The 144,179-nt window shown below is 39.4% G+C and overlaps 1 protein-coding gene across 1 annotated transcript; it reads right to left on the bottom strand.

Moving 5' to 3' along the window:
* Nucleotides 1-32,124: 32,124 nt before the first annotated feature.
* LOC149148802 (uncharacterized) lies at nt 32,125-33,420 on the bottom strand. Its single transcript, XM_089442277.1, has 2 exons — nt 32,773-33,420; nt 32,125-32,544 (listed from the first exon to the last, which is right to left on the bottom strand). Exons 1-2 carry the CDS (start codon nt 33,418-33,420, stop codon nt 32,125-32,127), a joined length of 1,068 nt encoding a protein of 355 aa, XP_089298403.1.
* Between the last annotated feature and the right edge of the window lie 110,759 nt (nt 33,421-144,179).

Here is a 144,179-nt window from a genome sequence, read left to right as displayed (position 1 = left end):
ATACTAAAGATCATGACAATGAACAATGTTCATCTTTACCCGGCCTGAAAGCGGTATTCAAAGAAGAAGAGGAAGAAACATAATCGGTATATCTGATGAACCATCATCGACAATGGTAAGCTAAACCTACAAGTATGTCATAAGACGGATCCCAATTCTTTCCTTCCTCGCAGTTTAATCAACAGTAGAACCTTGGGAAAACCTGGCAAGGCCAATCACCCTACCCAAACTGGCAAAGCCCGCCATTCCCTATGACATCCTGGCCAGTAAAATATTTTCCAGGAAATGGCTAGCTGAATTCTCCTTTTACTCCTGTTTGGCAAGGCAATCCTTATCAATCCCAGTGGCCTGCCTCCACCTCTCAAAATCCGAATTGGTCTACAAACTTGCAGCGACCTCTGGGGATATCTAATGGACCTATGGGTACAGGTGTTGTTGGGAAAAGTATCCATTCGGAATGCCCCTATCCCACTCTAAGGTGTGACAGTTCCTTAGCAACAAACAAGGAAAACTATTTTCGTATTCTTCTTTATGAAATGTAAACAAAGAGGAAGGATGTAACTAACCTGTGTCTTTCGCTAGTTTGTTGATCCAATCGCTCTCTCCTTTGGTTGCTTCCCGCTGCCTACTCCCTTACTGGTCCAGCTTCACCAAGTTCCTGCAAGATCACAAAAGAGAGAAACTACACAAAAGACATAGATTTACATTCATAACTAGTTTAGGATCAGATTTAAACTAAACATGCAAATATAACAAAACATCATTGATACACAGCATGTAGGAGAAACTCAAATAGTTTTATTGATATGATAAGAAAGTCCAAGAGGAGATACAACCAAGTGAGTCCCGATCCAGCATCTACCTCCCAGCAAAGGAATCCCTTCCTCTCCTCCAACAAAGCATAAATCACCCAATGCACTAATCTCAATCTCAAACCAACAGCAATTCTCTGCAAAGTACAAAATTCCAGCCTCTGGATCTCTGGGATGAGGGATCCATATATAGATGTAAGCAGAGAGGATGAGTCAGCTTACGTTTTGACTTGTGGCTTCTCTCTGTCAGTTCTTGCTTCCACTTGGAGGCTGAGAGCCTCTTACTCATCACTGGTCGAATTCATTGAGGCAAGTGTCATTGAGGAAGATTCTGGAAGCTTCCAGTGTCTGTACACCTCGCGGAATGATACTGCCATTTGGCATTTCTCGCTCAGCGCACCCTAGTAGTGCATTTAGGTGCGTTGCAACGCACCTAGGTAGTGTACTGGGGTGCATTGCAACGCAGGCAGCTAGTGGAGCATCTAAATTGATCCTGAATTGACTGTTTCTGAGTAGTTTTTGGTGGAGAACTTCTGGGAGAAGCTGTCATTGGTTCACCTTGTTCCTTTAGGGGCAGGAACAACTCTTTTAGGGACTTTGGATCCCTTGGATTATGGACATTTCATGCTCAATGCTGTAAGGCACAAAAATGTCTATAACAACAGGCCCTCAACCTCAACCCACACCGTCAACTCCTTATACATTACAACAAAATTCTCAACTTCTTCTGCGGCCATAATTACCAGCTCAGTCGAACCCGAATCCTAATAATAGACCAGTCCAATTGGTACAGATTATTGAAAACCTAGAGTATGAGATTGAGCAGAAAGAATGTAATGAGCTCAGATTGAGGTTAGGACATGTCATTACCCCTGAGGAAAACAAGGACCAGCCTTCAATTGAAAATGTAACTCCACCTGTACATATTCCATCACCTGTACATGTTCCACCACTTGTAAATAATACTGAATCAAAGCAAGGGGAAGAAACAGATCAGCATGATGACCCTGAAAAACTTATAGTCACTTCTCCTTCATTCCCCGAAAGGTTAACAATACCTAAACCAATCACCTACCCTGATTTCGATCTTGTAGGGGAACTAAAAAATTTGTGTATTAAGATTCCTCTCCTCTAGGCTATTCAAGACATTCCCATCTATGCCAAAACCATCAAAGAATTATGTGCAAAGAAGCCTGTGAGGAAGGTAAAAACCTCACCCACCATCCATGTTGTAGGAACCTTAGTCGATCTACTCTTGGGAGAGGAAACTCCAATAAAGTACGAAGATTCTGGAAACCCCATAGTAACAGTTCAGATATATGGTCACTCTTTTCCAAATACACTAGTTGACCTAGGAGCTTCCATTAACATATTAACAACAGAAACTTGTCAAGCACTTGGTATTACAGCCTTAGAACCAACCACCACTTTATTAGAACTTGTTGACCGATCGGTGGTAAGACCAGAAGGGACCTTACTTGATATCACAGTTTTTGTTGACTCATGGGATTACTCAATATATTTCCTAGTTATAAACCCAAGGAGTAGGTTGGATGGGCATCCTTTGATTCTGGGTCGACCTTGGCTGGCAACAGCTGATGCATATATTGGCTACTGAGAAGGCAACATGACTATTACAAAGGGAGATGTTGTAAAAAATATGGTGTTATATCCTCCTGCCAGGCCAAGTTTTCCCATTGTAAAAATATGTAAGCAGCCACCAACGTACCTGGAAGAGAGCATCCGTTCACCACTCATAGTAGCAGAGGCACTGGAATTTAAAGATTAGACTGAAGATGACGTTATCAACAATTTTATAAATCAGCCAACTAATGTGAGTAATGTACAGTGTCAGATGTTGAAAGCAATCCTTGATAATGAATCCATGGAAGATCCCCTGAAGGATACAGATGACCAACATATTCAGACGATTGTTGTTCATAACATCAAACCAGTCGAGATGGAATCAAGAAAATTTCTAAATATCAATGTTGATATGGATAGTGAACAACAGAAAAATCTTATCCAGGTTTTGCAGAAAAATAAAGGGGCTTTTTACTTGGGATTATCCTGATATGAAAGGGATAGACCCACAGCTATGTACACACCACATTTATATAGAGAAGGATGTGTGACCCATCCGGTAGCCTCAGCGAAGGTTGAACCCACACCTCAAGGATATTGTGAAAGAGTAATTGCAGAAGCTACTGGATGTAAACTTTATTTATCCTATCTCGGACAGTAAATGGGTCTCTCCATTGGTGGTCGTCCCTAAGAAAAATGGGAAGTGGCGTATTTGTGTAGACTATCAAGAGCTAAACAAGGCAACACAGAAAGATCACTTCCCCCTCCCATTCATTGATTAGGTCCTCGATATGTTGGTAGGGAAGTAATTCTTCTCCTTTTTAGATGGCTTCAATGGTTACAATCAAATTTAGATTGCCTTGAAGACCAGGACAAAACAACCTTCACCTGCCCCTAGGGCATATTCACATACAAGGTATTACCATTTGGCTTGTGCAATGCCCCAACCATGTTTCAGAGAGCTATACTAAGCATATTTTCTTATCTAATAAATGAAGGACTAGAGGTATATATGGATGACTTTACTCCATATGGAGATGATTTTGATCAAGCATTGCAAATGCTAGAAAATGTCTTAGAACGATGCATTGCTACCAGGTTATGTTTAAGCAATGTCAAGTGTCACATGATGATGACTGAGGGCATGATCTTGGGACATTACATCTATGCAACAAGAATATAGGTAGATCCAGCAAAAATACAGGTAATTATTTTACTACCTACCCCCTGCACCCAAACAGAGGTACATAGTTTCCTAGGATATGCAGGTTATTATCGCAGGTTTATCAAGAATTTTTCACAGATTGCGGCACCCTTATACGCTCTAACTGGAAATGTTGATTTCAGTTGGTCTGACAAGTGTGACATAACGTTTATGGGTTTAAAGAAACTAGTCTCAACAGCACCAGTATTACGTGGACCAAACTAGGAGATGCCTTTCCACATCTCCACGGATGCATCAAATGTAGCTATAGGCGCTGTCCTCGGCCAGGGGGAGGACAAGAAACCTTATGCTATATATTATATTAGCAAAAATCTCACTCCTATAGAACTCAATTACACAATGATAGAAAAAAAGTTGTTATTTATGCAATAAACAAATTTAGACACTATATAACCAGCTACCAAGTCTTTGTGTACACTGATCACTCTGCCATTAGGTATCTAGCTAATAAACCAATCACAAATGGTCGAGTAACATGGTGGCTAATGATTTTGGAGTTCGACATTACTATCAAAGATCATCTAGGAAAGGAAAATCCAGTTGTTGATTTTCTATCTCAAATCCCGAAGGTTAATGATCCAGTGGCAGTAGATGACTAATTCCCGGATGATCACTTGTTTACCATGGAAGTTAAGATGCCATGGTACGTGGATGTGGAAAATTATCTGGTTATAGGGAAGCTACCTAAACATTTAATGACAAGAGAAATAAAACTGATTTTTTAGCGCAACGCCCAGTTCTCTTGGATAGGCGAATATATTTTTCATACAGGGGCCGACATGTGTATATGCAGATGTATCCACGAGGATGAGATCCATGATATTCTGAAGGATTGCCATGACGAACCCTGTGGGGGACATTCCAGAGACAGAAGGACAAGACATAAGGTATTCCAAATGGGCTATTATTGGCCCACTATTTTTAAGGATGCTAAAAAATATGGCCAAGCCCATGACAATTTCCAAAGGATGGGTCGACCTGGCCAATCTAATGAAATGCCTCTATAGCCAAAATTTGTCATAGAACCCTTCGAGCGTTGGGCATTGGACTTCGTAGGTCCATTCCACTTGCAATCCAATCAGAAGGCCTACATACTGGTAGCCACAGATTATGTGACAAAATGGGTGGAACAATAGATTTGCCAAGAGCCACAGAGGAAGTAGTGATTAACTTCCTTTTTGGGCTATTTGTGCGGTATGGGTTACCGCGAGAAGTGATCACAGATGGGGGAAAGAAATTCACAGGGCACAAGATTATTGCCACCCTAAAAAACCATCATATCATGCACAGGATCACTTCTCCGTATCACCCGCAGGCGAACAGGCAGGTTGAAAGCACCAATAAGGTTATAGAAGCGATTCTGACCAAGACAGTCTCAACACATTGGCGAGATTGGGCCGCTAGACTACCATAGGCCTTATTGGCTTATTGTACAACTTGGAGGAAGACTACTGGATACTCTCTCTACCAGCTTGTGTTCGGTAAAGAACCAATTTTTCTAATCGAATTCAAAATAAAGACTCTAAGGACAGCACAGGAAATGGGTCTAGATTTAACAAAAGCCCAAACCAAGCGTCTTTGGCAGATTAACGAACTAGATGAGGCTCGATTGCTTGCTTTGCAATGAACTGCAATAATATAGCAACAAAGGGAAAAATGGCATGACAACCTTATCAAGAAGAAAACGTTTCAAAAAGGGGATTGGGCACTTTTGTACGATTCCAGATTCCAGGACTTCCCGGGCAAGTTGCAAACAAGATGGCTCGACCCTTATGAGATTCAAGAAGTACATAATAATGGTACTCTTACCTTGACTACCATAGACGGATCCGACCATTCCTTTAAGGTAAACAGGAATCGAGTGTGCCTCTATCATCAACCGCTTACCAAGGAGTCTTTCTGTGAGCAGGTACGCGAGGACCCCTCCATGCAAATTCTAGTTGTAGGGAATGATAACCCAACAGCTTTTTCTTTAAAAATTTGAAATTTCTTGAAAAATTGTAAGTAATGTACATACCTTTGTAGGTATCACCATGTAAATATGAATTTTTTTATAGTTTCATTTTTCTCTTATTTGTTTTTGCTGTCCAAACAATTGAACGTTTTCCATTCAATTGATTAAACAACACATTTTTTTCCTCTTCTGTAATTCACTGTTCAAACAATTGAACGTTTGTCTTTTAATTGATTGAACAACGCAGTTTTCTTTTGTCGCATTTCGCGTTCAAACAATGGAACGATTACCGTTCGATTGATTGAACAACACATTTTTGTTTTTGTTTTTCGTTGTTCAAACAATTGAACATTTGCCATTCAATTGATTGAACATCACATTTTTCTTTTTGTTTTTCGTTGTTCAAACAATTGAATGTTTTCCATTCAATTGATTGAACAACACATTTTTCTTTTTGTTTTTCGTTGTTCAAACAATTGAACGTTTGTCATTCAATTGATTGAACAACACATTTTCCTTTGTTGTTTTTTGTTATTCAAACAATTGAACGTTTTTCGTTCAATTGATTGAACAAATACATTTTTCTTTTTTGCTTTATGTTGTTCAAACAATTGAACGTTTGTCGTTCAATTGATTGAACATCACATGTTCCTTTTTTTTATTCACTGTTCAAACAAGTGAACGTTTTCCTTTCAATTGATTGAACAATGCAATTTTTTTCTTATTTGGTTTCGTTGTTAAAATAAGTGAACGTTTGCCTTTCAATTGATTGAACAAAACATTTTTTTCTTATTTATTTTTGCTTCCCAAACAATTTAACAATTGTCGTTCAATTAATTGAACAACATACTTTCCTTGTTGTTTCTCGCTATTCAAACCATTGAATGCTTGCCGTTCAATTGATTGAACAACACATTTTTTTTTTATTTTTTTGATTTCGCTGTTCGAACAACTGAACGACTGTCGTTCAATTGATTGAACAACATTTTTGTTTTTGATTGATTTTGTTGTGCAAATGATTGAACGATTATCATTCAATCAATTGAACAACACTTTTTATTTTCTATTTTGATTTTTCCATTCAAACGATTGAACAATTGCTGTTCAAACGATTGAATGATTGTTGTTCAATCAATTGAACTGCACCTTTTAAGAGCTAAATTGTGAATTTTTATCATTTTTCGCTTGATCATTATGCCACTTTATTCTTTTGTATTGCAAATAAGCACCATTTGCATTGATTTTTTCCTCTTCTAAAGAAAAATGGCAATAACAATATCATTATGACTTCTAAAATCCTTTTTTTGGTTATCTTTATCCATAAGCTAATACGGTGTATCTTTACAATGGTTGTCTGAACATCTTTTCTTTTGGACACATCATGAAATGATTCATTATCCTTAATCCATACTGGCTTATGTTTATACTTCCAAATGGATAAAACTCATCGATATAATGTTAAGGGGATAAGAGTATAACACTTCCATTGGCATCTTCTTACTTCTTACACCATCCCTGACTCTTAAGGAGCAAATGAGCCTCCATTTTTCTACAAGAAAGATTCCAAAAGAAAAATAAAATAGAAAATTGCTTAAAACATTGTCCATAGAGGATAGGGGGACTCATCACGAGCCAACCTACCATGATCATAAGGATGTAACAGGTGACATTCCAATTTGGCTTCCAAACCAAGGCAATGACCTTCTTAATAATTAATTTGTCGGAAGAACAGGAGGTTTCATCACGAGCCATCTTGATCATTTTTGTTACACCCTAGTGAGTGGCATTATGGTTATCTGGTCACCATGCCAACATAGTGGTCTCTTTGTGACACAAGAAAGAAAAATTAACTGTAAGAAGGACTCTGGCTCATTTGGGAGGGTTAAAAAGCAACCATGCCAAGGCTATGAATGCTTGCTGGCAGTAGTGGCTTTCCTTGTGGTATTGGAGTATCATCTTACATTGCCATATGACATCTACATCTTATCACCTATGACTTTATTTCTAACAAAAATTTCCATTTGGTAGCACTTTTACAAGCCAAATAGCATGGTGACTTTAATCTATATTTATTATATTCCATACGTTTGAGCATTAAATGACAGTCATTAAACATAAACCGTCGATTATGCTGATGTGATTAATTCTGCTCACGGTAAAGATCTTTGACATAATGACTTACAATTGTTGTTTTTATTTGATTTGGCCAATTCACGACTGACGGCAGATGTTGCTTAAATTATTTATTGATTTGCGTGCTATGTTTTTAGATTGGTTTCCGGCATTTATTTCGCATTGGTTTATTTTCCTGTTTTCTGCATGTTGAAAGGACGTGGATGCCCTTTTCTCATCAGAGGGGGATGGCCTTTGTATGGACGACACGTATTCCAGTTATGGATAATTGTGTGACAATAATTTGGATTACCTCTAGATTACGAACTGCATGATGAGCATGAATGTGTAATAATTAGTAGAAATTTCTGATTGGTCGAAGAATGGCAACCATTATGGCGGGCATGCGAACTTATGATTCTACATTAAGTATGGCTAACAGGATGAACGACTTAACTAAAAACAATAATAATTATCCAAGCAGTGTCATTTCCTTGATAGTTGATGTAATATAAATTGTTGTTGTGTTGCATTATAGGGGTAAAACACAGTTGTATACAGAAGAACTAGCCTCAAGTGCAGCAGTTATGGGTAGAAGAGCAATCCGGAGTGAACCTCCAGTATTGATGGTGTCGGATCAAGCCCGCAAAATCCTTGAACGCGCTGGCTAGCTACAGTATTTAAACAGATTGCAGGGATTCCATGAAGAGCTAACACTAGAATTTCTGCAAAATATGCAGAACGGTAGTATAGTGGTCAAAGGCATAAGCATGATGGTTTCTAAAGAAGTCTTGGTCGAAGTCACCTGAATTTCGGCAGAAGGGGTGAAATGGGTAGACAAACACGTCCTTTTATACAACACAATTGAAGCATTCCAGGACCCAGGCGAGTGGCTGGTATGAACGGGGAAAGGAATTCATCCTTCGGCGTTGTAGTAACCATGGCAAGAGCTGGTGGTCATCATCCAAAGATATATCACCTGCGATTGCTGGCATGACATGGTAAAGCCCCAACAACTGAAACTTCTAGCCATTTTAAAGCAAAGAATTTTAGTTAATTTACCATTTTATCTAAATTCCTTGTTACATGATGTTGCCCGACGGGTAAGGACAACCAAGGACCCACATAGTGTAGTCAGCCATCATGGGTTAATTAAGTTAATTATCACAAATAGATTGGCACAACAACAATTAACATGGGATAATATCATAAATCCTACCTTGGCTCCACCCCCAGAAAATGAGGAAACAGAGCAGCAAGGGCCAAGAACCCCAGGCCCAAAGAAAATACTAAAGCGAAAGAGCCCCTTTGCACCCCTAGAATCAGCTAAGCGTAGATGCTCTGTGTGAGTAAAAGCCCAGCGGCACATCCCAATCCAAGCAGAGGAAGTCAGACCATCCCGCACACCTCCTCTTAGTCTGCAAGACCCTCCTTTGCAAGACTATGAGGAGGAAGTGGCAAGGGTTTTTGGAAGCATGGGAGTGTTTACCGAAGGTAGGGAACTGCCAGGGAACACTGAAAAACATAATTTTACCCCTGACCGGTTGGCCCCTGCTGACAATTTCGGTCATGAACAATCCCAACCATGCACTGATGCCATGGAGGAGTAGAGGGAGTCAATTCCTGCTATGGAAACACCTCTCAAAGCCGAGAAACATGAAGGAACAACTAGCAGAAAGGAAACTCAAGTAGTAGGCACCAGTCCAGTGGACCCCCAAGCAGAAGGAAACCCTGAAGATGAAAACTTGAGAGATGCCAATCAACCAAGTGATATTCCCTTTTCAAATTCCCCTGTGGACGAGGCCTACCAAGGAGAAGACCACGAGAATGATAATTGTTCAAGAGATACCATTGCATTGGGATCTCCTAAAAATGAAATACATAATAATTATGAGTTGGAAGGAGAAATTCCACCAGAAGACATAGTTCCAATTGGGAACATTCCTGATGATGACATAGTACAGCCTGTACAGGTAGTAGAGGATAATGCAGCTTCAGACGGAGGCCCTAGAGTAGAGAAGCCCTACAGAGCCAAGCTTAAAAAGGTGCTCAAAAATTATGGAAAGCAGAAGCAAGTAATCAGGCAGCTGAAACATTGGCTAAAAGAAGCAACCAGAACCAGGAAATTGAAAGTGGAAATGGAAACTGTAGGAACACAAACAGAACAATGTTTTGTGAAGGATGCTGAGACTCAGATAGAGTTTCTTGAGGTTTGTCCAAAAGAAACCCAGACTAGGCCAGCTATGAGAGAAGATACTTCCATACAAACTGAGGAGCCCTATATCTTTTCATAGGGAACTCAAACGACCTACCCCACTGCAGACATTGCGGTCCAAACAAATGTTGAAGAAAATGTTCAAGTTGATTATATAATTTAGGAAGCAACTGAAGCTGCTATGCAGACTGACCCTGCGGAGACCTAGGATGCAGAGGCCCAAATAGATGAAACACCCCTTTACACCCCCTTGGTAAGAGAGGTCGTTATCAGAAAATTACAGAATGAGCTACTGATAGTTCACCAAGAACTGGCTCAGCACAAGGAAAAGGTGGTCCCTCTGCATGAACATCAAGGGTTAAAGAAGAAGTTCGAAGCACTTACTAAGATTGAAGATGAGACCTTTGCTCAATATAAGGTTGAGCAAAAGAAGGTTGAAAAATTAGAGGGTCAATTGCAGAAAGCTAGAGAGCAAATGGAGACTGTCTGTTCTCTCTATTCAGACACTCTATCTTTTCAAGCCCCCACCACAAATTATGCTTTATTTCTCATGGAAAGATACCTCTTGTTAAAAGTTAAGGCCATTAAGGCTGGTAAACCGGCAGAAATAAAAACCACTCCTGACTTTATCAAATGCTTTAGAGAGCACGATGAGAAGGTTCAGTGCCTCCTTTGTGAACTCTATATGCATAATTTTGTTTTAGAGGATGACAAGGACAACCAGCTTGCCCCTTTTATAAGAGACATTCATTTTCAGGTGTTCCTCTCATTTGCTTCTAATCAGCTAAAATGGGCCAAGGCTTACAACACGTTCAAAAGGCGTGAGTATGGCATTGACCTATGGGTCAGAGGAGAGCCTACACAACCATTACTCCTATCTGTCTGGCATAAATAGTTTATGAAAAAAGACTGTGTCGTAGGGCCACTCCATACTGATATCATTCAGGCCGGAAAGGAATACTTCTAGGACATTAAATATGAAGCCTTGGCTACATCAAGGCAAAGGTGGGAAGTCTCCAGTAACACTGTGAGGGGCCGAGAGCCGTTTGGATATCGAAATTTCCAAGCTGCCTCTTCCCATTTTTATAAATATATAAATATGATTTTAGGATGTCGTTACAAAACCCCAATAATATGGTACCCTCCTGATCAATATCATAGTGATTATAACTTAAAGGATCATGAGGTAACCCAGGCTTTCGTTGTCCTTAAGAAAAATAATGGTTTTAGGAATTACAAGGAGGAAATATAGCCTTCTTATTCCCTCACTTAGTTGTATCTGAACTATACGCTTGCACGAGGATGTGCAACAAGGTAAGTTGGGGAGTATGTTGGGATAGGAAAAAGGTATGATTTTTCTTCATAAAATGTTTCACTTATCATTCATCCTTATACGATTATCTCCTTTTATAGATTAAAATGAAGAAAATATCAGCAAAATTTGGGTGAAACTATTTGGTGATTGAATAGGCAAATCTAGTACAAAAAACTGATTCTTTTCTATCTTTGTATGCATAGATGCGATTGGGCAAAAGTTGTTCAGTTGGAAAAATAGAACAAGGCCATAAAATGGAAAATCCATGGCGTCTGGGGCAGACAAGGAAGTGGAAGATCACTTCAAACATTCTTGTTTTATCATATGATCAGATTTTATATTGTGAAATCCTCAGGATCCCCTGATCTTTAGAATTCTCTTTTATCTAGTTTCTCTTTTATGTTATATATAGGGCCGAAAGGAAATTAGATATAGTTAAGATTTTTTATAATTTGTAATTATCATTTTTGAAACATATACGATGTTATACCAGTGACTCCATCAATTGTTACTTGAAGTTAATGAAAGAAGGTTGTGTTTGATACATCTTCGTATTCTGAGTTTTTATTAAGCAGAGGCTCCTGGCGACGCTAGGCCCAATCACAAGAAGTTTCACTGCTCCTTTTTGTAATAGTTTTATATTTAGTCTTTGATATTGATTTAATGTTCAATTATTTCATTTATCATGAAGGTTTGTGATATTGATTTATACTGCTATTCAATTAGATTCAAAGTGAAGTCGTGAGATATACTTAAGTAGCACTTTGATTGAAATGAGTGAATTCATGTTGATAGCAGATTGATGTTCATTTGAATATATTTTATCATAGATCTTGAAAGACAAGATCGATTAACTCCTACAGATTGCAATATAAAACATTTTCCATTTAGGAATCCTTTATCGCTATTTGATTTTCAATTACCAATTGTTATTCAATTACCGATTGTTGATTGTTGTTCACTTACTGTTGATGTTCAATTGAGTAATGCAGATTGATTTGGATTGTTATAGATTAACAGTGTTCTTCAATAGTCATAGTTTCTTTACTTAAGCTTGTTGGAATGATTCTAAGTGTAATTCTTACTTGCATTCAATTTCAATTGATTTTGGAACAAGTTTCATTTCTTCCATAGATAGTTCTTTTCAGAGATGTGTGAATTGAATTGAAGAATTAGCCTTTAGTTATTGCAACGATTCATCATTAGATAACCTCTAGCTTCACTACCCATATTGTGTTAGCACTCTTGAGATAGAAAGACTTACCTCGGGTTGACAACTAATGTAGGGATTAAGATTGCTTGTAAAAAGACATCTTAGTGAACCAACACAGCTCAAAGAACTTCTTCATCCCAAGTAACCATGCCTCTACATCTTCCAGTTTCTTAAAATATCCATCAAAGGTAGGTGGCTTTTCTTTCTTGAACTCATCTGGAAAATATCCCCTATTATTCCTCCTATAAGGATGATAACGATGATGACCATGATATCTGTCAGAACCATAACTAGACTAGAACCTGTGTCCATCGCCCCTCCTATCTGGTGTGTCCAAGAAATTGCCTTCTCTGATCTCATTTCATCCTTATCCGACATGTGCCGACCATGAGACCTATTTCAATATGCCCCATTACTCTTATCCTCCTATCCATGGCTGGTCCTAAGCAGTCTCTATCTCTGTAATTATGACAAACTCAAAGGGATAATTGCATTAACCTTTTCTTATTTCTCCCGTGCTTGAATGATTCTGTCATTTTCTACTTTGCAACTTCTTATTTATGCCTTCAAACTTCTCAAAGTGTTTGTTATGTTAGGGGAGTTCCCATCACCATGCTCCTCATCTGATCTATAGGGAGAATATCGTGAATCGTAGTCTACCATCTTGTTAGTCATCATTGATCTTCTTCCTGCAAGTATATCATGTCAGCGAAACCAAAATATAAACATAATCAACATACCTCAATATAGTTTAGGGGAGGATATCTCATCTGTGAGATCAACCAGATTAATGCAATACATGTATAACGTAATCATATCGGTATATAAACATCATCTCAATCATCATCCAGTTACCATGTATGACTATACCATAACCATGACAATGCATGCATAACGACATATAGACACTGAAATGCATAAAAAATGCATAACTGACATGCACTCGTCACGACCACATCCAATAAAAATCATCATCATCTTCCACATGACGACACAACTGCAACAATGAGCACCACCAGGCATACATAACAAGCACATATACCACAAGCATAAAGAACACATATGCAACCGACATGTATGCATTGTAACAACCCTGGTCAAAATTCCCTGTAATAAAGTTAATAAAGGAAAAATAATAACCAAGGTCATGGGACAAATATTCCAAACTGAATGTTGGGAAAAAAACATCCTAGTGTGGGTGTTTATTTGGTTTATTATGGTTAAGTAAATTGGCAAAGGTAATGGAAAAGGATTTGGAAATGCAAGTGGCATTAATTGGCATTTTATTTATGAAAATAATGGAAATTAGGAGAAAATGAAGGTGAAAGGTCATAGGTTGCATGTGAGGAGGAAAATGAAGGAAAGTAATGGAAATTGAAGAAAAATAGAAGCCACATTAATACAAAGGCTTTTGAGAATTAGTTGGTACCTTTTTTCAATTCAGTTTTGGAGCTATCTCCCTTTAATCTCTCTCTCCCTCACACTCTTGGACACTTAGAGCATTCTTGGAGCATTATAGCATTGTATTAAGGAAATCAAATGAAGGAAAAAGAAGGAAAAGGGAAGCAAAGATCAAGCAAGGAAGAGAAAAATCAAGTGGCTACAATAGAATTACTTGCAGGTATCAATTTGCATGTGTGATTTTCTTGTCAGATTTGGCATGCATGGTACATGAATATGTGTATTTGGTTATATTGTTGTCATTGGCATGGGTTTTTCTAGGTGTGACAATGGTTTTCAACCTTGCCTTTCCATTTTAGAATAGCCATGGTGTGATGGGTTCTCTTTTACTTGGTTGAGATGGATTGTTGGATGGTTTCAAAACTGAGTGGGGTGGTCTCTGAAGAAGAACACAAGGCCTAGGAACCCCTAGACCAGTGAAGGTGGGATTGTGGTAAAGCTGGATTTTGTGTACCTTGGTGGGCCTAGGAATCCTCGACTGATGAATGGCAGGATATATATGGTAAATTCTAGAGGTGTGTGCCCTCGATTAGGCCTATGAATCCTTAATCATTGAATGGCAGTATATATGGTAAAGCCTAGAGGGTGAATCTTGATTAGGACTAGGAATCCTCGATCAGTGAATGGCAGGATATATGGTAAATCCTAGAGACTAGAAGACAAGAAAATTCCTCACGGTGTAGGCGAAGAGATCCAGAGGCATCCACTTTTATATAGGCCTAGTGATCCCTAGACCAATATATGGTGGGATTGTGGTAAAGCTTGGTATTGTATGTTTATTGTTTGGGCCTATAAATCCCTTGGTAGATTGCAGTAAAGCTTGAGGAAACTTGGTTGGTTTTTTTGTGAGTCCCACATTCACCAATGGAATATGGCACGAGGGTGATTGGATGAAAGAAAGATTTGGTTCAACCTAATCTATGGTTAGGTGGCATGTGGAAGTTCCAGATCTGGTTGCATTTTGCATATGATTAATAAGATCTATTTTCCTCTTGAATTTTATGTGTAAATATACTTTTTATTATGTGGCTTTATTGGTTGTTCTATCATTAATATATCTCTGGCTATTTGTTGGTTATAAGTTTTTTCTATAACATACTTGATGTATGGCTCTTATCATGTTTTGATTAGTAAATAAATGAGCAATGAATATATGACCAAATATATGATAATGAAGCTATTGTGATATGGCATACATGCATCTTTAAGAATCTCAGATAAGTATGAGACCTCTATGCTCAAATATGTTGTTATGACCTATAGATTACATATCTGTGACATGTTTGACGAAATGTATTTCATGGATAGTAGGGGTTAAATCAATTATTTGTACCAATGATTGCATTAGTAAACTTATTCCATTTTTGTTTATCATTTCTCAAAGTTTCATGAAGTTTTGGGCAGTGGCATGATACTTGGCCATGGAAAAGTGGCTCATAATCTAGGGGTGATGGCTCAAAATTTCTTGAAAACGTCCATAGTCATTGGCATGCCTTGTTGTGGGAGTGACTAGAAGGCCTCATTTGCATGCATGGCTTGTCATGGGAGAGCTTTAGGGTCTAAATCAGCAAAATGACAAGTTGTCTCAGGGGTTAAGCACCTAGAAGGGTTGGTTGTCTCCTGAAGGGTCTGTAGCTCCTTAGGAAGTTCAAATTGGTTTGGTTTTGTTGTTTCCACTTCCTTAACTATACATGGGGATTTAAATCATATCATAGTATCCTCTCATCACATGTTTACCCTAGCGGATCGGTTAACTTGGGTAAATGTGGGAGGAGGGTTTTACAGAGTGGTATCAGAGCATGGTTCACCCCTTGGACTAGATGGGCAATGTATTTTTCATGCATACATGTCGGTTGCATATGTGTTCTTTATGCTTGTCGTATAAGTGTGTAACACCCTCATCCCACATCTACCCAAGTAATCGGCCAATCGGGGTAAATATGCGATGAGAGACCACTATAATGGGATTCAACCTCTTAAATCACCTTAAATAAGTGGAACAATGGAAATACACCACACAGACCTTCCACATCATCAACAAAACTCCCAGGAGCCATCCCAACCACTCAGGTAACCAACCCCTGAGACCAACTGAATTTTTAGTTTATCAAACCCATGGACACTCCAATGATATGGATAATGGTGCATTTGGGATGCTCCAAAAGCTCCCACAACAAGGGAAAGGGAGCTTCTAGGAACTTTTTTCCCCAATGTTTTACTTGTGACTCAATAATTTGTGCCACTTTTTGAAGCCTAGAGCCCAAGTCACTGCCCAGAACTCAATGAAAAGTTTATAAATGAAATTTCATAGTAGAACAAATATGCATTTTCAAAAACATCAACAAGGACTAGACTAGACCTCTGCTAGCCATGATAGGAATTTCGTCAAACATATCACAAATATGAAATCTAAAGGTCTTAACAACAAAATTGAGCATAGGGGTCTCATACTTATCTGAGATTCGATATGAGGAATTGTTTCCTTATCACATTAATTGCATTACCATCTATTAGGTCATAGGTTCATTTTTCATTCAATTAAAAGTAAAAACATGATGAGAGCCATACATCACCAATGTCATAATACATGTTCATAACTAGCATAATAATAATAGAAATACCAAGGAAACAATAGCTATGTAATCCACATATGAACCAGTATAATACTCATGAAATAACAAGGTGAAATAAACTCATATTAATGAATGCAACGACCAACTAGGTTTGGGACTTCCACAAACCACCCAACCATAGATTGGCTGAACCAAATCTTTCTTTCAGCCAATCACCCCCATGCCATATTCCAAGCATGAATGTGGGACTTAAAACCAAACTCAACCAGGGCTTCCCGAGTCTACACCACCTCACCCTTATCCATAGAACTAGGTTTTACTACAATCCATCCCAGATCACTAGGCCATAAAACAAGCATGGATGCCACTAGATTTCTCCACCTACACCGTGAGGAAATTCCTTGTCTCCTAGTCTTTAGGATTTACCACAATCCACACCGAATCATTAGGCCCTAACTGAGACTCCAACCTCTATGCTTTATGGTATATTCTGCCATTCACTAGCAAGGATTCCTAGGACTAATCAAGGGAAACCACCTCTAGGATTCAATGTATATCCTGTCATTAACCGATCAAGGATTTCTAGGCCCATCGAGGCACACAATACCTAGATTTACCACAACCCACAGTTTGGTTCAGGGGTCACTAGGTCAGTGGCTTTATCGCAAGCCATAGTCCAGTCCTGGGATCACTAGGGCATGTGTTCTTTCTTTCGGAGATCCACCTCACTCAGCTTCGAATCCATCCAGCAATCCACCTCAACAGAAACATGAGAACCCCATCACACCCTGGTTATGCGAAAATGGAAAGGTTAGGTTGAAAACACTATCACACCTAGAAAAAACCATGCCATGATAGCAAAGAACCACATGCAATATTGCATGCAAATTCTAGGAAGGAAATCACACATCCAAATCGATACCTACAAAGAATCATGTTGTAGCCGCTTGATCCTACTCTTCCTTGCTTGCTCCTTCCTTCCTCTTGCCTTCTTTTCATTTCTTAATCCAATGCCAAATTTCTCCAAGAAAACTCTAAGTGTCCAAGAGTGAGTGAGAGAGAGAGAAAGAATAATGAGAGAGCTCCAAAACTGAACTAACAAAAGGTCACATTGACCAAGCCTGCCCACTGATCCTCAAAAGCCTTTTTATCAATGAGGCCTCTATTTTCTTCAATGTCCATTATTTTCCTTCATTTTCCTCCTCACATGCAACCTGTGACCTTTCACCTTCCTTTTCTCATAATTTCCATTATTTTCATAAATAAATGTGCCAAAAATGTCATTTTTCCTTTCCAAAGCCTTTGTCATTTCCTTTGTCAATTTCCTTAGCCATAATAAACCAATTAACACCCACACTAGGATATCTTGTCAACCATTCATCTTGGAATGCATGTCCCATGACCTTGGTCTTATTTTACCTTTATTAACTTTTACATGGAATTTTGAACAAGGTTGTTACATAACCCTCCCCCTTGGGGGAACACTATCATTGGTGTTCAATGACACCTATAACCAGCAAGACCATTGTAACCGAACATATAGCCAATGGAGATTTATAACACAGCTTGTTGCAGTATTTACAATGACCACTATTGAAAACATGACAAGCATATCGCTTACTGGAGGTTTATAGCATAGCTCATTACAATGTTTACAATAGCAACCACATATACTTATGCACATTTGCTTCAACCAACAAATAACCATACTATCTATGGATCTTTATAAATCCATCTCGATATAATATTTACAATATTATATATACACATATGCATAGTTTCTCAATGAGCAAGTAAATGAGACATGCATGCATCAGCAACAAGGTAATCCAGAGGCTCACACCTCCACCCTCAAAGTAGTACCAGAATTCACCTCCTTCTCAGGAAGTCCAGAATCCACTACCAAAGTCAAAGTTGCATCCAATGTCCAGCGCTACAATCTTGTGCCACTTATCCTCTCAACAAATAGTTATCGACTCATTGTTCTAGGGCACACTCCCAATGTGCATCTGATTCCATCTCGCAATGTTAATGACCAAAACAAATTCATCCCCAGATTTCCCTTCTCTGCTACACAGTCCCTCAGGCAATCCGGTCACCCCCTTCCATGTAGTCACTCACCTTCCAAGTTCCTCGACATCCTCTATCCTGGGCAATCCATCCCTTGGCAAGGCTTCCTCACATCGAAAGGTCAAACAACCAAGGCATATACCTACCTCAAAACCAAGCATACCAGTCATAGCATGCTCATGGAAATCAATGGACACTATTTCATACCAGTGTCCCACAATGGCCCTGCTCCTGAAGTGCTTTACCAACATATTGTTGCATGTTCCAATTCCTTTTTATGTTATTGCTAATGCTTGTCATCAGTTTCAAGCACCCAACTAGGCATTCCATGTTTTACTGTACCAAGCACATAGTTTCCATTAGATTCAAAATAAATTGAAATAAATTCACATCATACCTCATTGGTAGCTTGTTAATAAGGTACACTCGCAATCTTGTTTACTTCCTGTCACAACAAGTGAAACTAGCATCTTTGATCAAATAATTATGTATAAACATATCACATCAGGTTAGCTCAAAACACAACCATCATGAATCACATGTAATCATCATAAACCAGAATCATAGATCACATATAACCATAATAAATCATAATCATATGTCATATGTGTTGAAGAATCTAAGGAAGTTAGAATTAGATAGATTCTTCTATACTTGATAACAATTTGTGAAATTCTTTTACTATTTATCTTATCTTGATCTTCTTCTTATTATGAGTGTGTGTGTTTACTTCATCAAAATGCTACCAAAACAAAGAGACAAGAACACAAGAAGTTGGAATTCTTCCAGGGCTAAAACCTCTCCCACCTGGAGAGGAAAACCGACACATAATTCTTCTTATAGATATTCTAATTGATGAGCACCAAGACCATTATACTTGAACCTCCATGCCACTCCAAGACCAAGACACCAATCCTCTTCCTTTGTTACTGTTAGCGCTTGAAATTTCACCTCAGGCTGAGAAAGGTAAACTCCAAGGCAACATCAAACCACTTAGCCTCGTAGCTAGCCCTACGGGGCAAGAGAGGGCTCTCTCCGGTATATCTCCGCAAATATCTTCAAAGGGCGGAGATAACCAATAAAGAACACTGATTTTAGGCTAGTTAATTGATAAAAAGGTTTGATTTGGGATTTTTAAGGTTTTGGTGGAAAATCGGGAAAAGGAAATTTTGGGTGCAGGGATTGGACACAGTTTTTGCAGGGGGTTCTTTGGGGCAAGGTAGGAGACTGTATTGATTCCTTTGAATTAAGTGAATGGATAGGAATGACCGGTGAGGAGCTAAAGAGAGCAAGAAACCTTCAAGAGTTCTCTTTAGATAGATGAAAACATAAATATTAAGCAAATTTAAAAGCAGAGCATGACAATCATGAATTCTACTTTAACACTTCATTTGCCTAATTTGCAGAAGGAAAAGTAAGAAGATGATTCACATAAAAAACTTACAAGTACAAATAGAAACACACCATCAATACATGTAACCACAGGAATCCCAAAAAGGACTGCAAAACCCTGGTCTTCCTTTGCCAAAAATTGCAGAGATACAATGAGTAATACAATAGAAGCTTTCTCCCTCAAGAGTCCAACCATGAAAATGACCAAGAAAGTACATAATATAGGCAATATAACATCTTTCCTTGCCTCTAGGGATCGAGCTCACTATCCTAGGAGCTGTTTCAACCAATTCTAAACTGAGCACTAAAAACTAGGCAGTCAAAACAACTTGCCTCTATAAGCTAGGAAACCAATTCATTCATTAAATTTTTGCCTATCTCATGAATGAATCTTCTAGAAGAGATAAATAAGTGTCAAAATATCATAAAATTACATAATTTACAACAAGGAGGATCAAAATCTACTCCAAAAAGTCAAATCCAGTCAAAACTGCATTTTGCTGAGCTGTAGGTGAATTTCTGTGAAAACTGCCCAACACGTCGCGCCCTAATCTTGAACACGTCGCGCGCCTTTGGAGCTGTTTTTGAGGCACTTCCAGGTGTCCAAATGAGGCAAAAGTGGGCTTTTTGGAAAGGTCTAGATGTCTAATTTCCAACCCAAGTGGAATTTCGGAATTTGATGGCCATTTGCCCCTCCAAAATTGTGATCTCCCAAGACTGCTTCCTGTGTGTCAAAAAGGTGGCAGAAAGTCATTTTTGCATGTTTTTTGACCTTCTGGAGGCTCAAAACTTGATGAAATCTCTTGGTAATTGCTTAGCAGGTGTATATTTGCATGAAAAATCCAAAAATGCTGAGTTTCCCCAAAATGGAGTTTCCCATCGAATAGGTCGCGCGCGGCGCGCGACGTGTTGGTGGAGAAAACCTGTTTTTTGCCCAAAAATTCACAAGTGACCAAAAATGCTCAAATTTTTTTGAAATTTGTGCTGAAGTTAAGTCATTTAGTATCATGCTCCTTCAAGGAAGCCTCAGCCAAGATGTGGAGGGGATCGGGCCTTTTCCTTCGTTTTAGTGCTTTAGCCAACCGCCCTTGGATCACCTTCATTTTCGCCTTGCATACGTGCATTCGGGCCCAATAGTGGTTTTTCATGTTCCGGAGCAGGTCCTTATCTTTGTTGGCCTTGGCCAGCAGCCTCTCCAAATGAGCATTGACCCGGAGAAGCATAGCCTCTCGCTCAACGGGTACCAAATCACCGGGTCTCTTGCGCGCCAAGTTGCGGTCTTCATGGATCCTCCGCAACTCATCAAGAGTGTGCTCCTCTTCAAGTTGCTTGTTGCGCTGCTCTAAGTAAGTGATCGTCCAATTTTCCATTTCCAATCTTTGCTGCAATGAGTCATTTTCAGCCCTTAGGTGCTGAATGATCTCCTTTGACTCTAGGCTAGGAGAACTGATATCAAGATCAACAACCTCTATGCCTGGAACACCTGATGGCCCCTCATCAATCTTGGGCTGCTTGCCTCTCTCTGGTACCTGCACTGCTGTCGGAGATGAGGCCCCTTCCACCTGGTGTGGAGATAACACTCGTGGTGCTGATGAAGAAGGCGAGACCCCTTCCACCTGGTGTGGAGAAAATACTCGCCTAGCTGATGCAAATAAGGCCCTGTGGCCTTTCTGATATGTGACCCATGGAGGGGAACTGACATGTCTGGTCTCAGGAATATCATGTTGTTGTGAAAGCCCTCCCTCCTCATGAACAACCTTAGGGGGTGGTGATGCTGGTGCTGTGAAAAAATCTCGAGAGATAAAATCCTCCCATGTGATACCCTGCTGAGCCAACTGATGTATGACCACAAGTTGAATCAAACCATAATGATAGATACTCATGTGTTGCTGTGCTGGGCTCTTTCTCTGCACCAAGGGCACCATCTTATCAATATTCCGGCACATGAAAAATGGTATGTTCATCATCCGTACCCGTGTGAAATGCATCAACAAGCGAATATGGTACGAATACAAACATGAAAATCTGCCCTCACAGGTGAAATAGCGCATGATGAGCCTCATCAAGGGAGCATACTCATCCCTCAAAAATCTGAAGGGAAACATACCAGTTATGTACCTCATGTAGGCAGGTTTAATGTAGGGTTCATACTGAAATCTGTCCAATAGTTTGCGCTTGTTCCACTCTTCTCCCACATTTGGTATCCCTGTTGCTTGAGCAATAATTTCAGATGACAATATAAAATCCACCCCTGCAAGATTTACATGCCAATCATGCAGATGCAAAACAAACAAGCGGGCCAATTCCCTATGGTGCTGAATTTGAGAAATCCTCTCGCAAAATTCATAACAAGAGAGGTAGCGGAAACATGTGACTGCAAGTGGACAAGCCTGCAAATAGGTCAAAGAGGTGGGTTCCTCTCTCACATGGTGACCACTCTTACCACCCCTTTGAGGCCTCCTTTGTTCCTCAACTTCTAGTGTTGACTCACGGTCATCACTTTGTTCATAGTCGGTTTCGGTTTCTGACATGGTTTTAAGAGCAAAGTGGCTGAAATGTGCTGCTGCTTCTGCTCAAATGACCTGTTGTTTTTCCCTGTTTGAAATGCTGCTTCAAGGGGACAAATAACACAAGGGAGATGTTAGGGAAGGGAGACTTCTAAGGGGAATTAGGGAAAATACATGAAAAAGGGAATTAAGGGAAGGAATCATGACATATACAACATCATACCATTATCATTTGCAAGGATTTTATGGGAAGTAGGGTTTAAGGTTATATTATTGAATTTTAGGGATATGGGTAGGGTGTTGGTCCTTTGATATTTTTTGGTAGGGAGATTAGGTAAAAATGATAAGGGAGATGGTTGGGATGTGGGGGAAAAAAGGGGAATGAAATGGATGACCTTGAGAGCAGCAAAACAAAACCCTATATCTACTTGCATTTTGGCATTTTTAAAGCAAATATACATGAACCTCTCATTTCAACTTGATGGCATTAAAACACATTTCCCATGCTCATTTTTCTTTATTAAGAAAAATACTTTGATGATCAGAGGCCTACCTACAATCTTGAAAAATTTTGGGGTCGTTTGGCAGTTTACTGGCGATTTTTTGTGGATGAATTCCCAACAGGTCGCGCGCAGGTGCTGACAGGTCGCGCGCGCCCAACAGGTCGCGCCAGTGTATTTTCCCAACTGGTAAGACCCCCCTGACAGGTCGCGCTTGCCCAACAGGTCGCGCGCAGGTCTTGACAGGTCGCGCGCGGGCTCTGTCCACAATTTCACTCAATTTCTCTCCAAATCGCTCTTCACAATGGCTTTGAGGCAAATGATGATCAAATGAGGGGAGAGAGGGGCTTTATAGGCTTGATTTAAATTAATTTCCCCTCAAACCCTCTTTCTAATGTTTTTAACTTGACACTTTTTCAAAATTTAAATGTTGCTGACTTTATGGTTTCTTTTTGTCCTGAAATTGGTTGAACTGATGTTTTTTCTTGAAAATTTTTGCAGGGATAGCTTCTGAGGAATCTTGGCAAAGGGGACCAGGGTTGCATGCTGACTTTCGAAAAATTTTGAATTTTTACAACTTTTTACAAATATGAAAAAATGACCTTGTCTTTAAAAACAGGGTTTTTAAATCCAAGGTAAAATTTAGCTGCAAAAGATGAGATCTTTTGAAGAAAAACTTTGATAGTCCTCCCTCTGGCCTGCTGGGCATTTATTGACTTTTAAAGACATGACCTCAAAGACAAATTGGACCTAAACCCTATACCTAGGAATTTTGACCTCAAGACAAGACAAGAAACCTTGAAAGAGTTTATTGACTGAAACAACTTGATCCAGCAGTGCCAAGAGGGGAATAAAGACACTAGCTCCTCCATCAGGGTTATGGCATGCCTAATGGAATGCAATGAGATGACACTAATGAGACACCTACTTATGCAAATGCAAAGAGCTTTGATCACTGATGGAGGGCTACTAGACCGACTCTAACAGTTACTACCAAGATCATCATCATAGTTGCTTCAAGACTACTCCTTTATCAAAATCTCAAACAACGTTTCCACATATATGAGTGATGTATGTCCTGAACTTCACCGATATCATGATTGTCTCATGGTTTCACCCTTAACTGAGATTATAGTCTTATGACTTTGTCTTCATTGAGATCATATTACTTCACTCTTGAGATAGAGTATCTTCCCATCATGTTTATGCCGAGACTATTTATGCCACTATGGTTTAGTAGGATTCCTGAGATCATCCTTATCACTATGGTTATGACTGTGTGTGTCTTCCAATGAGATCTTCTCTACCACAATGAGACTGTATCATTGTTCCATTGTAATTATCTGATATGTCTACACCCTTGTCCGAGATTCCTGCAATCCTGCACTTGTTCGAGATTCCTGTAGTCCTGCACTTGTCCAAGATTCACTGTGCCATTCAAGATTTGTACTTCCTGTGCCATTCAAAATTGCAAAGTAATTTGAAGTTTTGTGCTTCCTGCACCTCTTGTACACATCCATAGTTGCAGAATCTTGTCCGAAAATATAACTGTAATTATGAACTTTACATGCCTATTTATAGTGGTTTGACCTTGTATTTGAGCCGACATCACCAAGTGAACTTTTGTGTCATCTATATGAGCCTACATGTCATTTTTTAGTTGTTTAAATCATTTTTACAGGCCGAAATGATGTTCTCTTCATCTTTTTGCTTGTAGTCTTCTTTGTTGAAGAATGGTGCTTGTCTTGGAGGGCTTCTTGACACTAGGTTGACCCATGTACATTAAATTAATGATCATAAAGAGCTCTTTAACATAATCTTGACTATTTGACTTTCCTAAACCTATGGAATGAGAAGGAAATCCATTCATATAAATTTATAAAACTAATATTTCTTTTTCTTGACAAGTACAAAGATCAAGATTACATGGACAAATATTGAACTTAGTTACACTTTTCTTCAACAATCCCTCTTAACTAGGGAGGTATTTGCAATGGTACTTGGTTATTCTCAATCTGAAGAATTTCTCATAAGAAGAATCGGATTGGTAATCCCATCTCTAAAGCATCATATCAATCAACACTGTCATAGTGCAAGGCATTGAATAATATCTCCATCTCTCCACGATACCATGGGATACAATTCTGGCGAGACCAATTATTTATAGACACCTTCATCATTGTCTCTCAAGGTACATACCCACCCGGGTGTTCACTGAGTATGACCTTCTAGTACTATTCTTGTCTTGGGTTCCCAACCCTCAAAGAATATTGATCCTCTTGCCTACTATTATCTTGGATGCCCTACACATCCTCAAAGAGTATTGGATGCCAAATGATTACCCAATCCTACCATTCTTTCTTCCCAAGTGAATACAAGAATGTTTTGTCTACATTTCTATTCATGGCCTTCATCTAGACATATGGTTGTTAGTCTTGGTCTAGTGCATGACACGTGACATGGAAAAACACAATCGTCACTCCTTTGTAATCAAGAGTGATCTTAATTCAAACTCCCTCTTGATCAGGAACCTATCAAAGCTCCCTCTTAGCTAGGGACTCTTTTATATATCAACAACTTTTTCTTTGTGGGTCCTTCAGCTTCTTGATCAACTTCTCTCCTTGATGTCATGAAATTTAGTTTAGCTTCTTCCTTGTAGGGAAACAACCATCGATCACTTTCCTTCTTATTCCATCATGTCATTCCTTTCTTCATGGAAAGTGGCCTTCTTGGTACATATTTGGAACCTTCTTCATATGGATACTTATTCCTCATCATGTTTCTTTCAACAATTTCCATCCACCACATGAATTCTAGTTGTACTTGTACTTACAACTCTTGTGCTAGTAGCCCTGCAGGAACTCATCCATATATTAATTAAGAAATCAAAACATAACATTAAACAAAATTGTACCTTTCGAGATGGCTCTTCATCATGACATCTTCTTGTAGGTATCAACATCCTGCATACATGTTGACACATCTCCCAAAGATATCCATTGTCAAGGTTCTTCATCTTTTTCAGACTTTCATCAAAGTCTTCATATCTTTCCAGGAGATTTCCTAGTAAAATCTTCTTGGTCTTTTGGATGTTGATCACCTTCATCATGGTTGTATATCTCATGATCTCTTCCTTCCTCACACATTCTATTTCCATGAGCTTTCAATCAGAGTTTCTTAGTCAACTACCTCATACTTCATATGAGGACATATTATGTTGATTTCCTCTAGTGTGACTTATGCCTTCTTGCATTCTTTCAGAGGAGAAGATCCTTTTTCTCTTGATCATGCTTCTCAAGATAGAAGTATGATCCATGTTACCTGCAACCATATGAAATGACATTATAATATTAAATACAAGCATACATACCTCATTTTACATTTAGGTCATCTAAGCTTCTTCCAATAGCTTCCTTGATTGAAAATATATTCAATCCCTTGATATGCTTCATCTCATCACATCATCATCCCATGAATTCAATAATTTGGAGTTCCTGATAAAACACTTGCTTCTCTCTAGAGTAGTGAACCCTCTGATGAGGATTCCATCAGAGAACCTTGAGGATCTTGCATATCCCCATCTGGAAAATGTTTCCTTTTTTCCTTAATGTATGATGAGCCTTGTCTTGGATGACATTTTTCTTTCCTTCAATGTTCATTTAGATTCCCAAGAGCTATATCCTTCATGTTTGACTACCATGGATTTTGTCCATTTTTTCGTTCATGATTCCCATGGTGATGTCTCGAGCTCTTGTTTCTAAGGCTTCCATGATGCCATGATGCATCTTATTATCATAAGCTCCTAAATAGGACCATTTTGTGAGAGATAATATCTTAATCATAGGAGAGATTTGTTACTCCCTCTTTCCTTTACCCTTTTCTTCAGCTTCCTCCATCTCTCAGGGATATGAGCTTCCAATATATTTCTATAGCATTGAATCTTAACTATACTTATTTTTTTTTGCTTGAGGACCAATCTTGCCTTCCTTTTCTATACATGGTTGATTTATTTTAACCTTCAACTTTTTTTCCATCAACTTGTCCTTCTCTATATTTCATAGAGACTACAAGTTGCTAAATGAGGTAACCTTCTTGTTCATAGATATTTTTTACCTTGCTAGTGCATCAATGATAGTTGTCTTCATTCCTAGATCTTATATATAGGATTGTGTGAAGATATCCTACATCCTTTGATGCCTTTTTACTTTCATGTAGATCAGATTTCATTTGACCTTCTTTATTGCACCTTAAGAGAATGAGTTTATCATCTACATCACTTTGATGTCTCCAATTTTTCTATGTGAGGGAATCTTTCATAAATATCCTTTTTCATAAATTCAGAGGAGACCTATTGATGACTTCAGCTACTTAGTGGACTATGTCTATTCTCCTTCTTCATGCAAGGAATCTTGATAACCCATCAAATTCATAGATGTCCTTCAAATCATGAAGTCATTTAATGAAAATTGAATATAGAATGAAAGGATACTTACTTTTCATATGACGATGAAATCTTCACCTTGATGCTTTCTTGAATGATCTCATTCAATGAGATTCTTGCTTGAGCTGCCTGGTACAATAGAGTTCTAGAACCTTTCTTGAGACATCCTTGCATTTTTCATCACCAAGCACTACTTCCTTTCCTTTGACTTCTGCACCTGAGCTCTAATACCATGTTGAAGAATCTAGCGCAGTTAACATTAGATAGATTCTTATATACTTGATAACAATTTGTGAAATGATTTTACTATTTATCTTATCTTGGTATTCTTCTTATTATGAGTGTATGTGTTTACTTCATCAAACTTATACCAAAACAAAGAGACAAGAACACACAAAGTTGGCATTCTGCCAAGGCCAAAACCTCTCCCTCTTGGAGAGGAAAGCCTGCACATAATTATTCTTATAGAGATTCTAATTGACGAACACCAAGACAATTATTCTTGACCCTCTATGCCACTCCAAGACCAAGACACCAATCCTCTTGCTTTGTTACTACTGAGATCATCATCATAATTGCTTTAGGAATGCTCCTTTATCAAAATCTTCAACGAGGTTTCCACATATATGACTGATGTTTGTCCTTAACTTCACCGAGATCATGATTGTCTCATGGTTGCACCCTTAACTGCGGTTATAGTCTTATGATTGTGTCTTCATTGAGATCATATTACTACACTCTTGAGACAGAGTATATTCCCATCATGTTTATGCTGAGACTGTTTATGCCATTGTGGTTTAGTAGGATTCATGAGATCATCCTTATCACTACAATTATGACTCTGTGTTTCTTCCAACGAGATCTTCTCTGCCACAATGAGACTGTATCATTGTGTCACTGTAATTATCTGAGATGTCTGCACCCTTGTCTGAGATTCCTGCAATCTTGCACTTGTTTGAGATTCCTGTAATCCTGCACTTCTCTAAGATTCATTGTGCCATTCGAGATCTGTACTTTTTGTGTCATCCGAAATTGCAAAGTAATCCAATTTTTGTGCTTCATGCACCTCTTGTACCCATCCACAGTTGCAATTTTTTTTCTCGAAAATCTGACTGTAATTATGAACTTTACATGCCTATTTATAGTGGTTTGACCTTGTATTTGAGCCGACATGACCAAGTGAACTGTTGTGTCATTTATATGAGTCAGCATGTCGTCTTTTAGTTTTTTAATTCATTTTTTCAAGACGACATGAAGTTCTCTTCATCGTTTTGCTTGTAGTCTTCTTTGTTGAAGAATGTTGCTTGTCTTAGAGGGCTTCTTGACACTAGGTTGACTCATGTACATTACATTAATTCTCATAAAGAGATATTTAACATAATATTGACTCTTTGAATTTCCTAGACCTATGGAATGAGCAAGAAACTCATTCATATAATTTTATAAAAATAATATTTCTTTTGGAGTAGCATGATCCGGATTATCCACAGTATCATGTTCATTCTCTCAACGTTTCAAACCCCAAAGGGGGTCCATCATCAGAACTAATTTTAGAATATGATTGATAGTTCCTTGAGAGAAGAATCTTGCGACCAAAGTATAAATAAACCTAAATCTTGATCAATTTTATAAAGAAGCCAACCCTTATATATACATATGAATATTTTTTTCCTCTGGAAAAATCCATAAATATTTCATTAATGAGCAAAAATTTACATGAGAGTGTCTATTTACCAGTATTATCAGTTTTGATGTTAAATCGCATTACCACGCAGGGTATGCTTCAGCAGTTATAGAGTTCTGTACATCCTTTATCAAAATATCAAAAAACATTTCAGTATGAGTCTATATTAGATATGTTAAATAAAAGCAGTTTCTAATGAGCTCTTTGCTGACCCAAGGTTGGGTATCCTGGGTCTATATACGGACGATGGAAAAACTTTTGTTCCTGCTGATCTTTCACCTCTGTGATCTCCCAGATGCCTTTGTCCATCAGCGCTGCCTCCTTGGATAATTTGTCGGCACCCTTGTTGTGTTCCCTGTAGATGTGAGAGATAGAAATATTGTTAAAAGTTGATTTGAGTGTCAGTGCTTCATGTAATATTATGCTGAGTGAGTGCATGTGACAAGTAGTTGTGCCATTTATCCAATTTATGATGATCTGTGAGTCCCCAAATATATTGATGCTAGTGCAGTGGTGCCTCAGTGCAAAGTGAAGTAAGTGGCGAAGAGTGATGAGTTCTACAAAGTTATTGGTTCCAGATCCCAGTCCCGCCTTGATTCTGTAGAGATGGTTTTGCGAGATATGAAGGATGATGCCTCCTCCACAGCTTTGCAGGTTTGCCGCCCCATCGAAAAATGCCCAAGGCGTACCAGGGTCAATGGGAGGAGGAGGAGTAGGATGGCGAGATGAGGGAGGGGGGGGGTCGGGTAGTTCCCTCAGGGCAACTACAATACCAGCCTCAAGCAGAGGCCAATGAATGGGCTTGTTTTCAAATATCACTCTGTTTCTAATTTTCCAAATCGCCCAGTTTACAATAATGGGAAGATTAATGATTTTTGAACCGCTGTTGTTCTTTTCCCAAACAGTCCAAGCGCTGATGATATCATTACCAGCCCAGTCACCCGCGTAGTTAATGAATGGCTTGAGGCTTTGCCACAGGTTCAATGTCGAATTGCATCTAAGGAAGATGTGTTCCGAAGATTCCGAGTCTGCCTTACATAATATGCACCACGAGGGGCCATGCTGACCTCTTTTCATGAGCTGGTCCCCAGTTGGGATTTTGTTCCGCAGAATGCACCAATTGAAGAGCTTAGCTCGAGGGGAGGCGGTTTGTTTCCAGATATTCTGCCACCAATTTGCAATTGCCTCGGGCTTCTTATGAGTAATAAGTTGTATGTAACCATCCTTGGGTGTGTATACGCCGTGTTCTGCCAGGTTCCATACAAGTTCATCCGGGCCTTCTGTAATTCTAATGTGAGCTTCTGATAAGGCATCTCTGTATTCTTCCCATGCTGTGTGCCATCTTCCAGGGAGATTTAGTTGGCGCGCTGATTTCCAAGCTTGATGGAAGATATCTGATTGGTCCTGGTCCGCAATCTGTGAGATAACTTTAATATTCCGAGCTGAGAGATGTGCAACCAGTTCTGGTGGAAGGGAATGTCTTCCCCCACTCCCTGTCCAGGGGTCAAGTCCAATCCTTGCATTATTCCCTTCTTTAATACGCCAGACCAAGTTGTCTCTAATGAGAGGCATGGAATGTAAGAGGGCCTTCCAAATCGAAGATATACCTGTTTTATTCCACTCCGGGAGTCTTACCCAGTCATTGATGCTGAGAGGCCATATGTATTTGTGGAATGTAATGCTAGTCCATAGGCTCTGAGACGTCAGAAGGGCCCAGCCCATTTTTCCTGCTAATGCTTTAGCGAAAATAGGGAGCTCCTTCAAATCCCAACCTCCCCATTTCTTGGGTAAGGCAATCTTGTTCCAGCTGATCCAGGAAAAGATGCGCTTGTCTTGGTTGCCTGCCCAAAGGTATCTATTGCACAGCTGCTGTAGCTTAGCCAGTATGTTCCGGGGTATCCAAGCCAATGCCATCCAGAACACTGGGGTGGCTTCAAGAACAGACTTTATCAGTGTTAGTCTCCCAGCCCTGGAGAGGTATCTGTGGCTCCAGCATGATAACCTTTTCTCAATCTTTGATACTAGCCATACCCAATCAACTATCTTTTGGTGTGTTGGCTTTAGCCAATATGCCAAGTATTTAAGGCCTCTGTCAAGTGGCTGGGCGGTGTAAGGAAAAGCCTGTCTAGCCATGAGTGATTCTTGCTGTAGTTCCCACCGAGGTGATAGTGGACTTTGATATGTTCACTTCCATTCCTATTGCTTTTGAGAAGAGCTCTAGGATGCGAGTGAAGGAAGTAGTGTCCTGTACGCTCCCATCCAATAGAATTAAGACATCATCTACAAATAGAAGGTGTGTGAGGAAGCATACATCAGTGATTTTGAGGCCTTTAATAGTCCCCTCCCTTTTTTCCGAGATGATAAGCCTGCTTAGAGCTTCTATGACCAAGAGAAATAGAAGTGGCGAGAGGGGACAGCCCTGTCTCAACCCTCTTTTAGAGTGGAAGAAATGTGAGGCTGATCCATTGATCAAGATGCTGAAAGTGGGGGAGGTGATGCACGCCATGATCCAATTGATTAAGGCATGGGGAAATCCGATGTGAATGAGGATCATTTTTATGTAAAGCCAGCTTACGCGGTCAAATGCCTTGGATAGATCAATCTTCAGCAGGATACACTTGAGATGTTTAGTCCAAATGGAGTGGATTGCCTCTTGTGCCGAGCCAATGGCTTCATGGATCTGCCTGTTTTCCAGAAATGCAAATTGTTGAGGTGAGATGTGTCTGGAGAGAATGGGCTTGATCCTATTGGCTATGATCTTGGAAATTATCTTATAGAGAACATTGCAGAGGGATATGGGGCGAAAGTCATCAAATGAGGATGGGTTGTCGGATTTGGGGATGAGAGCAATGAAAGTGGTATTGATAGCATTGTAGAGACATCCCGAGATCCTGCTTTCCTCAACAACCTTTAAGATATCTCCTCCCAGGAGTTCAAAGAAGGCAATGTAGAATTCTATCGTCCAGCCATCCGGCCCCGGGCTCTTTTCCTTTTGAAACCATTTGATAGTACTTTCCAGTTCTTCCATAGTCACTGGGGCTTCAAGATCTTCAACATCCTCCTCTACTACAAATCTGGGGAAGTGAGAGGCCACATTGATGATTTTGCCAGATTTGTGCCTGCAGTGTTTTTGTATAGGCCTCTGAAGTGTGAAGTACCCAGATGAGAGAGCTTGTTAAAGGAATCCGCCAGGCCTCCCTCAGGGAGGGGGAGGTTCCATATGGTGTTTGCCACTTTCCTACCTTTGGCAAAATTATGGAAGAATCTGGTATTCTCATCTCCAGCTTTAAGCCAAGTAGCTCTGCTACGAAGCCTGGTAGCTTCCTCCCTACCCTTAAGAATATTATTCTTCTGATTTTCCAGCTCCACGAGGCGAGCCTTGTCATCCTGAGTTATGAACCCTAGGTTCCTCTCGTCCAGTAGGGCATTCAGGTCTTCTTCTACCTTGATTAGCTGCTCATCTTCTCGTTTCTTCTTCTCCCTGGCCTAGTTGATCACAATATGTTTGAGCTCAGTCAGGTTTTTGACAAATCCCCTTGCCATGGAAGACTCTTGGTCTATGGGATGTGTTTTCCAGTATTCTGTAATCAGATTAGAGAAGCCAGGGTCTTGAAGCCACTGATGATTAAACTTGTAGGGTGCTTTAGGTTTCAGCTGCGGCCCCTGGATTTCCATGGCAATTGGGGAGTGGTCTGAGATGCCTCCATTGCTTACCCACTGTTTGTATGAGTGTAGTCGGTGGATCAGAGGGCCTTTCATCAGAAATCTATCTAATCTTCGGGCCAGAGCAGCCGATCCTATCCTTCTATTTCTCCATGTAGGGTGAGGCTTCTGAAGAGGGATGTCGATGAGGTCATGCTGTTCCAATAACCGTCTCATGTATTCTGTGATGGGATCAATCTGGGCCGATGATCCCCATGACTCGCTGAATCCCAGGGAGAAGTTCAGGTCTCCACCTATGATGATGTGATCAAGTGATAATAGGTTACAGCTGAGGAGATGACTCCAATAATTTTCCCTCTGTTGGCAAGGCCCATATATGTTAACAATGCGGAGGGGGAGGCCGAGCTCGATAGAGAATATATCAGCACCCAGGAATCCGAGACCTCCCCAAGAGGAGTCAAGTCTGATAGAGCTGGGATTATATCCAAGCGCCAGTCCACCCGATCTGCCCATGGCATCAGATGCAATGAAGTGCCATCGGGCACCTACATAGGCTAGGGCTCGAGAAGTATACTCTGCAGAACCAAGGGTTTCTTGTAGAAGAATGATATCGAGGAGTTCGACCTCAAAAAGTCGTTTGAGGGCTAGCTTTTTTGGGGTGCTAGCCAGGCCCCTACAGTTGAAGGAGATGCACTTCATGGAGGACCGATCTTTGGGGGTTTTGTTGCTCTAAGAACCTCGTCGACAGTGGCTTGACGCCCAGCTGCTACTTCTGCTCTGGCGTGCCTAATGGCTTTATTGAGATATGATTTGCGCCCCCGGGTAGTGAGGAACCCAGGGCCTAAAATGCCCAACCCAGATAGGGTTTCAGAGACCTCCAGATGAGATGAGCGAGGGCGCAGGGAATAAGGATGGGATGGGGTCGAGCGGGATGATGATGGCGAGGAGGGCGGGGATGATAGAGGCAGAGTGGGCGGAGCAGTGGATGGAGACGGAGGGGGAGGGGGGATAACACATTGAACCATAGTGCATGCAGTCGAAAATTCAAGTGCAGATGAGATATTTGATGAATTAGAGGAAGGAATAGGAGAGATACCCGACACTTGCGCGGCCGCTGCTGCTGCCCGAGCCCTGGTCAGCGGTGGCGAAGGTGGGGTAATCTTTCGCTTGTCCAATTTTGCAGGTTCACCATGGGGTCCCGTGCTGCTTTGAGGCGGACGAGGAATGGAAGGGGGAGCTCCGCTGGAGATAGCAGGTGCCGACTTTGGAGATCCATCCTGATTGTTGTTCAGTGGGCAGTCCATGAACAAATGACCGACTTGGTGACATCGATTGCACCTGAAGGGAACGCCCTCGTAATCTAGTATCTGCATTCTGCTGAAACTTCCCCATCTTAATGTCATCTTTTCTAGTAATCCCTCCCTGGTATCCAGATGGACCAGAATTCTCGCCAGTATTCTTTTGTTGGTCTCCTTATAGGATCGATCGTGGTCCAAATACGTTCCTAACGCATTCCCAATCTTGACGAATGCTTCCTCAGTCCAGTATTGCAGAGGCAACCCCGGTAACCTCACCCAAAGAGGGCCTGCTCCAATCTGTTCGCGCTCCGGATCAAATAGAGGGCTCCACCTTTTCAATAGCACCGGTGCCATTTCTATGTGCCAGTACTGTGCCAGTACAGTATTCGTGTGATCCTCTTTTGAGAAATGGAGTGAGAACCATCCCCTTGGGAGTTCTTGTACTTCCGGTAATTCAGAGAATATCGCGCCCCAAATTTCTTTCACCCACATTTTTAATCGCTCCGCCGTGAAGGTACGCCCCCGCACATGTCCAACCAAAATAGTTTGAGCCAGTGCCATGGTCTCCTTGAAGTTTGTGGGGTCGCCGAATGATACTGTGACGTCTTTGACTGTAGCTTTGATGCACTTGGATCTCTTCTGTGAGCGCGGGGCGGTCGGATGATCTATGAGAGGGTTTGAGGCCCCGACCCCCGGGGAGGGCTTTGCGGGCTGGGCATTTAGGGCCGGCATGCAAAAGCTACCCGAGGGTCTGATCCCAACGTCGATCGGGGGATTACCCGCTGCAACCCTAGAATCAACAGGGGGAATGGGGTTTTCCGGTGCTACCAAGTGATCAGACGGAGGGATGGTGGATTCTACTGAAGGCCTGATCTCATCCGGGACGGAGGGAGGTGCAGATCGAGGAGGAGATGGAAAATCAAAAGTAAAAGCGTCTGGAGAAAATTGAGAAAGGAGGATGGCAGTACCTGGTGAAAGGGGCGGTGCATCCAGAGCAGGGGATGTAGGCGGAAACGGCAGAGAAACCACAGGAAGGATGTCCTGTGCGGCGGGGATTCCAACAGCTGGTGCGGGAGTATCGTTAGGGTTTCCGAAGATGGCGATCCCTTCTAGTGGGTCCGCGGAGTAGTCTACCAGCTCCGTAGCTTCGAGGCCCTCCATACCGGTCAACCGTAGATACCACTGTCACTGTCTGCAGCCGGAAACCGAAACCCTGTTCCCTGATCTATGCTTCTCCGATCCGGCGGTCTCCCGTTTTCCTGCGGCTCCTGCAGCTATGTTACCCTAATCCCATGCGATCGCGACGCGTCATGGTCTCCTCCGGGATGAAGATCGTTTAGAAACCCCTCAAAAGGCTAGAATTATATATACATATGAATATTATAATAATTTTAGTTTAATTAATTAATTTTGATTTTATTTTAATTGTTTTACTTAACTGATTCTAATATGTAGATTATTAATCCTATTTATTCCCTTGATTATAGGTTAGTTTTATTGTTTTAATTTTTATCTTCTTTTTTATTAATTTTCTTATTTTTATTTTTATTTTATTTAACCTAAGAATCTAAAAAATATATCTTTTAATTAATATAATTGATTCATAAATTATTTTAATTAATTAATTAATTAATTATAATTCTATCCATTGTTTTTATTATTATTTTTATTTTAGTTAATTAATCCTAAGTATCAAATAAAGAAACATTCTTGTTTAATTAATTTAATTCATAATTTTGTTAATTTTATTTAACCCTAATTGTTTAATTGATAAATAAGTAAATTTGTATTTTGATTAATTCATCAATTAATTAATTAATTTTAATTTTTAATTTATCTTATTTTATCAAATGTTAATTTTTATTTAACTTTCAGTTTTTATTTTTATTTTTATTTAAAATTAATTTAATTAGTCCCAATTAATTAAAACAAAATTTTTAAATTTTTTTTAATTAATTTAATTTAATTTCACTATTTTAGTTTATTAATGTAATTTTAATTAGTTTAATCTAATTAAAATTAAATTAATTAATTTATTAATTTTATTAATCTTATTAATTTTGAAAACCTATGATACTATGCTTCTAAAGGTTTCGAGGGATTTATTTGTCTAATCAGGGGAAGCCAATTTCCACTAATCTCACTCCCATTGTCCCTGCTAGACACACATGATGTTTGGTTTTGGATGAGTGTTCTGCAAGGGCTGATGTACGGGATCTCCCATTCTTTATATCAGCTCTGTGCTCTTTAAGTCTTATTCTTAGAGACCGACCTGTTTCCCCAATATAACTCTTGCCACAAGAGCAATCAATCTTGTACACACCCTTGAGCTCTTGATGATCAATGTTATCCTTGACTGACCTCATCATTTGCCTTATTGTTCCACATGTTGTAAATTGAGTGTTTATGTTATTCTTTCTTAAAAAATTTGCAATCTTATCCGTAATCCCTTGGATGAATGGAAGGTATACTTTCCCACAATTTTCTTTTTCTTTCTTGTTTTCAGGAGGACTCTTAGAGAGGATCTTATCCTGAGCTCTTCTTATAGCTTTTTTAATACTAAACTCTTTGTATCCTAGGTTTTTGAAGACCGAGGTTAAATGTTCAATCTCCTCATTTAGGTGATCAGGGTCAGAAATCCTAAGAGCCCTAACAGCTAGAGTGTTTAAGATGCCAGATTTTTGGGATGGATGATGGTATGAGTCAGCATGAAGATAGCTATCAGTATGTGTTTTCTTCCTATAGACCTGGTGTCCCAAAGTTCCATCCTCTTTTCTACTGATCAGTACATCTAGAAAGGGGATTTTACCATTCTCTTCAAGCTCCATAGTAAACTTGATTTCGGGAGATATAGAGTTAAGATGATTGAAAAACTTCTCCAATTCAGCCTTGCCATGAGTCCATTTTATGTTTGTGTCATCAATAAATCTTTTCCACCACGCTAGTTTCAAAGGGTATGAGTCAAGATCTTTTATATCAAAGTACTCCATGTATAAGTTGGTGACAATAAGTGAGAGCGGAGAACCCATGGCAACTCCCAATATTTGTTCATAATAATGGTCTTGAAAGCTGAAAAAAGTGGACCATAAACAAATTTCTGCAAGCTTTGTTGTTTCAGGATCGGTGGCTATCTTTATAACATGAACAGCTTCATCTAGAGGAATCTTTATAAACAAAGATATTCTAGAGGAATAATGATATTCTAGTAAGTTTTGATGTGGTTTCTTTGTTTACAAAGATTCCTCTAGATGAAGTTGTTCATGTTATAAAGATAGCCACCGATTTTGAAACAGAAAAGCTTGCAGAAATTTGTTTACGGTCCACTTTTTTCAGCTTTCAAGACCATTATTATGAACAAATATTCAGAGTTGCCATGGGTTCTCTACTCTCACCTATTGTCGCCAACTTATACATGGAGTAATTTGAAAGAAAAGCTCTTGACTCATACCCTTTGAAACTAGCGTGGTGGAAAAGATTTGTTGATGACACAAACTTAAAATGGACTTGAATGGCAAGGCTAAATTGGAGAAGTTTTTCAATCATCTTAACTCTATATCTCCCGAAATCAAGTTTAATATGGAGCTTGAAGAGAACGGTAAAATCCCCTTTCTAGATGTACTGATTAGTAGAAAAGAGGACGGAACTTTGGGACACCAGGTCCATAGGAAGAAAACACATACTGATAGCTATCTTCATGCTGACTCATACCATCATCCATCCCAAAAATCTGGCGTCTTAAACACTCTAGCTGTTAGGGCTCTTAGGATTTCTGACCTTGATCACCTAAATGAGGAGATTGAACATTTAACCTCGATCTTCAAAAACCTAGGATACAAAGAGTTTAGTATTAAAAAAGCTATAAGAAGAGTTCAGGATAAGATCCTCTCTCAGAGTCCTCCTGAAAACAAGAAAGAAAAAGAAAATTGTGGGAAAGTATACCTTCCATTCATCCAAAAGATTACGAATACGATTGCAAAATTTTTAAGGAAGAATAACATAAACACTCAATTTACAACATGTGGAACAATAAGGCAAATGATGAGGTCAGTCAAGGATAACATTGATCATCAAGAGCTCAAGGGTGTGTACAAGATTGATTGCTCTTGTGGCAAGAGTTATATTGGGGAAACAGGTCGGTCTCTAAGAATAAGACTTAAAGAGCACGGAGCTGATATAAAGAATGGGAGATCCCGTACATCAGCCCTTGCAGAACACTCATCCAAAACCAAACATCATGTGTGTCTAGAAGACGCTAAAATAATTGCTAGAGAGGATAATTATCAAAAAAGGAAAATCAGAGAGGCCATCGAAATTATGAAATTTCCTCAGAACCTCAACAGGGACAATGGGAGTGAGATTAGTGGAAATTGGCTTCCCCTGATTAGACAAATAAATCCCTCGAAACCTTTAGAAGCGTAGTATCATAGGTTTTCGAAATTAATAAATTAATTAATTTAATTTTAATTAAATTAAACTAATTAAAATTACATTAATCAACTAAAATAGTTAAATTAAATTAAATTAATTAAAATTAATTAATTAATTAAAAAATTTTAATTTTTTTTGTTTTAATTGATTAAATTAATTGGGATTAATTAAATTAATTTTAAATAAAAATAAAAATTAAAACTGAAAGTTAAATAAAAATTAACATTTGATAAAATAAGATAAATTAAAAATTAAAAATTAATTAAGTAATTGATGAATTAATCAAAATAAAAATTTACTTATTTATCAATTAAACAATTAGGGTTAAATAAAATTAACAAAATTATGAATTAAATTAATTAATCAAATAAAATAAAATTAATTAACTAATTAATTAAACAAGAATGTTTCTTTATTTGATACTTAGGATTAATTAACTAAAATAATAATAATAATAAAAACAATGGATAGAATTATAATTAATTAATTAATTAATTAAAATAATTTATGAATCAATTATATTAATTAAAAGATATATTTTTTAGATTCTTAGGTTAAATAAAATAAAAATAAAAATAAGAAAATTAATAGAAAGGAAGATAAAAATTAAAACAATAAAACTAACCTATAATCAAGGGAATAAATAGGATTAATAATCTACATATTAAAATCAGTTAAGTAAAACAATTAAAATCAAAATCAAAATTAATTAATTAAACTAAAATTATTATAATATTCATATGTATATATAAGGGTCAGCTTCTTTATAAAATTTATCAAGATTTAGGTTTATTTATACTATGGTCGCAAGATTCTTCTCTCAAGGAACTATCAATCATATTCTAAAACTAGTCCTAATGATGGACCCCCTTTGGGGTTTGAAACGTCGATAGAATGAACATGATACTGTGGATAATCCGGATCATGCTACTCCAAGAAACAACCATAGAAGCTTAAAATCTAATATTTCTTTATCTTGACAAGTACAAAGATCAAGATTACATTGACAAATACCGAACCTAGTTACACTTTTATTCAAAAATATGTATAACAAAACTGAAATAAAATAATAATACTTATCCTTCATCACTCCTTAATTTTTCCTTTGTTCTTTTTGTACACACATCGGATCGGTTGCCACACCTGAAAAGCACCCAATTCCTTTGCTTCTATTCAATCACGTGCACATACACACAATGTACATCACAACATGTAAATCCACACATGACGTACAACACCACACAATACATACACCCACACTCGATACACAACACAACACATACACATACACCTGGTGTACAACACAACACATACACCTACATCCGGTGTACAACACAATACATATGCGTACAAAAAGTACAAGGCAATGAATAAACAAGTTGCAATACCACGACTACACAATGCACATACATAGTATCGCATGCCCGCAACACAACATGTATGACAAGCACACAATATGACATGGACACCGGTACCATATGTACAACATGTACACAGTACCACTTGTACACAACACCACCTACACAATGTGTACACAATGCCACATGTACACGACACCATCTGCACAACGTGTACACAATGCCACATGTACACCACACCACATGTACAAATTGTACACAATACCACATGTACACAGCACCACATGCGCAACATGTACACGACACCACATGTACACAGTGCCACATGCAAGACATGTATAGAGCACCACCTCCACACAACACCACATGTACAACATGTACACATCACCACATGCACACAACAAAACATGTAAAATCATGCACACAACACCATATGTACATAGCACCACATGTACAACATGCACACAACACCATATGCACACAACATCGCATATCCATCATGCACATAGTACAATATGTACATAGCACAACATATCCAACATTTACATATCACTATCTATACCCATCACCGCATATGGAATATACACACAACACCATATATACAACATGCACTCAACAACATAGGTATAGTCACTAAATATACAATATGCACAACATATACACAACAATAACAATGCACATCCAAAACCACAGTATCTCTTCCAAGCAATCTTGTTTCCAGTGTCTCTCCGCCATTCATGTTTATCCTAGCATGTCATGGATCACGTTTTTTTCATTTCGCTGATGTATCTCTCAGCATTTAACCTACCCATAACATAAACATAGGCATGTTATAAACACATAATATCAACTCATATAAACATGATACTGACATCATAAAATTTTCGAGGCTACTCTTCCCACATGATTCTTCATAGACCAGGAACCTCTTTCATTCCCTTCACCTGCATAAGAAATCATTCCTCCATAGAAAAATCCCTGACAACCCTATCAAACAGTGACATAGATACATACATAGATACACATATATAAGCATTAGCATAAAACAATCATGATCCCATCAGAAAATGATATACATACATACATAAATACATATAAATATTAACATTAAACAATCATGATTCATGATGACCCTGTCAGACATGACATACATGTATACATATATAGACATTAGCATAATCATGATCACTACATAATTACCAGATATCATAAGGTCAAGGTTAAGAGAACTCCCTTTATCTGTTTTCAACATGCACAACATTGAGAACAACGATTCCCAGCATAGCAAAGGCATCTGACACCTCAAGTCCATTTACTTTACCTTTCTTGATTACTTTTCTCATGACTATCCTGCCATTGTCCATTTACACCAGTGGGCCCAACTAATCCAATTGATTGTCATACTCTTGCCTTCAACTTCCCTTATAGATGCACTAAGCTTCATCCGAGTCTTAGATTTCCTACTAGATTTCATTCAGCTCTCCCCGATCTCCACTAACTTTCTTCTTTTCCCAACCAATTCCCAAGACCCTCAAACATAAAAGAAAAGAACAAGAAGCAGACCATGAAAACCAATAACAATACGACATCACAAACAAAGTGGTATGGCCATATACTAGACATAAACAAACAGAAAATCAAGCGCAAATGAATCGCAAAAGACCAAAAGCACAAGACTAACAACAAACACCATGAATCAATCCCCATGGTTCCGAAATCCTCCAAGGGAAACCCCAAGATAAGCCTTCTTCACGACTTCATGGAAGTCTATTTTTCTATGCAATCCCTTGCATCATACTTCCATAAACACATAATTGTCAATGCATAAATAAACATAACAGTACACCATTTATCTTACCTTGTTATGTCAAGCACGTTGCCTTATAGTTGAACACATATGTGCCATGTTTCAAGGGACTCCAATTACCTTGACAGATCTAGCTATAACTAGACACCAGTTATTATACTTTTCAAATACATGTCCATGAATATATCACATATCCACATAATTTCAGGCAAATCAAGGTTAAGAAGACTTCATGTATGCAAAACACTCATTCATTTGGAATTGCAGTTTACAAACATAGCCAAAGGATTCTTGCCCAATTCCTTTATTTTACCTTTACCTTGCTGCAACTAAGTCTTACTATGTACTGCCACATCGCCCAATGGATAGTTATATAAACAAATCAATTATTACCTTGTCATGCTAACACCAAGCATGTTTCCTGCAGTTGTTCACACATGTCGATCACATGTTCCAAAGATTAAGGCAACATATATATTATTTGGAAATAAACCTTCACCAAGTCTAGCAACCATGTCATAATTAAAATCAACTCACATTCATCAGTCGTAATACATAATGTTACACTTAAGTACATATCATCTATTTCAACATGTATGTGTTAGTACAACCATCTTAAAACAAGATCATTTCTTCATGCAATCTTACAGACACATACTCGTATCATGCAATTAATCAAACATTCAAACAAACTATAAACATGCCATGTTAGATAAATCAACTAGATGACATAATAGACACCAAACACTCAAACACAAAATAGACGACATAATCAAACAGTCAAGCACAAAATATACGACATAAGAAAATTGATACCTTAATGGATCTCAAGGGAGGCTATCTTGTCTGCACAATCAAGCTATATTAGCACGATATAACTTCACAACATATCAACTCAACCATAAATAAGGTCATGATATCCATGACAATAACTAGCTAACATGTTCACATTATAAAATCATAAATAATTATCATTCATGCATAACAATCACATATACAAAGTAAGTCTAGATTAGTACAACGCAATATCACAAATATGTTGACACATACCTAAATTTCATAACCCTAACCATCTACATAGGCCAATCAAATTTAGCATGATACATATAACATCAAGATCTTAGTTGCAATAACCCTAATCATCAAGTTAACTAACATATAACAACAACAAGTTAACATATAACATACTCATCAACAACATATAGCATAATCATCAAGTTAACTATCATATAAAAATCAACAAGTTAGCATATAACATAATCATCAAGTTAACTAACATAAAAACAATAACAACAATGTATTGACTATATGACCACATTTATTCACTAGAAACTACCATGCATGTAACCACAACAACAATAAAATGACAAACATATATATAACCCTAATGTATATAACAATCCATTAATTAACATACATGCATGTCAAACATACAATACATGTATGATGACCTTCTCTTACCCCAAATTTTAGTGTTGCAACCTCACTCTAATGGTTTGAATCTCATGCTCTATCTTAATCAACGCATTAGAATCATAACATAATAACTACATCATGATCACATAACTACATACAATGACCTCACAATGCATATCTAACCTAGTATGCATGCATAACCATAACCATAATAATGCATGCACAACAACCTATAGACACTGACATGCATTACAAATGCATATACAACTGACATGAATTCATGACAAACACATCCCAACAACAACATCATCAACTCCTACATGGAAACACAACTGTGACAATGACCACTACCATGCATACATAACATGCACATATACAACCTACATACATGCATGACAAACACACTTTGCCCATCCAGTCCAAGGGTTGAACCATGTTTGATACCGCTTTGTAGTATCATATATGACCCAAAGAGAGTGCAACCTACTCTGATAACATTCTGCAACACCCTCATCCCACATCTACCCAAGTAACTGGCCAACCAAGGTGAATATGTGATGAGAGGCCATTGTAATGGGATTCAACCTCCTAAGCCACCTTAAGGAAGTGGAATTGTTGGAAGCACACCGCACATACCTTCCACATCAGCAATAGAACTCCTAGGAGCCATCCCAACCACTCAGGTAACCATCCCCTGAGACCAACTAAATTTTTAGTGTATCAAACCCCTGGATGCTCTCTTGATATGGATAAGGGTTCATCTGGGAGGCTCCAAGGGAGTTTCCGGGGAGTTTTTCCCCAATTTTTTACCTGGGACTCTGGGATTTGTGCCACCTTTTCAGGCCCAGAGCGCAGATCACTGCCCATAACTCAATGACAAGTTCAAAAATGAAATTTCATAGGGGAACAAAGATGCATTTGCAAAAACATCAACAAGGATCAGAATAGAACCCTACTAGCCTATTGATGGTGTTGGAGCCACCAACATTTAGGGGATCACCCTGGTATGAAGTCCCAACTCGACCTCACATCATTTGGTGTGGTAATTCCATATGGTATGATGGTCCAGTTGCCATTATCTTAAGGATTTGCCTCAACTCTTGCTTGTTATCACATGAGAGTGGTTTGCTTTGTCTTTGAGAAGTGAGGTTCGCGTGTTTGGTGAGTGTAAGTGTACTTGTGTTAATGGTTCTTTCACTATGAGGGGAATAAGGTGAAGTTGGGTTCTAGGTTGAAAATGATTAGTCCCAACTCAGATAGAAACACAAAACACAAAGGACATACACAGCTTCTAGTGGAGCAGTCCACTCGGATGTGGCAGTCACAACATACAAGGTAAGATAACACATACAACACCCACGGATTAGTCCGAACGAGTGCAACGGTTGTTACAACAAGGTTCATGTGAAATGTCTTTCTGGTGTCTAGAAGAGTAGTCAACACGGATGGGATAGCATTAACAACATATACAGCACATTACCATTAATAAATTATGCATTACAATAAATGAATTAGTTCAGATGTAGAACACAAGTTAAAGCAACATGCATTACAAGTGTTAAAGATCAGTCTTACAACAAATACAATACATGTGTGAAAACATGCCAGCCTGTTGACAGACTTCGGAATTAAGCAAAAGTTCCAAGACACATCATTACACCATACATCACTAACCCCATTAGCAGGGCGTTGGAGCCACTACTTACTCCTCAAAGAAAAGATTAAAGAATCTCTTGGCTATGTGGGAGGAGCTGAGGTAAAAATTTATTTCATGTACAAATGAGGGGGGTATTTATAGCTAAGGGTGAAACTGACCCTTGTGGTTGTTTGACTACCCTCATGACTGTTCGAATTACATGACTTTTCGACTTACATGACTCTATGTTCAACAAGTGGGTCTCTTGGACTTCAACATTACATCACATTGATTGACAGCAAGCCTATAGTGGAGATGTGGGCAACATGACTCATGACTTGACTCGACTTGACTTGACATGACAACGCTGGTACATTTGTGCTGTTGTTGCTGGAGTGCATGTCGAGCTACAGTGTTGTTTAGTGATGGATGTCTTCATGATGTACCATAGCTTCACCTCCACATGGTGAAGTGTGTGGAGTCTTCGATGGTCCTTGGTTTGCTTGATCAAGCTTTAACATGTTGTTCCTTGCTTTCATGCTGGAAGGCTTGACAGGTTCACTTGTTTGCAAAGGTGCATGTTCATCGTGTTTGTCCACTTCACATGCTTCGTTCGTTCGTCTATTGGTGAAACTGTCTATCTGCATGTGCTCCCTTCGTTCATCCCATTCGTCGTCTTATCATGTTCGTTGGTGTACCTGTACCTGCAGTAACTCATGACGAGACGAAATCAAATCCAAAACCTCATAGTCTACCATGAAACATGATCATTCGGGTGTGGGTGACTGGGAGAGGCAGCAAGGCTATGATGGGGGATGATGGCTTCGAGCAACTGCTAATGAAAATTGCACAAGAGTCATTGAGAGATGTAGACAGGCGATCTGAGTTGACAATGACTGTCTGCAAGGTCTAGCTCGACTAGGAGGCAAAATTGTGCAAATTTTGGTCGGAACAATCTGAGTTCCAAGAGGGAAAGGAAGGCATGCTCTGCGCATTTTCTGGAATGAACAGTCAATAGGGGCTGGAGAGCCAAATTTGTGCAACTTTCCATAGGAACAGGCTGGGATGCATGAAGGGTCAGCAGGCAGGGATTGTGCAGTTTTTCTAGGGAACTGCCTAGGATACTGGCAGCTAGAACTGTGCAATTCCCAGAGGGAACTACCAGCTGGATGTTGGGTCACTAGTAGCCAGAACTGCACAATTCCTAGAGGGAACTTCTAGTTGGATACTGGGGTCACTGGCAAGCAAAATTTCGCAATTCCCGGAGGGAACTGGAAGCCAAAACTGCGCAATTCCTAGAGGGAACTGGAAGTTGGCTACTTAATCACTGGCAGCAAAAACTACACAATTCCTAGAGGGAATAGGTTGTCTGCTGCTGGCTGGGAAAAATGCATTGAGGCTAGGAGGCTAGCCTACTGATCATCTCTGCACAATTTTTGAGCTGAGCTAATTGATGGGCAGTAGAAGGCCTACTCATGAGCACTGTGAAATTTCTTAGATGAATAGTCGGTCGACTATCTGGATGATTGACTGGGAAAACTGCATAATTTTCTAAAGGAGACAGGGACGGGAAATTGGTGTATATCCGACCTATCTGCACAATTCCCTCAGTCAGTTGAATGGGTGAGGTTAATGGCCTCTGCACAAAATTTTGACGGGAGTTAGTCTCGGGGTGACTATCGGGTCTGACTATCTAGGTGGCCAACATGAGAGTTGATTGATTTGCTTTTGGGCAGCGCAGATTAAAAGGACTAGCTTGGTGCTTCTGCACTGTTCTGGTTGACAGTTGATCGAGTTGAAAGGCAGGTGATTGTCTGGTTGTCAGTGAGGAGTCTGGTCGTCAAAACTTCAGCAAAATTACTAAGTGTGTGAACAGTCGAAAGATGCATAGGTGATTATATGAACACACACTCGCATGACTTGACAATGAAACAACCAAACCATCCAAATACACATGTTCAACATGATTGACCGATGGTGCAAGTGACAAGAGTGACACTCGTGATTGATCATTCATGATTGATACGAAACTTGTGCAACAGTGAATGTGACTCCATGTGTGAGTGTGACAGATTCTTTCAAGGCGAACACAACAGACGCATACGAAGCAAAGATTTTGAGCATAACCAGAACACGGTCGCAAGCATGACTTGGTCATCAGCGTGCAGAGACTTGGATTTAATGAACAAGCAAGGCGAATGTAAAGACTTACATAAGCTCACAGATTGAACCTGAGTGTGTGCAATCATCAAGTGAAACTCTTCAGGGAGGCTCCAAAATTGGTGCAGGCCAAAATTTTGTAGGGTGGTTGTAGCCACTATAACACTTGGCGGCACACTAGTAGAACTCCAGCTTCTCTTTTTTGGTTCATTGCTAGCACAAGGCCCTGATCTTTCAGGGAGTATTGAATTGATGTGTAGGTTAATTCAGTTTCCCCACCTGCCCCATGGACATACATGGTTCACCCTCTGCCAACTCATTCAAACACAATCAAATGTCTTAGATCTCAGTGTTTCGAATCCCGGAAGGGTAGTTTAATTTGCGAGTTGAATATTTTCAAGGTATAAGTTTTCATCTCTAGTGTTGCTTTGCTACCAGCACGCCTGGATAGTACCCCAGTGGAGTCATGCAGGAACACACACATTGCTCCAGTGCCAGCGAGCCTGGTCAATACCCCAGTGGAGTTGCATATTTTACCTCTCTACGCAGGAAGCCTTTCTCTTCTTTTGCCTTTGTATTTTTTAAGAGAACTATGCATAGGCACTTATTTATTTTTGGGGTGGAAGAGGGATCTCGACTTATTGAGAGAATAAGAGGTTGTTCCTTCAGAGAATCATGTAAGACCTCTAACATAGGTTTGCTCATTTAGGTTTTTTCCCTTCTCTGTTTCTACTATTTGGAGTAGCTTAAACACACAGAGCAGAAAGCTGAGTACAGGCATGGGGCTTCCTAGTGTGGACACAAGTTCACGGTTGGACCAAAGCTTCCCTTACAGACGGTTCATATTTTCCATCAAGACTTCATCGGCCAAAGGTTGTAACCAAGCACAGAGAAAATGGACACAAGATGGGCCAAATGCTGCAGTGTCACAAGTCTCTTCAAATTTCAGCCACCTACTCTATTCAAAATCAAGAACATAGTAGTTGGCAACACTTATTTCGAGAAACAAAAATAGTGATATATCAAACAAAAAAAATGAAAGTGAACAAAAATAGTAAGAAGGATCAAACAAAGTGAAAGCAAAGATAATAAGCAAAGCAAACCAAATGAAACAATAAGCAGCAAGCAGACTATGTACATGGCACAGGCGCGACCCAACCTACTGAAACTAGTGTTTGAGGACTTGGCCATTGACAGGAAGATTATCAATCCTCCCATCAAGTGATTGCAAATGATACGTGTGTGAGCCAAGTTTCTCGTGGACCAGTGCCAGTCCATTGGGCTCTGCTATCGGAACCTAGTGGCATTCTAGAAGACCTACAAGTGAAGACAACACCACTGTTTTAGGTACTGTGTGCAACATGGGCTCGAATGATGGCACGAGGTAGTTGTTTTTATTATGGGAAGGGTTTAAGTTTCTTAATTCAATGCGTAAGTGGATCCTCTGAGATTTCTTACGTGCAGGATTTAAATTGGAAAACCAAGTATGATGATGAACTTTGCAAGTAATCCAAACACTTAAAATGTTAGTCAATCTTTTCGGCAAAAGGAGGACAAACAACATGTATGTGTTACTTGTTCTTTGTTGCAATGGCTTGTCTCCTCCTTTACCTAGAATCTCATGTTAGATTGCTCTCATGCAATGGGTACTGAGGTCATCATCTACTTGTGCAGACCCATCTCGGTATTGTTCGATCAAGTGGTCAACAATTGATTGCTGTTGCAGTGTGTAACTTGTACCAAGATTGGCCATCTTTGGATCATGGTGGGTTCCCAGGTTGCTCTATTCATTCATGGTGTTGGTCCTTCGTGTGTTCAGCACGAGTGCTTCAACATCATAGTTTGTGACTCCGGACTTCAAAAAACTTGAAATCACACATGGTTCATTATTTTGGATGACTGAAATACACTTGTTCCTTAAGCCATCATGTGTTCCTGATTTGTCAAGACTCATGGCCCACAACTTGTCTATACATGGACCGTTTGGCATGCTGGTACTGCTGCTACTATTGTTGTTGCTACTACTGCTACTATCAAAAAAACAAATTGTACAAGTTTCATTATCATCAGTTGGGTGAGGAAGGAGTCCCAACTACTTTTTTGATGAGGTTGGGGTTGGCCATGCAAGATAACACTCCAATGTATTTTCCAGGAAGCATTTGCCAAACATGATTTCTGTGAAGGTCAATGGTTCATTCTCACCATTGAGGGGAGTGACATTATGTTTCATATATGTCTCCGATAACACCCAGATTTGGTTGCATCTATTCTTGTAAGAAAGCCACATGTGAGACTAGTCTGTAGCAAAATATCCATCTAGCTTGTTGGACCAATCTCTGCTGAGTAGCAGGCCATATGCTTCTGGTATGTCCAAAACAAATATGTTGATGCATTGGTGGAATCGACTGTCATGGGATAGTCAAATGATCACGTCTCGTAGTTCACCAATGTCTAGTACTAATGTTTGATCGAGTTGGATGATTCTGGCGGATGTTTAACTCCATCGTGAATTGATCTTCTTAACAATGGAGAGTGGCATGACATTGGCCATTGTGCCAGAATCAACCAAGCATTTGTGGACATTGTAATTGAAAACTTCAAATGAGAGCAGGAATGGGGGGCAACATGAGTTTTCTTCTCCCATCTGGAGTGTAATGAGCACAATGGATAGTGATCCAGGAGGTATGCTTGGTCCCTTGCTGGTGGAGGCTGTGTTATCTATTGTTGTTTGTCCTAATGCACACAGTAGGATATCTCACTAACTCTGGACTTTGGCTAGCTCGAACAAACTGATGTTCGCTTGAATTTACTTCACATCATCGACTATGTTGTAATCCAGAGGTGGTAGACTCATTGAGTTGTTCAGGGTGGAACGGATGTTCATGATGTCCAGTAGAGGGTTTTGCAACTTGCTGCCTATGGACGTACTCTTATCTGTCATTGTCTTACCAGACTTGTTTTGTGTTTGTTGCTTTGAGGCAGCTAGTGGTTCGGCCTTCTTTATCAGCTGTCTCACCTTCTCTTGCATATCCTCAAGTGTAGGGGGAGCCCCTTTACTCCTAATATGGTAACGATTGTTTTTCTTTTGGAGTTGCTTCGCAGTGTTCGTCTTTGAGATTACTTGAGAGCACTAATATGCATTCACCACATGCCCAGAACTTGGTGCTTCATCAGGTGAAACCTCTTCATTATCATCAGTGTCTTCTGACTGATCCTGTATGTTGCCATTTGCATCAAGTGTATGAGTACAGACAGAGGTAACAACTCGCTTCCAATATGAACAAGAGTTCTCTGGGTGAAATTATTCATGGAAGGAACAATACTTAGGATTAATGCATTGATCGAGTTGGAACATAGGCTTCTGCACAAATTTGGAATCAAACTGGTTGTTGCTTGATGAGTCGGTTGATGAACTACTTTCCTATCTCTGTCTAGGCAGATGACTGTTCATGAATTTGTCTGTCTTCCATTGCTTGAGTTTGTACATTTCGGTGGTCAAGTTCTTGACAAGTCAAGTGAGGGTCTCAATGTCAGTTGCTTCCTTGTCTTTGCCCTTGCTCACCATTTATTGGGGATTTCTACTCGCATCCTTGGAGTCTTTAGTTGATTCGTCATCCTTGATGACTCCAATGGCACGCAAATATTTCTCAATGGCAATAGCCTCTCTGCATCTTTCTAAAAGTGTTGGATTCTTAGCTCGCTTGACGAACTGCACAATGGTGGTTGGCAATGCAGACGTGTAATAGTTGACAGTGATGGAGTCATGAGGATTGTTGTATGTTGCAAACTTCTTAAAAATATGCATAAACCTATGATTGAAATATTTCACTTTTTCTTTTCCCTCCATCTTGAGGCTTCCCAATTCTTTGAGTAGCATGGCTGGGGTCTTATCATCAGCAAACTTTTCAAGAAACATATGTTTGAAAGAACCCGAGTTTTGTATGGAGTTGGGTGGAAGGCTGTGATACCAAGCAGTTGCACAGCCTTCCATGGTAAATGGAAACAATCTACATGCTACGTCATCATAACATACTTCAAGGGTCTATAGCTATAGGTAGAAATTGTCTAAATGGTTGTTGGGCATGGAATCCCCCCGAGGCATGTTTTGGGGCTCAAAGCCCACATTTTGACCGAATGATGTTGTAAAGCTCCGCGAAGTATGGGCGCGAGGCACGGAAGTAGGTTAGAGTCATAGGGTTTTCCACCCTAATTTTTGTAATGTAATGTCAGCCTACCCACGGTCCGCGGACCATGGAAGTGTATAAATAGACCAAGGCTCTAGGTTGTAAAAGATAGATCTAAGTGAAGGATGAATAGATACTCCAGGAAAGAACGAGTCTAAGTGCGTAAGTAAGTTCTAGGTCATAGGGTAGGAGAAGGCTCTATAGCTGAGTGCATAGAGGCCTATTAGTCCGCAGCTGAGTGTGCGAACCCCTGCAGCTGAGTGCGCAAGGCGAAGTCGAGTCTGTAACCAAAGGAGAGTAATAAAGAGAAGTTTGATCTAAATTATGTGTATCTGTTCTTGAATTATTACAATGGTTTATTTACTGCACACACTTGTATGAATGATTTATATTGCTAAGTAGACTTTACACATGCAAATAAGCTAAGTTGATCAACTAATGGTGGAATACTGGTAAGAGCTTGAGTAATAGTAGTGTTCGCCCCCAAGTAGGGCTATGCGAAAGCATCATCTTAGGCTGCGAGGTATAGATAAGTGCGCTTAGCGACGTGCACACAGGGTCGAACCGTGGACCACTTGAATTCATCAGACATGTCCAGGGTGCGGAAACCTGGTTCTAGCACCCTCCCATACTACTTCAGGTGAGACCTCAGTTCGCGCAGCGCAGGCTGTTGCCGAAAGGGCCAGTAGTACCAGGATTTGTTTTGCTATTTAACTCTGAACTTGGGTCAGGCCCAATCAAGCCAACAAATGGTTCTGTTGCCAGGACCGAGATCTGCCTAAGAGATGTCTGATGTTAGATCATTGGAATCCAACAAAGAAATAAGTTGAGAATTGGTTGGATCGGAAGATTCACGAGTTCGCGATGCAGGAAAACAGGAATCCTTGGTTATCAGAAGAAAAGTGGTTGGACTGCTATCTGTATACAAAAATCCACGAAATATTCTTTGCATCCTTCCCAACTGAGTTGTATGAGTGGATCGTGAAGCTAGCAGACAGTCAAGGGAGGTGCAGACTTGAGAAACCTATTGTGTGGACCCTAGAATTGATGCGCAGGTTGGAAGCATCAGAAGATAATATCACGCGTGCTATGGATCACTAACTCAACCGAATTATTGGAGGATTTATCACTAAGTTTGTGGTAGCAACGGTTAGCTATAGCGAGGCAGAGCGATGCTTCCTCAAAGGACCGCGCGGTAAGTATGTTAAATCCTTGAACACCTACATTAAGATGCTATTGTGTGAAAAATGGGTGATGCGAGTAAATTGATGTTTGGGGCTATGCGAAGCAGAAAAATCTACAGAGGTGAAGGAAGTATAGATCTAGGAACCAACCCCTTGATTTCACCTCAGCAAGAAATCAAGGAAGAGCTCGCAAAGGTCTCCCAAAGAAGTAAGGTTAACTTGATAAGGCAACGAATTCCGTGCACACCACTCCAATCCACACCACCGCCAGTTTCAACTTCACCTTCTCCCACACCACCTCTGTAACCACTGCGAAGCATTATGGCAAGTGCAATTAAGTTACCCGTATTCAAGGGAGTAGGAAGCAAAGACCCGGACCAGTTTTGGTTCGTGATAAAGGCTGTATGGGAAGCGCAAGGGGTCACAGACGACAACATAAAGAAGGCAACACTGGTCAGTGCTCTGCAAGATCACACCCTGACATGGTACATCAAGCATTCCAATGACCACCCGAATGCAGGAATTGCGGATATCCAAGCAGCGCTAGACAAGGAATTTAGCAGGCCGACGTCGGAGGCACAGTCAGTCATCGGGTTCAAAGAAATTGCAATGCTGCCAGGAGAAACCCCGTGGGATATAGATCAGAGGTTGAAGTGTAAAGCAAACATGACACTGATAGATGGAAAACAACTCACATGGTTCGTAGCGTCGTTAATACCGCACCTACGGAACACGTTGTCGCAACAAAAGCTCACTACCCAAGCCAAGGCCCTATAAGCTGTGATGAGGGTACATGAAACCTCGTTGTAAGATACCAACCTGGGAGTTCAGCAGATCCATGCACAGTTTCAAAACTTATGTTTAGAGATGCAGAGTTTGAAACAGGATAGGACAACTCACTCAGAAGCGCACGAAGAGGTATGGTGTGTAAAACCTAAGGGCCAGGGGCATGACAAGTACCACTGTCCAGTCTTCACAAACTACCTGGCGGGAGGAGGGTCGATGCCACTAAGACTGGAGGTGCAAGTAGGACCCATCATGGCACCTGCACTATGGTGCGTAATTTGTTAGATCGGAGGGAAGCCCACAACAAATAACTGCCACCTATTGCAAAAGTATACACAAAACTCTCAGCAGTTGTTCTGTAATTTATGCAGATCAGTAGGTCACGATGAACGTACCTATCAAAGTTATGACCTAATTATGGATCAGACTCCCTACTACCGAGTTCAGACCAAGACACGAGCTTTTGATCAGAATGCAGGGCCAGTGCGCACTGGATTTCAGGGGCACAGACGAGGGCGGGGTGGAATGGGACCAGGAAGAGGTTGAGGACAGTTAATATGTTACAACTGTGGAGGATCGAGATACTATGCCCGAGATTGCACAAATCCAAGGTATACCTCATGTGTGTATTGTGCGATGTTTGATCATGAAGCAGAGGACTATCCCATGTTGATAGCAAGATTGTGTGACAAGGGGACACTTCCACCTCCCCCAGCACAGAACCTATAGATGATGAGGTCTGAACCACGCGAGGAGGACCCAAGCATAAATATAGTACTTCAGAGTGGGATCACGATAGGCAATGGCAAAGGAAAGTAGCCCAAAGAAACCCCTTGAGTGTGCAAGGCTCCCACAAAGGAACCCGAATTCAACTTAGAACATGCCAAGGAAACCTTCATGGAGGCAAAGAAGAGCTTTGTAGAGGCCTCCACCTCAAGAAGCAAAGACCAACCAGAGTCTGAGTTGGACCCGTCAATGCTTACTACCTTCTTGGAGACGTGTATGAAGTTGTTGCATTATAGTAACGTGGTAAGGGGACTACAAGAGCTCATTACTAGATGCATTGGGACCGTGCCTGGAGAACCCCGCATAGTCCGAAAACTAGGAAAGCACACAACGCGAACAGGGAGGGAAATGAGGCTGACTGCGCAAATCAAAGAATAAGAAATGGATCAAGTGATTTTAGATCTAGGGTTGGACGCAAACGTCTTGCCAAAACGGACATTGGAGCACATGGGTAAGCCTCCTCTGCCATGGTCACTTATCCAGCTAAGAATGGCAAATCAGTAGAAGATCATACCAATGGGAAGATTGCAAGGAGTTACCATCGATATTGAAGGAGCGAGCACATTGGCGGATTTCGAAGTAATAGAAATTATGTATGAAAGTAACCCATACCCCGCACTCTTGGAAATAGATTGGGATACTAACATGAATGGGGTAATAAATCTAAAAAAGCGTAAGATGATTTTTGAGAAGAAGTCACTACGCGTAGTGGTCCTTCTAGACCCTGTGGAAGGATCGCGCTACACAGAGCTGGTGCGTGACTACGATAGTGACGATGAGTTGGACTGCATTTACCGGATACCCGCATGAGAGCAGGAGCGGGTGAACCCCACTGAGGATGGATGAGTCTCTTGGGAGCGCGAAAGCTCCTACACCTTGGACTCTAATGAAGAAATGGAACGATGGCAGAACCAGCTACATGACGTAACCGCACTCAATTGTAATATGATGACACAGCCGTTGAGCTACATTACAAAAGAGGCTAGGAATTTGCCTAAATATGACGAGCTAAGTAGGGTGGATGACTTCTTGGACATATTCAAAATGGAAGTACCCAAGCCATAGTGGTTCGACGCACTAAAATGGGAATTGTGCGATGTACCTGGAAAATGGTGGGGTAAGCATCAGAGAAGTTTTGGGAACTGGCATGACTGCAGAAGAATGATGCTGATATGGTTTGAAAAGCCTCAATTACGGATGGAAGGCGGGTATGATCGAAAAGACAGTCTACGCACCCACCTCGCCATATGGGTACAATTGTATTGACCGTAGCCTGCACGAGCGCATACCATCGTCATGATAGGAACTAGGACTAATAAGCAGGAGTGGGCATGACGAGGGCGTGACCGATGAAGTATGATAATACCACGCGCACCGAAGGGTATACATGGAGAGGCCTTTGGCAAAAGGTACGAGGTGATGAACACAGTCCACCATGTGAGATGCATTGCCAAGGACCTATGCTTACCTGTAGTTCTATGGGCTTATCGGACATGTGCAAAACCCTGACCACGCGAACATTTTCGAAGTTGAAGTATGAGAGAGGGATGGTAATTCCTATGAAGCATGTGAAGCCTAGTCCGTGCATAGTAGCACCCATAGATACGGTAGCCCACGAAGCCCGGAACGAAACAATCACACAGTCGCAAGATACATAACACACAAGACTTAAGGAAGAAATCTGATAGGGAAACCTTAGACTTCGCGAACTTGAAAAAGACCGAATACGACTAGGGGAGAAAAGTGCTTTGATAAATGCGGAGATCATGAAGTTGGAAAACGAAAGAAAGGAAGCATTTCTCGATGAAACATCGAGGATGGTAGAGCAAGGTGCGTACGATCATACTGGTAGGTGGGAGAACTACCGTCGTGAACTGGGTAGCCTGTTGCCGTGGCTGGGACCATATATTGCCGAACGTAGTAATCAGTGTAGTATGTTGAAAGTGGTAAAGTGCACGATGACGATCACAATAATAACAGGTGTGGATTCTCTGCAAATGATGATGAAGGATGGGATGAAGCCCCATATGGGTGGTACTACCACCTAACTAGTTGCAGGAAGAATATTCTTAGTGCTATAGGCAGTTGAAAGGGAGCGCGGGACTATAAATTACTCTCCTTGGAAGGTGCGAAATATTGATGATGTGCATCGAAGCAGAGCATTGCAGGGTTCGCTACCATGCACTAAGGATTATGTTACCACGAGGGTTGGTCCAGAAGTGACCATTGAAATCACTTTCACGATGAGATACCTAACTTGAGGCCAAATGAAGCGGGCAGCGCGTATTTAAGACGTGATTTATGGGAAATATTTGGGAAAATATGCTGCCAAGAAAGCATTAATGGCCCGAAATTGGGGGGAATGGTCGAATTCATATTCAAGAGACGCTATAAAACATAGAGGGCTGGCCAGCGAACAACACTGGGTTAAATGAGAATTGAGCGCTTGAGTAGAGCACTGAACATTGAGAGCCAAGCAATAATTGAGCCCCTACGCTCGCGAGTGACAAAATACAACCTCAATACGATGGCAACCACTAAGGATGGTTTGGGAATTGGAGAGGTAACCATCGATGAGGCCCCACTGGTGGAGGATGTTCCAAAAGGCGTCGAGGTTGTGGCAGAAATCCCAAAATCACCACGAACATCGAGGCCCAAGAAAGATAAAAAAGCAATGGCCCTCGTACGCATGTCCTTGAGAAACCTACTACGCAGCAAGCTATCAATGGCAGAAAAAGGGAAAGATGTCATTATTGACATAGATGAGGAAGAGGTAGATTTGCAGGCCCTAACCAGCCGAGCAGAAGAAGACAAAGATATGGAGGAGGAGATTCAACCTCTATGCTCTGCGACAAAACAACCCACGTATGTCTCTCCACGAAAAGGAAAGGCAAAAGAGTCAAAGGACCTGAACGAAACGAAGAGCTTGCTCCAGACCCCGCTCCTCCCCGATGGCATTGTATTTGAGGGCTCACACCTAGGCCGTGTGGCCACCATGAAGTTTGAAGACTGGGACCTCGTTGACAACGATAATTTCCCACACCTCGCGACCAGGAATTTGATGGAACATAATAATGAGGGGGTGATGACCACATTAGAGCCGCGAAAATGGCTCTGTGGTGTGGAAAATGATGGGTTGCTACACTTGCTATGGATACCATATTTCCACCACACGTCCATCATAATTTTCATCATCAAGCAGCTGCTCTGCTTGGTGCATGATGGGTATCTATGGTTGGAGAAGCCTATTCCTATCACAGCAAATCTAATTCACAAAATCTCTTGACTCCCCTGTAAAGGAAAGGACCCAATGACTATATCCAGGAAAGGTAGCGATTTAGCTCTTGCAGAAGCCATGAAGGCCAAATATAAGTTGGAGAAGAAGAAGAGGGGCTACGCCATCTCCAGCATCAAGGAAAAAGGTGTGCGCATAGCTACCCAACTCCTAGCCAACAATGTTATGAGGAAATGTCATGTCAATGAGGTATCGGTGCCGGTGATTGCGCTAACCGAGCAGTGCACGGAGGGGTCCAGTTTAACTGGGCCACATTCCTCGCGAAGAATTTTTTACGAACTGTCGTGAAGCCCAGGAGCAAGGTAAAACTTTCCACTATGCGTGATTTCTATTATCCATACTGTTGGTAGCATGAGAACTACCAGAGGATAGTCAATTCCCCAACATTGACTGGGAGTTACAAGAGGCCACGAAGTATGCTTCACTCTGGGCCACAAAGGATACAAGGCAGATTCGCGACGCCAAAATTTTCTAGATACTCATGGAAGCAAGTATTCAGATGTGGATCAATCGAAGGTCGCGCCTGTCACTTATGGTGCACAATAGTTTCCAAAGTTTTGAAGATTTCAAAGCTGATATGCATAACATCTATATCAGGGCACCAAAGGATCCGGCGCAGTAGTGGACGAAGCTACCATTTTTAACCATTGACGATGCAATTTTTACTATCTTGGAGACCTGGTCTCTGAAATGGCACACCCCAAATCTGGCAGAACTTGAGAAGGCGACAACGCAGAAGAAGAAGGATGATGCCAAGCTACACATCACACAATTGGCTGATAAAATGCGACAGGAAAAAGCATAAGCTAAGGAAGGGGTAGCGCGAGAAGCAGCATAGAGAGCCACGGAGTAGAAGAAGGTTGTAGAAGCAGCAGCAGCAGAGGAAGCAACAACATAAGCAGAAGAGGGCCAAGAAACATCCTCAGGGCAGGAGGCAGGGGAAACAGGAACATCAGAAGGGAGCACTGACCTAGGGGCCGCGACCACACAGTTAAGGAAGTCGCACATCGCAGAGAGATCAGGCCCAAGGAAGAAGGTCAAGGCCTCGAAGTTGGCTATTGACCCGATCACCTTAACTGAAGGTGATCTCCATGACATCACTGAGACGGTCCACGATGTCACAGGTGAGGCACTCCAGGAGTTCATGCAGGAGCATCAGACTGTGTTGGGGGCCCTCAGGTCACAACTACAGGAGTTACAAGTGCAGCCCCCTCAGGAAGGCACATTGTTAACACACATTGCAGTAGGAACTTCAGTCATGGAACAGATGTTGCTTGCAAGGATGGCCAACACAATAATATTGCCATAGGGACTGCTTGTGTCATCCAATGCAATGGATTAGATGTCGGTTAGCCTCTTGAAAGGCCTTAGCCTTAATCTGGCTACCCTTCCCTTGGAAATGCTATATCAGCTACAGGATGGGATAACAATAGAACTACGGGCCAGGGAGAGCTGTGCAATCCAAGTTCTGAGCAAGCAAAAAATAAATATCGAACAGCTTAGCTTGCAATGCGACAAGTTGGTGTCGCAACATCAAAAGTTGGTGCAGATGATTGATGATTCTTGCCAACGCATCCTGGAGCTAGTTATCGCAGCAGACTTACTAGTAGAATTGTGGATCCACCATTTGGAAAATGGAGTCTATGAGGCCAGACAAGAGGCGTCAAAGGTTCAGATGGAGTTGAATCTTCAAATCACCGAGTTGCGGTTGAAGGCGCAACCTCCACTCCCCCAGAAGTCTGAGAGCAGCACGCTAGTGCTATTTTAGCGAGATTGACGGAAATTGGAGGTGCAGTGCGAGACTGTACCACGTTGTTGGAGCAAGCATTTGAGGTCCTCACAACTCTGCAGGAAAACACCAACATTGAGTGCTTGGAGATAGAGGTGCAAGAACTTCATCAGCAATATGACAGTGTCAGAGGAACTGCACAGATAGTAGTCCTCACTCAGTGCCTTGCAAGGATGTAGCAAACCAAGGCACTGAAGGAACAAGTGGACGCGGCGCGGCATAAGGAGGCAGTTCTCAAAGTGTGAGTCCAGCCGCGGATCGATGAGGCTTTCATGATCACAATACATATTGAAGGAAATTTGGCGCACATACAAGAGATGCACACGTTAATGCAGAGTAGCGCCCCAAACACAGAGGTCTAAGAACAGAGGATGCAACAAATCCAGCAAGCAGTGGCTCAGTGCACTGCCGACATTAGCACAGTTCGAGGATAGTTGGAGGAACTCCATGCCAAGATCACCGCACCGATTGAGTGACTCGAGGGCGAGTCACAATGTTTGTGTTGGGGGCCTGTTGGGCATGGAATCCCCCAAGGCATGTTTTGGGAATCAAAGCCCACATTTTGACCGAATGATGTTGTAAATCTCTACGAAGTACAGGCGCATGGCACGGAAGTAGGTTAGAGTCATAGGGTTGTCCACCTTAAGTTTTGTAATCTAATGTCAGCCTACCCATGGTCCATGGACCATGGAAGTGTATAAATAGAGCAAGGCTCTAGGTTGTAAAAGATAGATCTAAGTGAAGGATGAATAGATACTCAAGGAAAGAATGAGTCTAAGTGCATAAGTGTGTTCTAGGTCATAGGGTAGGAGAAGGCTTTGCAGCTGAGTGCGCAGAGGCCTAATAGTCTGCAGCTGAGTGTGCAAACCCCTACAACTGAGTGCGTAGGGCGGAGTCGAGTCTATAACCAAAGGAGAGAATAATAAAGAGAAGTTCGATCCATTATGTATCTGTTCTTGAATTATTACATGTTTGATATCAATTGCAGTTGTATGGTTTATTTACTACACACACTTGTATGAATGATTTATATTGCTAAGTAGACTTTACACATGCAAATAAGCTAAGTTAAACAACTAATGGTGGAATATTGGTAAGAGCTTGAGTAATAGTAGTGTTCGGCCCTCGAGTAGGGTTGCACGAAGGTAGCACCCTAGAACGCGAAGTATAGATAAGTGCGCGTAGCAATGGACCACTTGAATTCATCAGACATCTCCAGGGTGCGGAAACTTGGTTCTAGCACCCTCCTTTACTACTTCGGGTGAGACCTTAGTCCGCGCACTGCAGATTGTTTCCGAAAGGGCCAATAGTACCGGGGTTTGTTTGGCTATTTAACTCTGAAACTAGGTCAGGCCCCATCAAGACAAAAATGGTCTTCTACCTTCACCACGTTGTCAGGGTTGAACTTGATGTTCATTCTCTTTGCTCGCTTCGGCATCCTGTGTAGAATAGCCAGGAGAGCCGATGGTCCCTGAGTCATCCATTCAATATTTGGGTCAGCCATCTCTTCGTCCTCTTTAGAATCTGATGGTTTTGGATCTAAGTTTGTTGGCTTGTCTCTACCTCCACTTCCTCCACTGCCTTCCCCTTCTCCTCCTAACTGGATTTTGATCCCAAGACCACAAGAGTGCCTTGTTCGTCTTCAAAAAATGTTGGAGGTTCCTCTCCATCTTTAATAGCTTCTTCCAAACCTTCAAGAGTAGTAAGGACTACTTCTTCCACCGATGATATAACAACCCCTTTGGGAGTGGCTTTTGGCTTCTTAGATCCGTGTGGAAGATACTATATGCCTGGGATCAGTCCGACTACTTTGGTGAACTAGCGAGTGATGGGACGAATGGAGCGAAGGTGTTGATATGAAATATTTTGTTCAATTCTAGGAGGTGAGGAGTAACCAACTGCTGAGTCGTGAGAGATGGAGTGCGAGTTACTGCCTTGAACAAATGGTTGATGAGTGAGTGTGAGGGGAATTTCAGCCATGTACAACTGGTTGAACTCCTTCTAGCACCAGAAATGTTGACGGTGCTGGACTCGCCAACATTCAGGGGATCACCTTACTATGAAGTCCCAACTAGACCTCACACTGTTTGGTGTGGGAGTCCCATCTGGTATGATGGCCCAATTGCTATTATCTTAAGGATTTGCCTCAACTCTTGCTTGTTAGCACAAGAGAGTGGTTCGCTTTGTCTTTGAGAAGTGAGGTTCGCGTGCCTAGTGAGTGTAAGTGTACTTGTGTCAATGGTTCTTTCACTGTGAGGGGAAGAAGGTGAAGGTGAGTTCCAGGTTAAAAGGGATCAGTCCCAACTCACCTAGAAACAAACAACACAAAGGACATACACAACTTCTGGCGGAGCAGTCCACTCAGATGCGGCAGTCACAACATACAAGGTAAGATAACACGTACAACACTCATGGATCAGTCTGAACAAGTGCAACGGTTGTTACAACAAGGTTCATTTGAAAGGTTTTTCTGGTGTCCGACGGAGCAGTTAACATGGACGCGACAACATTAGCAACATATACAACACATTTCCATTAATAGATTATGCATTACAACAAATGAATCAGTTCAAATGTAGAACATAGGTTAAAGCAACATGCATTACAAGTGTTAAAGATCAGTCTTACAACAAATACAATACATGTGTGAAAACGTGTTGGCCTGTTAATAGGCTTCTGAATTAAGCGAAAGTTCCAAGACACATCATTACACCATACATCACTAACCCCATCAGCGGGGCATTGGAGCCACTACTTACTCCTCAAAGAAAATATTATCGACTCTCTTGGTTATGTGGGAGGAACTTAGGTGAAAATTCCTTTCATGTACAAATGAGGGGGATATTTATAACCAAGGGTGAAACTGACGCTTGTGGTTGTTCGACTACCATCATGACCATTCGACTTCCATGACTTTTAAAATTACATGACTCTATGTTCAACAAGTGGGTCTCTTGGACTTCCACGTTACATCACATTGATTGACAACAAGCCCATAGTGGAGATGTGGGCAACTTGACTCATGACTTGACTCGACATGACTTGACATCACAATGCTGGTACATTCGTGCTGCTGAGTGATGGATTTCTTCATGGTGTACCATAGCTTCGCCTCTGCATGGTGAAGTACGCGGAGTCTTCGATGGTCCTTGGTTCACTTGATGAAGCTTTAGCATCTTGTTCCTTGCGTTCATGTTGGAAGGCTTGACAGGCTCACTTGTTCACGAAGGTGCATGTTCATCACGTTCATCTGTTTCGCATGCTTCAATCGTTTGTTTGTTGGTCAACCTGTCTATCTGCATGTGCTCCCTTCATTCATCCTATTCATCATCTTGTCATGTTCGTTGGTGTACCTATACCTGCAGTCACTCATGACAAGATGACATCAAATCCAAAACCTCCTAGTATACCATGACACATGATCATTCGAGTGCGGGTGACCGGGAGAGGTAGTAAGGCTGTGATGGGGGATGATGGCTCTGGGAAGCTACTGATGAAAACTATGCAAGAGTCACTGAGAGATGGAGACAGGTGATCTGAGTCAACAATGACTATCTGCAAGGTCTGGCTCAGCTGTAGGAAAAATTATGCAAATTTTGGGGTTAAGAATTTGAGCTGTAGGATGGCAAGGGAGGCATGCTCTATGCATTTTCTAGAACAAACAATCAGCAGGGGCTGGACAACCAGATTTGCGCTATTTTCTAGAGGAACTAGCCAGGCTGCATGAAGGATCAGTAGGTAGGGATTGCGTAGTTTTTCTGGGGAACTGCCTAGGATACTGCCAGCTATAACTGCACAATTCCCTGAGGGAACTACCAGCAGCCAGAACTGCACAATTCCCAGAGGGAACTGCCAGTTGGCATCTGGGGTCACTGGCAGCCAAAACTGCGCAATTCCTAGAGGGAACTGACAGTTGGCTGCTTGGGTTACTAGAAGCCAAAACTGCGCAATTCCCAGAGGGGACTGACAGTTGACTGTTGGGGTCACTGGTAGCCAAAACTGCGCAATTCCCAGAGGGAATTGGCAATTGGCTTCTCAGTCACTAGCAGCAGAAATTGTACAATTCCCAAAGGGAACAGGGATTCTATGGCTGGGAGATGTTGGCTGGGAAAACTGCACTGAGGCTGGGAGGCTGGCCTGTTGATCATCTCCACATAATTTCTGAGCTGAGCTGACTGATGGGCAGTAGAAGACATAATCATGAGTACTGCGCAATTCTCGAGATGAATAGTCAATCAACTATCTGGATGATTGACTAGGAAAATTATGCAATTTTTTGAAGGAGACAAGGACGGGCACTTCGTGTCTATCTGACTTGTCTGTGAAATCCCCTCAGTTAGTTGAATGGGTGAGGTCAACGACCTCTACACAAATTTTGAGGGGAGTCAGTCCCTGGGTTACTGCTGGGTTCGACTGTCTAGGTGTCCAGCATGAGAGTTGATTGATTTCCTTGCGGGCATTGCAACTTGAAAGGACTAGCTTGGTGATTCTACACTATTCTGGTTGACAGTCGATCGAGTCGAAAGAAGGGTGATGGTTCAGTTGTCAGTGAGGATTTTGGTCGTTAGAACTTCAAAAAAATTACTAAGTGTGTGAACAGTCAAAAGATGCATAGATGATCATACAAACACACACTCGCATGACTTGACGACAAAACAACCAAACCATCTAGATACACATTTTCAACATGACTGACTGAAGGTGCAAGTGACAAGCACGACACTCATGATTGATGATTAACTATCGAGACGACACTTGCACGACAGTGAACGTGACTCTGTGTGTGAGTGCAACAGATGCTTTCATGATGAACACAACAGACACATATGAAGCAAAGACTTTGAGCATAACCAGAACACAGTCGCAAGCATGACTTGGTCATCAGCATGCAGGAACTTGGATGCAATGAACAAGCAAGGAAAATGTAAGGACTCACACGAGCTCACGTAGTGAACCCGAGTGTGTGCAATCATCAAGTGAAACTCTTCAGGGGAGGCTTCAAAATTGGTGTAGGCCAAAATTTTGGTGGGTGGTTGTAGCCACTACAACAAAGTTGTGACATGCATTTCATCAAACATATCACAAATATGAAATCTACAGGTATTAACAACATAACTGAGCACAGGGGTCTCATACTTATCTGATATTCGCTATGAGGCATTGTTTCCTTATCACATTAGTTGCATTATCATCTATTAGGTCATAAGTTCATTGTTCATTCAATTACAAGTAAAAACATGATGAGAGCCTTACATCGCCACTTTCATAATACATGTTCATAACCAACATAATAACAACAGAAATACCAAGGAAACAACATCCATATAATCCACATATGTAATTTTATAATATTCATGAAATAACAAGGATAAATAACCTCATATTAATGAATGCAACGACCAACCAGGCTTGGGACTTCCATAAACCACTTGACCATAGATTGTCTTAACCAAATGTTTCTTTCAACCAATCACCCCCATACCATATTCCAAGCATGAATGTGGAACGTAAAACCAAACTCAACCAGGGCTTCTTGAGGCTACACCATCTCACCCTCATCCATAGAACCATTCTTTGCCGCAATCCATCCTGAATCACTAGGCCATAAAACAAACATGGATGCCACCAAATTTCTCCACCTACACCATGAGGAATTTCTTTGTCTCCTAGTCTCTAGGATTTATTGCAATCCACTCTTGATAACTAGGTCCTAACTGATACTCCACCCTCTAGGCTTTAATATATATCCCACCATTCACTGGTAAGGTTTCCTAGGCCTAATCAAGGGCAACCACCTCTAGGATTTACCATATATCCCACCATTAACCAGTCGAGGATTCCTATGCCCACCAAGGCACACAATAATTGTCTTTATAGCAACACATATCCTGGTTCAGGGGTCACTAGGCCGGTGGCTTTGCGGCAATCCATAGTATGGTCTAGGGATCATTAGGCCATGTGTTTTTTCTTTCATAGATCCACCTCACTCAACTTCGAATCCATTCTAAAATCCAGCTCAACCGAAACATGAGAACTCCATCACACCATGGCTACATGGAAATGGCAAGGCTAGGCTGAAAACATTGTCACACTTGGAAAACCCATTCCATGACAATAAAGAACCACATGCAATACAATGCATGCCAATTATAGCAAGGAAATCACACATGAAAATTGATACCTGCAAAGAATCCTGCTATAGCTTCTTGATCTTTCTCTTCGTTTCTTGCTCCTTCCTTCATATTGCCTTCTTTTCCTTTCTTGATTCAATGCCAAAGTGCTCCAAGAAAACTCTATGTCCAAGAGTGAGAGAGAGAGAGCATAATGAGAGAGCTCCAAAATTGAGCTGAAGAAAGGTCACATTGACCAAGCTTGCCCACTGATCCTCGGAAGCCTTTTTATCAATGAGGCCTCTATTTTCTTCCATTTCCATTATTTTCCTTCATTTTCCTCCTCACATGCAACATGTGACCTTTCACCTTCCTTTTCTCCTAATTTCCATTATTTTCATAAACAAATGTGCCAAAAATGTCATTTTTCCTTTCCAAATCCTTTGCCATTTCCTTTTCCAATTTCCTTAGCCATAATAAATCAATGAACACCCACACTAGGATTTCTTGCCCACCATTCAGCTTGGAATATGTGTCCCATGACCTTAGTCTTATTTTTCCTTTATTAACTTTTACATGGAATTTTGACTAGGGTTGTTACAATGTGCTTGTTGTCTATGCAGGGTGGTGGTCATCTTTTCTGTTGTGTAGCCATGTCAAAGTTGATGGTAATGTTGTTGGATGTGATCATCATGAGTGTATGTCAGTTATGCATTTGTTATGCATGTCAGTGTTTATATGTTGTTTTGCATACATTGACATGGTGATAATTATTGTGCATGAGGTCATGGTATGTGGTTGATATGGTCATGCATTGATAACTGGACAATGGTTGAAATGATGTTTGTATATTATTATGATTATGATTATACATGTATCGTGCTAATCTGGTTGATCTTGCAGATGAGATATCCTCCCTAGAAATATACTGAGGTATGTTGATGATGTTATGTTTTGGTTTAGCTAACATGGTATACTTGCAGGAAATAGATCAAAGATGAATAGAAAGATGGTAGAATACATTACATGAGACTATCCCTATGGATCAGATGAGCAACGTGGTGGTGGGAATTCTTCTGACTTAGCAGACACAATGAGAATTTTGAAGGAAAAAATAAGAAGTTCCAAATAAGATAGTGACAAAATCATTCAGGCACAAGAGAAAGAAGCAGAAGTTAACGTAGTAATCCTTAAAAAAATTTCATAATTGCAAAGACATGAACCACTTAGGATCAGCCATGGGAAGGAGGATAGGACTAATGGGGCATATGGAAATATATCTTACAGTGGGCACGGGTCAAATAGAGATGACACGATCAGGGATGGCCGGCTCTTGGATACTCTGGACAAGAGAGGTGATCGACACAGATTCTATTCTAGTTTTGGTTCTGACAGGTATCATGATTATTGTTGTTATCATTCTTATAGGAGAAGTGACAAGGGATATTTTCTAGATGAGTTTAAGAAAGTGAAGCCACCTACATTTGATGGAGATTTGAAGAAAATGGATGATGTTGAGGCATGGTTACTTGGGATGAATAAATTATTTGAGTTGCCTGAGTACGCAGAGAACATGAAGGCCATAATAGCTATCTTCAGCCTCAAAGGGAAAGCATACATTTGGTAGGAAGATGTGAAGGAGGTTAGAGATATCAAGATAGAAGAGTTGAGTTGGCAAGCATTCAAGATACTTTTCAGGAAGAAGTACTTGTCAAAGAGTTACTATGCCAATAATGCTAAGGAGTTTTATGAGCTAAATATGGTATCATTGATATATGAGGAGTATCCAACCAAGTTCTTAGAGTTACTAAGGTATGTACCGTATATTAAGGATGAAAAAGTGAAAGTTCAAATATTTTTCAGTGGATTTCCATTAGCATTTAGAGATCAAATTGAGTATGATGAGCCTCAGTCACTTGAGGAAGTCATTGGGAAATTGAAGCATTGTTATGAGCAATCAAAGTGTAAGACAGAATCTCAGCAAGGATGTAAAGGAAAATACAAAGCTAAAGGTAAATGGTAGTTGAAAATAACAAGACCTCATAATGCAGAAGAGAAAGAAAATGATGCGCCTTATAAGAAGTTCAAAAGTTAGACAGGGACATCGGTCTTAGCCTGGAGGGTAGTAGAATAGAGGTGATGGTAAGGAATAGTTGCAACATTGAACATGTGGTAAGGAGTATCTTAAGAGGGATTTTCCATAGAATCAATGTGGTAGGCCTCAGATCTATAGTGCACAAGAAGCACAGACTACGGGGATGGTGGGCAAAGAATTCCACGAATCTATGCATCTTTGGATAACCGGCAAGAAAATCAACAAGAATCTATTATGAATATGGACGTCAATTTTTGTGATCAAGTTGTTTCTATTTTGATTAACCCTAGATTTAATTGTAGTTATGTCAATCATGACCTGGTGGATAAGTGTGGTTTGAACAAATAAGTGCATGCAAATTATTGTCTAGTGAAGATGACTACATGTACAAAGAAGAGAGTTCATCATTGGTTAAGATCTTGTGCATTTGAGTTGAATGGTATGTGTACTTTGACACATTTGAATATACTATCATTGGGATGATATAGTATGATTTTTGGTATGGATTGGTTATATCTTCACAAGACTAAGGTAGATTGTTATGACAAGGCTATTGAGTGTTTGGATGACAATAGAGAACAAAGGATCTTGTAGGGTAAGAAGAAGGCAACATTAGTTAGAATGGAGACAACTATGCAAGCAAAGTGCATTTGCAAGAAAGGGTGTGTGTTTTTTGTATTATATATTTCTATTGATAAAGGTAAGGAGCATGAGGATGCAGAGGTATTAAGAAGGTACCAAAGATTGCAACAGTTTCAAGGTGTGTTTCTAGCAAATATTTCAGAGTTGTCACCTCGTAGAGAAGTGGACTTTTCTATTAAGTTGGTACCAGGGGCAGCACCAACATCGAAGGAAACATACATGATGAGAACTCTATAGTTAGTAGAATTGAAGCTGCATTTAAAGGAATTGCTTGAAAATAGAAACATTAGGCCAAGTGTATCACTCTGGGGCACATCGGTATTGTTTGTGAAGGAGAAGGATGGTACTCTTAGATTATGCATGCACTACATGCATTTGAAGAAGGTGACCATCAAGAACAAGTATCCATAGTCGAGGATTGATGACTTGTTTGATCAGTTGAATGGAGCAGCAATGTTCTCGAAGATTGATCTGAGATCATGATACCATCAGGTACACATTAAAGAACAAGACATGTACAAGACAAATCTGTAGACCAGTTATGAGAATTATGAGTTTGTTGTAGTTCCATTTGGTTTGACTAATGCTCCAACTACTTTTATGTGTTTGATGAATAGTGTATTGCATCTTTATCTGGACCAGTCTGTTATTGTTTTCATTGATGATATATTGGTAGATTCTAAGAACGAGGAAGAACATGTCGAACACTTAGCAGAATTGTTGATATTACTGAGAGAGAATTAGTTATATGCTAATATCATTAGATGTAACTTCTATCAAACAGAAGTACATTACTTGGGGCCCGTTGTCTCTAAGGAAGGCATAACAATGGACCTAGAAAAGATAAAAGATATCATGGAATGGGAAGCTCCTAGAAATGTGGAAGAGGTAAGATCATTCATGGGACTAGCAGGTTATTACAGGAGGTTCATCAAACACTTCTCTCATATTGCATATCATATTACATCACTGCAAAGACAAGGTAACAAATTTAAATGGACAAAGGAATGTGCAACAATTTTTTAGCAGTTGAAGCAATTGTTGACAAATGCTCCATTTCTTAATATTGAAGATACACACAAAGAGTTTGTGGTATGTACAAATGCTTGAAAGAGAGGGCCTGATGGAGCCTTTATGCAGGAAGGACATGTGGTATGCTATGAATCAAGGAAACAAATGAGCATGAGAAAAATTATCTGACACATGATCTTGAGTTGGCAACAATCATCCATGCATTGAATATGTGGAGGCACTATCTTCTTGGTAGGAGGTTTGTACTAATGAGTGATCACATTGGATTGAGGTATCTATTTGACCAAATGAATTTCAATTCCAGACAAGCCATATGTTTTGCCACGATCATTGATTTTGACTTTGAGATCAGGTACATTAAGGGTAAGGGGAATAGGGTTGCAGATGCTCTAAGAAGGATAGTACAAGTAAATCACATTGTTGCTATGAATCCTTATGGGACAGATCTACAAGATCAGATCTTATAGAAATGATAGCGGGATGAGAGGTACAAGGAGATTAGGCACAAGTTATTATAGGGTACAAGTGATCAGCATGTGGACTATCATCTTACAATAGACGGCTTGGTAAGATTTAGGGACAAGATATATGTGCAGAATCTAGTGATCTCAAGAAGATTATCTTGAGATAATTTCATGCTAAGTCGTATTATGGTCACCCAAGATATCAGAAGACATTGACAATGGTGAATAATTTTATCATTGGCTGAATCTTAAGAAAGACGTGGCAGAGTTTGTGGCTAGATGCTTGGATTGTCAGCAGGTGAAAGAAGAGTCCAAGCATCCAAGTGGGTTAGTTCAGCCGATTCTAATTCCAAAGTGGAAGTGGGAGGTCATTTCCATGGATTTCATCATAGGTTTGCGGAGGAAATCTAAACATTATTCCATCATGGTTGTGGTAGACAGGTTAACAAAGGTAGAACACGTCATTCTATTGAAGTCTACATATTCAGCTAATGAGGTAGCATAGGTCTTCATCAGAGATGTAGTGAGGTTGCATGGTGTTCCAAGGAATATTGTGTCAAACAAAGATGTTAAATTCACTTCTAGATTTTGGAAAGAGTTGTTTGTAGGTTTGGGTATAGAGTTGGCCTTCAACACAACTTATCATCCACAGATAGATGGATAGACAGAGAGGGTCAACAGGATATTGGAGGACATGTTGAGGATGTATGTAATGAATTAGAAAAGGATATGCGAGGAGTACCTTCCATTGGTTGAGTTTGGTTATAACAATGGGCATCAGGAGTCACTAAGTATGAGTTTGTTCAAGGCATTGTATGGTTGAAGTTGTAATACTCTCATAAGTTGGAGTGATCCAGTGAATAAGGTGTTGATAAGACTAGATATGTTGGTAGAAATGGAAAAGGAAATATAGATAATCAAGAAGAAACTAAAGGCAACACAAGATAGGAACAAAATCTATACAGATCAAAAAAGGATGTTTAAGGAGTTTTGGGTTGGGGAATAGTTGTGCTTGTGAATTAATCCCAAGAAGATCTCTTTGAGGATTGGATGCTGACACCTCAATGCTGCTAGCCTTTCAAGGTTCTTGAAAGGATTGGACCAGTGACCTACAGACTTGCACTGCCTCCAACAGTGAAAGTCCATGATGTTTTCCATGTGTCATTTCTTAAAAAGTATGTTAAATATGTTGATCATGTGATTGACTGGTTTGTATTCTAGGTGGAGCCAGAAGGAGGATTCCATCCGGAACCGCAATGTATTTTGCAAATAATATTCTCATGCTCCAGAACCAAACAATCGAGAAGGTTAAATTGTAATGGAAGCACTTCGGGCTCGATGAATCTACATGGGAGATGGTGGATCATATGTGGGCTATGTATCCTTCTTTATTCATTGGTTGAGTGAATGTTTTTGGCATATGTTTTTGAGATGTGTTATAAAGCTCCAATAAGTGGTATGGGTGTCATGTCATTATGGGTGTTATGTTGTATTGTTGTCATGTTGGTTTGCTTTTCAACAGGTTATTCACTGTAAATATCGCATCGATCTATGTTATAAAGCTCCATGGGTAGTATGTTTTGATTTTCATTGGTCTTGATGGTTGTAGGTGTCATTGACTACCGAGGACAGTCTTCCCCCAAGCAAGACGGTTCTATAACAACCCTACTCAAAATTCCATGTAACAAAGTTAATAAAGGCAAAATAATAACCAAGGTCATGGGACATGTATTCCACGCTGAATATTTGGAAAAAATATACAAGTGTGGGTGTTCATTTGGTTTATTATGGCTAAAAAAATTGGCAAAGGAAATGACAAAGGCTTTGGAAAGGCAAGAGGCATTAATTAGCATTTTATCTATGAAAATAATGGAAATTGAAGAAAAATATAGGCCTCATTAATAAAAAGGTTTCTGAGTATCAATTGGTAACTTTTGTCAGTTAATTTTTGGAGCTTTCTCTCTTTACTCTCTGTTTCTCACACTCTAGGTGGCATAGAGAATTCTTGGAGAATTATAGCATTGGATCAAGGAAAGAAAATGAAGGACAAAGAAGGCAAAGGGAAGAAATAACAAGCAAGGAAGACCATAATCAAGTGGCTACAATGAAATTACTTGTAGATATCGATTTTCACGTGTGATTTCCTTGTTATATTTGGCATGGATGGTACACACATGTGTGTATTTTGTTCTCTTTCTATCATTGGCATGGGTTTTTCTAGGTGTGATAGTTTTTTCAGCCTTGTCTTGCCATTTCTGGACATCCATGGTGTGATGGGTTCTCTTTTACTTGGTTGAGATGGATTTTTGGATTGTTTCGAAACTAAGTGGGGCAGTCTTTGAGGAAGAACACAAGGCCTAGGAATTCCTACACCGGTGAAGGTGGGATTTTGGTAAAGCTAAATTTTGTGTACCTCAATGGGCCTAAGAATCCTCGACCAGTGAATAGCAAGATATATAGTAAAGCCCAGAGAGTGGAGTCTCAATTAGGCCTAAGAATCCTCGGCCAATGAATGGTGAGATATATGGTAAATCCTAGAGACTAGGAGACATGGAAATTCCTCATTGTGTAGGTGGAGAGATTCGAAGGCATCCATGCTTATATAGGCCTAGTTATCCATGGACCGGTATATGGTGGGATTACAGTAAAGCTTGGTATTGTAAGTTTAGTGTTTGGGCCTAGGAATCCCTTAGTGGGTTGCAGTAAAGCCTGAGGAAACCTAGTTGGTTGTATTGTGAGTCCCACATTCATGCTTGGAATATGGCACGGGGGTGATTCGTTGAAAGAAATATTTGGTTCATCCCAATGTATGGTTAAGTGGTACATGGAAGTCCTAGAACTAGTTGCATTTTGCATATGATTAATAATATTTATTTTCCTCTTGATCTTTATGTTTAAATTTAATCGTTACTATGTGGATTTAATGGTTGTTCTATCATTGATATATCTTTGGTTATTTGTTGGTTATAAGCTTGTTTTATAACAAACTTGATGTATGGCTCTTATCATGTTTTGATTAGTAAATGAATGAACAATGAATATATGACCTAATAGATGATAATGTAGCTATTATGATCAGGCATGAATGCTTCTTTACGACCCCTATGCTCAGATCTATTTTTATGACATGTAGATTACATATTTGTGACATGTTTGATGAAATGTTTGTCATGCCTAGTAGGGGTCATATCAAGTATTTGTACCAATGATTGCATTAATAACCTTATTTCATTGTGTTTTATCATTTCTAAAAGTTCCATGAAGTTATGGGCAGTGGCTTGAGACCTGTCCCTGAAAAAATGGTTTAGAATATGAAGTCAATGGCTCAGAACTATCTGAAAAAGTCCACAGTACTTGGCATACCTTCTTGTGGGTGTGGTTGGAAGGCCTCAGTCACATGCATGGCTTATCATGGGAGAGGTTGAGGGTCCAGATCAGCAAAATGTTAATTTTTCTCAAGGGTTAAGCACCTAGAAGAGTTAGTTGCCTCCTAAAGGTTCTGTAGCACCCGAGGAAGGTCAGATTGGTTTGGTTTTGTCAGTTCCTATTTCTTAACTATACATGGGAGTTGAATCAGATCATAGTAGCCTCTTGTCACATATTTACCCCAAAAAACTAGTTAAATTGGGTAAATGTGGGAGGAGGGTGTTACATGCATGACAAACACATTCTACCCTGTTATCACTCCTCTGGATCTCCAAGGCTAAGGATGAGTCCAGCTGAGGTAACCACAAACCAATATTTTGACTTGGTAGCTAGCCCTACCAAGCCAGAGAGGGCTCTCTCCAAAGGATCAAAGCCAAGAGGGCTGCATAGATTAGGGTTCTAGGCTAGATATAAAGTGTAGAGGGTTGTTTGATTTGATTTTGATTAAGGTAGTCACTCGATGAGTGAATGAGGTCAGAGAGTGAACTAGGTCAGGGCAAAAGAGAGTCAGAATTGCAGACAACTGATGGGGCAAGGTAGGAAAGTTAATTTAACACTTTGCAGTATAGTGATGAAATGGTTTAGACTGATGAGATGCTAAAAAGAGCATGAAAATCATGAATTCTTTTTAAACTGAAGAAATTAAACAAATTATGATGATTTTCACAAAACAGAGCATAGAAGATGTATTCTGCTTATCACACCTTAAAAATCAAACATATTTAGAAGTGAAATGGATCATGGAAGATACAAAACATTCACACACATGTAACTAAAGAAGAAACAATATCAAAATACCATGCCACAAGAATCCCACCAAAATAGTTGCAACTCATCCAATATATTCCATGTCAAAGTATGAAACACTAATACAATATACAATGGAGTCCAAATAGTAAAATGACTGAAAAAGTACATGATATAGGCCTCAAAAAAACTACTCCCAACCATCAGGGGTCGAATCCATGAGAGGAGGAGCAGTTACAACAAAAACTGAACTGATAGCTAGATTGTAGGGTGGTCAAAGTGACTCATCCCTAACTTAAGTAAATTGATTCATTACATCTCATGGAGGCCATTTACCTAATGTAATGACCCTAGGTAACACTAAAAACACGATAATTACATTAATCATGTGAATTACAACAGTAAAATATTGATTTCCCATAGGTAAAGATCAAATTTGGAGAAGAACAGTGAAAAACTAGGACAATTGTCAAACGCACAGTGCCATCTTCAGAACCACTTTTTCCTTCCTTCCTGGTGTCCAAATTGATCTCAGTATAGCTTTTTGGAAATATTACCCTGTCTAGTTTCCATATCTGCCCTTATTTTTCAAAATGCACTTGATTTAACCCTCCAAAATTTCATTCTCCCAAGACTGGTAAAAAATTATGGAATGAGGGTACAAAAATGAAGTGTGATCGTGAAGGAAACTATTGGAGGTCTTCCTCAACTCCAAATTGAGCTCAGAATATCTCATTGGAAGTATCATTATATCTAGTTATCATTTGAATCATCAAGAAAGTTATTTGGACACTTCATCTAGGAGAAAAATTAGTTTTCCCAAGGTCACTCCAGAAGTGCAGCAACTCTCTTGTAGCAACAATATTTTTGACATTTCTCCAAAACCATAACACTTTTGAAAATTGTGAAGGATATTTTTCATCCTTGGACTATTATGGATAAAAAACTCTCTCACTTTTGTAAAATTCATATTTTTTTGGTTGGAAACATACTTTCAAGGAAAAATGGCCCTGTGTGTGGCAAATGATTTGCCCCTTGGAATGACTTCTTCAAAAATGATGGAGACATGATGTTTATGAGTTGGAATAGTCTCATAATTTTTGAAATGACCTCCATTAGGCCTCCTCTTCTCAGATGTCTCTAATTCCATAGCCAACCCTAGCTCAGTGGGAGAAGAAATTAGGGTTTAGTGTAAGGAAAATAGGGGATTTGGGAAATTTATAGGAATGAAGGGAAATAAAGGGGATAGGGGGCTTCTAAATTCTTAGGAAATTTTTGGGAGGTAGGGAGAGATGTTAGGAAGTAAGGGAATCTGGAATGTTAAGGATTGAGTGAGGGGCAGGGATCCAAAAGCACAAAGCACAGGCCTAGTCTAGAAAAGTATCAAAGGCATAACAATAGGCTAGGGTTTGTAGAAAAATGATGATTTTGAGGGATAGGAGTGATGGGAAGTGTTTAGGAAGGTATATTAAGGATAGGGGAAGGTTTAAGAGCATCAAGGTACAAGTTTTGATGATGATTTAACCATGGAGGTCATGAAACTAAGAAAAATTTCCTCAAAAACCCTGGGAGAGGGAAATGTGAGGAATGGGCATGGGAAAAGGTCAAAGGAGGTAGGTGGAGTGTAGGTGAGTGACATTTTTTGACTAGGGCTACCATCAGTGAGTAAAATTTTAACTTAAGAGCTAGGTGGAATGACAATAATTTCAGAATGGGACCCTAATATGAGATAAAATAGGAGTTTTGATCACTGATGGCAGTATGCAAATACTCACACTAACATGCCCATCCAATCCAAGGGGTGAACCATGCTCTCATACCACTTTGTAACACCCTCCTCCCACATTTACCCAATATAACCTATCCACCGGGGTACAAATGTGATGAAGAGTTACTATGATATGATTCAACTCCCCAAGTACAATTAATAAAGTGGAATCGATAATCCAAAACCAAACTAACCTTCCTCATAAGCTATAAGACCCGCAAGGGCTAACCAACCACTCCATGTGCCAAACCCCTAAGTTAACCTACTTACTGAATTAGATAGATCCCTAATCGCACCCATGAAAAGCTGTCCATGTGACTAAAACCTTCCAGCCGAATGTATATTTTGGGCATCCATGCAACTGCAGACTTTTTCTAGTAGTTTTGTGTCAGGGAACCTAGATTCTAAGCCAGTTTTTCAAGGCCTCTAATGCAAGGCTTGAATAAGGACCTAACTTGAAAAGGCCTAACCATGATATAAATTTCATCAAACACATCATGAGCATGTAATCTACAAGTCATATAAACACATTTGAACATAGGCATTTCATACTTATCTGAGAATCATCAATAAGGTATTATGCCTTCTCTTGATAGATGAAATATCATATATTAGGTCATACATTCATTCAAATTTTATTTACTAAACAAAACAAGATGAGAGACATAACTCAAGTCAGTCATAAATCTTGCTTATAACCAGCAGAATAGCAATGATAGAACAATTATTAAAACCACATATTAACAAGCACGATTACACATAATACACAAGAGGAAAAGAGCTTTTATTAGCATATGAAAAATGCAACCAGGTTAGGACTTCCACGTACCACCCGACCATAGATTAAGTTGAACCAAATATTTCTTTCAACCAATCATCCCCCTGACATATTCCAAGCCTGAATGTGGGACTCACAAAAAAGCCAATCAAGGCTTACTTAGGCTTTACCATGTATCCCACTAAGAGATTCCTAGGTACAAACAATAAACATACACTACAGGATTTACTGAAATCCCACAATATACCAGTCAAATGATCATTAGGCCCTAAACTATCATGGATGCCTCTAGATCTCTCCACCTAAACCATAAGGAAATTTTCTGTCTCCACCTTCTAGGATTTACTGTGCATCCCACCATTACTAGTTAAAGGATTCCTAGGCCCAACGAGGGTATTCACCTCTATGCTTTACCGTGTATCTTGCCATTACCAGTCAAGGGATTCCTAGGCCTAACGAGGGAATTCACAACCAGGATTCACCATGTATCCCACCATTACCGGCCAAGGGATTCCTAGGCCTTGTGATTTTTCTTGAGACAACTCCACATACTTTCGAAACCATATGACAATCCAACTCAACCAATTAGGAGAAACCCCATCACACCATGGCTATCTAGAAATGGAAAGGAAAGGATGAAAACCACTATCACACCCAGAAAGACACATGCCAATAACAACAAGAGAACCAAAAACATGCATGCATGTACCATGCATGCCCAAACTAGAAACTAAATCATACATGTAACTCGATACCTACACGTAATCCCATAGTAGCTGCTTGATACCGCTCTTCCTTGCTTGATCTTTGCTACCCTTTGCTTTCTTGTCCTTCCTTTTCTTTCCTTGATCCAGTGATAGAGTGCTCCAAAAAAAATATAAGTTTCCAAGAGTATGAGAGAGAGAATAGAGAGAAAGCTCCAAAATTGAACTGACAAAGCTGTGTACTGATCATCAAAAGCCTTTTTATCAATGAGACCTATAATTTCTTCAATTTTCCTTCATTTTCCTCCTCACATGCAACTTATGACCTTTCACCTTCCTTTTCTCCTAATTTCCCTTATTTTCATAAATAAAATGCCTATTAATGCCTCTTTCCTTCCAAAGCCTTTGCCAATTTCCCTTAGCCATAATAAACCAAATGAACACTCACACTAGGATGTTTTTCCCAACATTCAGTTTGGAATAAGTGTCCATGAACTTGGTATTATTTTTTCCTTTATTTACTTTATTACATAGATTTTTAACCCAGGGTTGTTACAGAAAGAGGTTAAACCATGATGGTGTTTTCTTATGTTAAATAATTAAAAGTATTATGGAGAATTGCCATCAATGTGTATTGTGTTATAAATTAATTAATGGAGCAATGAAACACATAAAATATTGCAGAAACACAAATACAAAAATTCATAAAACAAGATACACACAGATATATGTGGTTCAACCAATTTGGGCTACGTGGAGAAACAATCAATCCTTCCTTTTATATTATCCAGCAAAATGAAGACATACAACCTAAATTAAATATGCTATAATTTCATCTTCGCTCTCACACAATCTCCTCTCTCTTTCTCACTCAAAATAATAATTCTTGTTGATTTGGGGTAGCATCAGATGTGCTCTAGCCACGAAATTTGGTGGAGAGGTTGGGGCACATGAGATCTCCAATACCCAGAAAGGGTTTGGGTAGATTCTAAACAGTTCAGCAGATATTAAAATAATTAATATTTTTAATGGAGTCCCTAAGTCTAAACTTAGGGAAATTAAAATATTAATGTGAATTAATATGAAACTATGTTAGAATGGTCCAAAAGACATGGATCAAGCCAAATCTAATATTAGCCATTGATTAGGGACTTAATATTAGTCGTTGATATGTCAACGAGAAAAGTATAAGAGGAGGCTTGAGGGTCACTTGGAGAACACACCAGAGTGATCAGTCATTCTATTCTCTAGAGCAGGGTTTGCTAAGAGAGATAGAATCAGTGATCAAAGTTGTAGCTGAGGGGCATTGAGTACAAAGAGACAGAGAGGCAGAGATAGTGTTGGGAGAGTAGTGTAGGAGCCAGAGAGAGTGACGCAGTAGCAGCCAGGGCTCACGCAGGGCCACGCAGAGGCAGCTGGGAGCTACACATTACTTCAGAGAGGCCAACGTTGCTGACACAGAAGGCTAGAAGGCTGACGTAGGTCCAACACTGGGCAAAGATAGGCTGATGCAGTCCAAAAAGGCAGACACTAGGGTTTCTGTGGCAGATTGGAGCTAAGGAGCTGCCGGAAGGTTTATCTGAGGTTTCAGCCAGGACATTTTTCTCAGACTGAGAGGTACTGCTGCCAAGGAAATTCTCTGTTAGGTAAGCCATATTTGGCACTCAGATTTTACTTTGAAATTGCTTAATAAGAAAACCCTCATATAGCTGCACTGGTTTTCCTGCATTAGGTTTTTCTGGGGACATTGGTCCAAAAATAACGGTGTCATTTGGTGTGATTGTTTTTGTTTCCTTCAGTTGTTGATCTGTAATATGTTGAGCATGCACTAGTGTTTATTTTCAGTATTTACATTATAAATAACTTGTTAAGTAACGGAACAAGTAGGTAGGAATAAATAACTAAAGTGCATGGAGGGTTTCTAACTGGTAGATTTAGAAACTTCAACCTGGTATCAGAGCGTCGTTGCAAATCATAGGAGAACTGAGGACATCAGTTGAGTGGAGCAATAGTAATAGAAAACAACTGTCCTGAGTGATAGAAGTTGTTTCTAGAAAAGTAGCAACAAGGGAAGGGTGACGGGTGCTTGCGTCATCAAGGTTGAGTGAATAAGAGGCAGCGCAGAGGCTAAGGGAGGCAAAGCTAGCCTCATGCAGAGCCAAGCAGAATCTAGGAGGGCTGACACAGTTGGCTGAGGAGGCCAAGTTGCTCGTGCTGGGATTACGCAGAGCCTGGGAGCTCTCACCTTCAGGTTGCTAGGGTTTAGAAGGCTATGGGAATGTTGCAGAGTGAATCTGGTGAGGTACTGTAGTTAGAATAGTACCTAATAGGGAAAGGCCAAGAGGAGGGAGTTGATACAGAGGGTTTCTAGCCAAGAAATCCAGATCATTGGTGCGGTTGCATAGACGATCAAAGTAGGGGGCATATTGACATCAAGAGAAGGATTTCCAGGAGGGAAATCAAGACTCAAAGGGAGTCAGATCGATAACTTCCAAGAGGGAAGTAGAAAAGCATCATGGCACTACATGGAGTAAGAGACCATGATAGACTAGACAGAGCGTCAAACTTTCATAGTCTGGAAGGCCAAAATCTTATCCATACTTGACAGAAATCGAGTCAAGCACTTCGCCTTGAAGACGATAGCTATCTGATTCAATCTAGCTAAGAATGACAAGTATGAGGAGGAAATGGTGAGGGCCAAAAGCATCATCCTTGACGGGGTCAAGGACCATGTAGTACCACACATTTCCGAGAAGGAAACATCATATGAGAGTTGGGAGGCCTTAAAGAAATTGTACCAACATACTTCTGTGCAGAGAAGGATGTTACTAGAGAATCAGCCGAGGTCATATCAGATGAAGAAGGGAGAACCGATTGACACCTTCCTTGTAGGACTGAATGAGATCCGAGATCAGTTGACTACTATAGAAGCCACGTCGGATCAGAAATTGATGGTAAGGAAAACCCTGAATGCAGTCTCAGAAGACTGGGAGGTATTTTTCCAGAGTATACTGGGAAAAGGGACACTTCCACCTTGGGATGAGATGTGGGTGGCTCTTTTCCAAGAAGAGATCAGACGGTAGTCAAAGACGAGAAGCAGCAGTGAGGGGATCAAAGTCAAAGAGGAGGAAGATGTTGCCCTAGCCTCTAAGGGAAAGCAAGAAAAGCAAAAGAAGAAGGATCTCTCCAAGATCAAATTCTTCCATTGTGGCGAGTTGGGTCATTATGCAACCCAGTGTCCAAGGAAGAAGAGTAAGGGAGAGTCTTCCGAGACTAAGGCAGTGCTAGCAAGGGTAGAGAAGGAAGTGGAGACAGACGATGACTATGCCATGAGTGCACATGCACCACTTGAGTGGAAGTGGGGAGACATCGAGCTGTAGTCAGGTGGACTACAGGTGATGAGGGGCAGGATCCTCGAGGTACCCAGCCTCTTGGATTAGACCTTGCTATGGGAGCCCCGAAGAGGAGTAGTAGGACTGGCTGATGTGGGTAGAGACAGATGCAGATGGAGCAACAAAGAGAGCTACAATGTAGGTTGTCATTGTATAACCTTCCCATCTCCTGCTTCTTGCCTAATTCATCCATAAACCTTTGTAACCAAATCATTTCTTTAGTAGCCTTTATATCATCAACATACTCTACTTTCATTATTAAAAGTGCAAAATGTTTTGCAATTTTAAAACCCAACTTACAGTTGTTCCACCTACTGTAAATAGACACCCCTTGGTGCTCCTCTTGTTATCTCTATCACCTACCATATCTGCATCAACATATCCTTGTATAGAAATGTTTAAACCACCAAAGCATAATGATTAATTTTTGGTACCTCACAAATACCTGAGAATCCACTTCACTTCCATCCAATGTTCTTTTTATGGATTGTTCATGTACCTCCTTACAACTCCCACTACATGTGCAATATCATGCCTTGTGCATACCATTGCATACATTAAGCTTCTAATTGTTGATTCATATGGAACTTTACACATATAATCCATCTCTTCCTGGGTCTTGGGACACATCTCCTTACTTAGTTGAAATGGCTAACCAAAGGTGCACTAACTAGTTTTGGATTCTACATGTTAAATATTTCCAACACGTTTTCTATGTACTCACTCTGAGACAATGTTAATTTGTGATTTTTCCTGTCTCTAGTTATTCTCATAACAAGAATTTGTTTTGCAGCACTCAAATCCTTCATTGAAAATGAATTTTCCAATTTTATTTTGAGCACATTTATTTCCTACATGTTAGACCTTGCAACAAGCATGCTAGATACATACAATAATAATATAATATAGCTTCCATCATTTTCCTTTTTAAGATAAACACAATGGTCAAAGTCAGATCCACTGTAACCTAGTTGACATAAATCTATCAAATTTTAGATACCACTGCCTTGGAGCCTATTTTAATCCATACAATCTCTTCTTCAATTTTCACATTAATTTCTCCTTCCCTTTGACCTCATACCCTTGTGGCTGTTGCATATATATTTCAGCCTCCAAATCCCCATGGAGTAGGTTATATTTACATTTAACTGCTCAAGATGCAAATATTTTGTTGCCACTAGACTTAAAATAGTTCTAATTGAAGTCATTTTAAAAATAGGAGAAAAAAATTCATAAGTCTATACATTTCTTTAATGCATACCCCTTCACCACAAGTTTAGCCTTATACCTCTATTTTTCTCCATCTTCTTCCTTCAACCTATAAACCCATTTATTCTACAATCTTTTCTTACCTGTGGGTGTTAGCATTATGATACAGGTATGACACAAGTGTTGTCCTTGATGGCAACTCTCTTAGATGAAAGATCACAGTATAGCAGGTAAACAGCAAGAATGAAGAAAGAAAGGTATATGCAGGTTCACTATATACCAAGTCACGTATACACGCAGGTTCACTATATAAAAAGGCACGTATAACGTACACACACACTTTCATAGAAGGAAAGGTGCGTACATGTCGAAAAACTAAGTTTTGGTCTGTGGTATTTGGACCATGGTAGTTTGGTATTGGTCCATGGTTTTTGGTCCGAGGTATTGACCCCAGGTATTGGGTCCAAGGTATCGGTCCTATGTGGTTTTGGACCATGGTATTGAGAGAGGCATAAACCTATATAAGGAGAATAAGATCATTAGGCCAGAGTGCAAGTGTGCAAGTGATGAATATCTGATGAAGTGTGAGATCTAGTATGTTGGTTATGGGTTTGTGATGCTTTGCTTGATCTGAACCAAGGATGCACCTATGTGGTTGATAATTGATAATGGATAGGGATCATAAGGTTTGGAATGTATTATCATTGTGTGGTTTGATCATGGATAGACTAGATCTGAATTATTGATGCATGTTTTATTGTATAAATGTTATGATCTGGGTATGACTGATGTCTAGAATAGCTGTAAAGCTATGAATAAATATTTGCAGATCTGTACACGGGTTCAGTTTGTTAAAAGCACATATACACGTTGGTTCGGCTCATCAGAATAGCATATATAGTCTGAAGTATGATATTTGAAGTTGTAGTTGGATTTGGTTGTTGTTGCAGAGTTCTGTGGTCTACTCTATGTTCTGGTGACTGTGTTTTGTTGATAGGGTTTTAGTGATTCAATATTGGGTGATTCAGAGATTGATGATTGGTTGATGCAATAGTTGTATAGTAGTGGTGATTAATTGTGCCTCAATGTTGTTGATGGGTCCAGTATGAAAATTGGATGAAACGTGGCCTTCAGATTATGGTGTTGTGCTTCAGGAGTATCCAGTATGAAAAATTATAAAACGTGGTCCCTGGAGGAAGGGAGAAAGTCGTAGCCTTCTATAGTCTGGTACCTACGTACTGGTAAACATATCGGCTAGTGCAAGAGCCAGGGGGTTGGAGCTCCCTTCCAGTAATAGCTGGAAAACGGTGAAGGTTGGAGCCTTCAGTAGGCTGATGCCTATGTACTAGTAAACATATCAGCTAGTACAAGAGCTAGGGGGTTGTAGCTCCCTTCTAGTAGTAGCTGGAGAATGAGAGAAGGTTGTAGCCTTCTGCAAGTGGGTGCCTGCGTAATGGTATGAGTTTGCGCAAGTACAAGATTGTAAATAGGTTTTTCTTATATTAAAGGAAGACGGCAGCAGGTGGTTTTTGTCCCGCATTAGGTTTCCACCTTATATCATGGTGTTCATGTGTGTTTCTTATATGTGATGATCTGTTCTACTGCATCTGATTACTATTTATATGGTTAATGAAGTTCTAATGCATTGATTAAAGATCAACATATGATGAATTAACTGAATCATAAGTTTACTGGATATATGCTAGTTGCAAATCACAGTTGCGTTTACACGCGAGTTCCCTTAACTAAAGTAGCGTATATGAATCTGATTATGGAAATGAAAATTTTAATGATTTGCTAATACTGATTCACCCCCCCCCCTCTCAGTATTATTTCCAACAGTGGGCAACTTGACTAAGTCCCAAGTTTGTTTATGCATCAAGGAGTCCATCTCTTCTTCCATGGCTTGCTCCCACTTCTTCCTAGTTTCTACCTGGATTGCTTATTCATATATTTTCAGTTCACCAGAATTAGTCAAAAATATGTAATATAATGAAGGAGAGTATCATTTAGAGGGTCTATTGATCCTAGTATATCTTGTAACACCACTTTCAGGTGTTTGAGGTGCCTGTTGTCGTTGTAGTTGTTGATCTTTATGATTTTTAGACACCTTTACTTTTTTCTTTATCTCATCAAGCACTTTGTATTCTTTGTATTCTTTGTTTACTTTTTTCTTTATCTCATCAAGCACTTTGTATTCTTTGTTTTCCTTTTCCTATTTCTTTCCCTGCATCTGATCCTTATACAAGTCATTTTCATGGAATATGACATCTCTTCTCCTAATGATTTTATGTCTAGCACCCTCCTACCACATCTACCCAAGTAACCATGCCAATCGGGGTAAACATGCAACAAGAGGCTACTATGATTAGACTCGACCTAATATATGACCTTAAGGAAGTGGAATCAACGGAAACATCACACACAGTCATCCAACATTAGCTTAAGAATCCTCAGGAGACATGTCAACCACTTAGACAACTTGTCCCTAGGACCCACTAATGTTTTGGACCTCTTAGGTCATAGTCACTCTCATGCTATAAGCAAGGGAGAAACCAACAACCCAAAGTCACTCTCATAGGCTTTCCCGCCAATGAACAGAGACTAAAATTTCCAGTTTTGTGCCAACGACCTCGAGATTTGAGCCACTTTTTCTGGCCGAGAGCCCAAGTCACTGCCCAGAATGGAGTGATGGCTTAAAATCAGTAAAAGTACATAGAAACAATGATGCAAAAGCATTAAGCTGAACAAGACCTTAACCAGAACCCTACTAGGAATTTTGTCAAACATATCATCAACATGTAAACTACATGTGTAAACAACAGAATTAAGTATAGGTATCTCATACTTATCTGAGAATCATTATGAACCATTGTTCCCTCATGTCATTTGCTTCATTATCATCTATTAGGTCATAGACACATTATCCATTAATATACAAGTAAAAACATGTTGAGAGCCATACATAGTTGTTGTCATAAAACATACATGTAACCAGTATAATAGGAATAGAAATACCATAAACATATCAACCATCAAAATCCACATATTCATTAGTACATTTACACATGAAAATAAAGGTAATAAATTTCTCATTAGTGAATGAAATAAACCAACCGAAGATGGGACTACCATGTTCCACCTGCCCATAGATTGGTTGAGCCAAGTCTCACTTCAACCAATCACCCCCATTCCATATTTCAAGCATGAATGTGGGACTCAAACCAAAAGAACTCAACCAGGGCATACTGAGGCTAAACCACCTCTCCCTCATCAATAGAAACCAGGCTTTACCGTAATCCATCCCAAATCACTAGGCCAACACAATGAACACATCATAACATGCTTTACCATGATCTCCACCTGATCACTAGTCCAAACAAGCGTGGATTCCACCTGATTTCTCCACCTAAATTGTGAGGAATTTTCCTATCTCCTAGTCTCTCAGGCTTTACCACAATCCAAACCGAGATCACTAGGCCCTAAAACGAGACCCACTCTCTAGGATTTAACACATATCCCAAACCTAGGATTATGTTGTGGCCAGCAACAACCCCCCTTTTTATTTAGTTTTAGTAATAAAGCTAAATAAATGGGGGCCCTTCTAAAAAATAAAAAGTAGCACTTGTATTTCCCTTTGAGTAAAACATACTATCATAAACCTAGGAAAACACCCGTAAAACCCAAAAAACTTAAGTTTTATGATAAGTTCCGAATAAAATCATTCTCTCAACAATAAAACGTCACATCACAAAAGATAATCGGGGAACATCATATAAACAAGCTTTCAAAATTACGAAAAAAAAGATGCGAGATCGCACGCCTTAAAGACTCATCGCACATCACAGATTTCATACGCTGCAAGTATCACCTAAGGTAAAACATCCTGATTCGGTGATATGCGATAGGGCATCTCGCAAATCACATCTCGCAGACACATACGGTGATAAATGATTGTTAACAAAAAGGATTAGCGATATTGCAATCTACGATATTGCAATCTTCGATATTGCGAAGCAAATCGCAAAATCTCTTTATCACAGATCTACAGGGCTCATCATTCAATAAACCTTTTCTCGTAATCCGATACCGAGTTATGGGCATTAATGTCAATTTAATGGTTAGTTGATGGTCATTTATGAGATAAGATTTTGATCTGATCGAAAGGTGGTTTCACGTAGGGTGATATATTTGATATGATTTCGGCATTAAAAGCTTTCTTGTCACCTTATCTCTTACCATTATTCTTTCCTTGCTTGTAAATTTTGCAGGAGCGGCAACCAAAATAATATATGCAACAATGTGCAGAACGTAATGGGAAAGAAGGGAAAATCTCTGGTTGCAGAGAAAAAAGAAATGGCGCCCTTATACACAGACACCACCTGTAATAGAGATGCGAGCCTAACCACTTGGGAAGGCATGTACAGTCTACTCAAAGAAGAAAACCCGAGAGTCATGGAAGTTAAAGCAACAACAGATCATGTGGGTCATCTAAGGCATCAATTATTGAACTTGCATGTTAATTCTTACACCGAATAGCGGCAAGACCTAAGATTCTTCGATACACAGACATGGTCAAGTGGGTGTTGGACAGTGCCAATATATCAGATGGACAATTCAAGTCTCAAAGCCAAGACCTCATTAGGTCATTCACTCCACAAGATTTAAGGCTTATGTATTATCTACTAGAGCCATAGGCAAGCTACAACAAACAGTTCGTGGAGAAGTTCACCAAGCAAATATTTGGAGGAATGCACCAAGAACTAGTCGGCAAGGGAAGAACCATTTAAAAAGGGCAAAGCACGCTGACTGAGGCCCACCGAGACTATGCAAGAGGCGAAACTAGCACCAGGGAAGCCCGAATCGGGGAAAGGAGGCAGTTTTCGATGTGTGATTAGTGTCGAGCGCTAATCGCGCATCGCTAGGCAAAACCCCTCGAGAAGGAAAGCCCCAGAGCACTCAGTCGCATGGAAGTCGGGAAAAACATGGGGAAAAAGCGCTAAAAGCTAAAGGTGGGACCCACGCTCCAAAATCAGCGGTATTCATCGGGTGCCCCTTTGGGCAGTAAGCAGATTTGGTTGAAACCTAGCAATACCATTCAGCACCTGACGCGTGGCAGCAGAAGAAGCAGCTACATCAACAAATAATGTCATTGATTGTGTCAATGAAAACCTGCACAGAGCAAACCTCATATCAAAGACCGCTCTGGGATTTCTCCCAAAGGCACAACAACTGTAGACAAGCTGGAGACAGAAAGTTGAGGAAAGGGCAGAGTCCATCAAGAAGTTAACCAAGTTGAATTGGGATACTTACTGGCAGTACTTGGTTAAACCGCACAGTCAATGCATGACTCTCAAATGCCTTACGAACTCCACCGAGAACATAGCGCCAGCACTTGCCAATTTTGTTTTCACATGGCAACTAAAATTGGAGGTCGGCCAACAGACGCTCCTCAAGCCGATGTTGAATTCTTGCGATCTCAGAGAACAGATACATAGATAGTTAATTCCAAATTCAGTTTTAGTTTTAGTTTTTATTTATTTTTGCCTTAAATTAGGACGGTCATTTAAACTTCCTCCTATATTTTTGTAAAAAACTATTTTTAGTATTTAAATAGTAGTATTTAAACCCCTCTCATGCATTTAGAGAAGGGTCCTGAAATTTGTCAAAAACGTTTCCTCAGAACATGCACTTCTGCACCCTCAGAGGAGGTTTTGATGAATGAATGGAATGAGATTTATTGATATCTGTGTTTAATGTCTGCTACTGAAATGCACTTTTGTACTCTTAGTAGATATTGAATTAGGAAGAGATAAATCTATATTGCTGAAGCTCATGAGTAGAACTTGTTATCAATGGTACTTTTATCTCTTAATGATTTCTGCTTATGTGTCAAAGTAATATTTTATGCTCAGTTATTTATATATGAAGGCTTGAATGTTTGAGTTATCATTTGGCACTTTTGTACAGTGATGACTATTCTGTTTATGCTTAATGTATGAATGACTTATTATGCGATATGCTTCTCACAATTGTTTCGGCTAACTTTTTATACGAAACAATTCATTTTTATCGAATTCTTTTCTTGTAGCAATTGAATGATCTTTATTACCATTAGAAACTATTTTAGATCGCATAAGTGAAAAGTTGAATCCTGGGTTAGTTTTAGAATTAGATATTTATGTTCGTTAGGATACAATTGCATAATTTAAATTAGACTTAGATTAAAATCATTTTACTTAGAAATCATTAGAGAAAGGAAATATCAATTCTCATCACACACACACAAATTGGGAAACTGGTCCCATTATCCCCAGTCAGACCCACCATCCCAAATAGAAAAGGAGTTGCTTTCAAGGTCCAGACCGGGTGGGTATCCCCCTTGTTGTAGACCCGATTTTTGGGGCTTCAACAGATTACTAGGCCCAACAGAGAGAAAACCACCTCTTGGCTTTACCATATATCCTACCATTCACAGGCAAGGATTCCTAGGCCCACCAAGGAAACACAATCCTCGCTTTACCACAACCCAAAATTTGGCTCAGGGATCACTAGGCCAATAGCTTTACTGTGATCCACATTCTGGTTCAAGGACCACTAGGGTATGTGCTCTATCATTTAGAGATCTACCCCACTCAGCTTCGAATCCATCCGACAATCTAGCTCAACCAAAACATGAGAACCCCATCACACCATGGCTATCTAGAAATGGAAAGGCCAGGTTGAAAAAATTGTTACACCTGGAAAATCCAATGCCGCAATAGAAAAAGAACCACATTCAATACCATGCATGCCAAATCTAGCAAGGAAAATAAACATGCAAGTAGATACCTGCAATGAAGCCTATTGTAGATGCTTGATCCTACCTTTCCTTACTTGATCTTTGCTTCCTCTTGTCTTCTTTTCCTTTCTTGATTCAATGCCAAAAATGCTCCAAGAAAACTCTAAGTGTCCAAAAGTATGAGAGAGAGAGGTAATAATGAGAGAGCTGCCAAACTGAACTGACGAAAGGTTACCAATTGATTCTCAGAATCCTTTTTATGGATGAGGCCTCTACTTTCTTCATTTTCCATTTTTTTCCTTCATTTTCCTCCTCACATGCAACCTGTGACCTTTCACCTTCTTTTCTCCTAATTTCCATTATTTTCATAAATAAATGTGCCAAAAATGCCATTTTTCCTTTCCAAAGCTTTAGTCATTGCCTTTGCCAATTTCCTTAGCCATAAACAACCAAATGAACACCCACTAGGATGTCTTGCCCAACGTTCAGCTTGGAATAAGTGTCCCATCAACCGTGGTTATTGTTTTTTCCTTTATTAACTTTTATTACATGGAATTTTCACCAGGTATGTTACATAACCCTCCCCCTTGGGGAACACCATCCTCGGTGTTATACCTCAACAAAACTACAAAAAAGAAAACATACCGCCCATGTAGCTTTATATCATAACTCAAGGAAGTATTTATAATGATCACCCTGCTGAGAAGCAAACAACATAACAACATAATAACATGACATTATACTGCATAGTGGAGCTTTATAACTTATCTCAAGGTGATTTTAAATCCATATACATATGTATATATAGAAAAATCATCAAAACATATACCAAAGCATATATTGAAATCACACCCAAAAACACTAAGCCAAAACTACTTTGCCTCAATCGGCAAACAAGGAGAGATACATAGCCTGCATTTGATCTGCCATCACCCATGTAGCTTCATCGGGACCGAAGTGCTTCCATTGCACCTTAACTTTCTCGATTACTCAGGTCTAGAGCATGAGCACCTTTTTCTGCAATATGCACTAAGGCTCTTACTGGAATTCTCCATTTGGTTTCACCTACAATATAGACCAATCAATCACATGATCAACATCCTTAACATACTTCTTAAGCAAAGATACATGGAAAACATCATGGAATTTCACTGTCGGAGGAAATGCAAGTCGATAGGCTACTAGCCCAATCCTCTCAATGATACTGAAGGGTCCACAAAATCGTGGTGCCATCTTGGCACATGATCCAATTTGCAAGGAGCTCTTATTTAGTTTGATGCGCAAGTACACTTGTTCCCAAACTTGGAACTCCTTGAACAACCTGTTTCTACCTGCATAACTCTTCTGCCTATCTTGTACTGCCTTTAGATTTTTCTTGATCACCTGCATTTCATGTTCCATGTCTGCCAACATATTTGGTCCAATCAATACCCTGCTAACTGGATCACTCCAACTGATGGGAGTGTTACAACTCTGCCCATGCAATGCCTCAAAAGGACTCATCCTCAGCGACTCCTGATAACTGTTGTTGTATGTGAACTCTACCAAACAGTGATACTCTTCCCACTTCTGCTACTAATGCATCACATACATTCTCAACATGTCCTCCAATATCATGTTGATCCTCTTTGTCTGTCCATCAGTCCACGAATGATAAGTTGTACTGAAGGCCAAATCTATACCCAAACCTACAAATAACTCCTTCCAAAACTTGAAATTGAACTTCGCATCCTTTTCTGACACAATCTTCTTTGGAACATCATGTAGTCTAACCACATCTTTGATGAATACCTATGCTACATCACTTGCTGAGAATGTAGACTTCACTGGAATGAAGTGTGCAACCTTTGTCAATATGTCCACAATGACCAGAATGGAATCATGTTGCCTCACTATCTTTGGCAACCCTGTGATGAAATCCATGGAAATAACCTCCCATTTCCACTCTAGAATTGCGATCATCTGTAACAGTCCACCTGGATGTTTACACTTCGCTTTCTCTCGATGATAGTCAAAACACCTCGCCACAAACTCTACTACGTACCTCTTCAAATTCACCCAATAATAAAATTTATTCACCACTGTCAATGTCTTTTGATAACCTGGGTGACCTAAATATGGTTTCACATGAAAATCTCTCAAGATCACCTTCTTGATCTCAGTGTTATCTGGTACATATATTCTTTCTCTGAATTTGAACAATCCATTTGTTGTAAGACAATAATACATACCTTGTGCACTTGCACCTACACCTGTACCTATACCTAAACCTATGCATGTACCTGTACTGCCACATGTACGTCTACCACTAAATGTACCTATACCACTACATGTACCTGTACCTACACATGTACCTATACCTACAAATGTACCTATACCAGCATCATATTGAAAGCTGTACACAAGCTCCATATACCTGACATCTTTCTAACTTGCCTGCAAGATCTTGTCCTGTAAATCTGTCCCATAGAAGCTCATAGTTGCCAAGTGATTTACCTGTACCTGCTTGTTGAGAGCATCTACCACCCTGTTCTCTTTACCTTTGATGTACCTTATCTTGAAATCAAACTCGCTGATCGTGGCCAACCATCTGGCCTACATGGAATTCAGATTTGGCTCGTCAAACAAATACCTCAACCCAATGTGATCACTCATAAGTACAAACATCCTACCAAGAATATAGTGTCTCCACATCTTCAATGCATGTATCATCATTGCTAACTCAAGATCATGTGTCAGGTAGTTCTTCTCGTGCTCGTTTAGTTTCTGGGAATCATAGCACACCACTTGTCCATCCTACATAAGGACTCCAATAAGCTCTCTCTTGCAAGCATCTATGCATACCAAAAACTCTTTGTCTAGATCTACAATCTGTAGCACTGGTGCATGTGTCAACAACTTCTTAAGCTTCTCAAAGCTAGCCTCACACTCCTTTGTCCATTCAAACTTCTTACCTTTCCTTTGCAATGATGTGATAGGATAAGCAATTTGCGAGAAATTCCTGATGAACCTCCTGTAGTAGCCTACCAAAACCATGAAATATCTCACCTCGTCCACGCTCTTAGGAGCTACCCACTCCATTATGGCCCTTATCTTCTATGGATCTACTACAATTCTCTCCTTGGAGACCACATGCCCCAAGTAATGTAACTCACTTTGAAAGAAACTACACTTGCTGAGCTTAGCATACAATTGATGCTCCCTCAACAACCTCAACACTGCAGCTAAATTCTCGGCATGCTCTTCCTCATGTTTAGAATATACCAATATATCATCAATGAACACAATAAAAAAATTATCCAAATATGAATGCAACACACTATTCATCAAACACATAAATGTAGATGGAGCATTAGTTAAGCCAAATGGAACAACAACAAACTCATAATTCCCATACCTGGTCCTGAACGCATTCTTGTAAATGTCCTCCTATTTGATGCGTACCTGATGGTATCTGGATATCAAGTCAATCTTCGAGAACAATATTGCTCCTTTTAGCTGATTGAAAAAGTTGTCAATCCTCGACAAAGGGTACATGTTCTTGATAGTCACTTTGTTCAATTGAATGCAATCAATGCATAATCTGAGAGTACCATCTTTCTTCTTCACGAACAATACTGGTGCGCCCTAAGGTGATACACTTGACCTAATGTATCCCTTGTCCAACATTTCCTTAAACTGTACCTTTAACTCAACTAACTCAAGTGTGCTCATCCTGTAAGGTGCTTTTGATGTTGGAGCTGCCCCTGGCACTACCTCAATAGAAAAGTCTACCTCCTTGTGCGATGGCAACTCTATAATTTCCTCAGGAAATACATCCTAAAACTACTGCGAAACTGGGTACCTACTCAACACATTTGCATCCTCAACCTCCTTACCCTTATCACTTGAAATGAGTACTACAAATAGCTTTCACCCTTTCTTATGGCTATGATTTTTTTGTATAGTTGTCACCATCCTAATTGATGTGGATTCCTTCTTACCCTGCAATACTCTTGGTTCTCCATTGTCATTAATACACTCTATGGCTTTGTCATAGAAGTCCACTTTGGTTCTATGAAGATACGACCAATCCATGCCCAAAAAGATATTGTATGACCCCAACGGTAGTATATTTAGATGTGATGCGCTAGGCATACCATTTAAATCAAATGCACAAGCTCTTACCCAATGATGAACTCACTTCTTTGTACCGGTAGCCAATTGCACTAACCAAGACTTTGCATGCAATTCCTTACTCAAACCACACTTATCCACCAAGTCAAGACTAACATAGCTATAATTATATCCAGGGTCAATCAAAATAAAAATAATTTGATCATAAATCTTACCATCCATCTCAATGATAGATGTCTGGTATTCTACCTACTTGTTGTCCACAACTTCATAGATACATGGAATACTCTTACCAACATCCCCAATAGTCTATGCCTCTTGTGCATTTTATATCTGAGGCCTACCACCTTGATTTTGTGGACAATCTCTCTTAAGGTGCTCCTTACCGCATGTCCAACACTCCAACCAACCAATACCAACACCTCTATGTTGTTGCTTCGACTCATTTCCATGTCTAGCTACATTAAACCTCTTTTGCAGTGCCACATCATTTTTCTCATTTACATGCAAATGCCTTGTCCTCTTAGGCTTCCATTTACCTTTACCTTTGTCCTTTTCTTTCCATCCATGCTGAGATTCATTATTATGCTTTGATTGTTCATAGAAATGCTTCAGTTTCCCAATAACTTCCTCAAGTGACCGAGGCTCATCATATTCAATCCAGTGTCTAAATGCTAATGGAAAACCATTGAAAAATATCTAAAATTTAGCCTTCTCATCAGTAAGATATGGTACATACCTCAATATCTCCAGAAACTTGGTCGTCTACTCTTCATCTTTCATTGATCCCATCTTTAGCTCATAGAATTCTTTAACCTTACTACTGTAGTACCTCTCTGATAAGTATTTCTTCTTGAAAAGCCTCTTGAACTCCCACCAACTCAAGTCATCTGTCCTAATGTCTCTAACCTACTTAACATCTTCCCACTAGATATCTGCTTTACCTTTCAAGCTAAAGATAGCTACTCAGGCCTTCATGTTATATGTGTACTCATGTAACTCAAAGAATTTGTTCATCCCAAGTATCCAATCCTTTACATCTTCCAATTTCTTCACATCTCCATCAAAATTAGGTGGCTTTGCTTTCTTAAACTCTTTGGGAAAGTATCCCCTATAATTCCTCCTATAAGGATAATAGTGATGACGATCATGATGCCTATCAGGACTAGAATAGCACCTGTAAACATCACCTCTCCTATCCTGAGTGTCCATTAAATTTCCATCTATCATTGTGTCATATCTATTTGACATGTGTCTACCAGGAGACCTACTTCCATATGCCCTATTAATTCTATCCTCATGTCCATGGTTGATCCAAAGAGGCCCTTGTCACTACAAATCTGACAAACTTTGAAGAAGTATAGGATTAACCTTTTCTTGTTTCTCTTATGCTTGTATGGTTCAGTCATTATCTTCCTTACAACTCTTTATTTCATCCTTTAAGCTTCTCAGTGTCACTGCCAAATCCAAAGGATTCCCAACACCATACTACTCTTTGGATTCATAGGGAGAGTCTTTGTAGTCAACCATATTGTTATCCATTTGAAATTTCTTCTTACAATGCATAATATGTCAGATAAACCAAATCACAATAAATCAACATACCTTAGTATAGCTCAGGGAGGATACCTCATCTACAAGATCCCCAAATTAGCATGATACATGTATAACATAATCATAATAGCATATAGACATATGCAAAGGAATGTATCAACACATAAACATCGCTCTAGTTAGGGTCCAATCATTAATGCAAGGCCATATCAACAATGCATGCTATGACCTTATGCATGACAACAACCATTACTCCATTATACACATTTCCCCATGCAACCAACAACATGCATAAGCAATGCCTAATCAACTACACATACGCATAAATGCATGTAGTCGAACATAAGCAATCAATTCTTGTAATCAACCTACAAGACTAATACATGTAATCATATATTCAATAATGCACCTAACATACAAGGATGTAAGTAGGCGACATAAAATCAACATGTAAGCAACATATAACCATATGAAACCAGTCATATACTCATGATAGATGCATTCCACAACATCAAATTCTCCATAAGAACCATACTACAACCATAATCAATCATCAAGAAAATACAACTAGCACATGGAATGCAAGTGTAAGAAACACTCATGCAACTGACATGCATAAATGACCAACATAAACCACCCATCTAGTCTGAGGGGTGAACCATTCTATGATACCACTATGTGGTATTGGATATGACACAAGAGAACAAAACCAGACCCAAAGAGAGTGCCACCATGCTCTGATACCACTCTTTAATGCCCTCCTCCCACATTTACGGAAGTAATCATGCCAACCAGGGTAAACATGTGACGAGAGGATACTATGATTGGACTCGACATCCTATGTGACCTTAAGGAAGTGGAATCAATAGAAACATCACACACAATCATCCAACATCAACTTCAAAATCCTCAGGAGATATGTCAACACTCAGACAGTCTATCCCTGGGTCCCATTGATGTTTTAGTTCTCTTAAGCCTCATTCGCTCTCATGCTATAGTCAAGGGAGCAACCAGAAACCCCAAGTTTCTCTCACAAGCTTGCCTGCCAATGACTGGAGACTAAAATTGCTAGTTTTGTGCCAATGACCCCAGGATTTAAGCCACTTTTTAGGACCATAGCCCACGTCACTGCCCAAAATGGAGTGATAGATTAAAATTAGTAAAATTATAGGGAAATAATGATGCAAAAGCATTAAGTTGAACAACATATTAACCAGACCCCTACTAGCCATGATAGGCATTTCGTTAAACATATCATCAACATGTAACCTACAGGTGTAAACAACATAATTAAGTGTATGGATCTCATACTTATATGAGAATCATTATGAACCATTGTTCCCTCATGTCATTTGCTGCATTATCATCTATTAGGACATAGAAACATTATCCATTCATATACAAGTAAAAACATGCTGAGATCCATGCGTAGTTGTTGTTATAAAACATATGTTAGAGCCTAGATTTGCCTCAGGCAGAAAAGACAAGGTTCTAGGTCCACATCAAACCACGCTTAGCCTCGTACCTAGCCCTACAAGGACAGGAGAGGGCTCTCTCCGGGTCAATCTCAGTGAAAGATAATCGATAGTGCTTGAGATGACTGATTTAACAACTGATATTAGGCTATGTATGAAATGCAAGGATTTGATTTGAGTTTTTGGGGGTTTTTGTTGGAAAAAGGGAAGGAAAATTTTGGGTCCAGGGATGAGGGCCAGTTCTTGCAGAGTTCTGATTGGGGCAAGGAAGGAAATCGTTTTGATGCTTTGAATTGAATGAATGGGTGGATCAGACCGGTGAGGAGCCAAGGAGGGCAAGAGGATCTCAAGAGTCCTCCTCAAACAGATGAAAACATGAAGAATTAAACAAAATATCCAGGCAGTGCTTAGAAATCCCAAGTGTCCAACCCTGAAAATGACTGATAAATTACATAATATAGACTAGCCCAACCTATTCCCTTGCCTCTAGGGGTCGAGATCATCATTATAGGAGCTGTTTGAACCAATTCTAAACAAGGAACTAAAATCTAGGTAGTCAAACAACTTACCCATATATGCTAGGAAACTGATTCATTCACTCACATTTCACCTTTTGGTGAATGAATCTTCTATAACAAGTAAAAATGTGCCAATATTACATCATGGTTATGAAATTACATCATTAAAGGTCAAGTGTAACATCTAAAAGAAAAACTGGTCAAAACTGGGAAAATTTCTGAGTTGAACAGTGAAAAATAGGCAAAAATCCTCTATGCGTCGCGCTTGATTCTCTATGCATCGCGCCACTTTGGAGATGATTTTGAGGCACTTACCGAAGTCCAAATTGAGCCCAAGTGTTCTTGTTGGAAAACCTTACCTGTCTACTTTCCAACCCAAGTAGAATTTCTGAATTTGGATGTAATTTTCCCCTCCAAAGCTTCAATCTCCCAAGACTGCTTCATGTGTATCAAAATAGGGGCAGTGAGGTCATTTTTTGAGAGTTTTGGCCTCTTGAGGACTCAAAACGTGCCCAAATTTATTGGCCATGCAAAAGAAACCATGATTTTTCATGCAAAATCTATAAATGCAAATTTTTTTCAATTTGGAGCTCCCTAGAAAAAGCGTGCGCCACATGGCGCGACACATAGGGAGAAAAACCCTGTTTTTTGTGCCAAAATTTGTCAAAATGCCAAAAATGCCCCAAATTTCTTGAAATTTGGGCTGGATCTTCTCCATCAAGTTTCATGCTGTGCTAAAGAGGCTTTGGCCAATATCTGAAGATGATCAAGCTCCTTTTGCCTCTTTTGTTTCATGGTTCTCCGATGTTGGGTATGCCAGTTGCCAGTGAGATAGATTGTGGTGTAAGTGTAAAGGTGACACCAGCCAAAGTAACCTGATCTCCATGTAAATGTAGTACAAATAGATGAGCCAACTCATGATGAAATTGAACATTAGCCACCTTCTCACAAAACTCATAACATGACTGATGCTGAAAACAGAAGATGGCTAGAGGGCAGGCCTGTAATTCAGTGAGGGTGATTGGTTCTTCTCTGATATGTCTGCCTCCTCTATGAGGCCTCCGGGGTGCATGTTCCTCCATGGGTGAATCACTTTGGGCTTCCACTTCATAGTCAGATGAATGCTCAGATGCCATGACTGCTGTACAAAATGCCTTGGAGAAAAAGATGCTGGTGTATGAAAACTGTGTTGGACTGCTCTTTTAGTGATGTGCCTAAACTCTGCCACCAAGGGGAAAAAAATGAAACAAGGGACTGTTAGGAAGAGGGAAAGTAGTAATGGATTAGGGACTATTGGGACTAGAGGGATTATGGAAATGTAGGAGGGTTTTGAGGGATTTGATGTAGGATTTGATGTATAGGGTTAGGAATTGTTGTGTAGGGTTTGAGGTGTGAGATTGGAGAATTTGGGACAGAGCATTTAGGAGAAGGAATTAATGAGCTTAGGGGGGTAGGAAATTAGGGAATGATAAAAACAAGGGAGGAATGGGAAAAAGGAGTGACTTTGGTAGCAAAACACTGATTTTGAAACCCACAGCAATTTTCCTTTTGAGGTACTTTGGAGGTAGGGTTTAAGATTTTTGTTTCAATCGTTATCATCCATAAACCACCATAACTTATCACAAAATTGGATGAAATACCAAGATAACGACCCTACCTGGAAAATCCACGCAAGTTATGGGCAATTTGGAGAAATTTCAAGCAAATTCGGGCTTTCAGGTGTATGCGTCGCGCTGTCCCAGTGCACGACGCCTGTGTTAATTTACACTGTGTGGTTTCTCCCAGTGCGCCGCGCTGGCCAAGTTTCCTCCAACTTCACCCAAATCGCACACTAACTCAACCAATTTGCTTTGAGTGGCTTCTCTTTGGTCTTGGCATGCAAATGACATTGATCTTCATGAAAATATCTTTATAAAGACATGGATTTGATTTTTGACTCTCCAAGACCCATCTTTGTAATGTTTTGGCATTGGCACTTTTTCCATTTTAATACAACTCTGTTTTTAAATTTCCTTTTTGATTTTTTGACTGAAATGATGAAATTCTTGGCAATTTTTTGCAGGGATAGCTGACATGGAATTTGGCAAAGGAGACCAGGGTTGCGCCTGAAGAATTCAACAACTGAAAAACTTTTGAAAATTATTACAAAAACGAAATGTTGAATTTTCTTCAAAACAGAGTTTTGAAGAAAAGTCATAATCCATCCATATGATGATGAAAATCTTTGAAATAACAACTTATTAAGAACCTCCCTCATGAGTCTGCTGGCATTATTAGACATTGTTGAAGACCAAATTGACTAACCCTAGACCTAATGACTGAAATGACTCTTGTGATCTAGAAACTGAAACAGGACTGTAAGTGACTTTAAAACTTGATTTTGATGGACAGACCTGAGCCAGCAATGGATAAGGCATGAGGGGTAATGTATGACAAGACCCTTCCGTCAGATTATGGCATGCCCCTAGCGGAATGCAGGTGATCGAGCAGGATGGGACACCTAAAAATGAAATGCAAAAAGAGTTTTGATCTCTGACGGAGGACTGACAAGACCAACTCTAACAACATCCATATAAATAGTATAATAAGAACAGAAATACCATAAACAAATCAGCCATTAAAATCCACATATTCATCAGTACATTTACACATGAAAATCAAGGGAATGAATTTCTCATTAGTGAATGCAATAAACCAATTAGAGATGGGACTAACATGTTCCACCCGACCATAGATTGGATGAGCCAAGTCTCTCTTCAGCCAATCACCCCCATGCCATATTCTAATCATGAATGTGGGATTCAAACCAAAATAACTCAACCAGGGCACACTGAGGCTAAACCACCTCACCCTCATCAATATAAACCAGGATTTGTCGTAATCCGTCTTGGATCACTAGGCCAACACAATGAACATATCATAACAGGATTTACTGTGATCTCAAACCGATCACTAGGCCAAACAAGAATGGATGCCACCTGATTTCTCCACCCACATCGTGAGGAATTTCCCTGTCTCCTACTCTCTTAGGCTTTACCGTAATCCAAACCCAGATCATTAGGCCCTAAATTGAGACCCACTCTCCAGGATTTACCACATATCCTAAATCCAGGATTATTATGCCCAACAGAGAGAAAACCACCTCTTGGCTTTACTGTATATCCCACCATTCACCGAAAAGGATTCCTAGGCCCACCGATACGACACAATCCTAGATTTACCGCAACGCACAGTCTGTCTCAAGGGTCATTAGTCCAATGGATTTACCGTGATCCATAGTCTGGTTCAGGGACCACTATGCCATGTGCTCTATCATTCAGAGATCCACCCCACTCAGCTTTGAATCCATCCGAAAATCCAGCTCAACCAAAACATGAGAACCCCATCACACCATGGTTATCCAGAAATGGAAAGGCTAGGCTGAAAACACTGTTACACCTGGAAAAAAACCCATGCCACAACAACAAAAGAACCACATGCAATACAATGCATGCCAAATCTGGCAAGGAAAATATACATGCAAGTCGGTACCTGCAATGAAGCTTGTTGTAGCTTCTTAATCCTACCTTTCCCTACTTGATCTTTGCTTCTTCTTGCCTTCTTTTCCTTTCTTGATCCAATGCCAAAAATGCTCCAAGAAAACTCTAAGTGTCCAAGAGTATGAGAAAGAGAGAGAATAATGAGAGAGCTCCAAAGCTGAACTAACAAAATGTTACTAACTGATCCTCAGAAGCCTTTTTATGGATGCGGACTCTATTTTCTTCATTTTCCATTTTTTTCCTTCATTTTTCTCCTCATATGTTACTTATGACCTTTCACCTCCTCTTCTCCTAATCTCCATTATTTTCAAAAATAAATGTGCCAAAACTGTCATTTTTCCTTTCCAAAGCCTTAGTCATTACCTTTGCCAGTTTCCTTAGCCATAAACAACCAAATGAACACCCACTAAGATGTCTTGCCCAACATTCATCTTGGAATAAGTGCCCCATCAACCATGGTTTTGTTTTTTCCATTATTAACTTTTATTACATGGAATTTTCACCAGGGTTGTTACATTGTGATTTTAATAGTCATATAAGTGATAACCAAAATCATTAACACCATATCCAATCAAGGTACATTTTTTTTTTGCCTCAAGTTTTGGTCTATTTTCTTTATTAATGTGGATAAAGGCTTCACAACCAAAAGTCCTTAAAAATGAGTAGTTTACCTTTTTACCTATCCTTGCCTCCTCAAGATTACCGCCATCAAAGGAACTTGAAGGCCCTTTGTTTATTAGATAAATAGCAACGTCTACAACATCTAGCCAAAAGTGTAATGGAAACCCTACATGCAATCTCATGCACCTTGCACACTCCATGATTGTCTTGTTCATCCTTTCTGACACACCATTTTCATGCTCTGAGCAATAGTTATCAAACTTTTTGCTGCAATATTCACCTACATTGTCTAATATGAAACACTTCAATTTCTTTCCTATCTCATTTTCAAACAAAGCTTTCCATTTCTTGAAATTATCATATACATTGTATTTATTATGAATACAATAAATCCAGGTTTTCCTAATTGCATCATCAATAAGAGTAACATAACATCGTGAGCCACCGAGAGATGATACCTGATCAGGTCCCCATACATATGTATGCACAAGCTCTAATTCTTCACTCTTATTTTCCTTCCCAAATATGTTAAATCTTGTAGAGATTAAATCATTAACAAAATTAGAAATACCATTGCATTAATACAATGTACCAACCTCTTCTCCTTATGTTATTACCAGGGCTCCTTTAGTGACCTTCCAGGTTTTGTCTATAAAAGTAGTTACACAGCCTTCACCTCCTAACTACCCTATTGAAATTAGATTTTTCTTCATATCTGGAACATGTCTTACCTCCTTTAATATCCATTGGTTTCCATTTTGTTACTTTATAAAACCCTTACCCTTTCCAACAATTTTACAGGGTTTATCATCACCCAAATGATCCTGTCCAAAATCTCCTTAAACATAGTCATGAAAATGTTTTCAATCGGGTGTGGCATGAAATGAAGCCCCTAAATCTACCACATAGGCATCAATAATATTTTCTAATGAAATAATAAAAGCATCTTGCAACACATCACCTGTTACGTTCACTTCATGTTGTTCTCGTGTTGTCCATCTCCTTCTTTTCCCTTCCGAGATTTGCAGTCTTTCTTTAGGTTTCCTTTCTTCCCCCATTTCCAGCACATTATCTCCTTTCTAGATTTGGATCTACCTTTTATTGACTTACTCTGATTTCTTTGGTTCCTTCCTCTTTCCATTTTTCTTCCTCTAGTTTATGCAGTCAAATTATTACTTGTTGTTTCACCTAATATTTTCCTTCACATTTCCTTGCTAAGGATAAAACCAACAACATCATCAAACTTCAAAGAACTAGATCTAGAGACAAAGTTACTAATAGTCATGACTAAGCCATTCCAACTTTCTGGCAATGATCATAAAAATAACAAAGCCCTAACTTCATCATCAAAATTTACCCCTATAGACCTTAGCTAACTGGTAACCATATTAAACTCATTTAAATGATCAACAACAGATCCACCTTCTGACATCTTCATATTAAACAAACGCTTCATGAGAAATACCTTATTCGAGGTTGAGGGTTTTTCATATAGTTTCTCCAAGGCCCTCATTAGACCTTTCGTTGTCATTTCCTTAGAAATATTGAAGTCTAATGACGTTGTCAGGCACAACCGTATTATTCCTAGTGTTTTCCTATCAAGAATCTCCCACTCTTCATATCACATACTCATCGGCTTCTTTTTCTTTCCATTCAATGGTAGATACAGATCTTTCTGATACAAAATATCTTCCATCTACATCTTCCACAGGTAGTTTTTTTGGCTTTTAAATTTCTCAACCCTACACCTACCATCTTCCGCCATTGATCCCACTCGAACTAGGAACCCATCTCTCCTACAAGTTTATCAACCAAAAATACCTTCGACTATGATACTAGTTGTTAGAAATTAATTAATCAAGCAATGAAACACATCAAATATTGCAGAAACACAAATACAAAAATGCATGAAACAAGAGAGACACAAATATACGTGGTTCACCCAATTTGGGCTTCACGAATAAATAGTTAGTCCTTCCTTTTATATTATCCATCAAAATGAAGAGATACAACCTACAGTAGATTCGTTGTAATTTCCTCTTTGCTCTCACACAATATCCTCTCTCTTTCTCACTCAGAATAATAATCCACAGTCGCAATAAAATTCCCTCATATAAATCGAGGGTTTCCATCTAGGGAAAAACCCCTAAATTAACATAACTTCTACCTTCATATCATCTCCCTAATGAATTACCCAGATTGACTACAAAATTACAATATTTTACAAGGCAATTTTTCATCTATTTTTAGCTTCAGGGGTGCTGCCCCTGAATCCCTACCAAGGGGAACTAGTTAAAAGTCACCATTTCCTCCCCTGGATCCCCCTAATGGAGATCATATAGTTGGCATTTGCCACCCCATTTAGGAACTGGGGTCCAATGTGGTTGAGACCTGTAAATCATGAAGATAATCAACCTCTACACGCAAAACCTTGCAATCCCTACTCACATTTGCATCTACACTATTCATCAAAGTTTCAAATACCTTAAAACTCTTGGAAGTTAAACGTTAATAAAGATGAAACTAGAGTGGAGCTATAGACCAACCACAATGACACAAAAACAACACTACACAAACAACAAAGTTGATGCATAAATAACAATGAGAAAATTTGTAAAGAAAAGTTGACACAAACCTCACATTGAGCAAACTCACATAGAAAAGTTGAATAATGAACAAAATATGATCCATAGACATTGGGGATCCCAATTACAAATGAGATATATGTGGTTTGACAAATAAAATAAAATTCCATTTACCATTTCATTTATTATCTCAACTAATCGTATCAAGTTTTTGTCAACAAAAATGCTGGGAAACAACCTCTATGATACATTATCTAGGCCATGTAGATATAGACTTATTAATAAACTAAAAATACATAATATAAATTACAATGGTAATAATAAAAATAATAATAATGGTATAAATACATAATATAAAAAATAATAATAATAATAATAATTTTTACAAATCGTCACATTGCAAGCCTAGATCCCACATATAACATATTTATGAAATAAACAATAACCATCATGTAGTGAGTTAATAATTGGCTTACTACTTTTCCATATTATTTGTTCACGTTTCTTGGTGCAAATCCTACTAAGGGTTGTTGTCTAACTATTCTATGTTTTAGAGCTTTTTGTCAAAATCCAAAGAAACAATTTTTTGTTAGATCATTTTTCTTCTTGTTTAAAATACGTTTTTTGAATGCATAAATGGTTTCAACGCCTTAAAAAATCCTCACGGCACTCGGATTATGCATAGATCGTAGCTGAAACTTCTGATTCCAACAAATCTCTCTTGGATTTTGGGAAAATTTGACTAGAAAATATATCCATTAAAACTCCAAAACATAGATGAGTTAGACTACATCAAATAGGGGGGCAATAAACATCATGTAGTGAGTTAATAATTAGCTCACTATTTTTCCATAATATTTTTTGAATATCACATTATTCTCATTTAATGGATAAGATGGAAAGGCAGTGAGTCAATGGTTGATTCATTGCATGGCAGATATTGTTTACCCAATCGATATGATTAAAAACAAATTGGGTCAATTTACATCCTTCATGAAAATCTATGTTGCTTGTAGGCACATGGAAGATCACATATGGAAATTTCATATCCAAAAAAATTGTCAAATTTGATGGTTTCTGTAACTTTGGTGCTTGTTTCCACTATTTTAACAAAAAAGGTTGATTGACACTTATTCCTGTGATTTCACTAAAAATTTTGATGAGAAGAAAAATAAATTAGTTATATTTGATGGAAAAAACACCTCATAACAAAAAATTGGCCAATTTTTCTCCCATTGATAAAAAAACATTTAAATCATACACATTTTCAGTGATCAACATTTGGAGTGACCCCAATTTTAACGATCAACATTTTTATAGGTATCCCCGTTGGGGGTAACTTGGGGCCCAAGCATGTTAATGTTGAATTTTGTAGTTATGGTAAGTCTTCATAATTAAGATTTCGGCCCTTGAATTATGTAATACATGTTCTTCATGTCAGTTTATTTTAGCCCTTGAAATGTATATAATGATATATGTAAGGCATGTTCTTCATGTCGACATTAAAGAGAGAAAATATTTTTTTAATTTAAATTATTTTTCCCCAAAAAAGACAGGTTGACCCTCCATAAGTTCAAGTCGTCTCAACCCTAAAGTCGTGTCCATTCAGGCCCCTTTGATATCTATATAAATGAAATTTCATCCTCCTCTTCCACAAATCAATTTGGATCATCTTCTATTCAAAAATTTGGATCACTCTTACATTTTTGCTCAACCGAAGGAAGAAGGAAGGAATAAGGAAGGTAGCAAGATAGGGTTATGGGCATACAAGTTTATTTGAAGTAGACTAGTTTCTCTTGTTGAAATGTGGCAACAAGAATATCCAATTTAATTTGACCTTGAATTAAAATTGAATTTAGTCTTAACAGCTACTTGGAAATGATTAATTAATTCATTTTGAATTAATTAGTTTGAGAAATTCAAGTTTGAAGTCTTTCTGAAGTCATGCAAGAGTTATCCCTTAAATTAAGGAAGTTATCCCTTAAATTAAGGAGATAAGATTGAGTTGTAATTAGTTAACTCAGTTTACTGAGTTAAGCCTAGTTAAATTAGTACCAAACTGTTTGAGGAACTAATGGTGAGTTATTAGTCAGTTGATGCATGCATGCATCCAAGTAGTGCTACTCAAGTTAACCGAAGATTCTCTCATCAGAAACTCATGCATTTCTATTACGAGAAAGACCCAATTGAGTTAAATGTTCAAGGACAATGTACTATCAGTTGCATGTGGATAAAACCAATGCACACAGTCAAGGAATTCATCCTTGAGGATTGCGCAGTTTTGGAGGATTAGTGTTCCACTTAGTAATAGGAGGATCACCTAGGAGACACAGTGCAAGGAAATAGGAGCTTGGAGGGTAGAGAGAAAGGCTTTTGAGAAGCCTTGATTTCGTGTGAGCATCTATGAGGATTGCACTGATAACTAGCTAGTTGTGAGAGCTAAGGCTTTGTATGATTCCTATGTATTTCCACCTTGTATGATAATACAGATAGTGGGGTTTTTAGCTGAGGCTTTCCCCAAAGTATTTTCATGTGTATTGTGCATTGATTCTTCTTCTTCTGCTTATATTGTTCAGCTCGATCTTTAAGCTTCCGCAAATTGATAGTAGAAGTAGGTTATAGTATTCTTCTTCGATTTATATTGCATTATCAGGTTAACCTACAACATATTTTCTACATGGTCTCAGAGGGAGATTTGTAAAGAATTTCTACATGGTATCGGAGTTGTGAACAGTATACTAAGAAGAGAATTTGAAGTTTGAAGTTTGGGGTTGCATGTGCAAATTGAATTCATATCATACTTCAAGGTTGGCCAATGGCGTTCTATGTCTTGAGACTCGAGTATGCCTTGGAAGACGGCTCAAATTACATAGCATGGAAAGATAGAATGGAGGTTGTATTAGAAGATAATGGCTTGAAGGAATTAATTGATCAAGAAATCCCAAAGCCAGCTTCAACTAATGCACAAGCATTGGCTGAGTGGAAGAAGTGTGTGGTGAAGGTGAGACAGATCATCCTTGAGGGAGTTTGAGACCATATTGTCTCGAGTCTCCATGGGAAGGATACTCCATTTTCAATGTGGAAGACATTGAAGGACCTCTACCAGAACAGTAGCGACCAGAGGAAATTGGCACTCAAGGATAAGCTCTGAAGAATCAAGATGGAGAAGGGCGATATTATTTCCACATATTTGAACAAGCTCACCACCTGCAAAGATGAACTTGGAAGTGTGGGAATAACTACTGCCGATGATGATATGGTGAGCCTCGCTCTCCTTGGCCTTCCAAAGAGTTGGAATAGCTACTAGGACTCTATGAATGGAAGGGAGAAACTGCCGGATTGGGAACAAATGTGGTCAGATATTATGCAGGAGGAGATCAGGAGGAGCACGCGAGATGGTTCTTCATCCAAGGATGATGATGAAGAAAATTTGGCCTTAGCGAGTAAGGCAAGGAAAGGGAAGAGGAAGGCTTCCCATTCCAAATCAAATTCTTCTCATGGAGGGAAGAAGGGTGACATGTCTAAAGTGAGATGCTTTAATTGTCACAAGATGGGACATTATGCGACTAATTTCCCATCGAAGAAGTCTAAGAAGGGATCCTCAGAAGGATCAGAGGGTGAGGCATTGGCCTCTCAGTTTGAAATTGACTTTACCCTCATCGCATGCATGGTGTCATTGATGATGGGTTGTGTCTGGTATATTGACAGTGGAGCCTCATTCCACATGACCGGTGATAAAATTTTATTCAGTGCCTTGGAGGAGAAAGACCTCAAGATACGCATAGAGATGGGTGACGATGAAAGGTATAGTGTTTCAGGAGTGGGCATGGTTTCTTTTCAGAGGGGGAATGGAGCTCCTCTCACCTTGACAAATGTGATGTATATGCTTGGACTAAAGAAGAACTTGGTATCAGTCACGATGTTGGAGGACAAAGGTGATGATGTTGTCTTCAGTAAAGGAATGGTGTTCCTAAGACACATAGCCACGGGTCAGACCAAGAGGATAGGGATTCAGGTGAAGAATCTTTATAAACTAGAGGTAGATGTTTGTATGGCATATAGTACGAAAGAAAAATTGGTGCAAATCAAGGACATTGGCAAGTTGTGGCACAGGCGGTTGGGCCATTTGCATCATGGGGCTTTGAAGATAATGCAGCAGATATCTACAGGGCTTCCCAAAGGTAAGATTGAGCAAGTTGACACATGAAAAGGTTGTACCTTGGGAAAGTACACCAAGTCTTCATTTCATGAACAAGATAGTTGAGCAAAGGCTATCTTAGAGCGAGTTCATACTGATGTGTGTGGAGCATTCTCGATGGCATCCACAGCAAAGCAAAGGTATTTTGTTATTTTCATTGATGACTATTCTCGTAAATGCTAGATTTATTTCATGCAGAAGAAGGACCAAACCTTCATAAAGTTTTGTGAGTTCAAATCTTTGGTTGAGAAAGAGTCAGGGAAGAAGATCAAGGCCTTGAGAAGCGACAATGGTGGAGAATATGTCTCTCAAGATTTTAAGGACTTCTGTGCAGCGGAAGGAATTAAACGGGAGTTGATGGCACCTCATAACCCACAGCAGAATGGGGTGGCTGAGAGGAAGAACAGAACTATTATAGGGGCAGCACGGGCAATGTTGCATGACCAAGGCCTACCACTTCACTTATGGGCTGAGGCATGCAACACAACAATCTATTTGCAGAATAGAAGCCCGCATCACATACTTGGGATGAAGACACTAGAGGAAGCTTTCTCCGATAAGAGACCAGATGTGGGCCACTTCAGGATCTTTGGCTCATCGGTATATTGCCATGTGACAAAATATGCACAGAAGAAGCTTGAGCCGAGAGCAACGTTGGGGATACTTGTGGGGTACACTGATAGACCTTATAAATATTAGGTGTTCTTACCTACCAGTGGGAGGACAGTGGTTCACAAAGATCTCAAGTTTGATGAGCAGAAGGCCATGTGAGTTTCCCTTGAGAGGGAGCTCCAACTACAGGCTGTGGAGGAACTATTGGTTCCTAAGGAGGAGGAGCCTCAGACGGATGCGAAGCAACCACATGCAGAGATTCCAGGAGTGGAGACATCCACTCAAGCAGAGTCTTCCAGAGATGGACAGAAGCACACAAGAGAAGCTGACAGATTGTTGCAGGATGTGAGAGAGAATGTGGGAGCACCATCTTCTCAGCGTAGACAGAGGAGGTCACCTAAGAGGTACACTGGATACATGGCCCTTGCTGGGGAATGTGTTCAGACCAAGCCATCTTCCTTTGAGGAAGCAGTGCAGCAGCTGATTTGGATTCATGTTATGGTGGAGGAGTATGACTCCATAGTTTGTAATAGTGTTTGGTATATGGTTCTGAGACCGGAGAACAAGTTAGTTGTGAGTTCCTGTTAGCTTTACAAGGTAAATAAAGTTGGTGATGGGAGGATCATGTTGTTGCAATATATTTTGACAGAGGAGCAAGATGCTGACATTTTGACAAAGGCATTGTCAAAGTGTAAATTCGAGTTCCATAGAGACAGGATCGGGTGGGCAGATAATCCCTTTCTTGTTGAGAGGGAGTGTTGAAATTTGGCAACAAGAATATTCCAATTTCATTTGTTCTTGAATTAAATTGTGAAATAAAATCGAATTTAGTCCTAACAGCTACTTGGAAATGATTAATTAATTCATTTTGAATTAATTAGTTGTAGAAATTCAAGTTAGAAGTCTTTCTGAAGTCATGCAAGAGTTATCCCTTAAATTAAGGAAGTTATCCATTAAATTAAGTAGAGAAGATTGAGTTGTAATTATTTAACTCAGTTTACTGAGTTAAGTCCAGTTAAATTAGTTCCAAACTGTTTGAGGAACTAATGGTGAGTTATCAGTTAGTTGATGCATGCATGCATCCAACTAGTGCTACTCCAGTTAACTGAAGATTCTCTCATCAAAATCTCATGCATGTCTATTCTGAGAAAGACCCAGTTGAATTAAATGTTCAAGGACAGTGTACTATCAGTTGCATGTGGATAAAACCAATGCATGCAGTCAAGGAATTCATCCTTGAGGATTGTGCAGTTTTGGAGGATCAGTGCTCCACTTTGTTGAGAGTTTTCCAATTGGTAACATGAGGATCACCCAAGAGAAATAGCGCAAGGAAATAGGAGCTTGGAGGGAAGAGAGGAAGGCTTGTGAGAAGCCTTGATTTCCTGTGAGCATCTATGAGGATTGTACTAAGAGCTGGCTAGCTATGAGAGCTAAGGCTTTGTATGATTCCTATGTATTTCCACCTTGTATGATAATACAGATAGTGGGGTTTTTAGCTGAGGCTTTCCCCAAAGTATCTTCATGTGTATTGTGCATTGATTCTTCTTCTTCTGATTATATTGTTTAGCTTGATCTTTAAGCTTCTGCAAATTGATAATAGAAGTAAGTTATAGTATTCTGCTTTGATTTATATTGCATTATCGAGCTAACCTACATCAGATTTTCTACATGGTCTCAGAAGAGCGAGATATGTAGAGACTTTCTACATCTCTGGTAGACTGAATTCTAGATGGATTCATCTTGAGTAGTAGAAGTTTCCTTTTAGCAGACTGAAATACGTCATCTTGGGGAGTAGACAAAATTAGGAAAGATAGTTGAATTCTTGGGTAGATTCATTGGAAGCTACTTACCTTGACCATATTTGACCTAGTTTTGTTCATGGTCAGTTTGACCTCTGCTTTGACTAAGATTGTATCTCTTGTTGAACTGAATGATTTCTCTAACAAATTTTTTTTGGTATTTTCCCCCAAGTGGGTTTTCCCGGGGTAAAATTATTGCATCTCTTGATTGGTTGTCTATTTATGATCATACTGTCATTTTTGTTCTATTGTTGAAGATCTTATGTGTAATTATGTAACGATTAATGTGAAATAAAAGTGGATTTAAATTAAAAATCATTATAAGTAATTATTAGTTAGAAGACCTATGAAAAATCAACATGGGATCAGAGTGAAGTTGAAGAGAAACCTTGAAAAGGTAAGAGCATCCACTTAGCTCTAGTTCTCTTGCTAGAAAAATTACAAATATTTGAATCAAAGGCTAAAGAAGTCCAAAAAATTAGGTAGGTCAAGATTATCTAAGGCGAGCCTCAGTTTGAAGTACCTTAGAAATTTGAAATACCTTAGAGGCTAAATATGGTTGCAGGAGGTCAAATATGACCTGAGGAAGCTAAGGAATTTTGGTAAGGAAGGCCTCAGAATCTGTCTCAGTGAGCCAATAAGGCCCGAGGGCCTATTTCAAGGAGGCCGAGGAACATTAGGACTAGGTCGCAAGACTAGTATAATCCAAATATGGCTTATGACGCCCTAGCTTTTAAGGCTGAAAGGCCTCAATATAACATCCATAGTGACAAAGAAGCCTCAGATGAAAAAGTCAGTAAGGTCATATAGCTTAAAATGATTTTAGTTTTGTTTTAAAGTATTTGGATCATACCATCACAAAATATATGTGTGAGCTTTCGAAGAAGACCAATTGCTACAATGATTTTTGAAATGTTGAAGTCATTTCCATAAGTCGAGTCCCTTAATTTCTTGAGGAGACAAGCTAGTGTCAATTTGGAGGAAGCATCCAAAAGAAGTTTGAAAATATATGTCGTAAGATAAGCCAACAATCATCTTATGTGCATGAGGTCTACTTTTAATTCTTAAAATATGGAAGGCACTATACATAAAAGAAGGGATTGGACTAATGTCTTAGTTTGAATTGTTTCATGGGCCTCATGCTCAGTTCTCCCTGAAGATATGTTATGGATACTAGGACTAATATAAGATACAATACATATTGTATAATCTGAAATAATTTGTTTCCATGCAAAGAACATTACAATAATGAGTTGTTTAAAGATGTGTATGAGGCCTAGAAATACATACCTATAAAGTGACCAACGAAGCTATAAGTATGTGGTTTAATGCTTGGAATAAAAGATATGTATCATCACCTATAGTGATTTCATTTGAAGGTTTTACTTTGGTATAAATATTGAAAACCTCAGCTAGGGGAAACTATTACCAAATATTATTGTCAATATGCTTGGTTGAAAATACTTGTATCAAAGGTGTTTTCATAAGAAATTAAATATGATTGTGATCTACTCATCATAGTAATATGTCTAGTCTATTGCCTTATAAAAAGGATCCTTGAATAATCCATTAAAGGGTAGTTATGATGAATATTAAAGGAGTTCACCTTACATGTTCATGAATGAGATACACTACAAATATATAGCATGAAAGTCATCTTGATATTTCAAGAAGTAATGAAAATATCATAATTAGGATTGTGGCTCAAAGCAAGATAAAATCACATAATAGAAATATATGATCTATACATGTATGTTGAACATTTGAATTGCGATATAACGAACATGTGCTCAGAAGCAGGATATTTTAAAAGCTCTTGAGTTGTTGTATCCATTTGTTGTCATATTGATGGGGTATTTGAGTACTAAAGGATGTGACTTATTTTATGAAATATGGATTGTCAAGGAAAAGGATCATTGTCACTAATATGCAGAAAGAAAACCTTGATGGAGCAAGTTCTCTTTGACATGAAAAATTTACAATGAAAAAGAAGTTAAGTCCCTGTAACCACCACTCCCACATTTACCCACTTTAACTGGCTTGTTGTGGTAAACATAAGCTGAGGGGTACTTGACATGACCTAACCTCCTAAGTACAGTTAAGGAAGTGGATTCAACAAACTGGAACTTTACTGGCTTTCCTCAGGAGCTATAGGACACCCAGGGGCTAAACAACCACTCTAAGTGCCCAAACCCTAATTTGGATTGCTTTTTAGTGACCCGGGCTCACAATCACATGCATGAAAAGGCCCCCATGTGGTTATGGGCCTCCAACCACATGCATAATCCAATAGTGGTTATATCCCAAAACTTCCAGTTCAGAGGGTGTGGTCCTGACTTTTGAGCCACAATTTCAGGCTATCCTCGAGACCACTGCCCAAAACTCAATGATACTTTCCATAATGATAAATAACATCAGGACAAAGTAATTCATACAAAAATTGATCAAGGACTTAACCTAAATGGGCCTAACCATGACATTCATTTTGTTAAACATATGGTGAACATGTAATCTACAGGTCATGAATGCATATATGAACATAGGAATTTGATAATTATCTAAGAATCACCAAGAAGGTCTATTTCCCTCTCAATAGTTGCAATAACATTTGTTAGCACATGCATTCATTAATTGTTCATCAACTAATCAAAACATATCAAGTTCCATAGCTAGAACCTATTATGGAACCATGCTTATAACTAGCATATACCAAAATAATAACCATGATAGAATAGCTAGAAAAGCCACATAATAGCAAGTAAAAGTACTCATAATACAATAGGAAAAGAGATTTTATTAACATATGAAAATTCCAACCAAGGCATGGACTTCCACATACCACCTGACCATAGATTGAGCTGAACCAAATCTTTCTTTCAAGAAATCACCTCCATGACATATTCCAAGCATGAGTGTGGCATCTAAAAACATAGACAACCAAAGTTTCCTGGAGATTGAACCACCTCCACTGGCATGCTCCTATGATCCCACCAAAATAGGTCAAGAGATCACATAAACAACCAAGGCTTCCCAAAAAAAAAATCACCTCAACCCTCAAGCTACTGCAATCCCGCTAAAACTAATCAAGAGATTAACAATGCCCAAAACAAGCTTAGATGCGTCATAATTTATTCACTAATACCTTGAGTAATTTTCCTGTCTCCACCCACCTGTCAAGGGCTTCATGAAGATTAGACCACCTCCACCCCCAACCCTTGGGAATTTTCCTAAGATCACCTCACCCAGTTCCAAAACCATCCATAAATCCAAAGCTCAACCAAATAGAAGAACCCCATCACACGATGGCTATACAGAAATGGAAAGGTAAGGATGAAACCACTATCAAACCCAGAAAAACCCATGCCAATGACAACAAGAGAATGAAATACACAAATTAATTTACCAATCATTCACAAGCTAGCTAGGAAAACACACATGTAACTTGTTACCTACAAGTATTCCTATTAAAGATGCATGATCCAACCTTCCTTGTATGTCATTTGCTTTCCTTGTCCTTCCTTTACCTTCCTTTTCTTTCTTGCTTGATTTCTCCTCTTGGTTCTCTTCTCTCTCTGAAACTAAACCCAAAACCAAACTGAAAAAAATATAAGAACTAATCATCAGAAGCCCTTTTATCATTGAGGCCTATATTTTCTTCAATTTCCTTCAATTTCCATCCCATGTAAATTTGTGACCCTTCATCTCCCTTTTCTCCTAAATTCCTTTATTTTCATAAATAAATTTTAATTAATGTTTATTTTCCTTTGACATTTCCGTTGTCAATTTCCTTAGCCATAATAAAACAAAAGTGACACCCACTAGGATTTTTTTCCCATCATTCCACTTGGAATATGTGTCCCATGACTTTGGTCTTATTTTTCCTTTATTAGTGTTATTACATGAACTTTTAACCTAGGGTTGTTACAAACCCCTCACCATTAGGAGAACATCGTCCTCAATGTTCTATAACACCTATAACCAGCAAGACCGCTAAAAACAAAAGCATACTACCCATGGAGCTTTATAACTTAGCTTGATGCAATATTTACAATGAAAAACCTACTGACAAGCAAAACCATCATGACAAACATGACAACATGACAACCATACTGCTTATTGGAGCTTTATAGCACAACTCATTGTGGCATTTACAATAACAACCATATATATATATATCTATATATATATATATATATATATATATACACCAAAAATCCTTTGCCTCAACTGACAAAAAATGAAGGATACGTAGCCTACATCTGATAAACCATCTCCCATGTAGCTTCATCGGGCCCAAAGTGCTTCCACTACACCTTAACTTGCTCAATTTCTTGGTTCCAAAGCATGAGTTATTTCTGCTAAAATATGCACTAAGGTTCTGGCTAGAATTCGCCTTTTGGTCCCACCTGCAATACAAACCAGTCAATCAGATGATCAACATCTTTCACATATCTTTTAAGCAATGAACATGGAAAACATCATGAACTTTCAATGTTTATTATTCACTAGTATCTACTTATGTCTTGTTGATGGTGCTGGACCCACCAACATGTAAGGGGATCTCCCAAGTAAGAAGTCCCAATTAGACCTTAGACTGTTTGCTGTAGGAGTCCCATCAATGGGTCGTATGGTAATGCCTTGACCACGATTTCACACAAAGGCAAGTGAGATGACTCTATTGGTAGTGAGGGTGTGACAACTTAAGTGAGTCAAGGAAGGTGCATGAGAGGTTCTAACACATGTGGGTTGAGATGAGTGCACCCCTTGGCAACCTGTAATAGTACTCGGATGGGAAGGGAACACACGAGTGAAGATACATCACAAGCTGGAAAGCCAGTTAGCTAACAATCCAAAGTGATTGTTAAACCAATCAACACATTCAAGTAAGATTCATACATACTTATACAAAATAGTCCACACATGCATGTGTAAGCAAACATATACATATACCATTTAGAGTAAACAAGATAGCTGGAATACAATATGACATGTGCATGAAATGTGTTGGCTCTTATTATATAAAAAAGTGTAAGTTCTAGTCATATAATACATCAATGTCCAACCACTAGTCCTAATAGTGGAACATTACAGCCACATCCGCCTGCTCCTCCAAAGAGATTTTCTAGCTTTGTGCAGTGGAGAAGTCAATGTGCGTTACAATATTGTCCAAGCTCTCTCCAAGATAGTCTTATCAGAAGCTTGGCTGACCAAAAGCCTTTACGATGAGTTATGAGGTTCTATTTATAGCAAAGGGTGGGGTGACCCTTGACATTCCCCTTTGTGACAGTTCATCTACCCTCATGATTCTTCATCTACTCTATGACTGTTACATCCAACTATTGACACTTGAACTTCCACTTGACATGAAGTTACATTACAATGCACATGTGCTCATGTGAGACGAAATGGCTTGAGAAAGCCATGCAAGATATCACTAACACTCAGTCTGTTGTGATGAGACCAACTCTTTGACATTCTTGTGATGGCAAAGGTGGTGAGCTGATGCCAAGCTTGGTCGTTCGTGATGGTGTGCATGCACCCCATGGTGACATCTTGTTGAAGCGAACTCTTGCCTCCATTGCAACCGGTGCATTGGTTCGTCTCCTTCATCCAACTCGTCTACTAACATGCACATGGTTTTCTTGGGTGCGGATGAACCAGAAACACACTGATTCATAGTGTTTGTGTTGATATTCAAGTGTGTGTTGGTGGTCATGTGCATCAACTTGTCAAAGTACATGTTCAACTCTAGTTGGAATTGCTTCTTGTCTTCGGCTTGGTGAGTGTGCTAAATGGGTTGGATCACATGCGTGCACACAATGACCTGCATGTTGTTGAATCCCTTGCATGTGATCAACAACACTGCTCACCATGTGATCAGGAGCTCAGGACCAAGTGTCGTAAAATGGTCAAAAATGAAAGTGCTCAGAACTGATTGGAACCTGAACGAATGGAAAGTGCTCGTCCTCCCAATTCCGGCGCCTCAAACAGTTCGAAAAACGGTCGCCGTATGAGGAAGATATGGCAAAAAGAATATTTTGCCCAAAACATTAGAAAATTTGAATTTTTTTAAAAAATTTAAAAAGGAATATTCCTTCGAATATTCTAGGGAATATTCCCTTTTCAGCCACCAATCAGAGGCTGCCACGTGGCAGGCCCGAGGGCGCCACGTGGCCCAGGGATGACGTCATCAAGGTTTGTTTGGGCGTATTTAAAAATTTGTTGGAGGCGGTGAGGTTTGATCACAAGACCTCCCGCTTAAGAATTTTTCATCATGTTGAATATGGTGAGAGAAATGTATGAGGATGAAAGAAAGAGCTCTAGACTTCAAGAGCAGTTGAATTCCATGAGGGAAGAGAAGCAGTTGCTTTCTAACCAATTGCAGGAAATGGAAGGCCAACTTCATATTGCAAACATGAAGCTGGAAAGGATGCATGAGTTGGAGAGACAACTCCTTGTTGACAAAGAAGCCTTAGCCAAGTATCAGCTTGAAGAAGAGGTAAACAATTCTAGTTTGTCTTCAAATTCGCATAAGAATGTTTATGTTGGTTCTTTTGAGAAACATACCAGAGGCATAGGGTCCAGGTTGATGTCCAAAATGGGATATGAAGGACAAGGATTGGGAAAACATGCACAGGGTATAGTTGAGCCAATAATGGTTGAGGTAAGGCCTAAGAATTTGGGTCTTGGCTATGGACAATCTTATGGAGAATGTTCCAAAATAGCCATGAAGGCAATTGAAACAATTCCTAGAAGGAGTTTCATTTCAGGTTCTTTATCTCAAGGTTGTAAAGTTTGTATTCTTGAGGAATGCAATAGTTTGAAACATGCTTTGCAGGAAGAAGATGTGCATAAGAATGCACTTGAACAAGAGAATGGTGAAAGCTCTAAAACCATTGAAGGGATTGATGGTGTTCCAAAAGGAGCTTCTTCTTTGTTTGATTCATCTCCTCATGAAGGTAATGAAGGTGAAAGGGAAATGTATAAATCTGATTTTAATCATATTTCCTTTGATCATGTAAAGCATGGAAAATTTCCACACAAGCATTGGAAAAGAATTGCATGTTCTTTTTGTGGTTTGTTTAACCATAGTGTTTCTAGATGTTGGAAAAGAATGGAAACATGCAGGAAACTTTTGAAGGAAAGGAGGCAAGAAGCCAAAGTTCCAATGAACAATGCAAATCATGATGTCAAGAAGATGAACATGTGTTGCACTTATTGCCATAAGCATGGACATACTGCTGAAAGGTGTTGGACTCTGAATCCAACAATGCTTCCACAAAAGTTAAAGAAATTGGAGCAAGAGTATGGCAAGAATGGGAAGGAAGTTTCCATCATTGATATGTGTCAGGATGATCCACATGTTGATATTGATGTGCAGTTAAAGGAAGCGCCTTTGAAATGGATTGGTAAGAAGTGGTTAGAATTCTTATCCAATTGAAGTTGCATGTCTTTTGATTGAATGCATTTCTTGGTTAAGGGAATGCAAGTTGCAGGAAGGAAAAGCTGAGTATGAGACTCACTCTATTGCAGCGAAAGTTATATTCATTTCAGCTTTGAAAGTACATGTACATGTGATTGAGGATCTTGTACTTATGATTGTACTTAAGGAAAAATTGAAGGATAAACTGCATGCATGAGAATGATATGCATGAGCACAGGGATCATGATGATTTCCTTGTTTTTTAAACATGTATATGTGATTAACTTGAAGGGTTGATTACTTTGTTTTTAGCCATGCATGTAATGTAATCTTGACTTGGAAAAAGTTAATTTGATCTCCAAGATTGTAAAGGGGAGAGATGATGAAGTATTTCATCTTTGTAAGAGCCTTCTCATTTGGGAGGCAGTTCTTCTTCTGGAGCAGAGGTGCCATGGATGGGCATCGTGACAGTGGAAAACCCACATGTTTAAAGAAATATTTCAGCTCATATATCAGCAAGTTTCATTGCTGGTTTCTGCGAACTTTCAGTTTGTCTGGCGAACAAGGTTGGTCGGGATTCAACGAGTCCTTGGTTTATGCAGCAACATTCGCCATGATGACAGTTGATAAGGCAGGACATTTTGGCATCAGTATGCTGTTTTGGCTGAACGGAAGAGGATATTTCTGTTCCTCAAGTGCTGTACAGTTCAGTTCAAAGATTCAGTGAGCTTTTGGGGACCAAAAGCCTTCTCATTTGGGAGGTGTGATCAGGAGCTCAGGACCAAGTGTCGTAAAATGGTCAAAAATGAAAGTGCTCAGAACTGATTGGAACCTGAACGACTAGAAAGTGCTCATCCTCCCAATTCCGGCGCCTCAAACGGTTCGAAAAATGGTCGCCGTATGAGGAAGATATGGCAAAAAGAATATTTTGCCCAAAACATTAGAAAATTTGAATTTAAAAAATAAAAAATAAAAAAGGAATATTCCGCAGAATATTCTTTCAAATATTCTAGGGAATATTCCCTTTTCAGCCACCAATCAGAGGCTGCCATGTGGCAGGCCCGAGGGCGCCACGTGGCCCAGGGATGACGTCATCAAGGTTTGTTTGGGCGTATTTAAAAATTTGTTGGAGGCGGTGAGGTTTGATCACAAGACCTCCCGCTTAACAGTCCAGCACCTTACCGTTAGGCCACGGACTTATGTGATGTCGTGAGGGTGAAGGAATTTCATATGAAGTTCAAAATTTGTTTCAGCGGGAAAATTAAGGGGGCCAGCCCCTAAGCGCCAGCCCCCGCCCTCCATATGACCTCGGCCCGGGAACCAGGAGCTCAGCACTAACCGCCGGCACAAAATCCGAGGGAAACCGCCAACCGCATATTGTGGTCACATGCGCATTTATGAACTGCAGTTACAGCTGGCGGATTATTTGGCGGAGCGCCAAATTTGGCGGTCCCGCCATATTTGGCGGGCTTAACTGGCCGTCACTAAATGTAACTGGGGTTTTGTTAGGCCAAACTGGCAGTTAGGAGTAAATGGCCATAACTTTGGCTAGGAAAGTCGGTTTTGGACGAATTTTTTTTTTGATTTTGGGTCTCTTCGACCTTCTGAAGCCATTGGCACAGGTTTCACAGCCATCTGAGGTCATTTGCAGGTGTTTTAGCTTCGTGGAAGTTCCAGGAGCCACTAGGGCCAAATCAGTTTGGGAGCTGCATTGGGAATTTTGCAGCCATTGGAAGTGGAACGAAGGTCATTCCTGAAGTTTTCCAACCTTCTGAATCCATTTCTATAGCTCATTTTTCCTTCTGAGGCATTCTTCTCACTGTTTAGCTTCAGGGAAGCTTTCAGGGCCACCAGGGCCATTTCAGTGTTGGAGCTGTTTGGAGGCTATGTTCATCCATTTTTGGTGATTCAAAAGCCTATGTCTGCTATTTTCAACCTTCTGAGTCTAATGGCAAAGGTTTTAGAACCAATTTAGGTCATATTCACCTCGAAATTCTCCATGCAAGTGTAAAGGGCCACCAGGGCCAATTGGGGAAAGTACTGTATAAGGTACAAAATTCACTGTTTAGTGTTTGGGAAAGAGCATGTTTGGATAATTCCTATCTTCTGATTTTGTATTTACAGTTAGATCTGTCCTTTGAGACACCCATATTCTTGTATTATCCTTTGTAGCAATTTTAATACAAGAGGACAAGCCTAGTTGGAGAGGCTTGGTCCAGCAGATGTAGCCCAGGAGGGGGTGAACTGCTTTATCATTTTGATTTCTTTTATTTGCTGAAGATGATATGGTAAAAAAAACTGATATAAAGTTTTAAACAACAAAATATACATAACTTGCATACACCCATAATCACCTATTCAACTGCAGAAAGTTGTTGGTCTTATTCCGCAATACCTTAAACTTCAAGCATGTGTATGTCAAAGACTTCTAAGTGTTTACTTGTTATTTCTTTAGGCAGAGCCTGTAGAGGGCCAGGTAGCCTCTGGAACTCATCCTCTCTTTAGAGGTGACATGTCCGGTGAATGCCCCTACAGTCTATCTCTGTATAAGAAATAAGAAGTTTATACATTTTTAGAGGTCATTTGGAGTGTCTAGCGCACAGTTGAAATTATTGGAAATGGATACATTGCACCCTTAAACAAGTACATTCCATTTTCAGATCACCATGTCTACTCTGTGCTAGATGCTGGGATGGATCTTTAACTTGTACGACTGTAGTTTCATCCGTGAGTGCATGTTGCGCCCACTGTTGTTCCTATTCCTGTTGCAACTCATTTGTATGTCTTTGCATCTTCATGTTCTTCCTTGAGTTGTTTCTTCAGCACATGAAACTCCTTCTTTGTTCCATTCTTTGTTTTTGCACGATCTTTATGTCACGCCATCACCTCATAGCCTGAGTCTCCAAAGTTGCTTTCATCATCAGTGGATCTGCTTGAGCTCACAACTTTGTTCCACCTCTGTGTTGTCAACAACCTTTCTCTTGCATTTCTTGCATTCGGTATGCTGCCTTTAGTTGTTGTTCATGATGTTGCTCGCTCTGATGTTGTTGTTGTTATATCTTGATGTCGTTGTCTATGAACAGTGCGATGTCTTCGTGGGTAGACAAGTTCATAGATACTTGATCGACTGCATCCCTAAGTGTGCTTTGAACGGTGTCTTCATCTCTTCTCTTCTGGAAAACATTGTACCTGTATTGCTGAGAGGAAGATGAACATTTGCAATACCTGGAGACATGGAAACACTCATGGCAAGCAATATGTCAGTCGAAAACTAAAATGAACTTGAGAACTGACTTGCAACATACCCATGTGACTGATCATGAAGGTTGTGCAATTTCGGTTGTGAGGTCGGGAGACTGACTACCAAGACTGCGCAAGGCATAGTCTGGGCTACTGGGAGACTAATTGACTACTGGAAATACACAATGCACAGTCTAGTCTGGCTATTGACTACTGGAATTACGCAATGCACAATCTCAGCTGGGAATAGTTGTAGGCTCACTGACTGCATTGCACAATTTTCTGGGCAGCAACCATTGTCCCTCATAAATGTGCAAAATAGTCCTAGAGGATAACACCTAGGTGGAAATGCGCATTTTTGGAGAGGAAGACAGAGCCTTCCTTCCTAGAATTGCACAATGTTATCTCAGTGAAGGCAGAGTCCAGGCCGAGGTTTCCCAAAGTCGCCAACGGGAAACTGAACATGAATATGAGTGTGAATGCATGGTGATATTGAGTGTAAGAATAAGTGAATGATCATGCATACAAACGGTGAATGAGAGATTCAAAAAATGGAACAAAATTCATGTGCGTGAGGTGAGTCACTGAATTAGTGATCGTTCATGAAAAAAACTTTCATGCATGCAAAAGCAGTGAGAAATGAAAACTAAAACGGTGCTAGTACAATCTAATATGTATCAAAACAATAGAAAGCACTCAATGAAATCAAGCAGACAACATTCATATGAAGCAAAACACAAAAAGCGCCAGAAATGCAACACAAGACATGGGAAGCAGGCTTGCCCGAAAACAACTGAGTTGAATGTGCCAGCAGCTCCTAGATGTGATGTGGGATGTCAAAGATGAAAGGTTGATGTGAGGAATGAGCTCTGCAGTGTCCAGTTGATGAGTTTTTATAACATCGAGGATGTGACGCACATGCCACAAATCTAGGGAAAGCGACACTGGGTGGGAGGTTTTTGAAATGATCCTTGCATGTAACCTCCAACTACCTAAAATAGATCCCTGAAACAAATGATACCTTTGCATGCTACCTTGGGAGAAGCAGCCCATGCATGCAAATTAGTTTTGCTCAGTCCCGAAGGGAACCAGTCAACTCAGTTGCACATGTAAGAGACTGCTCGACTACTAGGAGAAAATGCACATTTCTGGCTAGGAGTTGGGTTGGCTTCCCAAGGGATTTACGCAATTTCTCGGTAGAGCAACTAATTGCTACCCATATTTGTGCAAATTCTAGGCTAAGCAGGCCTGCTAGGGAAAATTGTGCAATTTTCACTGAGTGTTGACTGCCAGAATTGAGCGATTCTGGAGCCCAGCAGGTTGCCAGTCAGGATTGTGCAATTTCTAGAGAGAAGGCTGGTTGCGCTCCAGAATTGTGCAATTTCTTGGGGGAGCTACTTAGCCTACAGCTAGACCAAGTACTTGACAAAGAAAGACATGTTGCTGTGAAAAGTTGGTAGGGAGGCTCCAAAACGAAGCTAAGGTAGAATTTTGGAGGGTGGTTGTAGCTGCTACAACACTTGGCGACAAACTAGTAGAACTCCAGCGCTCTGAATGGGCCTTGTTCACGAAAAGTAAGTCTAATACCTTCGGAAGTATTGTTCAGTTCTCAACTCATCTTGGTTTCACACTAGCTTGATTGTAAGGTGTAGTATCTTCCAAGCTCTTGGTCGATTGACACACATTCCAAGCCAAGGCAACATAATTGTTTCAATTGTGGTTGAGGGTTATATTGATGCACAAGAATTATAGTCATCAAAGTCTTACTTTCATCTCTGGTGTTGCTCCGCTACCAATAGGCATGGACAGTACCTCGACAGAGTCACATAGGAACACAAGCATGGCTTTGCTGCCAGCGAGCCTGGTCAGTACCCTGGCAGAGTTACTTGCATCACCTCTCTACATAGGGAGCCTTTCTCTTCTTTCGCCTTATTCATTTTTCATTTTTTTAACTTTTTTTTTTATTTTTTCATTTTTGTAACTGTGCATAGCACTTATTCATTTCAGGGGCAGAAAAGGGATCCCGACTTATTGAGAGCAGAAGAGGTTGTTCCAATAGAGAAGTAGTTTATTATACCTCTGACATGCCTATTAAGCTTTTCCCCCTTACCTTACTCTACTTGACTGAGCTGACAAGGGTTAACCCAAAAAAACCGACTATAGTAGGTGACACTAGTTAGCATGTAAGCATTGTGTTTTCACCAAGGTTCACTTCGAACATTACGTATTTTCCTTCAATGTATCATGGACTAAGAGTAACAAGTTCTTCATACAGAGGCAAGATGACAGATAACCATATAGTGATAGCAACACAAGGCCTCTTATACTTTACCCAGCTTGCTTTCATTGTCATGCATGGTTTCATGCAAAACTATCCTACAAACGAAACAAGCGAACTAAAAAACAACAAAGCAAAGCAAGATCAGAAGCAAAAGTGAAAGCAAAGCAAGTAAGTGAACGAGCAAGTAGACAAACAAACAAACCAAGTAAGTAAGCAAACAAGCATGCAAGCAAACAACTCAAAAGAAAACACTACTACTAATCCTAAGCTAACAACGCATGTTGGTGAAGGCTCGTTCCACGAGCAACCCAGTTGTGAAAACCAGCAAACAAGAAAGATGTAACAGTGAAGACAAACACACTCCGAGCTTACAAGCGACCACCAAACAAAGATGAGCGAAAGTGCATGACATGCATTCTGTGGAGTTGCCATGATATTGTGCTACACTGCATGCAGATGTTGAGTGTGTGTATTCTTTTGACTGTGACATACACTTAAACATGAGACTGATCTTCTATGCAAAGCATAGACTGATCTTCTATGCAAAGCATAGACTGATCTTCTATTCAGTTGATCTTCTATGCAAAGCATATACTGATGAGGAGCCTTGAATGTTTCAACAATTTCCTGACTGAAAGTGATACCAACCTCAGGATAGTGAGGGCCTGACATAACCATTAGCTTGCGTTGAAGTGCCTCGATAGTTTGGGGGCTTTCAACTTCGTTGATAGATAGATCATCGTAGACCAATGTCTTGGACAGATTAACAGCGATTGAATCAACATCGTGATCGGATAAGGAAGTGAATAGATCATGACAACCAAGATCAGAATATTAGATATGTTCATCGGTATTCTCATGATCTAATGAATCGGGCAGAGGGGTAGATGGTAAGCAAAGATGTTCACACTCTATGTTTTCAAGAAAGATAGATGACAGATTGGACAGATTTTCTGAGGAAGATGTGTCTTATCTGCACTGTAATGACAAACTGACAACTGACGTGTCCTGTGAATGATCGAAAGTGGAAACATCCAGAAATGGGTTTTCACGGGGAATATCAGCAATGGAAAAATCACAAGGGATGTCAAGATGAAGCGGATGAGGCACGACTAAAAGGGAGTCATCCTTCACCGCGAGTTCTTCTTTAGATTCCCACACACTCATAATGAATGATGGCACAAGTTGGCTTCATAACACCAATTCTGTCAACAACCTAATCCTAATTCACAGCAGGTGAGGAGTTCAGAATGGAAGAACACAAGATAGTACAATTTGGAGGATCAACAGAATGTGAGGATAGAGGGCGAGGGAATGAATCCACGTGAGAACCAACAGGCTTACAATCCAAATCTGTGAAAATTTCAAGAGCAAGTGGGGTGGGAGGATGTGACAGATCAACAGATGTATGCGCAAGTTCTCCCACATCACTCGAGGGTGGTGGAGCTATTTGATGAGGTGAAAGCAGACCGTCACTTGTGACAGCAACTGTACCTACTCATGATTGCACAGTTCCATCACCTGAGTATGAGTGGGATTTGAGTGATTTTAAGAATTGTGGATTTTCATATATGTGAAGAAGATACTCAAATCTCCCACCAAGAAATTCCCAATCAATATCATCTTCGGGGAATTAATATGCAATATTACAAAAGCATGTGTAAAACTGATCAATGAATTCATCAGGTGCTTTTCGTAATTCCATAATTTCTTTGTTGAGTGCTTTATAGTCAAAGTGATTGAAAGCACAGTCTATCTTTGCGACTAGATGAGAAAGAGAATGAATAGATTTTTCAGGCAGCATGGCACACCAGTGCATTGGGTTCCCTTGAAGTGTGTAGACGAACAGAGCTGCAAGGTAGCACTGTTGTTGATGGGTGCAACAGTTCTGTGGTTCCTGAAAGTGGAGCAGAAAATCTAGTGGTCTCTAGAGAAAAGATCATGTTATGGCATAAAAGGCTTGGAAATATTGGAGAGAAGGACCTTTGAATACTTCATGGTAAATGTATGGTAAAAGGTATGACTAATATCTCTCTGATTTTGATTTCTGTGAAAATTGTGTATATGGGAAGCAAAAGCGAGTGAGTTTACCCTCTGGTGGTAAGAGGGCGAAACAACTATTAGAGCTTGTGCACAGTGATGTGTTTGGACCTATGAAGGTTCCATCACTGGGTAAGTCTGTGTAATATGTATCATTTATAGATGACTTCTCAAGGAATACATGGATATATTTCCTTAAGAATAAATCTGAAGTCTTTGACAGGTTTAAATAATTTAAAGCTCTAGTGGAAAACCAGATAGAGAAGAAGATAAAGGTGCTAAGAACAGATAACAGTGGAGAGTTTTGCAAGAAGGAATTTGAAGAATTTTATAATAAGTGTGGTATAGCACGGCAGAAGACTACTCCATACACACTTGAGAAAAATGGAGTTGCGGAAAGAATGAACAAGACGTTGATGGAAAAGGCAAGAAGCATGCTCAGTGGTGTTGGGTTAGGACACGAATTCTGGGCAAAGGTGGTGGAGACTGCATGTTACCTGGTCAACAGATCACTTTCATCAGTGTTGGAGGATAAAACTCCACAAGAGCTATGGACTGGTAAGAAACCCTGTCTTTCACATCTGAGAGTATTTAGATGTGATGCATATGTACATGTTCCAAAGGATAAAAGAACAAAGTTGGATAGTAAACCTGAAAAGTGCATCTTTATTGGGTATAAGGATGGTTTAAAGGGTTGTAAACTTTGGAACCCAGTAACAAGGAAGGTTGTGTACAATTGAGATGTGGTGTTCAAAGAGGTGAAATATTTCATTAAACGTGAAGTCCAACCAAAAGAACCTAAGAAAATAGAGTTTCAGCTAAAGGAGGAAGAATCAAACTCTACAGTAGAAGAGGAATCAGAAGATGAACATCCACAAACTCCAGTTGTTATAAGATCAGTTCGAGAAAGAAGGCAGCTAGAAAGGTATAGTCCATCCTCTTTCTGTTCAAATTTTGCTTTATCTATCACTAATGATGATCCCAGAACTATAAAGGAAGTAGTAGATTCAAAGGATGGAAAACTCTGGAAAGAGGTTGTGGTTGATGAAATGGAATCTTTGCACAAAAATTAGGCTTGGGATTTGGTGGAGTTGCTGACTGGAAGGAAACCCATTGGTAGCAAATGGGTGTTCAAGAAGAAGAAAAATGCATAAGGAAAGGTGGAGACATACAGCGCTCGATTGGTAGAAAAAGGTTATTCCAAGGTGCTAGGAATTGATTTTTGTGATATTTTTTCTCCTATTGCCAAGGTAGCTTCTATTAGATTACTTTTATCTGTTGTTGTTGCTTTTTATTTTGAGGTAGAACAGATGGATGTGAAGACAACATTTCTTCACGGGGATCTGGAAGAGGAGATCTACATGAAGCAACCTGAAGGCTTTGCGGTGAAGGGTAAGAAAGATTGGTATGAAAGTTAAAGAAGTCTCTGTATGGGTTAAAACAGTCACCAAGGATGTGGTATCATAAATTTGATACATTTATACAGGTACTTAGCTTCACCAGAAGCCAAGCATATCACTGTGTGTATTTTAAATTAATTGGTGACCGTGTTATTTATTTGGTCTTATATGTTGCTAGTTGGAAATGACAAAGAAATTATCCAAGATTTGAAGACCCAATTGTCCTCCAAATTCGACATGAAAGATCTTGGTGCTGCAAACTATATTTTGGGCATGGAAATTAAAAGAGATCAGGTAAAGAGGAATCTCTGATTAAACCACAGGAAGTATGTCGAGACAATACTGTAGAGGTTTAATATGCAGGATAGTAAATCGGTGAAGGTTCCTATTCTTGTAGGTGTGAAGTTATCTACTGAATAGAGTCCCAAGACACAAAAAGACGAAGAGGACATGCCCCATGTTCCATATGCAAGTGCAGTTTGTAGCCCCATGTATGCGATGGTTTGTACTAGACTAGACATTGCACATGAAGTGGGAGTATTGAGCAGGTTTATGTCAAAACCAGGGAATGAGCACTGGACAATAGTGAAGCGGGTTTTGAATTATTTGTGTGGCACTGGTGATTATGGTTTGTGCTACCAAGGAAGACCAGGATTGGACAGAGTTTTGGATATTTGTGGCTTTGTTGATGCAGACTGGGCTGGAGATCTGGATCAAAAAAGATCTACAAGTGGGTATGTGTTTAACCTATTTGGAGGTGCAGTCAGTTGGATGAGTAAGAAGCAATCTGTAATGGCACTATCAACTACAGAGGCAAAATACATGGCAGCCACTCATGCAAGCAAGGAAGCATTTTGGTTGCATAGATTGTGTTCAAGTATGGGGTTAGTACAGGGAGCTATAAGGATAGACTGTGATAGCAAAAGTGCAATTTTCTTGGCAAAGAACCCTGCTTACCATTCAAAGACAAAGCACATTGATGTTCAGTATCACTTTGTGAGGGATATGATAGAAGACAAAAAGGTGTTGCTGGTAAAGGTGGACACTTTGAAGAATTCTACAAATGCATTGACAAAATTTGTGAGCTCTAAGAAGTTCACTTGGTGTAGAGAAACAATGGTAATTTCCAGGTTGGATAAATGACTAAGCTCTCCTGTGGCCCCCTGTGGAAAGAAAACAACAAGTGGGAGAATGTTGGGTTGTGTTATATTCTTTCCATGACTAGCCACCCTAGTTAACTGGGGGGTTAGAGGGGGGGTGGAGCCCCCCCTTTGTTGTGCCCATTGCGCAGTGAGGGGTTCATAGGGGGTTTTAGGGGGGTGGTTAGCCCCCCTCTATGGGGTCCGCGGCAGCGCCCTGAGGAAAAAAAAAATTGGACCCTATATTAGTTGGGAAAACCTACCCATGGTTTTGTCCATGGTTTTCGCACATGGTTTTGGGCGCGATGGTTTTCGGTCCATGGTATTGGATGCTTTGGCATGTATATATATATGTATTGTAACATTGAAAGGAACACAATGAAAAATCAAGCTCGTAGTCCCAGTTTTGGGATCTCGGGGAAAATCTCTGTGTATATGTGTTTTATGTGTTATGCTCTCGCATTGTTTATTTTATGTTCTTAGAATTCGTATGCAGGTAATTTCTGTACGGGGTTAAAACCTACACTAACACATGTGGTTTGAGATGAGTGTGCCCCTTGGAAACCTGTAATAGTACTCGGATGGGAAGGGAACACATAAGAGATGATACATCACAAGTTGGAAATCCAGTTAGCTAACAATCCAAAGTGATGGTTAAACCAATCAACACATTTCAGTAAGATTCATACATACTTATATAGAATAGTCCATACATGCATGCGTAAGCAAACATATACATATATCATTTAGAGTAAAAAAGATAGCTGGAATACAATATGACATATGCATGAGACGTGCTGGCTCTTATTATATAAAGAAGTGTAAGTTCCAGTCATACAATAAATCCATGTCCAACCACTACTCCCAATAGTGGAACATTACAGCCACATCCACCTACTCCTCCAAAGAGATGTACTAGCTCCGTGCAGTGGAGAAGCCAAGGCGTGTTACAATACTATCCAAACTCTCTCCAAGATAGTCTTATCGGAAGCTTGGCTAAACAAAAGCCTTTACAATGAGTTATGAGGTTCTATTTATAGCAAAGGGTGGGGTGACCCTTAACATTCCCCTTTGTAATAGCTCATCTACCCTCATGACTCTTCATCTACTCTATGATTGTTAAATCCAACTATTGACACTTGAAATTCCACTTGACATGACGTTACATTACAATGCACATGTGCTCATGTGAGACGAAATGGCTTGAGCAAGCCATGCAAGACATCACTGACACTCGGTCCGTTGTGATGAGACCAACTCTTTTACATGCTTGTGATGGTGAATGTGGTGAGTTGATGCCAAGCATGGTCGTTGTTGAAACCTCGAAAATCATTACTACAACATGGGGGAAAACCACCCGGTCCAGACCTTGGTTGGAAGTTTCTTTTCTGTTTGGTGTAGTGGCTCCAACTGGGGATAATGGGACTAGTTTCCCAAAAAGAGGTTTTGGTAGTGTTGATGGGGTAATATATGATGTAACAAGGGAATGATTTAGCTAAGTGTAATCTAATATAAACTATTAATTACATGCACATATACTAGTTTTAAACACTATCTAATTATAACTATACCTGGGAATAAAATAAAATATGCGATCTACATTAATGTCCTATAGTAATTGGTAATACAGATCATTCAACTGCAATAATAATTTCATGTATTCAGTAGGAAATTAAATCCAACACCCTACAAAAGTGCAATAATGCTAACTGAAATTCAAACTTTCATACATAAAGCAATTGAAGAAAAGTTATTGCTTGATACATAAGTAAAACAAAATTACAAGATAAAAGTACCATTTGCAATAAGTTGTTCTCATGTGTTTCAGCAATATCAATCTAATTCCAACCAATCCAACATCATATAAGAGTGCAAAAGTGCAATTTCAGTAGAACACGCCAGATATAAAAGGAAATAGATCTTGTTCCATTCATTCCACCAGAACCTCCTCAAAGTTACAGAAGTGCATGTTTTGAAGAATGTTAATCATAAAATTTCTGGACCCCTCTCTAAATGCATGAGAGGGGTTTAAATATTAAAACTATAGGTCCTAAAATAGATTATTACAAAAATAGATGAGGAGGTTTAAATGACCTTCCTCAGATTATGCGAAATGAAACTAAAATAGAAATAAAACAATGTGACTAACTCCTTTTGCATTTGATCCTTAAGAGCACAGATATCTGTTATTGGTTTGAGCTGTGTCGATTGGTTGATCATAAATTTCAATTGTTTGGTAAATACGGCATCCTTCAGTGTTGGCACCATTTTATGTGTGGAAGTGGTTAGGCATCGCAGGGTCATCCACTGGTTGTATGGATTGACTATGAATTGCCAGTATGCTTAGCAATTTAGCTTGTTCATTTGTCTGATCACCTCCTCCATTTCCTTTATTGCTTGTCTCCATTACTTCTCCAGTTGACTGGCGTTTGGAAGAAATCCTGGTATACATTCTACAACCAGGTTGGAGCCATGTAGATTTTCGTTAATGGCTTCAATGATGTTGTTTGTTGCTACTACCATGACCATTGTTTGCCTTTCTGCTTGCTTGAGTCGAGAATCCTAGTTTGAAAATATAATTTCTTTATGTGATTCCTCCAGTTTTAGCAAATCAACATTTCTCCTATCTTCTAATTCTTGCTAGGTGATAAAGTCAAAAATCCTTTTATGGATTTCATCATACTCAAGCCTCATGTCGACGACTTGGCTTGTTAGCTTATCACTGATCTTGTAATAAGGATTTATTTGCGAGATTTCCTGGCACAGAAGTTCCTTTTGTTGCATTAGTTGGGCGTTAAGGCTGAGTGCTTCTTTTACGAACTGATCGATTTGTGAACTGTCTTTATACTTCTCTGTCATAGCTTGAATTTGCACATCCTTTTCTGCTAGGCTAGCTTAATGTTGTATTTGCATCTGTTCAAACTCCTGCTGTAGTTTGGAAATTTGTAACTCTGCTTGTTGGTTAGATTTTTCTTGCTCTAATTGTTGTTCCAATAGTAGGATATTTTGTTCCTTTTCTCTTAGCAGCATTTGAACCTTTGTTTCTTTATCAATAGTTTCCATAGCATAGGCTCCCGCAAATTGCGATAGTCTCGTAAGGTTCTCAAATGGGTCCATGGGTGAATCTTTCCAGACAATATCCATTGGTTCATTGTCGGGAGTGGTAACAACTACATCATCCAACTTTCTTTTCTTCCTCTGCCTTTTGATGACAACTTTATGGGTAGGGCTATAAAACACATCTAAGGGAGGAATTTGTTCAATTCTCAAAACAATTTCAGAAGTGGGGGTGGCAGGAATGAGCTCTACATCTTGAGTGCTTACAATTTTCTCCAATGTAACTTCTTGAGTTGATCTCTGCTGTGGAGTCTGTACTTCAGATATTTGTTCTTCTTTATGGATATTTTTATTAAAATGCTCCCATTCTTTTTCTAATTCAATAACTAGAGGTTTTGCCAACTAGAAGGAGGTAGAGTGAATTCCATTATGTTTCTTCGCTAAGGATTTCTCGACTGCTTTCTCTGTAGTTCTGGTTGTGTCCCTTTTAGACTCTTTGTTTTTACTACCCCCATTCTAGGACTGTTGCTCTAAGTGCTCTGACTCATGGGTAGACATCTCATGGGACTTTGCTCTAGAATTATCTTTAGAATTTTCTTTGGAGCTTTCTTCCAGGCTTACACTGGGAGTTGGCTCCCTTATTGGTTCAATCTGTAGCACGTCTAATGGGACCTATAATAATCTCCTCTCTCTATATTCATGGAAGGCCTCAAGATCATTTGGGGCAAAAAGTAGTGATGCCATATGCTTTAATTCTGAAAATGTCTCTTTGTGTATGAAGAGGTCATCGAATGCATCTTCCTCATGGGTGAGTATTTTCACTTTCACCATAGTAGTGAAGTCTTTGGCGGTGTCATTTTGGTCATATTGTCTTCTTAGGAATGTAGCCAATTTCATAGTTTTCATAATCTTTTCTTCCTTGCATGCATGTCCAAAATCATGTAGTTCAAATGCACCACATTGCAATGGAAATGTAGGCCAAATGGCCTTTTTCTGTTCCTTCAATCCTTTGCTTAGCCCACCTTCTCCTATTGTTTGGTAGGCTATCTCCCTAGCCATTAACTTATCAGGGACATAGTATGGGAGGACATGTGGTGAAGAAATGCTCCTGAATACTCTGATATATGTAAATTTCTCCTCCCCAAACCATCTAGCTACAGGTAGGATATCTACTTCATCTTCTCTAGAAAATCTAGGGGCATTCCTGTTGTAGACTTGTTTATGAATAGGCAGCATAACTCCTTGACAAATTCTATAAAAATGGGGGTGAAACTGAGACTCCCACATATTCTTATGATATATATGAACGGGAAGCAGGTCTTCCACATTCCACTTCCATCCCATGATAGGAAATTTGGAACCAAAACAGATAGCATCCATTATATAGGAAATCATGAATAGAAGAGATACTCCTCTTTCTCCTATACTCCATTATGGCTTTCACCAAATTATCAGACAAAATTTGGGCCCAATTCATTATTGTTGTGTTTACGGCTGCATCTATTAATGGAAACCATTCTGGGGAAAATTTGGTACTATCGGGCTTGCTGAACATTCTACATAGCATGGCTACTACAAAACTATGAGGGGGAGATATAGATGTTTTAGAATACACACCTGTTTTATCCTTTTTGAACATGCCTTCATTTTGCGTCTAGGTTCGTGTGACGTCTGCTAGGTCTTCATTCTCCTTATCAAATTTCTCGAGGATCTGTTTGTTGTAGAACATCTTTGGCTCTGGAAGATTGTACATAAGCCGCAGGTTGTCTGGTGAAAAAGATCCCATAACCTCCTGCTAGATATTCTTAAATTCTTTGTCTGAGACATCCACTTGATTAATTATCCACTTGACCATATCTATATATGGAATTATCTTTGGTCTTGTAGCTATCCGGTGCAAAAATGAGCACGTTGTCTGAAATATGGAGGCATCTGAGGAAGCATGACCATCGGTTGTGGCCTTTGTTACCAGAGGTCTTGGTTGTTATTCTTCTAATAAATCATGCATGGTTTCCCATGTAGAGGTTCCTCTGTCTCTTCTGCATGTAGTATCAGAGAATAAAGGAATCATTTCTGATTTCTCAGACGCGGCTACCTTGCCCCTCTTTGCCATTGTTCCCAATGACTCTTTATGTGGATTTTTCTTGAAAATGGAGCAAAAAAAGCTATCAGATATACAGAGATAAGAATTAACATAAGAATGAATGATGCAAATAACTTTGAAAAGGTGACAATAAAGGATTTTTTATTTGAACACAGGTGAGAAGATATTGTATCACATTGAACTGCCTTTCAAATGTAAATGCTATTAACCCTTACTAAATGCCCACTAATGGTTCCTTATCCCTAGCTTTATTGCTCATTAATGCTTTGCATCATAAGTCGGGGAAGAAACTTTTTAGGGTGGCGAGCCTTTAAACTGCGAAAATGCCGATTTTTGCGATTGCGATGCAATATCACAAATCAAATTATCACATTATGGTTATGCGCTTTCTCTACCGTTTCTTTAGTTTCTGCGGAATGCGGACCGCTTATTATAATTTTCAAAGCATAGCTTATTTGTTATGATTTTCTATGCAAATCCCTTTTTCTTAAGCAGCTGACTTGAGTGCTTGTTTATAACATATTTCGGAATCGGGTTCGGGTCTTCAATCGCATTTCGCAATATCGCATGATGATAAGGGTTCGAGATTCTCTTCAGTTTTCTTAATGTGATGCAAGAAGGGAGATTGTATCATCGCATTCTCGCATATCGCATGGTTTAAGATACTTTGTTAATGCGCGCCCCTTGTAAGTGGTGATTTGCAATGTAGGCCTTATTTTAATAAGAAATGATTTAGAACTTAGTTCACATGGGAAACCTAATTGTTTCAAGGTTTAGCGTGGTTTCCTCTTTTGATTGCTTTTCGCTAGTTTTGATGGATAGCAAGGCTTTTGACACACTTGATCATGTGATATGTGAAAAGGCGAACATTTGCTAGCTTTTTCAAAAGGTTTTATCTTGATATCTTGCTTTATTCCAAAAATTAACAAGAAAAATGCCTAAATGCTAAACTTATTTTTGGAAGGATTTTTTAAAGGGTCCCCATTTATTAATATAATATTGACTATCACTATTAATAAATGGGGGGTTGTTGAATAGCACAACAATTGGTGATTCACTTGGAAGAACCAGTTATCTCTGACAGTTTTTTGAAATCTCTAAAAACTTCCAAATTAAAGGTAATTTAGAAAATAAAAATTACATGAAATATAAGATAAGAAACATTGCTCTAAATAACAAAACAATATTTACATAACTATCATCCTTTTGATCATCTTCTTCAATATGAAATTTGTTTTGGCTACATCAGTCATTACCTGGGTTTAAAGATAAAAACAGGGGGACTCTCACAAATCAGCTTTTGGTATATTCAGTTGCCATAGGCAGAGCCTTTGCTGCCAGTAGGCGTCCATAGTCTCGACAAGGTTACCTTTTAACCAGCAATGATTCAGGATCTCATCTAGAAAAGAATGCAATCCTTAAAGATAAGTTCAGATTTATATACTTGGTTTTTTAAATAATTTTCTTTTCTTTAAAGTTTTCATTTCACTCCTCAAAGGCCATTGTCTTGGTTTGGTGACCAAAATTGACAATTCCATTCACTGGTTGTAACTTGGCTGAACACACTAGCTCTTGATGAGATTCCTTGTCTTTTGATTGATGGAATCTCAAGCCATTACCCTGTTTTGATATGCAGTATTGGTAATGTTAGCTAGTTATTTCCCTATGATCATGGTAAGCCAGCTCTTAATGAGACCTCTTATCCTTTTAGTTTAAGAACATTTTAGAATTACACTTAGAGGATGAAATCTTACAAGATGGGGAGAATCATTAACTTCTTAAGAGTTTCTGGATGACAATTGTAGAGTTGAAGATGATTTTTTGTAGAGAGACTTTGCTTTGTTGAATATACTTTTCTTGACTGATGGTGGAGCAAAGGTTTATTTATAAAGTCGAGGTTTAGAAAAAGACAAATAATTTCGACAGAGAACAAGCAATTTCAGAGCAATAAAACTTAACCCATGTTTCAAATGCAAAAACCATTTTGTTAACCATCTTTTCTTATACAAGCGAAAATTCAAAATATAAAAGAGACTTCAATTTGTAAAGCCAAAAGTAAATACTACTCAACTTTTATTTTTCCTAAAAAGTAAAGACAATAATATACAAGGAATAGAAGAGGTGATCTTCTATGAAAAATATTTCTTAAGGATCTACCCATTAACAGGTAGATATTCTCTCTTGCCTGATAAATCTTGTAATAAAAAGGTTGATGGGCCTATGTGTTCCACAATCTAAAATGGGCCAAGCCACATTCATTGGAACTTGGTATTCTTACCTTTTTCCTCATGTGCTTTATCCCATTTCAATACCAGGTCTTCGAGCTAAAAGGATTTTGTACTTACAGAATTAGCATCAAAGGAAGCTTTGACTAACTGTTGATGATGTGCATGTGTAATTTTGGCCTTTTCCCTTTCTTCTTCGAGCTTAAGGATTTGTAATTGTCTCACTTGCATAGAAGAGGAAGGAGTTTCTTCAATAAATTGAACTAGGGCTAGCGAGGGAATAACTACATTTGTTGGAATGACAGCTTCTTTCCCATAGACCAAATTAAAAGGAGAAGTGCCTATGGAGGCCTTCTATGTTATTCAATCTACCCATAGAGCAAATATTAAAGACTTATGCCAATTTTTCTGACTTTGATCAATGGTTCATTTAATAATTCTTATGAGATTTTTGTTTATGGATTCGACTAAGCCATTTCCTTGAGGATAATAGTTAGTAGAGTATTTAAGCTTAAAACCTCTTTTAAGAGCAAATTTTGTCATAACATTTCCTGAAAAATAAGATTTGTTATCAAACATAAGGGCAGATGGCAAAACAAATCTAGTAATAATAAATTGATCGATGAATTCAATATTGTTTTCAGAATTGGATACCTTAAGCAGAATTGCTTCCACCCATTTCATGAAATAATCAGTTGTTGTAAGAATGTATCTATGCTCCTTAGAGGAGTGAGGAACGATATCACCTATTATGTCTAGTCCCCATTGTTCAAATGGTTGTTCAATATTGACTGGTTGCAATGGTAACACAGGTTTCCTTTGCCTGCGAGCAGTGGTTTGAAAAACTTTACATTTCCTTACATAACTATGTGCATCCTTGAATAAGGTTGGCCAATAATACCCAACATGCAAGATTTTATGTGTGGTTGTATACCCTCCAAAATGTCCACTAGCTGGCCCATGTGGAGTTCATGCAAAACCTTTTCTGCCTCAGATTTCTCAAGGCATCTAAGCAAAACAGAATCATAATTTATTCTAAATAACACATTATTGATGATTTGGTATTATCTAGCTTTTAGCCTCAAAGCCCTTTTTCTTTGGTAATTTAGTTGTGGAGGGGCATACCCATTTCTTAAATAAAAAATGATATTAGCATATCTGGATTCAGTGTCATTAAGGCTTACCTCGTATACTTGTATATCGTTACCTGAATCTTGTAGTGCTAATAAGTTGGATGCTCATGCTAACATTCTGCAAAAACACTGACCTTTTACAATTTTAGCTGATTTGATTTGAATGTCATATTCTTGCAGTGAAATTACCCAATTTGTTGTCTTCTCACCTACATCCCTTTGCATTAACATATTTCTCACTGCTGAGAATGGTACTACTACCTTTGTGCGGGTTTTGAGGAGGAAGGGTCTGAAATGCTTTATGGATTTGAAAATAGCAAAGGCTTGTTTTTCAACATCTGAATAGTTCAATTCAACCCCCTGTAAATTGGAGCTAAAGAAAGAAATTGGTGCTTCGACTTTATCATCATTGACCTATGTTAATATAATTGCATATGATTTCTCAGAAGCAAAAGTATATAAAATGAAATGATTTAAAAAATTCATAGTTTCCAAACACAGACTTTATGATTTCTTGTTTAATCAAATCAAAGGCTTCATGCTCTGTATGTCGCCATTTAAAAAGAGAATTTTTCTTAATCATGGATTGAAGAGGTAAAACAATTTGTGAAAAGTCAGGGAAAATATCTTAACAAAATTTCTATCTTAGGAAAGATTGCATAGAATTTTTTTTTTTGAGGTAAAGGAATTTTAGATATTTCTCTTATTCTATCAGGGTCAATGTGAATCCCTTCTTTGGATACAATGAATCCATGGAGTTTTCCTTCACTTAACGCAAAGAAAGATTTCTTGGGATTAAAATAAATTATGTATCTCTGACATCGTTCAAAGATTTGTTTTCAAATCTCTCAGATGTTTACTGTATTTCTTAGAGTATACAGTTATGTCATCTAAATAGATTACCACTGATTTGTTTACCAAACCTTTGAAATCTGTATCCATGGCTCTTTGAAACATTGCACCAGTGTTGATTAATCCAAATGGCATCTTTTGATAGGCGTAGTTGCCCCATTTGGTTCTAAATGTAGTCTTTATCTGGTCATCTGGGTGTACTAGAATGTGATTATAACCTGAAAATCCATCCAGGAAAGACATTAGTTCTGAGCTTGCAACTGATTGCAATATCTGTTCCATAGGAGGAAACGAAAAGTTGTCCTTTTGACAAGATTTATTGAGATTACGGAAGTCTATACATATTCGAATATCACCATTATTTTTTCTGACTGGGACAAGGTTGGAGACCCACCTGGAATGTCTGACTGGGAAAATAATCTTGGCTTTCAGCAGTTTATTCAATTCAGACTTAATCTGATTTTCTAAATTGGGATGAATCTTTCTCAATTTCTGCTACACAGGTTTTTCATCAGATGTCATGGGGATGGTATGTTGAATTATAGAAGTGTCGTATGTTTTAATATCTTCATAGTTCCAAGCAAAGATATTCTTATATTTCTTCAACAATTGTATAAAGGCTGATTTTTCATCTGATGTAAGACCAAGACCTAGATTGATATTTTGAGGTTTAAGGTCAGTTCCGAGATTAACCAATTCAAACCTCAGAGTTGAACTCTGAAGTTTTGAGTTGGTCGGTCTTTTGAATCTTTCCTTAAGGTCATATAAGTCTTCCATCCTAATAACAGACTTAGGTATAGCATCATTGTTGCGTCTTTCTTAAGCTGGCAGTCATGTTGATCTTCATCAATTATCTAGTCATAATAAGAACCTTTTGATGTCAAAAAGCTTATGATATCTGGATTGTTATTAAAGTCTCACCAATTGGTGACATTGTCGGAGAATAGAAGGCCTAAGAATCAATGCAATAGAAAAGCGATCAGGACTGTAATCTCCTGGTGGAATGAGCTTGGAGGCCACATTAGCCAAAAGATCGGCGCTTGCATTTTGGAGTCTTGGGATAGGGGAAATATTAAACGCTGTAAAGTGAAAAGTAAGGTCTTGGACTAACGATTGATAATGTTTCAAATGTCCAGACAAACAGTGTATATTATTTCTTACCTGTTTTATCACAATTTATGAATCTCCAAACACTTGTAGGTGTTTGATATTAAGGCCGATGGCTTTATACAGGCCTTGAACTAACGCTTCATATTCAATAGTGTTGTTTGTGCAATCAAATTCAAGTTTGCATGCTAACATAGTTTTTCCCCTTCTGGGCTAACTAATATGCATCCTACTCCTGCTCCATCATTGGATTTAGATCCGTCAAAAAATAATTTCCAAAATAAAGAGCTAACTACAGGTTTATCTACCAAATTGATACACTTAGAAGTATATGTTTGAGAAAAGTTTTCAACTTGCGTTACAATCAGATTTTCCAAGAAAGGTGAAGTATTTGCATTGAAATTTCCTATAAATGATTTGACTGAGTAGTTTCCGATGATATTGTTGCTATACGCGACTGATTCATTCTCTCCTTCTAATTCTATAACAATATAATTTTGATGCTTTTCGTGATCAACCCTTATTTGATTTGGCTTGCCATTAAATGGGAGCCACATGTGAGACCAGTCAGTCAAAAAATAACCGTGGAGCTTCTCTAACCAGTCTCTACTAAGGATTAAGCCATAGAACTCAGGAATATCAACTACAAGAATGTCAATGACTTGACACACTTCAGGGTTCGATGAAATTCTAACGGTAACTTGATTAAGTTACCCTATAACTTTGACTTGGGATCGGTCTAACTGCATAATGCGCACAATGGATTTTTGAGGTTGAACATTCAATTTCACGCAAACTGTTCTTGGTAAAATATTAGATGAAGCTCTAGAGTCAACTAAACAGTTGTGTAGATTTTTGTTGAAAATTTCAAAAGTCAACAAAAATGGAGTATGGGATTTAAATCTTCCTTCGATTAGAGAAATATTGGTAGGGTAAATTATATCTAGTGAAGTACTAGGGGGCCTTCCCATTTCTTGGGTAGCTTGTGAGACTACAGCGGTAGGAAGAGGTGAAGTAGGGACTGCTTTGAGTTCTTTGAGTAGCAGCTTTTGTTGATGTTTCAACTTGCTAAGCTCATGAAAGGTAATGTTTTCCCTAGTCTTTTTCATATCATCCACAATGTTGTATTCCATTTCATCAGATACTATTAGGGTCTTAGCTAGAGGTGAAGAATTTGATTGAAGAGGAGCGGTTTGGGTAGATTTGGATGGAGACTTCTTACCTATTGTTTTGTCCTTGGGAATCGGAGTTGATACCTTCTACTTTAGATTTGTTAGAGGTGAATCAACAGAGCCTCTACTTCGGGTTGCAACAGGCAGTGTTTCTTGTGTTTCTTCATTGGGAAGGATAAAATCGCACATTTCTTGTAACTCGACCACTTCCTCATCATCTGTTTGTTATTCAGTTGTTGAGACTTCATCTTCCTCTCCATCTGATTCAACATTCGATATAGCATTTGGAGGCTTAAGATCAATAGGGGAATTCCTTTTATATGCTCTGTAAGATTTTATTGAGGAAGTCTCTACTACTTGTTTCTTGATATCAACCATTTCATTAGACATGGTTTTGAGGACCTTTTGTAAACCTTCAAGATCAAAATGATCTTTAGGTGCTTTTTTCTTGGATTCATCCCTAAAAGTCACTTTCTTGGATTTTCGTTCTTCTAAAGCATTTTTCTTATCTAAGGCTAGAATTCATTTTTCTATAGCTATTGCTTCTTTCATGTTTTCTGCCAAAGTTGGTTTGGAAGCCCTATCAATGAAAATAGTTGTGTTCGAAGGGAGAGCAGAAATGTACCACTCATTTTGGACTTCATCATTGGGCTTGGATGTCGCTGGTATTTTATTCAATAATTTATTAAAGTGAGAATTGAAGTCTTTAATTGGTTCCTTAGGTTCGGCTTTCAAATTGGAGAGATCATTGATTAGGGTAGTCGTGGATCTGTCATCTCCAAATTTGGTTAGGAACTGCTCTTGAAAGGCATCCCAACTATTTATAGAACCTGATGGTAATGAGAAGTACCATGATCCTGTTGATCCTTGTAAAGTATAAGGAAATATTCTTACAACTACATCTTCTTCTACTACTGCATTTAGATTAATAGAAAACATAAAAAAATTGTTGTGTTCCTCAGCTAGTAGGCCATTATCAGGATTGAACTTTGGTAACCATTTTTCAGGATGAACTGGCAATGGATGTAAAGGTCTTGTCATTCTTACAGCTCCTAGATTTTTCCATGGCCTTGGAGGATTTTGAGCCATTGTTGGTGTCTTCGTAGAAGAAGATGTTCCAGTGGTTGAAGGTGATTGGGTAGAGGAGGGTTGAGTTCTAGTACCTGTGTAAATCACGGTCTGGAGTTGTGAGGTGGGTGATTGATCTTGTGATGAAATGGATGGATTTAATGAAGATGATTGAGGTGTTTATGGAAGAACCTCACTATGGGATTTAGATGGTGTCATATTAGCCCTCTTACGACTTGGTAGAGGGAATTCGAATGGAGGGATCCCAAACTTTTCACTCTGTGCTCTAGTCAATCTTTGAGATGAGGGAACAGAGAGGTAACGCTATCTTGGGATAACTCAGATTCTTCTTGAGATATTGAAATCCATTGTAACTTATGAATCAAAGATTGGACTTCAGGGGTTTCTATAGAAGAAGAATAATCTGGTTTTTGTGGAATTTCAATAGTGGGTTCTAAGAGTGTGTTTATAATTTCTCACTTAGGATTTAGAGATTTGGAATGCAATCGAGAAGTTGGAGGTGAGGGTGAAGGAGTTTTACTCTTATAATGGCTTGTTGGTTTGAATTTACTTGTCATTCATATTTAGGCCCTCCTTCTAGCGCCAAAATGTTGAAGCCTCAAAAATCGTTGCTACAACATGGGGGAAAACCACCTAGTCTAGACCTTGGTTGGTAGCTCCTTTTCTATTTGATGTAGTGGCTTCGACTAGGGATAATGGGACCAGTTTCCCAAAAAATGGTTTTGGTAGTGTTGATGGGGTAATATTTGATGTAATGGGGGAATGATTTAGCTGTGTAATCTAATCTAAACTATTAATTACATGCATATATACTAGTTTTAAACACCATCTAACTATAACTATACCCGGCAATAAAAGTAAAATATGCGATCTACAATAATGTCTTATAGCAATTGGTAATAAAGATCATTCAATTTCAATAAGAAGTGAAATCGTTTAACAATAATTGTTTTGGATAAATAGTCAGCCAAAACGATTGTGAGAGATATATGGCATATAGAATCGTTCATGTATTTAGTAGGAAATTAAAGCCAACGCCATACAAAAGTGCAATAATGCTAACAGAAATTCAAACCTTCATACATAAAGCAATTGAAGAAAAGTTATTGCTTAATACATAAGTAAAAGAAAATCACAAGATAAAAGTATCATTTGTAATAAATTTTGCTCATGTGTTTAAGCAATATCGATCTAATTCCAACCAATCCAACATCATCTAAGAGTGCAAAAGTGCAATTTCAGTAGAACGTGCCAAATATAAAAGAAAATAGATCTTGTTCCATTCATTCCACCAGAACCTAATGTTTCAGATAAAATTTATAGACCCCTCTATAAATGCATGAGAGGGGTTTAAATATTAAAAGTATAGGTCTAAAATAGATTATTACTAAGAAATTTGAGGAGGTTTAAACGACCTTCCTCGGATTATGCAAAATGAAATTAAATAGAAATAAAACAAGGTGACTAACTCCTTTGCATTTGATCCTTAAGATCGCATGTATTCATCATTGGTTTGAGCTAGGTTAGTTGGCCAATCACAGATTTCAATTGTCCAGTAAATATGGCATCCGCCAGTGTTGACACCATTTTTTGTGTGGAAGTGGTTAGGCATCGCAGGGTCATCCACTAGCTGTATGGCTTGACTAAGAATTTCCAGTATGCTTCCCAGTTTAGCTTCCTCGTTTGTCTGATCACCTCCTCCCTTTCCTTTGTTGCTTGTCTCCGTTACTGCTCCAATTGATTGGCGTTTGGAAGAAATCCTGGTATAGATTCTTCAACCAGGTTAGCACCATGTAGATTTTTCGTTAATGGCTTCAATGATGATGTTTTCTACTGCTGTGGCAATCGTTGTTTCCCTTTCTACTTGCTTAAGCTGAGAATCCCAGTCTGAAAATAGAATTTCTTTATGTGATTCCTCCAGTTTCGGTAAATCATCCTTTCTCCCATCTTGTGATTCTTTCCAGGTGATAAAGTCAGAAATCCTTTTATGGATTTCATCATGTTGAGATTGCAACAAGATGATGGAGCTTAGTGAAAAGAGTCGCCTTCACTAAGTGGGCCCGCAAGAAAATTATGGCGCAAGTTCTATTTTTGATCACAGTGTGGATGACCACAGTGTGAGTGATCACAGTGTGAGTGATCATAATGTGGGTGACCAAAGTGTGGGTGACCACAGTGTGGGTGATCAAAGTCTATTTTTAGACTGGCTGTCAAAAATAGAAATTATTGTCTCATAATAATATTTGGACTATAAACTTGATCTTATTCTCTTGGAGCACTTCAGTTTGAGCTACAGATGTGGCCCATGCAGCTGTCAGAAGGAAGTACGCTTTTCTTATGAGTCAGTTGAGTTGTTGCATGCATGACTTCAGTTAGAACTCAATCAGTTGAGTTTGGTGGAGTTGATTGTGGAGTTGATGGAATTGTGTTCAGTTTGACTTGGTTAAACTAGTTGTAGTTAGTCTAACTGCAAATATACTAATGATGAGTTGTTAAACTAATTATTAACTCATAATACAACTATAGAATACATCAGTTAACTCAGTTTCATGTCAATGCATGTTCAGTTCTGCAGGGACAGGTGTTAGAGAATCAGATTGCTATCAGTTGTGACTATAGTTGTGCATCAGATCTTGCACAATCAAGGGATTGAGTATGCCAATGAGTTTGCTCATGTATTTGCCCAGTTTGTAGCTTCTGCTCACGTCTTACACATTGTGAGTGATTCTTTGGAGGTGAAATACGAGTTTGGTAGACCATTCTCATTCATTCTTGAGCAGGTATTGAGCAGTGGAGGCAGGCAAGCAGTGGAATAGATTTGGAGATCAGATCTTAGCTGTATTGTGTGTAACAGGTGGAGCTGGTACTGGATTGCTTGTGATAAGCATTGTACTTTGTAATGTTACATGGTCTCAATCATTAATATACAGATAGTGTGGGGTTTTTAGCGAGATGCTTTCCCCGGGTTACATACTGTGTTAATGTGTGAATTCTCTTGTTGTTTTATTGTTATTGATGTTGCTATATTGATGATCAACGTAGAGGAGCTTATGTATTGTGTATGTATTTCGCAATAGTACATGATCAGGATAATCTCTGTTGAATATGTGTTAAATTATTCAAAATTTCTACATGGTATCAGAGCAAGCTAGATAATTGTAGAAAAAGTTTCTACATGGTATCGGAGTTGTTGATCATCAGATCTACTATTCAGGAAGTGTTTACATTCTATTTCTTCAGGCAGAGTCTATAATCGGGCCAGGTAGCCTCTGGATTCATCCTTCCTTTGGAAGGTGAGATATCCGGTGAATGCCCATACAGTGAATCTCTGTACGAGAAATATTGTGTTCTCACGAATCTTAGATCTGAGGCGGTTGAGTTGGTTGCTGGTGGAATTCGAATTTGCAACAGTGTTTTCTTGGTGACAACGCAGCAATGTCTTTCAAAATATTGCGATTGGAGTATGCTCTTGAGGGCAGCTCAAACTATATTTCATGGAAGGACAGGATGGAGGCAGCATTGGATGATAACGGGCTGAAGGAGTTCATAGATACGGATATCCCAAAGCCTACTGATGCTGCTGAGGTGGAAGTTTGGCAAAAGAAGACCGCAAAATGTCGAAGGATTCTGTTGGAGGGCGTGAAGGATCACATTGTGTCCAGCCTCCATGGAAAGGCTACTCCATATTTGATGTGGAAATCATTAACAGAATTATTCCAAAGCAAGAGCGATCAGAGGAAGCTGGCACTCAAAGATAAACTCAGAAACATCAAATGCGAGAAGGGTGACAGTATTCCCAAGTATCTCACGAAGTTCACTCAGTGTCGAGATGAGCTGGGAAGTGTGGGGGTTACTGTCGATGATGAGTACTTGGTGAGCTTGGCTCTCCTTGGTCTTCCAAAGAGTTGGCATTCCTATCAGGACTCTGTCAATGGTTGGGAGAAATTGCCAGGATGGGAAAGACTATGGTCAGATCTTGTGGAAGAGGAGATCAGGCGGAGTACCAGGGACGGATCTTCGTCAAAGGGAGCTGATGAAGAGAATTGTGCTTTGGCTGCCAAAGCAAAGAAAGGGAAGAGCAAGAAAGCTTCTCAGTCTGGTGAGAAAGGCAAGAAGAAGGATATGTCCAAGGTGAAGTGTTTTCACTGTCACTAGCATGGACACTATGCCACTAATTGTCCGCAGAAGAAGAAGAACAAGCACGCTGCTGGATCTTCAGCAGGAGAGGCTCTAGCCTCACAGTTTGAGCTTGATTTTTCATTGATCGCATGCTTGGTTTCAAGTGTGATGGGATCAGTGTGGTTCTTGGACAGTGGTGCGTCTTTTCACATGACGGGAGATAGAGATTTGTTCTCTGATCTGGAGGACAAAGATCTTGGAGTGCACATCGAGATGGGCGATGATGGTAGATACAGTGCGACCAGTATCGGTACCATTTCCTTTGAGAGGGAGTCTGGTAAACCCTTCGTATTGAAGGAAGTCATGCATGTTCCGGGATTGAAGAAGAATCTCATCTCAGTGGTGATGTTAGAAGACAAGGGGTATGATGTTGTTTTTAGTGAGGGAAAGGCTTTCCTGCGCAGCAAGACAACTGGTGAGACCCGGAAGATAGGGTTCGAGTGAGGAACCTTTATCAGTTGCATGTAGATGGATGCACAGCAATGGTGGGCAAGGCAGAAGGATTGGTGAGCCGGGATGATGGCGAGTTGTGGCACAGGAGATTGGGTCACCTTCACTATGGAACCTTGAAGATACTGCAGCAGATCACTACAGGGCTTCCTAAAGGCACACTTGCGCAGTCAGATCAGTGCAAGGGGTGTACTTTGGGGAAGTTTGTGAAAGCCACCTTTCACGAGAAGGATAGTCACGCCATGACAATCCTTGAGAGAATTCACACAGACATG

Source organism: Pinus tabuliformis, chromosome 9 (assembly GCF_031772625.1).
Source record: "Pinus tabuliformis cultivar Carrire ecotype Pingquan chromosome 9, CPIR1, whole genome shotgun sequence".
Lineage (NCBI taxonomy): Eukaryota > Viridiplantae > Streptophyta > Pinopsida > Pinales > Pinaceae > Pinus > Pinus tabuliformis.
The sequence above is the reverse complement of the archived record's forward strand: the minus strand, read 5'-3'. Positions and strand labels throughout refer to the sequence as shown.

Coding starts and splice junctions, on each gene's coding strand:
- LOC149148802 (XM_089442277.1), bottom strand. CDS start 33,420: ATGAAGTGCATCTCCTTCAACTGTAGGGGCCTGGCTAGCACCCCAAAA. Junction 32,545..32,772: donor TACACTCATACAAACAGTGG/GTAAGCAATGGA, acceptor GTGATCAACTAG/GCCAGGGAGAAGAAGAAACG.